General features: G+C 43.5%; 2 protein-coding genes, 1 long non-coding RNA gene and 1 pseudogene across 5 annotated transcripts; 2 read left to right on the top strand and 2 right to left on the bottom strand.

Moving 5' to 3' along the window:
* Positions 1-9068: 9068 nt before the first annotated feature.
* On the bottom strand, positions 9069-10754 carry LOC146188528 (uncharacterized; annotated as a pseudogene).
* Positions 10755-12640: 1886 nt separating this feature from the next.
* Positions 12641-27728, bottom strand: LOC146188527 (uncharacterized). Of its 2 annotated transcripts, none has more exons than XR_014707226.1 (4): positions 27407-27728; positions 23015-23130; positions 18160-18329; positions 12641-12706 (listed from the first exon to the last, which is right to left on the bottom strand). It is a non-coding gene; the product is annotated as an uncharacterized LOC146188527 (long non-coding RNA). The 2 variants fall into 2 exon arrangements; XR_014707227.1 differs by having other exon boundaries at positions 18160-18306; positions 27407-27722.
* Positions 27729-39817: 12089 nt separating this feature from the next.
* LOC146188526 (uncharacterized) lies at positions 39818-43446 on the top strand. The gene is made up of 3 exons (XM_084603133.1): positions 39818-40056; positions 41636-41864; positions 43059-43446. The coding sequence occupies exons 1-3, from the start codon at positions 40018-40020 to the stop codon at positions 43199-43201; spliced, it is 411 nt and encodes a 136-aa protein (XP_084459259.1). The 5' UTR covers positions 39818-40017; the 3' UTR covers positions 43202-43446.
* Positions 43447-53237: 9791 nt separating this feature from the next.
* LOC146188525 (uncharacterized) lies at positions 53238-100245 on the top strand. Of its 2 annotated transcripts, XM_084603132.1 has the most exons (5): positions 99410-99540; positions 99710-99838; positions 99979-100050; position 100099; positions 100174-100245. In XM_084603132.1, the coding sequence occupies exons 1-5, from the start codon at positions 99425-99427 to the stop codon at positions 100243-100245; spliced, it is 390 nt and encodes a 129-aa protein (XP_084459258.1). In that variant the 5' UTR covers positions 99410-99424. The 2 variants fall into 2 exon arrangements, 1 of the variants encoding a protein (XP_084459258.1); XR_014707225.1 differs by lacking the exons at positions 99410-99540; positions 99979-100050; position 100099; positions 100174-100245 and adding an exon at positions 53238-53327.
* The last annotated feature ends 43934 nt before the right edge of the window (positions 100246-144179 follow it).

The raw sequence follows: 144179 nt of genomic DNA, 5'->3' as shown, positions 1-144179 counted from the left end.
AGAAGGTTGTGCCGATGAGCACGACACCTCATCAGACATGGAAGGTGATTGTGCTGAACCTGACGACGCAGAAGTAAAACGTTACTTAGAAGAATGTTCTAGGGAGAGCTTGCCAAACCAAGCTTTAACTAAAGCACAAGCGTTGCTCCTCGTTCTAGCTTATGTGGTCCATTCTGGACTTTCATGGAAACAGGTGGAAGGCTTGCTCGTGCTAGTGAACACGCTTTGTGGCACTGATGTTGTGCGAAAGAGCAAGTACATGTTCCGCAAATTATGGCAAGACCGAACAAACTCTGTGAATATGCACTTCTGCCCCACAAGCCTTGCCTACCTTGGCAAAAAGGTTGTTAACGGCACATCACAAGTTTTTTCATGTGAAGCGTGTCAAGTCAGCAGTCACGCTACTCAAGAGCTGACGAGAAGAGGCAGCTTTTTTCTTGTGTTTGACTTGAAAAGGTAGCTTCGAGACAAAATAGTTCACTATGCACAGCAGCTATTCGAAAGTCTGACAAAGCCTTTGTCTTACACGTATGGTGTATATGCTGATATTACTCATGAACGCATGTATAGAAGTATCAGGCGTCAGTTAGGTCTGAAATGGTCTGACTTGACAGTGACACTAAACAGTGATGGGTCCCCTGTGTTCAAATCTAGCAAATCAAGTGTATGGCCGATCCAGTATTTCATTAATGAACTCCCTTTTGATAGCCGCTTTCAAGATGTTCTTGTTTGAGCCTTGTGGTTTGGGAGGCAGCATCCCCCAGCTGTTCTCTTCATGAAAACGTTTGTGGATGCCTTCAACAGTGTTGGCAGCATAACATGGGAGCATGCTGGAGAGAAAATAATGTTACGAGTCTACGCAGTATGCTACTGTGTTGACTCTCCGGCCAGAGCAGCTTTATTAAACATGAAGCAGTTCAATGGCTATTATGGATGCACCTGGTGTCTTGAAGAAGGAACTGTCATAGAAGGTAAGTTACATATTTACCTCTGTTTTTTGTTAATTAGAAGTAGGAAATGTATAATTCGCTTTTGCTGAACTTCAGTTTATGCCAATTTTGCATGTTTACGGTGTAGATTTAAATGCATTGGCATACACAATTATTTATTGCAGCTGTTTTATAAACTGTTATGATTACTGCACACTACTATAGGTGACAACGATGATAGAAACTTATTGTTAGAAAATTCAGAAAAGATTTTTTTTTCAGGGACCCTCCGCTACATTCCAAGTAGGAATTCGGCCCCATTACGCACACACAAAGGCTTGCTTAATGATATGAAAGAAGCGCATCGAGGAGTTGAGCCAGTGCATGGCGTGAAAGGGCCGTCACCGCTGGTTAAGCTCCAAGGATTCAACCTTGTGTGGTGTATGCCGCCTGATCTAATGCACTTTGTTCTTGAAGGTGTTGCCAAGCAGCTCTTAGATTTATGGCTTACAGCAACTGGTCAGCCTTACTACATTGGGCGGTGCATTCATGGACTGGACAATATAATTGTGAATATGAAGCCCCTCCTATTTCATTCTGCCGGCTCCCACGACCTCTCAGTGACAGGGCACATTGGAAAGCCACTGAGTGGCTCTATTGGCTACTTTACTATTCACTGCCATGTTTAAAAGAGACAATGCCACTTGTATATTTAAATCACTTTTCTATGTTTTGTCAGGGCATATTTTTACTTTTGAAAACATCTGTAAATGAGGTTGACCTACAGGAAGCAGACAACCTGTTGTCGTATTTTGTGAGTAGGGTGTATACATTGTATAGCCCTAGTGCTGCAACCTATAATGTACACCAGCTGCTTCATCTCACAAACAGTGTTGAAATGCTTGGCCTTCTGTGGGGAACATCGACATTCCCTTTTGAAAATGGGAACGGTCAGCTCCTTAAGGTCGTTAAGGCGGCACAAGGTGTGCCACTGCAGATTTCAGAACGTTGCTGCATGAAATCATGGATGAGAGCTGCGCTTAAATTTGTTGACATGACCTCTCGTTGTCAGAGTAACATAAACAAAATTATGAATGTACATTCTTTCCAGGCAAAAATTCGTGTTCTTGGGGCTCCATTACTTTCAGAGCGAATAGACAGTTTTGCTGAACAACTTTTCATTGGTAAATATGGAACTGTCCCAGCCATAACCCTCTATTCCCGTCTTCAGCTTCATGGTTTAACTATCCATACTACCTCCTACACCCGGTCTATGAAGACGTTTTCTTCTGGTCTTAAGATGAATGATGGTATGTACTGCCTGGTAAAGACCATCTGTTCAGTTCTTGTTGACACCCGCAAACTTTTGTTGGTGTGTGAAAAACTTGTTACATCAGGTTGTAATTTCAGATGCATTAAGTACATGCGAAAATGTTATCGCCCTCCTCCAGGGAGAAACCTATGCCCTAATTCAGTTGATGATGTCTTATCTCAGTGCGTTTTTCTGACTTGTGCTGGCATTAGCTGTGTGTTTGATGTCCCAAATGACCACAGGATTGACTGACTTGCTTCAGCATAGTATGTGCATGTATGTAGGCTTGGGTTTGTGGAGTTTAATCTCCTAAACCATCTCAGGCAGAGATGCCGTAGAGGTGGGGTGCAGAAATTTCGACCACATGGGGTTCTTTAATGTGCACTGACATTGCAAAGTATGGGTGCCTTGCTTTAAGCTTCTATAGAAAAGCGATTGCTGAGGCCGGGATTTTATCCTGTATCCTTGGGCACAGTAGTCGCGCACCCTAACCATTGCACCACACCTTTGGGTGCTTTGAGAAATGTCATAGCTGTTGTAGATAGCTGTGGATATATTCTTTTGAAGCAAACGCTTCACTATCCATGTCAGACTACAGCTTCACGTGGCTCCACATAGCCTAGTTCTGCGCATGCGCCTGACGTCACTGTCAAGACCAGCCGCGCAGTCCCCTTGCCAAGCGCTACCAGCATTGCCTAGCAACACTTAAGAGGTGTATGACTCCTCCTAATAAAAAAAAATTAGTCTCCACCGGGAATCAAACCTCCGTCCCTTGGATGCCCAGCCGACCGCATTACCACTGTTCCACACCCCGGATTGTGAAACGCTCTTCCTAATTCCGCTTGTCTACCAGGAGCCAATGGCTTGGCGTCACATTTGAATGTGTCAAATACTAAAATAGTTAAGTCAGTCAATTAGGGTGATGTCGAGATTATCAAATACTAAATAGTTAATTAAATCAGTCAAGCTTACGTCACGCAACCAGAAGTAGAGCCGAAAAAGGGCATTGGAAGGGATTGGCATGAAGTTTGAAAGTACCAAAGACTAAAATGGGTAAACAAGAAGTGAATTAAGCAACTAGAAGCAACCAAGAGCAGCATCTGTGCTTTCGCATTACTCCAATGCAGATTCTGCAGTGCTCTTTAATTTTATTTTTACCACCTGAAGCCCTTAATTTGAGATGCACCATAGTGTTACATGATACATGGGTGTCTAGCAATTAAATCACCTCCATTGAAACAGCAGGTTACTTCTGGATTGTTATTCGAGCACCTACTGAAGCAGTGCAGTGGTCTGTTAGCTTATTTGCCTGTTTGTGCACTATGCCTAATTGTGCAGTGAAACACCATGTTGTGTTGGGATCACAAGAGATGCTTTTTCTGAAAACAGTACAGCTACAAAAGTGCAAAAATGATTCATACTATTAGTGGGATTTGTTTTTCACGACCGCGAAAACCGCAAATTTTTTTAAACAAGGTTTAAACTAGCTGATAGAGGGACAAGGTGTCACAGGTCCTATTCAAAGCTTTTCACACCAGAAGAGCTGAGCTATATAGGTGGGGGAAATCTTGTATCCCTTAGAAAAACACTGGGTATATGTCTTCTAGCACTGTGCACTAGCATGCTGCTGCAAATGATATATTTTCACATTTAAGTGCACAATCATTCTGGCCAAGTTAGTATGTCCAGTCTTTATTATAATAATCCTTTATATTTCCCTTGAAGCTGTTTTTGTTTTCTCTCATGGCTCTGATATGATGCTGGATGATGATCATGGCTCCCATATGATGTTGGATGATGTGAGTCACATGCTGTACTGTCCTGAACTGATCGAGTTATCTTGTTCAACTAGTTATGTTGCTGTACTGCATAACTGTTGTTCTCCAATTGTATTTTTAAGTTTGATGCACATTACTTGAATTCCTACTTTCTTAAATGCCTTATATCTGATCTTTGCTGAGTGCCATCTTTTCACATATGTATTGCTGCTTTATTTATATACAAGTTCTTGTAGTTCAGTTTTTACAGCTTAATGAGTGTGAATTTTTGGTTCTTTCTTGTAAATTATTTTTTGTAGTTTTTGTGCCTTTCTTATACCAGGTGTCCAAGCTAAATTTAGCCAAGGGTTAAAACATAGACTTTTGAGATAGGCCAGAGGAACCATTTGTATACAGCTGCCAGCCTTTTGGCACACCACATTTTTTTATTTTGCAATTAGCTGATTAGTAATTAAAATGATTTTTCTTGTTTAGTAATTGTTGCCTTTAGACAACAAAGGTGATTTGCAAAGTTGGAGAGCACCTTCTGAAACTCCCATTCCTTTAAAGAAAATCTCACGTGTATAGTTTTCCAAGCTCTGAAGAAAGGCTGCGAAATACAAAATATCACGTGACTAACACATTCATATGCCACAACTGTTATGCTCTCAGTTGTGGTTTGAGCGAACGAAATTAGCTGCGGCCTTGACTCAGCAGCCCAGTCCCAGCAGTAGGCTGATATGTTGGCGATGGTTGCATCCAGTGCGGTGCAGCTCACTTCGTCACTTGGGCAGACTGCCTGAAGCAGACGAAGAAACCACAGCAGACATATTGACTTGGCGCTGCAACGCAGTCGTGGAGCTAAGACCACAGCTGATGTCGTTTACTGAAACCTAGGTTGAGAGCAGCAGAGTCGTGCCGCACAAATGCGCCAGTCTCGTGATATTTTTTATATTTTGCGGGCTTTCTTTAGAGATTGAAAAATGACAGATAATGCTTTTAATTGTTATCGGAAATAAAAGGAATGGGAAGTCCAGAAGGTGCATGCCCACCAACTTTGCACGTCACATTTATTGTCTGAAGGTAACACTTAACCAAATAAGAAAAATTACATTAATTACTGATTAGTTAATTGCAAAACAAAAAATTTCATCTGGTGCGCCATATGGCTGGCAGCTGTTATAAGTGGCTTCTCTGGTCCATCTGAAATATAATATTTTTTAACCTTTGGCTAAAGGTTAACTTACACACTGTATATCTTAATTCTATAAAGCAAATTGAAGAAGTTGCCAGGGTGTAGACTAGCAGCTTGGAGCTCTGGTACTAGCCACGCATTGAACTCAGAGCATGGTTGTCGAGATGGAAATTGGTATCAGCTGTTATGTAATGTGGCATTGGATTGGCAAAACGTTTATTCGGAGCCTGCAGTAGAACGCGCGCTCGCGCGCGCGCGCTCCGGACGGGGCGTACGTCGTCCTCTGGGCACCGGCAGCGCGGCCTGGGTCCCCGCTCGCCGTGGCCGGCTCGCTGGTTCCCTGCCGGGCCAGCGCCTTGATGACCTGCTCGACGGCCCAGAGTTGCTCCTCTTGATTGTCGCTCCCTGCGGCTGCTTCCAGTCGCGGCGGGATCCTCCCGGACTTAGCTTCTTCCTGGTACTGGGTACAATTCCTTAGCATGTGTGCGAAGCCGGCAGTCTCCGTTCGGCAGACTCTGCATTTGTCTGTCGGGTGCGTCTCAGGATACATTGTATGCATCGGCAACGCACTGGGGAGTGAGCCCGTCTGTAGCTGTCTGAATAAAACGGCTTGCTCTCGACTGAGCCCCGAGCAAGGGGGCGGAAGAGTTCTGCGAGCTAGGCGGAACACCTTGGTTATTTCGTTGTAGTCCATCATTCGGTCTTTGGTGCTGAACCACAGCGGCCAGTCCACCGAGGCGCGGTCCGTTAGCGCGCGCGCCTCGGCGTGTGCTGTCTCGTTGTGGCTGGCGTTGCGGTCTGACGCCTCACCCGCGTGCGCCGGGAACCACTTGATTCTCAATTGTCTGCTGCCATCGTCGTTTTTGGTTGCCTGCAGTATGCGCACAGCTTCTTTCGCTATCCTGCCTTTGGCGTAATTTCTCACCGCCTGTCTCGAGTTGCATAGCACTGTGTGGCAGTCGCGGTCGGCGATGGCCAGGGTGATGGCCACCTCCTCCGCTTGCTCTGCCTTGGTGCATCTCGTGCTGGCGGTCGTGCGAACGGTGCCGGTCGCGTCGATGACGACCGTCGTGAACCCGTGTATCTTGGCATACTTAGCCGCGTCAACGTAGCGTGCGTGTGTATCGGCCGCGTTCTGGTCTATCGGCGCCTTGGCTCTCGCTGCTCTCCTCCCTTTGTTATACTCCGGGTGCATGTTCTTCGGTACCGAGTCCACTCTGATGTTGCGCCTGATCTCATCGGGGACGGAGAGCTGCGTCTGCTCCCTGCCTTGATATCCAATTCCCAGGTTGTCCAGGATTTTCCGGCCGGCCTTGGTCGTAGACAGTCTTTCGAGCTGTGCGGCACGTTGGGCCTCCGCTATCTCCTCCAGCGTGTTGTGCACCCCTAGCTGCCGGAGGCGTTTGGTGCTTGTTGTTTCGAACAGTCCCAGTGCCGTCTTGTAGGCTCTGCGGATGAGTATATCTATCTTGTTTCTCTCGCTCTTGTTCCACTTGTGGTAGGCCGCCACGTACGCTACGTGACATATGACAAACGAGTGGATCAGTCTGATCGGGCTCTCTTCCTTCATTCCACGTTTCTTGTTCGTGACTCGTTTAAGTAATCTCGTGGCATTCGCCGCTTTCGCTATGAGCCGGGTGACGGTCTCGCCCTTTCTGCCGTGCGTCTCGATCGTCATCCCCAACACTCTGATCTTGTTGACTCTTGGGATCGCGTTTCCCTCTCTGGTCTTGACTTTGATTGCCTCGTACTGTCTCGGGCCACTCTTTGGTTTGCGGTGCTTGACGGGCGGATAGACGAGGAGCTCCCACTTGCTCGGCGAGCATCTGAGCCCCGTTCCGTCGAGTTGGTCTTCGATCGCATAAACGGCCGCCTGTAGGGTGGATTCGATGTGGGCATCGCTGCCCCCTTCCACCCACAGCGTTATGTCGTCCGCGTATATCGTATGTCGGACTTCCTTGATGTTCCTGAGCCTTTCGGCCACTCCTATCATCACGAGATTGCAAAGCACCGGCGAGATGACCGATCCCTGAGGTGTGTCTGTGCTTCCCAGCTTCTCCTGTGCTTGGAGGTCCCCCGCTCTGAGCTCGGCTGTTCTGTCCGTGAGGAAGTCTTTGATGGAATTGTATGATCTCTCGCCCATGTTGAGTTTCGAGACTTGTGATAGGATCGCTGAGTGCTTCACCTTGTCGCAGACGCTCTGTAGGTCGAGGCCCAGTACTGCTTTGTTGTCGCCAGTTTTGCCGTCGATGATCTGGTGCTTGAGCTGTATCATGGCGTCTTGGTTACTTAGATGCTGCCTGAAGCCAATGATCGTTTCCGGGTAGAGATCTTGTTTCTCGAGGTATTCTTGCCACCTGTTGAGCAGGACGTGCTCCAGCCCCTTGCCCACGCAAGAGATGAGCGATGTGGGTCGGAGGTTATCCGCGTCGGATGGCTTGCCCGGCTTGGGGATTAGGATGATCTTGGCCTTCTTCCACTGCGTCGGCAGCGTTCCCTTTTTCAAGCATTTGTTGTAATAGCTCGTGAGGCTTTCTATGGATTTGTCGTCGAGGTTATTAAGCGCCTTGTTGGTGATGCGGTCCAGCCCCGGCCGCCGACCTGCTGTTGAGGTCCTGCAGTGCCGTGCGAACTTCTTCTACATCTATATCTCTGTCGAGACAGGCGTTGGGCAGCCCCCCGTACGGCCCATGGCACTCCGTGGGTGTAGTCGGCAGGTATCTGTCGCTGATGCGTTTCGTTACCTCATCGGCGCCGTGTTTAGTGACTTCTCGATGGAGGAGTTTCGCCAGTCGGTCCCTTTGGTGTGACTTGGTTTCGTCGAGCAGATGCTTCAGCAAGTTCCATGTTTTCCAATTGTGCATCTGGCCGACGGCAGCGTTGCATATCTCGTTCCACTGTTGCGCACATAGCGTTCGACAGTGGTCCTCAATTGCTCTGTTGTGGTATGCGACTTTCTTTCGTAACCTACGATTAAGGCGTTGTTTCCATCTGTTGAGAATGGACTGCTTGGCCTCGATAAGGTGGGCCAGTCGGCTATCCATTCTGTTCGTTTCGAAGTCTGTTAATATGTCTTTGATTGAGTTTCGAACACCTTGGAGGATCTTGTTGGTCCACGCGTCGATGTCGTCGATTTCGGTCTCTTCCGCTTCCTGATTTCTGTTATCTCTGAAAGCAGACCAATCGATCCACGTATGTTTCCTGACTTTGGTACTGCTCTGCTCCGGTATGACGATTTCCAATATCATGTGGTCGCTACCGAGGTCCACCCCCATGTTCCTCCACGTGATCGTGATCAGTTCGTTGTTCTTGACGAACTTGAGGTCGGGGCTGGTATCTCGGGACACGGAGTTGCCAATTCTCGTTGGGTAAGCCGGGTCGGTTATTGAAGGTATAGTCGAGTTCCGCCGCGCCTTGGGATAGGTTTCTGCCTTTCGCATTGCTTTTGACGTAGCCCCACGCCGGATCCATCGCATTAAAGTCGCCGCATGCGATCAGCGTGCTCTGGCCGGCCGTCGTGTTTGCCTTGTTTAGAATGGCTTTGAACCTCTGGAGTCTCCGCGATGGGTTACTGTTAAATGTTCAAAATGAAGATGCTGTTTTTCTTTTGCTTGGTCGGTATGAGTTCGGTGAGCGTGTGTTCAATCCTGACATTGCTTAGCCGGTGTTCGACGAAGGTGAGTCCCTTCCTGACCAGGGTGCACAGGCCTCTGCCGTCGGGCGGGCCCGCGTGCACCCTGTAGCCGGGGAGGGAAGCTTGTCCATTAGTGTTTCTTGGAGGAGGAGCACGTCGGGCTTGCGAGCCGCGTGCTCGATGTACTGCTGGACGACTGCCTTCTTCTTGACGAAGCCGCGGCACTTCCACTGCCACACTGTTATGCCTGTGGAGTTGGAGGCCATGATTGTCCGATTCGGAATTCTCCTTGTAGCTGCGCTTGGTTGACTTGATGCTGTAGTGGCGCGAACGTTGGGTTGCTTAGTATTAGTTGCACGCTGCTTTCCAGATTGTTGAGTCTATTGACGTTCTCCGTTTCGAAGGCTTCGATGGCTTGCTTCATCGATTTGATCACATCCTCGAGGCTGTTGAGTTTGGCCTTGACGTTGTTGTTGCTGCTGTCGGTGCCGCAGTTGCTCATGTTGTTCTTGGTCTTGCGCGATTCGACGGCCCTCTTCTTCGTTGCCGGCTCGTTGTCTGCGTCGGCCGTAGTTGCTTCGGCCTTGTTGTTGCAGCTCGGGCTGGATCTTTGCTGTTCGACGTTACGGAGGGCGTTGCGGATCTCCGCGATTTCCTTGGTGAGGTTGTTGATGGTGGCTCGCAGGGTCGCGTTCTCCTTTTTTAGGGCCTCGTTGATCTCTCGTTCCTTGGTTGAAGCGTTGTCTTCTGTCTTGGCGTTGTAGCTCGGATTTGTCTTCATGATAGCTTGTGCGGCGTTGCCCCAGCCGACTCTCTCACGCGACAGTGATCCTTGGGTTTTTGTTTTTCGCGCGTCTCTGTTCTGGCTCCTGCAGCTGCTATTTCTCGATGGCGTTCTTGACTTATAGGCAGCTGGCTTGTCAAGTGGTGGGAAATCGCTCTCCGACGGCAGCTGACGGCTGACCTTTCGGCGCTCCCACTGACAATTGCGAATGACGTAGGGAACCTTGTACCTGGCTTTACATTCTCTGTCGGCGGTCGGGTGAGCGCCGCCGCAAAGTTTGCATTTGGGTGTACATTTGTGGTCATCTTTTGGGTTCGCTTGGCCTCAGCCCCTGCAGATCCGATTGGTTGGCGTTTGGCACACGTCCTTGCGATGCCCGACCAGACCACGCTGGTGACAGACGTCAATTTGCTTTCTGTACAGGTGGCACGGTATGAGCGTGACACCATATCGGACAAAGTTCGGTACCTTGGGTCCTCTGAAGGCTACTATGATCGTGGTCGTGTTGCCGATTCTTTTGGCGCCTACGGTGAGTGCGTTTCTGTCGTTTACAATGTTGCTGTCGAGATCTTCGGCTTTCTCGTCGACAGGGATGCCTCGGATGATGCCCTTCACGGTGTCGTACGGCGCCGTGCGGTACGCGCTGACTTCGAAGGTCTTGTCTTGAATGTATATAGCTTGAATTCTTGCGTAGCGGACGGCGTTTTCTTCCTTGGGCGTGCTGATTACCATTATATTTTGCTGCGCGTTCGGGCAGATCGTGTCCGATGCGTTCTCTTTGTTCGTGATCTTGGCCGCGGCGAGAATGGCCGCAGCGACGGTCGTAGTGCCGATCTTGGTGATGTCTAGTCCCCCTCGCGGTCTGATTACGATCTTGTTTTCGTCCAGCGGCATGGCTGGCATTCTCGCTGCCTTGATGGCCGAGGCTCTAAAGTTCTTATTTCCTTTCGCTTCCTTGCTTACTTGGCTGTCGGTGCCGGCGAGCTTCGCGTCGAGGTCTCTTTGATGGAGTATTAACATGCGCTCCCCCGCGAGCGTCCATCCATGGCCGCGGTGGAATTCCTCGGGTGAAATTTCTTCGCCTTGAATTTGAACGGTCATTGGAAAGTCGGAGATCGTTGCCAGAACGGACGTTTCCTCCATCTCGGGGCTGAGTGGCTGCCGCCGAGGCGGCGACCCGCGGCAGCCGCGACAGCGACGAGGCCTATCGCTCGCGGAACGCACCTTTGGGAACTTTCAATAACAGATCTGGTAATCATACTTCATTATGAGAACTATGAGCCTAGATTAATTTTTATGCATTCAGAGAAGCATTCTCAATAGCAAACTTTATGGATATATGCACCATTTTTTTTCACTCTGCGACATTTTTGCCTTTGTCAGTGTTTGCATGCTCAAGTTTACCTCCTTGGATGGCTGTTTTGCTATGTGCCTAGATTAATTTTTATGCATTCAGAGAAGCCTCAATAGCAAACTTTATTGATATATGCACCATTTTGTTTTTCACTCTGCAACATTTTTGCCTTTGTCAGTTTTTGCATGCTCAAGTTTACCTCCTTGGATGGCTATTTTGCCTTTCCTAGTTTCATTTGGTCAGCCACCATTATGTAATGCCACATGTGAGGCTCTAATATGAATGAATTAATGGCAGCTATACTCAGGGGCACTTTTTCTTGGCAATGGGTGCTAAGGTAGGGAGGCGGGGCATCTTTAAATGTGCTACTACGCCATGCAGTTCGACCGCGCGGCTTTCAGTCTGCATGGACGTTGCAGATCATTTTCTTCATTTGCTTCAACAGCCGTCTCTTGAACTTGACTCCATTCTTGTCTGGTGAAAACACTTCAAACCCTTGCAGAATAGACGACCAAAACAACCGGAATGACCCGAACATGCAGCTGTCGCCATCTTGTTTGTAAAGTCGGGGAGTCTCGAAACCCGCAACAGACATCAGACGAGAAAGCCCGGTGGGACCAAGAAAAGTGTTTTGGGCATAACAGCTTCATTTCGGGAAATTGGTCCCATGATACCAAATATACCATAAATACTAGCACTATGATTTCAATTTCTTTTTGCAGAAATTGCTCACGTAACTAGGGACTATATTCAGCTGCGCAGGAAGATGGTTCGTTCCGGCTCCGTAGCTTTGCCTCCATTGCCAAGAAAAAGTGTCACCGAGTATAGTATCCATCTGCCCAATCATGCTGGTTTTGTAATTTTCTGCTTGTACAAGCTTTTCAATTCATAATGCTGGGTGTTTGGCTTACTGTATTGATGGTCATTCACCATTGAATTGTTTTCTTTTGCTCTCTAATTTCACTTGTGTAACATGTGCAGTGTGAACTCAATCAGTTAATTTGGAACCTTTGTTCATTCAAGTAATTTTGTATGTGATTCTGTTCTTGCTTTGCTATTGTTTTAGTGTAACTGTAAATAAAATATTTATGCAATTTTCTTTTAATCACACTGAACTGATTGTAGGTCCTTAATTATTAAGTATATCAGTTATGTAGTTATTTGGAATGTATGAGAATAACGAATTTGAACTTTGTTATCCCAGTCGAAAAATACAACACAAATCTAGCCTGTCGTAAAATGAGACCCTGTTGTCTGTTGTACAATTGTGTGTTGTAAGTTGCGACCCTTTCGTCTGTAGTACTGTTCTGTGGTCTGTAGTATTGTTGTCTGTTGTGTGTAGTGCTGTTGTCTGTTGCACTGTTGTTTGTCGTAAAATGGGACCGCTTTTTGTAGTACTATTGTGTTGTACGTCGTAACATTGTGTCGTATTGTTATCTGTCGTACATTGAGTATTGTGTCGCGGCATTGTTTTTCCATCGTGCCTCCAGTATTTTCCGTGGCAGTGTACGTCCTAAATCTGTGGCATCTCTTCAATTAAAAAAATTTAGATTTTGCTTTTATTCACATATAATGCTAGAGCAGTGCACACGTGCCTCTACAAGGCATCATGCTTAATTGTGAAATAAAAGCATGCCTTTATGTACGGAGTATAAGAAGGAACTTGGACATATATGCAAGGCTACTTATCCACTTTATTATTGTCAGCTGGACCTGCCGCAGACCACGACAACCTTTGAACCTGCATGGAAGCAAGGAACACAAAACATAAGAATCAATTTAAAACCCATAAAGAAGTATAACCTGCTTCCTGATTCTCAAAGCTAGTTAGCACTCATTTAGTCAGCATGCTGACGAAGCATATAATTTTTAATTGACGTATGTTCCAAGGTCAAAGCTGCTAAATGCCTACATTGCTGAAAGAAAAGCAACAAGAAAAACAGGCAAGAGGAGAAAACATTGGAGTAATATTCCACTGAGTAGGTTGAGAATTAAGCCTCATACCGCAAGTGTACTGCTCATAAAAGGCCCCTTCGTCTACCATAGACAGCAAGGTACTCTGCAATGTTACAATTATATGACACAACCAATTACTGGATAAAATTCAGAAAAATGTTTGATTCCACCATGTTTGTTTCAAAAAGGGCATTTAATTTTTCCCAATTCTCATGCAGTGTCAGTTACAGAATAACCAAATTTTTATTTTCACGAGGTGAAATAACTGAAGAGAAATTCTAAGTGCATCCTTACAATAGACATTCCTAGTAATTCCACCACGCCATCGAGTGGCCACGCAAAGCACCCTGGGAAAGCGAAGTGTTGTCACGCTCATGTCTCTCTGACTGTCATTTCTCGGGCTAAGTTTTCTCTGCTATCTTGGCATTCTTGCTGCGCTGCTGCTTCCCGCTGTTTTCTTTTTTATTGTGTCCACCATTCCTTTGCATCGTGTTGCCCAGTTCGATGTTGCATTCTAAATCCATGGATCATCAGTCAACACGAAGTCTGACGTTCGCCCACTGAGGCTCTCCATAGTGGCACACGAATGCGCAGTAGGAAACCCTTCCCCCCTCTGTGCCGTGCATATCTGGAGCCCAGCAGTGGAACACCTTGGAAGGGCGTAGATGGATGCCATGGTCACGACGCGTTCGATGTGGCGGCGTGAACCCCACACGGCAACCTTGGCTTTACATGACATAGTGAAGCTTTTGCTTCAAAAGTCACGGAAAATTGCAAAGACTAGTAGCTAATTATCAAAGCAATCTGGTGCTTGCTGAATTTTGCAAGGAAGCACCACCAATGCACACGAGAAGACACATGACAGCGGAAAGCAGTGGCACAACACGCTAACATTTGCCAGCAGCCGACGCGAGAGGCGATTGCTTCTATTGTGCTTTGCGCAGATCTGCCAGAGGATGGCGCGGCACTTAAATTTGTGTAACTGTGTTATGACGGGCCATTTCTGACTAGTGCGATTAGCTTAGCAAGATGGAGCAATTTGTAAAATCATTATCCAACTCTCCCCATTGGATGGATGCTACATTTAAAAGTCACTGACTGCTGATGAGGCAAGTCTTGGCAGGTTTGAAAAAATCCATGGTTAAGCTTTACTATACAGTTTTTGTTCATGGCAGAGATAATAAACCTGGTGTTGTTTTCTGTTACAAGTTGCCCTGCACTCATCTTAGTTTATAAAAAACATGAGGCATGGTATCAACTAAAAAATAGAAATGAATGCGAACCATAAAACTGAAAAGGTTTATTTTTAAAACTTCGGGGACAGCGAAAATAAAAAAAGCTAGAGAATATGAATTTCAGTTTTTTTTCTTCTACCGTGGTTTGACATTCTCAATCACGGGATCTTATCTTGCTCACAACACTCACAAAACTATGTTTTAATGTCTGCGAAACTGTAGCTGGTGTGCGATGGCAGCTCCGAAAGAGCTCAATTCAAAGTCGTGACTACAATCAGCCCATGATCAAAAAGCCCAGAAATGAGCACAGTACAAAAAAATGTTTATTCAAAAGCAAATATGCAGGCAAGTTACAGTAAAACCTCGTTACAAGAGACACTCAAGGAACCCGAAAAACATGTCTCTTGTAACCAAAAATTCTAAAAGCACCGTGTTTACTGCACATCAGCATATAAATGCATTCACACACATTAACAGGAAATTATTCAGGAAAGCTTGAAGAAGTTATTCATACTAGTATGTATTTTTGTGAGTGCAGAGTGTATTCCTTCCCAAATTCTGGAGGTAAAGCACTTCACTTTTCAAGCCTTCTTTTTGCTTTAATACCTTTGAGGCACTCTTACATGCTCGTCACCCTCAGATGATTCACAAAAATGTCTCTTATAACAGTGTCTCTTGTAACGAGATTTAACTGTATTAGCAAAGAAAACTTGAGCGAGCACATTTTAGGCCTGTGATTATGCTTTCTAGGGACTGGCAATGACAGATATTAGAATATACATTTCATGCGCAGTGCAGACATTATAGCATTTCAATGTTCTAGCATCTGTAAATGTTAATTTTGGCAGTCTTGGGCTCCAATGCGATGTTATGGAATTCAAAATCTAAGGTTGCTGCATGTTTCCTGACCTGCCGCGCCCCCCCCAAAAAAAACAAAATTACCTCCTCCACCTCAAAATATATTTTCACAAACACAGAAGCCATATTTGATGGCACCTCTGTCTCACGATGGGAAAGTGAGTCTATCAACGAGACAGCACAAAAACAACCCTGCTAACATGAATGGCCCAACTACAAAAAACCTCCAAGAGCCGCACAAAAAAAACCAACTAGATATATCTATTAGAAGCATGCAGCACTTAAAACTAAGCGTAGAAGCATTGCTCCAAAATCACAAGCCGGCCCTTTTCGCAGTGCGACGCAATAGAAGTGCTGCCTCGTTACAAATGGCCACATTGCTTTAGAGGGATGCTTCACTGCACGGACCGTGGCCTGTACAGTGAAGCATCCTCAAACCACTACGGTTCAGCATACTCGAAGCGCGGAAAAGCACGTCGATGCAAGAGAAAAATAACGGGTAAGCATTACGATGGCATGACGTCATCTCAAAATAAAATAAAAGGCCAGTGATGCATGCTGCAGTATATGAAACATCGCAACTGGTCATATCACAACAGAAAGCTTTCCCTGCATATGGCCAACTTTTGCGTCTAGTCGGGGCATTTTGGCGCAATGTGGCGCACATTTAACGAATTTCGCACTTATGGCGCAGCAACATGCAGCTGTATAAATAAGGCGCAGTTGGCGCAGCTGTTACACCCCTGCTGTTGTGCCTCCACGGACTAAAAGTTATGAGTGCCCTTCGGGCACCACTAAATCAGAAATTGGCACAGAAGCCCAAGAAAATTGGTGGAGTATATTGCGATGCTGGCAATATGCATACAACAGCAGAGGCGAATGCAGATTCCAGAGAGAAAACAAGTGTGGCTACCGTATTACTAGGAGGTTTAGTAGATACGAAGGAGCCGGCCCCAGAGGAGAAATGTGAGTCCACAAGATGGCTCAGAAAACGGCGAGGCCAGTAGCGATAAGATACCAATGTCAATACCCACTATGTGTTTAGCAGAGGCAGAGCCTGTGGTGCTGTTCCCAACCATAGCTACCACCGCAAAGTTACATGTAGCTTTAGCAGAGGCAGACATTGTCAATGTCAGAAACACACAGGTGTCATTGCTATCCATCGCAGGGGATTAGAAAGATGAGAGAAATATGCCAGATGATGGCCAGGCCGGCCAGCGGACACAAAAAAATCCTGCCAGTTGAATGTTGCAGTACCAGAGCAGGTGGGCCCTGAAGAAGGCCCCAAGATCATTCGGAATGAGCGCCTCCAGCAATGAAAGTGAGATCTGCATTCCGACCACAGCAATTGCCACGTTAACCAAAGGAGACGTTGAGCAGCCAATGCAAGCGCCAGGAAGAACAGAGTGCAAGAAGCTTGCGGAAATGTTAGTGGTACGTCAGCTATTTCCTTGCTGCTGGAGTTACCACCGATAAGTGGTGACACACTTATCGCGTGGCGGCCATAAAACCTGCGAGCGGGGTCGGGTTTTTGTGGCGCTACTTAACATAAAGTTAAAGTACTGTGTTTTCCTTTTAGATATGGAAAAGGATGCACTCATAAAGCGAAATCCGGAGTGTGGGCACAGTGCCCGAGAGTCGCTGGCTGGAGCTAATCTGTGTGATATTGCACTCACGCTGGCTTGCCCTGCGTGGTGGCTTCCACAGACGATGGCGAACTTGTGGGGGAACAGCGTGTTGCATGCAGTAAGCTGGGGGGTACCAGAGGGGCGGTGAAGCTGTCTGTGCATCTGTGCTGCACCCCACACACCAATGGCTTGCCTGTCGCTCGTGGGTTACTAACATCTTCAGACGAGCGGCACTGTCGAGGGAGCACATTGTTTTGCTTGCCCTACGAAGGGATATTCGCAGTTAATGAAGGGTATGCCTTCTGAGGCATATTTTAAATTACGGTTCTTAACTTGTTGGGAAACTGCAGGCAGCATTTGCTTCTGCAGAGCCGAATTCAGTGTGCATGCTGCAACGCGCTGTGAAGAAACACGAATATTCTCAATTCTCCCCCGAGCGCTCTGATGGCCAGAAGCCTGGTCGTAGGAGTTGGCAGCTCCTAATTCTGTTCTGCAATGTATTCAGTTGTCTGTCAAAGCCTGGCAATAAAAATAAAACCAAGCGACAAAGGGTGAACATATACCTCACACCAAACAAGCAAACCGAGGTATTCATACCATTTCTCTAAGCCTGCCTCATGTTCTACGTGAACTCGTCACCAGCAGTGACTGTTGCCAGATGCAGAAGTGTTTTCTGCCATTTTTCACAGCCACCTTTTTTATCCCGCCCACAAAACAAGTTCCAATATACTGTTAACATTGAGGTTGCTGGCAAAAGTTTAGAAGACTCGACATGAAGAACTGAGCATTACACACTTCAGCACGCATTTTTCAGGCAAAAAGTTCACCTTAATCTCGCTCCCATATGTACTTGCACTGCTTCGAGTGGAGGACATATTCTCAAAGAGACCTTGTCGAAGGAAACGCCGAGGGGCGTTCATGAATCTGAATTGGCCCTGGGAAGGAGGCGCAGCTGTTTTCTCCACTCAGTGGAGTGGAGGTGGAGTGTTGAATCGAGGCGCGTTTTTGAATGCAGGTATTAGTAATGTCAACTGATGCAATATTACTTCATAAGGACCACTGCATTTTGAATTTGTTTACTGTAGCAGTGACATGCAAATGACAGCAATGGGCAACACGTCATGTGGGCAGAAGCCTTAAATACATTCAGTACTTCCCTGTCACACTGAACTGCTGAGTAAGCGTTCTGATGACCTGTTCCCACTGCCTCTCCTTATCAAGACATCCACCAAGCCACGTCTGATGTTTTTACCGGAGCTGAGATACAGGCATGTGAAAGTACTGCTGTGATCGTTTTGGTGTGACTGGCCTAGTGTTCCTTAGCTGATGTCTGGACACAACTGGCCTCGTTAACACATCATTTTGCTGAAAATGCTCAGGAGACTCGGCAATAAAAAATGCAGCACTTTAAATACAAGGACAGCAGACTGGAAAGTGTGAACAGTCACATTTTTGAGAATGTCGGTTTAAAAATGATTGTTACAGTTCGAAATGTTAGGAAGCAACAAAACACTCACCTCTTCCTTTGGCTTTGAGCAATGCCTGCTGCTTTCAACCACTCCGGAGCCCTGAGCAGGTGCTTCTCTAGATGTTCGAAGCTGAATTCCTCTTGCATCCTTGGCCACCTCTGCTACACGAAATCCCCCGGGGATAGCCGAGAATTGCTGAAAAATGGTAATACCAATGACTATAAAATAGTATGAAGACCTGAACAAGGGTAAATGGGGTGCACCTCAGTTCGCAGATGAGCCAACGTTTTGACAAGTGGACTTGTCTTCATCTGGGCAAAGTGATCATCGCTGGCAGGGGTTTAAATATGCTTTTGCTTCCGAAGAAGAAAAGCTGGGGAGGGGAAAGTGGGTGCGAAGAAAGTAGGTGTGAAGGAGTGGGGTGGAGTGGATGGGTGAGAAGAAAGTGGGTCATGAAGTGAAAGCAAAAAAGAAAAAAAAATCTTCAGTATGTATTTATCAGTTTGGAACCAAGGATTCTGTGGCCCGCAAAAGTAAAAGCAGCAGTACAAGGAAAAACTACAATACCTGGTAAGTGATTAGTCACCACTTAAACTGGTTTTGTACAGATATGCCTTACAAAGGGACAGGCTATGCAAACGGCCCTGATAAGGCATATATCTAGGGGGACAATTCTTAAAAGGTAGGGGGAGGAAAGGGGGAGTACAAAGTCACAGGATAATAACCACACAGTGAACCACAACCGACCAAAAAAAAATTTTAAGTATGTATCTCAACCTGGAACCAGATTCTGTGGCCTGCAAAAGAAGTAAAAGTGGCAGTACCAGGAAGAACCACTGTACAGGGTAGATGATCATTCACCAGAAATATTCCTGCTGGTTCCAATGTTCTAAATTTATGAATTAGACATGCATTGGAACCAGCAGAAATAAATATACCTAAGGGAACGTTAGAATCCCTTAGGTATATTCCCTCTGCATCATAACTATTCGGGAAAACAATCCCACATAGTGTGAATTGTACAGTTTATTCACACCACATGTACACTCTAATCCCTTCCATAATAGCATAACCTTACATGTTCCTCTAAACACATTTTCTCCTTGTCACTTGTTGCTTGAATTTGTCCTCAAAGTTTTCTAATGAATAATATATTATTTTTTTTTCATGTCAGTTGTGGTTCTCCCCCCCCCCACCTTTGTAGAAAGATTTAGGAATTGTCCCCCTTAGACATATGACTTATCAGGGCCCTTCGCAAAGCCTGTCCCTTTGTAAGGTGTATCTGCACCAAACCCGCCTAAGTGGTGACTAATCATCTGCCCGATACTGTGGTTTTTCCTGGTACTGCCGCTTTCACAGGCCACAGGATCTCCGGTTCCAGGTTGAGATACATACTTAAAATAATTTTTTTTTCTTTCACTTCATAACCCACTTTCTTCTCACCCATCCTCTCCTCCCCACTTTTTCACACCTACTTTCTTCGCACCCACATTTCCCTCCCCAGCTTTTCTTCTTCGGAAGCAAAACCATATTTAAACTCCTGCCAGTGATGATCGCTTTGCCCAGACGAAGACAAGTCCACTTGTCGAAGCGTTGGCTCATCTGTGAACTGAGGCGTACCCCATTTACCCTTGTTCAGTTCTTCTTCAACCGTGCAAACCCTCTTCTTCCTTTCATTCTACCTATAAAATAGTAAAGCTGTCAAATTCATGCACTCAAAATAAAGCTCTGCTTTGCTCTTTTTAAGGCTCAGTCATCATCAGCGAATTGCTTTTAGCACTTCTGTAAAAGAATACAGAATACGAGATCCAAGTTGTTTCCTGCTTTGCATCCCATAATGCAATGATATCACAGAAACAATGCACACAGCTTTACTGCTTTAGATGTTCGCTCTGAAGAGCAACATGCAAACACAACTTCCTCTAATTTGAAACATTCAGCAGTACTTAAGAAATAGCTTCATGCAAACTATGACGACTTGTGAAAAACTGCTAGTTATTCGTCTGAAGCATTCAAGGGTGCCAAAAAGCACAGCACATATGGAATAAATTGTAAAAGAGTGTGAATAACAAATTACTCTTTTTGCAAAAAAGTATGCATTATATGCTTTTTGCCACCACATGTGCAAAGAACGCATCAATGCATCAACTGTGGCATAACAGTGAACTTTTAAAATGTTGTGCTGAGCCTTTCACCATGGCAAATAAGTACTGCGGACACACAGGTTACCTTTCTTGCTAATATAGAAGGCTTCAATAAGTTTCTGCGATTCTGTATTTCTGCTCATAACAGTAGTACACATCACCACAGCATGCCTTATGGGACCTCACAGGACAAGATCCAATGTGCTGTGGTAAATTAGAGACCATTTTCTTTTGCTTAATATTTCACTGAAGTTCCCAGACTCCCTCATTTGCACAGTGCGTAGTTTGTCCTGCACAGGAATGGCTGCTTGAGAGTGAAACTCGTACACTACCATTTCTGCATGTTTCATGAATGACCGTCTATTGTTGGTACCAAAACCTCTTTCGCCTTTTCCGATGTGACAGCAAGGACCACAGCTTCATTGCAGATAAAGAGGGAAGTGGACTGTCATGCATGCTCACAGCAATGTTCAAATTGTGGGACAGCTTAGGTAGATATTGCATAATTGCCAGTCTCGCCTTTTCTCAAGGATCCTGCGACGCAATGCTGGTGAGGGAAGCTGACGCAAGTATGCTGATAGCAATATTTGAACAGCAAGTATAAGCAAAGCACTGAGTGCTCAATGAATCAGGTATGCTGGTGTTTTGTTCCACATTAAAAATGGGGCTCCTTCTAAGTGATTTTCAAATAGATAAAATTCAGTGAAAGGAATGAGTGACTGATTTATTTTTTTGTGAATCTGTGATCAGTAAGTCATGTGTCCCCAAGCTCCATTCTAGTTTTCAAATTCAATTGGCTAGGCTGACTTCAGCTGGGGCCCATTGTTTGCTTTTGAAAGGGGTTACAAAAGACACCCAGAAGTGACGGGCTGTAGAAGTTGGTGCAGATGAGCCTAGAGAAAAGGTGAGACCAGTAGTGACATACCCGCACATGCTATCCCACAATGTAAACAAGGTAGTGAGCAGGCATGACATTCTGCTAGTCTTTTTAGCCCCTCCAAAGCTTGGTTGTCCTTCCTCTGGCTTCATAAAAGGACAAATAAAAGAAAGAGGCTCTGGTAAAAAGCTTCGATGTCCATTCAAGAGATGCGCTGACTGGTCAGTATATGAGTTGCCCTCTCGTCAGCTCATTCTTATATAGTAAACACTGGGTGTCATGTCACTGAGCAAATCAAGGGACATGAACAGATTGTTGAGCAACAAAAAGTGTAGGGCAAACTGCCAAACCATTTCTGATCTTGACTTCATGCTCTTTATTAGCATCAAGATAAATAGTCTGTCAGCAAAAGGTATCAAGCTACCTAAAGACGAGCTGAAAACAGTATTGTGTGACTGGGTTGCAATGAAGAGCTGAAATGATTTTCTTTTCGAGGACATGTTCTATTCCATACAATATTGTGCATATGCCAAGCACAGTTTAAAAGCAGACAACATGAAAAAGCCCAGTCACAGCTTGCGAGTTGTAAAGGTATTGCGACAATGTGGGCTTAAAAGGAACAGCTGCTGGCCAATTGCATGCTGCTCGATTCCTTGGAGCTGCTAAGAAATAAGCAGCGCCTCGGATGTAATGAATGCTTATTTCACATCTAGGTTCTCATTACCTAACAGCAAGACCAACTGCCTTTTTAGAAGATAAAGCGTAACAAAAGGAAGCACATAAAAGGAATGATGGGATATACATTTGATATACAAACATGCTGCCCTATCACGTTTTACTGTAATACTGGCAAGTCTTGAACCTGACGATGCCTTGTGGGATGGTGACCAGTTGGTTACACTTATAATAGCCCATAGGTACAGTTGCCAGTACGGCTATTTACAGCGCTCAACCGAGGCGCATTTGGCTGCACCGATGGCATCTAATGGAAACAACTGGTTTCGAATAGCCTGCATCTGAGAATGTGCTGACATACTGATGGGAGTGCCTTCACGTCTGTGCCTAGTCTGTATACAGCTTTTACCACTTGTGACTGTTCACAAAGGTGCCGCAGAAACACAAAACAATGTGTAGCTAGAGCATTCAGGCATGCATGTGCTGTATTATATATTTGTGTGCAGCAACATTATTACACCGCATTCACTTTTGCTAACACTCGTCAAATGTATTATTAATCGTAGTGCAGAGATCGTTTCCTTTTGGTACAGAACAACTCCCCAATATGGTTTAGCTTGATATTTAGATAACTGTCACCTACTGTGTCATAAATGTGATGATGACATTAATGGACAAGATAAAACAGCTCAAGGAAGCTCTATCAGTGTGGGGATGAATGATAAATGCACACTATCATAAAAGAATTATTGGCAGATGACATCCATGCAGCCCAAAGTACACTATCTGAGTACTCTAGATTGCCATGCTGATGACTGCACAATCAAGTTGCTCCCTGGTTGCAAATCATAGCCATTTGCATGCCTTTTTGCAGTGTGAGACCTAAATGCTCAGCAAATCCCCCGACGCTGGCCATTTTGTGCACTCAGACTAAAAGCAAATACTTTTTGAAAGCCCACATGTCATGACGTTATTCATGATTTTTATGTTTTAGAATACTTTCATCCAAACTGCTGTCCAGCAAACTGGCAGAACATATTAAAATACTCATTAAGCAGCACAAGAAGGGTTCTCTTTCCATCAGTTCATCCGTTCTGCAAAATTTTAAAACATTTCACATTGATTTTGTGATGTCAACTGTCACGTATTGCTACTGTGAATTAAGCACGGCTGCTTCAATGTGCAAAAAAAAAATCTCCGTACTTACGTCTTTTCAAAACTGCCATGAACTGGTAATTGCATAGAAAGCCGCCTCACAGCAGGGCTGTGAGACCTGCCGGTGCTGCTGCTGGCGAGGGCTCCTGCTTTGCCTGCATAATGTGACTTCGCGACAAAAAAAAAAAAAAGGATTAGAAGTAGAGCTCTTTGACTATGTTCGGAAACTTCCTTTGAGCCTTCCTGCATACGGCTTACGAAGGGCTTTTCACACTGATTTTGTGATATCAACGGTCACGTATTGCTACTGTTAATTAAGCACGGCCGCTTTTTTGCATAAAAAAAAATCTAAAACCCGGCAATCCGCCGACCTGTCCTGGGAGTTACAGGCCTATAGCCCTAACTAGTTGTTTAGCAAAATCTTTTGAAAGTATTTTAAACACTGGATTAACCTTTATTTTAGAATCAAGTAAACTTTTTAATATTCATCAGTGCGGTTTTAAGAAAGGATGCTCAACTACGGACCACCTAGTACGCCTCGAAAACACTGTCCGCGAGGCGTTTATACATAGACAGCATTGTCTCGCTGTTTTGTTCGATCTAGAAAAGGCATATGATACAACTTGGAGATTCGGCATCCTACGTGATCTAGCAGCTTTGGGCATCCGTGGTCGAATGCTCAGTGTTTTAAAAGACTTTCTTTCACATCGTTCATTCCAAGTGCGCCTCGGTACCACCTTGTCAAGAAGCTTCATTCAGGAGAATGGAGTACCTCAGGGGTGCATTCTAAGCACAACGCTTTTTGTTGTAAAAATCAATTCCATTACCAATGAAATCCCAAATTTCATTATGTGTTCACTCTACGTAGATGACCTCCAGATAGCCTACACCTCTTTCAATATATCAACGTGTTAGAGACAAATACAAATAACAATAAATAAACTAGTGGCATGGGCCGACAAAAATGTGTTACAGTTTTCCCCCCAAAAGACGGTGGCAGTTATGTTTTCACTCAAACGGGGTATTCAGAACAACCCTGTCTTGCACTTAAATAGAACCGAATTACCATTAAAAGAAGAACACAAATTCCTAGGCATTACTTTCGATAAAAAACTCACATTTCTACCTCACATAAACACACTAAAAAAGAAAGCCTCAAAATCTCTTAACATACTGAAAGTTCTTTCGCGGAAACATTGGGGTTCCGTCAGGGCATGTCTTTTACATGTATACCGTTCTGTTGTACGCTCCCGCGTGGACTATGGGAGTATAGTGTACGGTTCAGCTAGGCCTTCATATCTAAAAAAACTGGACCCTGTACATAACTTAGGTCTGCGCCTTGCATGCGGTGCATACAGAACATCCCCTATAAGCAGCCTGTATGTAAAAACAAATGAGCCTTCACTGGAAGACAGACGAATAGCCATCACATGTGCTTACATTCTAAGAATAAGGTCACAGGAAAAACACCTCTGCTATCCAGTTGTCACAACTTGCCCCTCTCGATTAATTTTCACAAATAAACTCAACGCAACAAGACCACTGATCATGCGATTCGAAGGCATGTGCAGTGAGCTGCAGATCCTGGACACCTTGCCTGATGTCGCACAAAACAACAGCCCTCTACCTTCATGGTACAGTCTTCCTGAAATCTGTGACCTCACTCTCACACAGTTTCCAAAAACCAAAACCCCACAAGAGCACATTATTCAGGAATTCCTAAACTTGCAGGAAAAGTACAAAAACTTCACAGACTTTTATACCGATGGATCTAAAACTGCTGTGTACACTGAAAGTGCAGTTGTACAAGGAGATTCTGTGGAAATCATAAGACTTCCACACTGCGTCTATTTTCAATGCTGAATCCTATGCCATTTCTGTTGCCGTAGAGAAAATATTAAAGGAGAATGTCATAAACAGCATTATATTTACAGACTCTCTAAGAGTTCTCACAGCTCTAAATTCCAGAAATGCAGCTGCTCCTTTACTTGGAAATATAATACACAATATAACAACAGCCATAGCTCGAGGATACAACGTAAAATTCTGCTGGGTCCCGAATCACGTGGGCATTAAGGGCAATGACAGAGCAGACACATGTGCTGCTGAAGCCCGCGACAAACAAATAAAGAGTATAAGCATACCTTACAACGGCTGTACGAAACTTGTACATCTCAAATTAAAAGAAAAATGGCAGTCTGCCTGGGACAGTGAAGTGGGAAATAAACTACACTTAGTAAAGCCCATTTTGGGAGAATGGATGTCGTGCCGGCATAAGGAGCGTTTTATGGAAGTGATCCTATGCCGTCTCCGCATTGGACACACACACCTGACACACAATTTTTTGTTGAAAAAAACAAGAGAAACCACGATGCGAAAACAGCGTAGAGGAACTAACTATTAACCACATTTTATTCACATGCGCAAGTCTTGAAAGGATAAGAAAAAAATTTTTTGCAAAATTTTACAAAGAATACATTCCTTTTCACCCTAAACTGATTTTAGATGATGATGGACCTGTTGATTTATCTTGTGTTTTTAGTTTCATAAGGGAAGCAAATGTTTTACACATACTGTAGGAAAAAATGAAACATACGTCACCAAGAGAAACTGAAACCTTGTGCTAGGCACATCATGGTGTTGGCAGCTTAAGAGCCATTGGATCTAAAACAACCAAAGTTTTTAAAAGGAGATTTTTTAAACAGATTAGTTTTTAACACACTCATTTTCCCATTTCTTGCAAAACAAAACTTTCACCTTGCTCGTGGCGCATGATAGCCTTAGTTGCTTATGCGCCAAAAAAGCCAACACAACACATATATAGTAAACACTGGGTGTCATGTCACTGAGCAAATCAAGGGACATGAACAGATTGTTGAGCAACAAAAAGTGTAGTGCAAACTGCCAAACCATTTCTGATCTTGACTTCATGCTCTTTAATAGCATCAAGATAAATAGTCTGTCAGCAAAAGGTATCAAGCTACCTAAAGACGAGCTGGAAACAGTATTGTGTGACTGGGTTGCAATGAAGAGCTGAAATGATTTTCTTTTCGAGGACATGTTCTATTCCATACAATATTGTGCATATGCCAAGCACAATTTAAAAGCAGACAACATGAAAAAGCCCAGTCACAGCTTGCGAGTTGTAACGGTATTGCGACAATGTGGGCTTAAAAGGAACAGCTGCTGGCCAATTGCATGCTGCTCGATTCCTTGGAGCTGCTAAGAAATAAGCAGCGCCTCGGATGTAATGAATGCTTGTTTCACATCTAGGTTCTCATTACCTAACAGCAAGACCAACTGCCCTTTTAGAAGATAAAGCGTAACAAAAGGAAGCACATAAAAGGAATGATGGGATATACATTTGATATACAAACATGCTGCCCTATCACGTTTTACTGTAATACTGGCAACTCTTGAACATGACGATGCCTTGTGGGATGGTGACCAGTTGGTTACACTTATAATAGCCCATAGGTACAGTTGCCAGTACGGCTATTTACAGCGCTCAACCGAGGCGCATTTGGCTGCACCGATGGCATCTAGTGGAAACAACTGGTTTCGAATAGCCTGCATCTGAGAATGTGCTGACATACTGATGGGAGTGCCTTCACGTCTGTGCCTAGTCTGTATACAGCTTTTACCACTTGTGACTGTTCACAAAGGTGCCGCAGAAACACAAAACAATGTGTAGCTAGAGCATTCAGGCATGCATGTGCTGTATTATATATTTGTGTGCAGCAACATTAATACACCGCAATCACTTTTGCTAACACTCGTCAAATGTATTATTATTCGTAGTGCAGAGATCGTTTCCTTTTGGTACAGAACAACTCCCCAATATGGTTTAGCTTGATATTTAGATAACTTTCACCTACTGTGTCATAAACGTGATGATGACATTAATGGACAAGATAAAACAGCTCAAGGAAGCTCTATCAGTGTGGGGATGCATGATAAATGCACACTATCATAAAAGAAGAATTATTGGCAGATGACATCCATGCAGCCCAAAGTACACTATCTGTCTACTCTAGATTGCCATGCTGATGACTGCACAATCAAGTTGCTCCCTGGTTGCAAATCATAGCCATTTGCATGCCTTTTTGCAGTGTGAGACCTAAATGCTCAGCAAATCCCCCGACGCTGGCCATTTTGTGCACTCAGACTCAAAGCAAATACTTTTTGAAAGCCCACATGTCATGACGTTATTCATGATTTGTATGTTTTAGAATACTTTCATCCGAACTGCTGTCCAGCAAACTGGCAGAACATATTAAAATACTCATTAAGCAGCACAAGAAGGGTTCTCTTTCAATCAGTTCATCCGTTCTGCAAAATTTTAAAACATTTCACATTGATTTTGTGATGTCAACTGTCACGTATTGCTACTGTGAATTAAGCACGGCTGCTTCAATGTGCAAAAAAAAATCTCCGTACTTACGTCTTTTCAAAACTGCCATGAACTGGTAATTGCACGGAAAGCCGCCTCACAGCAGGGCTGTGAGACCTGCCGGTGCTGCTGCTGGCGAGGGCTCCTGCTTTGCCTGCATAATGTGACTTCGCGACAAAAAAAAAAGGATTAGAAGTAGAGCTCTTTGACTATGTTCGGAAACTTCCTTTGAACCTTCCTGCATACGGCTGACAAACAATGAAGGGCTTTTCACATTGATTTTGTAATGTCAACAATGAAAACACGGGGGCCAGTTGGTTGATCATACTGTGGAATACTGCGCTACTTGATAGACCGAGGACACATTCATTCGTGTGTTGTCCTTCACCTGTCCCCCATCTAGCAAATAGAGCTGTATTCCCCAGTTTGTGATGTCAACGGTCCCTTATTGCTACTGTGAAATAAGCACGGCTGCTTCACTGTTTAAAAAAAATAAATCTGAGTAGATATGTCTTTTCAAACCCGCTATGAACTGGTAATCGCATGGAAAGTGGCCTCGCAGTAGGGCCATGAGACTCCTGCTTGGCCTGCATAATGTGACTTCGCAACAAAAAAAAAGGATTAGAAGTGAAGCTTTTTGTATGACTGTTCGGAAACTTCCTTTGAGCCTTTCTGCATATGGCTGACAAACAATGAAGGGCTTTTCACATTGATTTTGTAATGTCAACAATGCAAACACGGGGGCCAGTTGCTTGATCATACTGTGGAATACTGAGCATAGCCGGGATGTTAGTAACGTGTGTGGTAAAGGTTTGTCGGCTCATTGCCGTGTTTGCAATTGCATTCCTCTTCTCAAACAAAGTTTAATTTTTGTTTTAAAAGTGTACAAAAACCGGTTAACACGCGAGATAGTTGAAGCTGAATGGATTACTCTTCTGTAAAATGAGTGTGTAAGTAGCCCTTCTGTCGCGTTGTTGCCAAAGAAGATTGCGTATCTGGCAGAAATTATATGCGGTGGTATAAAAAACATTCTTTCTTTCTTTATTAAATATTAGTTAATGCTTTGTGTGTCTTCTTTCTCTGTCCTTTCCTTGGTGCGCTACATTTTGTTCCCTTCGATCATGTACCAACAAGCCAAAGTATCTACCCTTCTGCATCAGCGGATCATGGTGCAAGCATCCCAAGCCGAAACGCCGAGTCACGTTGACTTGACTCGCACGCGGCATCAGTTAGTCACTGCTATCGCATTGCCGTGCTACATTTCTGTGAGTTCAAGCGCTCCATCCGGAGGCCTCCAGATAACCTAATTACTCTCTTCGCTCCTCCTCCAATGTACCCTTGTGCTGCAGCAAGCAGAGCGCCGAATAAATGGTGGCTGATCTCATTATGGGCACCGCTCGAGCCGAAATGCATACCTCAATCTGCCGAAAAGCTGCATGAGCTGATGAACAACTGATGAGCTGCGCTCCAATTTTGCATTTGGAAGTAAATCGTCGGCATTTCTTATCTTCTTTTTCTTCTTCTTTTCCTTTTTTTCTTATTTTACTACTTCTTTCCTCCTCGAACTTTTGGCCCAGCTCGGTAGTCGCTCGGCAACAACACATTCTGTCATGCCGATGGTTGAAAAACTAGCGCAGCGTAGCTTTCACCTCAAAATAATTCTCTTGCTTCATAAAGCTGGTGTAAATTGGTACTTTTCATGGCACTCAACTTCATCTATCATGACGGGAGACACAGAAGCAGGGAGAACAAAAAGTCTTCGAGATAAACATGACAGGCATACCAATAGCACAGCAGGTTACCATCTTGACTATGTGGTGTTGTATGTAAAGTATATGCTTCAAATGTAAGTCAAGAATGAATTCAGTTGAGAATAAAAATGCCCATATAACAATTCAGCGTTATGAGGGTCAAGACTAATAAAAAAAATAATCCAAGGGTGCTTATAGCCTTTCATGTGCAGAGGTGGACCACCTCAATTCAGAAGTAACACTGAGTTGGCTATACTTAAATCAGCTGAAAACCATTTTTCATCAAATTCTGACAAAGGCCAAACAAGGCCACTTTTGGGAGTGCAGACAGATAAACTTTCTGTAGACACTCTTCTGTGTCATGAGCCTATTAATGCTTAACCCTCACACCCTCAACGTCGTCGTTCTCAGGCAGTCTGCCCCACCTCATCGTCCTCTGGCGCACGACCAGCGCCTACCGCTAAGTAATACTACCTCCCTCGGGAAAAGCACAGTCCCAGTGCATTTTTTCAAGAAAGATCTCTGCCTGTGCCAGGATGTTAGAGGCAGACTGCACTATTACTGCCAGTGAAGTAGTTTCTTTGTTTCCTTTTATGCACTCAAGTTCAGTGTCACAAAAACAGTTGAAAGTCACTCTCTAAAGAAAGCTTTCCTATACCTTATTGTCTGTTCTGCAATCTCTTGGGGCTATAAGGCTTTCATAGTTCACAACCAGTAGGCGTTTCGGTCATTTCATAATTTTTGCAGCTCTGTTTTTATGCGATGTTTGCAAAGATAGGTTCAGATTGTTTTCTTCTTTAATATCTTAGAAACAACATTGCTCAAGGAAACAAGATGAGGACCTGCTTGCTTCAATTCAGGAAGTGGATCTGCGCAAGGAAATTGAAGATTTGAAAGGAGAAAACGAACATCTGCGGGTGCAAGTAAGGAAATACCAAAGTAAGTTTCTTCTGTTAGATCAGTGTTCCTCAAATGAAGGTCTGCATAGTAATGTTTGGGTCTGCAATACCCATGACCACAAAAAAATGGATAGCATGATAGCTCAGGCCTGCCTATATGCAGTTTTGCACAGTTACTAACAGGGATACTGAAAGCCATCTTCAGTTGCTCAAAGAGAGGAGTGCAGAAATGGAGAGCACGGGCGAGAGGGGGTGGAGGGGACTTTATGGCGTTTGTTGCAAACCACCTCGGGTGTCTGGCAAGGGAGCAATGTTTTGTTGGTAGGAGACTAATCGCTTCTAGCAGCATGCATACCAGTGCTGGTGTGTCGCCTCTTCCTCATGTTCTCTGCAGGCCGTGACATGCTGGCTTATTTATTAATTGTGCGCGTTTACTAGAGGCCAATTTAGCCTTGACTCAATCCAATTCCGTAACCTGCTCCCTAAATTACAGCAGCACAGCAGCAATCTGCATAAAATTGCCCCTCTTCCTTCAACCGATTTTGAGGGGTCCCTCAAACCAATTTCACTGGTCCATAAGGGGTCCGTGACCCATTAATGGATGAGAAACACTGCGCTAGACCTTGCAGGATCATTTAATGTTGTGGAATGTATGTGTGTGCTTGGGAAATGCACACAGCGATTTCAGCTGTTGTCTACATCAGGCCATTTCATGCGACTTTGTGTTGTTTCTTTGGATTGCATGAATGGGTAGAACAGCAGTGAATATGCGGCCTTCAGTTTCTCTAGAGCTTGTTATTGAAATGCATTTATTGCAAACTTTTAGTTCATCCGAGCAGATGCTAAGCACATGATTAACTAACTGCTTTTTAAAGAGACCCTCAGAACAACATTATATGATTATTGTTCTCAGTAAAAATTTACTTCCCAATTCTTTTGGTTATGTTGACAGTTGTTGAGTGGCAAAAGATGCATATATTGTTGGTACTCCAACAAACTTTTTAAAAAGAAGGAAGATGGAGACACGAGTGTCATTTTTGGGACACAAAACTTGGGAAAACATGTCTGCAATAAAAAGCAGAACTGCAAGTTGGTACGAACTCATCGCGATAGCCTAAGCTGTTCGGTTTACTTCCCGGAATAATGGCAATAATACATTCCTGATTGTGACATCAGCAGTTCAAATTTGAAAGGCACCTACAATCTCTCTCTGTTATTGTTTGAATGTGATATGACTGTGGTTCTTTAGAGCTATGGCATGCATTTTTTGCAGCGATGACAATGTTCAGTCACCAACCTTCCTGGTTCTGTGGGTGTTAGAACAATGGTTGTTGGCGTGGTGCACTTAACTTTTATTTATGCAACAGTTGGTCTACGTGAAATATACTTCATTCTGCACGAGAGTGGTATACAGTATACAACACTTGTATCATATTTGAGATGTTCGGCTTATTCTTGACGGGAAAAGTAAGTTTTGGAACCCCACCATGATTTTCAGTTCTGTGTATAAACCAGATAGTTTTTAAGGCTGTGAATGCCACAAAATCGTGCATTACTCTGAGTATAAATAAAAACTGCAGTATGCATCTTTTTCTTGGATAAATCTGATTCTTATATTTTCTTGCCAGTGTTCTTACAGCCTTATTAGATACTGAGGCCAAGAGACTCGTTCAACCTTGCAATCTGTTAGTTCAGCTCTTGCTCCACTTTGTTCACACATGATTTCCTTATGCTCTTACGCTTTGGTTCTAACAAATGTGCACAATGGAAGGTTTCGTGAACTTGGAGTGGCTAGAATGCTTTCTTAAAATTCTCCCCCCTTTATTTTTTTAAACCCAGCGCGCATCGTTTCTACTCTCATAACTTCTGAGGCCCAACTGTCTCATGAACAACTGATCCAGCAAGTCAAGGGTTACGTGTAATCGTTCGAAGACCATTTTGATACTGACAACAAAACTAGGGTTGATAGGACTGAGAGCATCACTGGAAACAAAAAGCAAAAAATTGTCAATGTATTAGAAACAGGCCCCACTTCGAGAGTATTCAACCAATGTTTCGAGGCCCTAGCTGTTTCTGTTTGCCATGTAAAGTCTGACAGGATGGCTACTAAACAGGAGGCAATGTAAATCCTAGTGCACTGTATGAAAAAGCTGCCTTCGAATTCAACATTGCCTCTAGCATTTTTAATTGGCGTTTTTTTTTTGCCGCCCATCCTGCTTGTGAGACCCATACGTGGCGAACGGAAAAATGGCTGTAATGGAAATCCTCGGTGTACGCTATCTCGCCGGTTTTTTGTATGTTGATTTTTTTGCTTTGTTTTCCCAAGAATAATTTTAGTCCTTTTTACCCCAGCTTGGTTGTTCATCTATTTAAAATAACATTCAAAGAATTAAAGTTCACCCCTAGACTGCCGGAACATTCACGTCTCCAGATTTTTGGACCTTAAAATTCCTGACAGCAAAGATCACACTTGGTGTTGTAAGACTAAAGTGGAAAAGAGAATTTTGGGATACGATTCCAGGCCCTCCAAGTTAACAAAAAATTCTATTGCGCCTGCTTTTTTGGCCAGAGAATCACAAAATTATGTATGCACAAAATGGAGCAAGGGCTTAATGAGCAGATAGCAAGCTTGAAGGAGAGTGATTACCTTGATGTCCTCTTAGTCTCAGTATCAGAACAGGTTTTAAGCACACTGACAGGAAAAGATAGAAAAGTTTTGGATGAATTCAAGGAAGGTCTTGATCCTGCTGTTATCCCTTATGTACACAGGGTATCGCACATTCTTGCAGGTAGGCACAATATTGCTGTGATTTTCACAGCCCCCGAAAAAACTATATGATTTATTCACAGTAGTGAATGGTCATGTGAAGGTTCCGAAACCCATTTGCACCATAAAGCAGAAGGTGGAACACGAATACAACACAGATGTTCAATATATTGCATACTGCTTGCCTGTGAAATGAAGTATTTTGGACAGACAGGCCACTGCATAAATAAAAGGTTAAGTAAGTATGCCAAGATGCATAAAAAAAGGCCGATTATTGGCATCGCTGCAAAAAATACATGGAATTTGTGTAAAGAGCCACAGGCATATCACATTCAAACATAAAACAGAAATAGATCACAGAGGACAGAGATCTATTCAGAAATAAGTCCTGCTGATGCTGAAAAGTGCATCCACAACCTGTCATTTTCTCAGAAAGAAATCAAACGCCTTATCAAACATGTTTGCAAAATTTTGGTGCATATCATCATGGAGTACTTACTAAGCCCAATCTTTCCAATTCTATCATTGATTGCCACACGCCAGAGACACATCTACAGCTACACACCAGTGCTGGGACAGGAAGGAAATTAGTAGTTCATTGGCAATGTTTCAGTATCAGCTCTGTGTATAAACCAGATAGTTCTTTAAGGCTGTGAATGCCACAGAATCGTGCATTACTCTGGGTATAAATAAAAACTGCATGCGTCTTTTTCTTGGATAAATCTGATGCTTATATTTTCTTGCCAGTGTTCTTATAGCCTTATTAGATACTAAGGCCAAGAGGCCTCGTTCAACCTTTTAATTGAGTAAAACAAAGTGATTTTCAAAAAGATCCTGGTCAAGGTAAGTTTACCATTTCAAGGAAAGGGCAGCGTGAATGCACAGACACAGAAGAGATTCTCTCTCTATATATATGTGTGTGTATGTGTGTATGATATGCAAGTATATAACTTGTGCAGGCATATAAGCTTGGTGGCTGTCAGCTGAGAAAGTCCAATGAGCCTGCTAGGGACTATAGGTTGCCATCAATTAGGATCTGATGCTTCACAAAGCATTCGTTGCACCAAATATACTGTTATACATTTAGTATGCTGTTTTGAAAGCAGTTTCCTCATTAAAGAAATGTGTCTTGTTGGACAAACATCTACATATGCCCAGAAATAGCCATAGAATAGAACTTTACTGAGAAAATATGTTGAATGAAGTTCTCAGTTTGCCTTTAGTAAGTAACAACCATGGAAAAAAAAAGTAATTAGTTGAAGGAAGAAAAATGTGCAGTTGCAGTCAATGAAAAATTGCCCAACAATTAGTTACTTGGTAGTGCAAAACTTAAGTGCAGCTGTTGGAGTATGTGAGCATGGACAAATGACAATGACATGCCCCTGCTAGGCCAAGGAATTTTGGTACAGTTGATGTAAACTTTCTGAGTTTCTCCTCCTGCCACACCCTCCACCTCTCTTGAAATTGGCTCACGCTTCTACCACACACTTCTCTATTTTCCTCTTCATATTCCTGCCTAACCCTCTTCCATTTGCTTTCTCCTCATGCTCTTTCATAGTATGTTCACTTCTTCAGTTACGAAAATGATGCCAACACTGTTGATCACTTGGAATGGGCACTTAGAACTGCTATCTAAAATAATCCTTTGTACTGCAGCAGTCCTTTTCACGTAGTGTTGTATGCTTCACTCCATGTGACACAACCTCACTGCTTGGGCGGCATCTTTAGTTTTAGTGCAGCACATAACTGTAGTTGGCTATGGTGTCACATTTTTTGCCAATATGATGGAGCACTGAAAAAGAGTAGATAGGGGGAAGCCTCAGTTCGCAGGTCGAGCCAACATTTCAACAAGTAGACTTGTCTTCATCTCGGTAGGGCGATCATCACTGGCAGGGGTTTAAATACACTTTTGCTTCCGAAGAAGAGAAGCTAAGCCAGGGATGAGATAGGGATGAGGGTGAGGAGGAAAAGTAGGTCAAGGGGTGAAAAACATTTTCCTTTACCATGTATTTCTCAGCCTGGAAGCGGTGATTCTGGGGCCTCAAAAAGGAATTAAAGCGGTGGCAGCAGTCAGTGCCTAAAGCAAGTTCGGTGCAGGCGCACCTTTCTTGAAAATGGACAGGCATTCCAAAGAGTCCTGATAAAGAATACATCTGCAGAACAATTCTCAAAAGCTTTCCGTAAACGGGGGGAAAAGGACAAAAGAAGCAATAATGACAGGACTGTGAACCACACCTACCATTAAAAAAAAGGGGGAGGATAGAGTGTACACCTGCTGTGAATAAACTGTACAATTAACGCTATATGGGATTGTTTTCCCAACTAGTTATGGTGCAGAGAGAATATATTTAAGGGATTCTGATGTTCCTTTACACATTCTTACACATTATCACTCCTTGACCTACTGTCTTCTCACCCAGCCTCCCCCTCCCCAGCTTTTTTTCTTCGGAAGCAAAAGCATATTTAAAACCCTGCAGTGATGACCGCGCTGCCCAGACAAAGAGAAGTCCGCTTGATGAAACATTGGCTTGACCTGCAAACTGAGGCTTCCCCAAAATAACGGCTTGAGGGGAAAGTTGGTGCATCATCGTATTCAGATATGTGGCGCAAATAAACACAAACACAGGAGAAGGTACACAGCACACGCGCACACTACCAACTGTAAGAAGAACCGGAAAACACTTCCTCTTCTACACTCAGGCACGTCTCAACTTCCTCTTCTTCTCATTTTCCTCTTCTTTGCCCAGGGGGAAAATGGCACTCACTTCCTCGCAGACCTTAACCTTGTCCTAACATGGCGGTGACCAATCTCTTCTTCCTCTTCTTCTATTCTTCCTCTTCTTTCCCAAGGGAATATTGACACTTTCTTCCTCTCAGCCCGAAAACATCAACCAATCATGACAGTCACAAAATCTATACCGTCTTGTAAATCCACACCTCTACTTTGTCCAGCAGCTCCTACCACGCTGGACAGGCAAATATCACCACAAAGTCACAAGTCATTCACTAAAAACACCACCACACATATACAGTAGGATATGTCCATCTACACCCCGTAAACTTAAGTAGTCCGTATATAATAAGCAACTTTATCTTGCCAACATCTAAGAAGCCACGGGGCCCATGTACTTGAGGGGAAAAATTCAGTAAACTCCCATGGCCCCAAAACGTAAGATGAGTCCAAGAATACCAACTTTAGGCCAAGATTAACAGCTAGAGGCCCGATAATAATCTCATTCTTTGCATAACTCAGGAGGATTGCTCAATAAAATTAAATTCTTTTCTACGTAAACTCAACGAAGCTTCACTAATGCATCTCTCATCTTTCTTCTGTATCCAATACGCCTCTAAAATTTCGCGTGCCATCTTATCCTGACTCTTGCCTAATATGTTTAGCCTGCTGAACAACGGCTCACACTTGCACTTTTGGCAGTGCAAGGCTAAATTTGACCCTTTGCCATTTTCTATGGACTTCTCATGTTCCCTCATTCTATCATTAATGCATCTTCCTGTTTGCCCAATATATAGATTACCGCACGTCAGAGGAACCTCATAAATCACCCCCACCCGACATCCAATAAAACTCTTAGCATGCTTCTTATCGCATTGCCCTTTGTTTTTTCTTCCTATTATTGCACATAACCCACCCAGTTTATTGGGTGCAGAAAACACAACTGGCACCTCAAACCTACTAGCCACCTTTTTCAGGCAGTGTGCAACTCTATGTATATAGGGGATCACTTGAGGTCGTTTATTCCTCAACCTATCTGGCGATCTTTTTTTCCCTTTCATTTTTTGAAGCAAAGACTCTGCCACCCCACATATAATCATACCCGGGAAACCAGCCGCATCAAGTCTTTGTAATTGATTATTGGTTGGTTGGTTTGTGGGGTTTAACGTCCCAAAGCGACTGAGGCTATGAGAGACGCCGTAGTGGAGGACTCCGGAAATTTCGACCACCTGGGGTTCTTTAACGTGCACTGACATCGCACAGCACACGGGCGCCTTGCTTTTCGCCTCCATCGAAAAGTTGCCGCCGAGGCCGGGATTCGATCCCGCGTCCTTGGGAACAGTAGTCGGGCGCCGTAACCACTGCGCCACCCCGGCGGGGTTAATTGATTATTAAAGCTTTCCTCTGCCATATGTATACATGATTTTAACAAGGCCGACTCCAAACAAAGGGAAGCTATCCCTCCTTTTATAGTCTTTGAATGGGCTGATCCATATGGAAGTAGGTCTTTTTTAGCCCTGGGAAAATACTTCCAACACACTTCCCCATTACAAATTTTCATATTTAAATCAAGAAACTGCAATTTGTTGTCCACTAGTAGCTCATGAGTAAACGTAAGCCCTTTTCCTTGTATCTTAAAAATAGAAAGCACGCTTTCCACACTATGACTCACTGCAGCGCCCTTATCCACAATGACCAAGAAATCGTCAACATATCTAAATATTTTAAAACCTGATCCATTAAGGGTTGTATAAATTGCTCTATCAACACAGGATAAAAAGATGTTACATAGAACTGGGGCAACACATGACCCTATACAAATGCCCCTTCTCTGCACATACAAATCAGACCCAAACGATACAACAGTGGACTTAAGGTAAAACTCAAGTAGGGCGAGAAAATTGTCCACATTGACACCAGCAGAGTTCTGAAAGTCTATAGTCCCATTACTTTCAATGCATTCCCGCACCGATTCAAACAATTCAAAATGTGGCACCGAAAAGAACAAATCCTCTACATCAATAGAAAAAAAGTACCCAAGATTGGTTTGATCTTTTAAAAAATTGATCACTTCAAAAGAATTCTTAGTAGCTGGTGTCAATGTGGACAATTTTCTCGCCCTACTTGAGTTTTACCTTAAGTCCACTGTTGTATCGTTTGGGTCTGATTTGTATGTGCAGAGAAGGGGCATTTGTATAGGGTCATGTGTTGCCCCAGTTCTATGTAATATCTTTTTATCCTGTGTTGATAGAGCAATTTATACAGCCCTTAATGGATCAGGTTTTAAAATATTTAGATATGTTGACGATTTCTTGGTCATTGTGGATAAGGGCGCTGCAGTGAGTCATAGTGTGGAAAGTGTGCTTTCTATTTTTAAGATACAAGGAAAAGGGCTTACGTTTACTCATGAGCTACCGGTGGACAACAAATTGCAGTTTCTTGATTTAAATATGAAAATTTGTAATGGGGAAGTGTGTTGGAAGTATTTTCCCAGGGCTAAAAAAGAGCTACTTTCATATGGATCAGCCCATTCAAAGACTATAAAAAGAGGGATAGCTTCCCTTTGTTTTGTTTGGAGTCGGCCTTGTTAAAATCATGTATACATATGGCAGAGGAAAGCTTTAATAATCAATTACAAAGACTTGATGCGGCTGGTTTCCCGGGTATGATTATATGTGGGGTGGCAGAGTCTTTGCTTCAAAAAATGAAAGGGAAAAAAAGATCGCCAGATAGGTTGAGGAATAAACGACCACAAGTGATCCCCTATATACATAGAGTTGCACACTGCCTGAAAAAGGTGGCTAGTAGGTTTGAGGTGCCAGTTGTGTTTTCTGCACCCAATAAACTGGGTGGGTTATGTGCAATAATAGGAAGAAAAAACAAAGGGCAATGCGATAAGAAGCATGTTAAGAGTTTTATTGGATGTCGGGTGGGGGTGATTTATGAGGTTCCTCTGACGTGCGGTAATCTATATATTGGGCAAACAGGAAGATGCATTAATGATAGAATGAGGGAACATGAGAAGTCCATAGAAAATGGCAAAGGGTCAAATTTAGCCTTGCACTGCCAAAAGTGCAAGTGTGAGCCGTTGTTCAGCAGGCTAAACATATTAGGCAAGAGTCGGGATAAGATGGCACGCGAAATTTTAGAGGCGTATTGGATACAGAAGAAAGATGAGAGATGCATTAGTGAAGCTTCGTTGAGTTTACGTAGAAAAGAATTTAATTTTATTGAGCAATCCTCCTGAGTTATGCAAAGAATGAGATTATTATCGGGCCTCTAGCTGTTAATCTTGGCCTAAAGTTGGTATTCTTGGACTCATCTTACGTTTTGGGGCCATGGGAGTTTACTGAATTTTTCCCCTCAAGTACATGGGCCCCGTGGCTTCTTAGATGTTGGCAAGATAAAGTTGCTTATTATATAGGGACTACTTAAGTTTACGGGGTGTAGATGGACATATCCTACTGTATAAGTGTGGTGGTGTTTTTAGTGAATGACTTGTGACTTTGTGGTGATATTTGCCTGTCCAGCGTGGTAGGAGCTGCTGGGCAAAGTAGAGGTGTGGATTTACAAGACGGTATAGATTTTGTGACTGTCATGATTGGTTGATGTTTTCGGGCTGAGAGGAAGAAAGTGTCAATATGCCCTTGGGAAAGAAGAGGAAGAATAGAAGAAGAGGAAGAAGAGATTGGTCACCGCCATGTTAGGACAAGGTTAAGGTCTGCGAGGAAGTGAGTGCCATTTTCCCCCTGGGCAAAGAAGAGGAAAATGAGAAGAAGAGGAAGTTGAGACGTGCCTGAGTGTAGAAGAGGAAGTGTTTTCCGGTTCTTCTTACAGTTGGTAGTGTGCGCGTGTGCTGTGTACCTTCTCCTGTGTTTGTGTTTATTTGCGCCACATATCTGAATACGATGAGGCTTCCCCCTCTACCCTTGTTCAGTGCTCTTTCATACCAAGGAGCCGTCTTCTTTCTCTTATTCTACCTGGATTCTTTGGCGATATAATTTATAAATTTTTGCTACCAGGGTTTCTACGCTTACTGTTAGCACAAAGAAAGGTTTACAAGAATGTGTGAATGTTTTTGCACTTTTTTTCTGGCAGTACACAGTTTTGAGCAAAATGTATAGTTCATTTTCACTTGCTGCATTATTTCTTGCGTTAAATATAGCAAATAATTTATAAGAGAATCCTCTGCCAACTTTTTTCTTTCCTTTCTATTGCGTTTTATCAAAGTTTACTGAAGTGTGTGGTATCTTTTTGGCACCAGTGCTTGACAGCTACCTTAAAAGAGCTGAAAAGCTCGTCAAGGAACTGGAGCAAAACAATTGCCCTAGGCAACTACCCATCATGGACGAAGCTGGGCCATCTAGAAAAGAATCTACAGATGCTTCAACACTGCCTGAAGATTACAGTGACGTGCAAGCCCCTAAGGATCCTGGAGAAGGGCTGTGGGACCAGTTCCAATTGAGCAGCGGGCTCCTGGAGTTTGTGCAGCTGCGGCACCTTCTAACCTGACCATGTCGTCACAGCTGCGGCACACATGGAGTGACCCCGGAGTAAGTAGTCTGTCAAGCAGAACTTTTTGCTGGGCTAGTTGGTTCATTGTGACTTGAATGAAACAGCGCGAAAGAAGCCCGAAGGTGAAGCGAAGAAGGGACAGGAAGGAGCGCTGACTGACAACTGAATTTTATGACAACTGAATTAAGTAGCCTAATGCATGATGTTTCTGTGTGAAGCTGCTGCAGGGTCTTGTACTGAACATAGTGATACCATGAGGCTTAAGCGCTCTCTGCTGCACTAGTCTGAAGGTCATTTCTCTGGTATTTTTGAAATTTCTAGGTCTTTATTTATGCATATTTGTTCACAAATGTGCACCGCATTTTGTGATAGTAACAAACACCTTGGCAAAAAGCATCTTGGTGTAAAGAAATGGTGAAATAGAGCTTTATTGATAAAATATGCATGCCGGTATTTTCATACAGTTTGTCAATAGGTAGTATGTCATTTGGTACTGTGAGATCTTATATATTTCTTACTCTGTGAAAATGTTGCAGTTGAGAGAAACACTACTGTTAGGTCTACTTGTGTCGTTGGGCTTACGCCAGACAGAAAAAATGCAGCACGGTCCTACAAGGAGAGAACTTCCTTTCATATTTCCTTCCTGAAGAAAACGTTCCTTGTATATAGAGTAGTATTTAATGTGAAACCCTGTGATTCATTTTTAAACAGTACAGTAAGAGGCGGCAGACAGGGCAGGCACTCAGTGAAAGTGAAACATTACCAGCATGCAATGTCTCTCCCACTTTCGACTAAAGAGATAGCCACATTTGAACCTGTGGGGTAGCCAGCCTATAGGGCTTAACTGTTTTGATTTGCATTTCCTTCACACTACATATTTCTGTATGAACAATTTTCTTCACATGCCCCCCCCCCCCCCCACCACCACCTTTTATCTCTAAAGATACACTCCAAAAAGTAGTTCTTTGGGCAAAATGTGATGTGGCAGAGCTCATCCTAAAATATTAAAACACATTTCTTGCGTTTTTATTCTATACTCTATCGATAGAAGAACAGGAAGAAAATGAGACATTTTTCCTTCAGCTTCCCAAAAGCCATGAGTTTCAGCCATAGTGTGCAGGATGTTTAGAGATTCTGTGTGTGGCAACATTCATATCATACTAATTTACACCGTTTATAAGATGTCATAATCGTGTGGCAGTGCTTACCTTGTTCAGAGCAGCTGCTGTGTAAATCTGTGGCTATAAAGAATTGTGATTAACAATTAAATCTGTAGGCTTATTACCATTGAAAAAGTGTCGACGATTAGAATCCAAAATCAAATGCTGAATCATGCAACACCACATTTAATTTGGTTAAAGAAAGCAACAGAAGTGAAACAGTAGCACTTCATGGTTATGAATTCTCAGAATGTAAGAAGATTTAAGAGCCTCCAGTAGTTTTTAGATTATTATACCTCAGTTTACAATAGAAGTGGTCTCCGTTTTAATAGAATGAAGTAGCCTGTTGATTTATTTAAGATCTTTTCCTCAATGCCCCCTTAAGGAATTTGAGTAACACTGACAGGTGAGATGAACATGAAACTTGACTTTATTTGTGTGTGCTTTGTTTTTGTAGGTAATGGAGTTGGAGCCTGGATGTGGTGTTTTTGTGATGGCATTGTCTGCTAAAAACATTGAACAGCTCTCCAAGACTGCAACAGCAGCTGCCCGCGGACTGCTGACAGCAGTCTTTATGGAGCATGCGCTACTCACTTGCTCTGTTAAGGGAAATCGTGCGAAGGGCACTCACAGGCCTTATGAGCAACGCCCACCGCTGGAGCCAGCTGCAGTCAGTGCCATTTTGTGTGAGTTTCTGCATTTTTGACTCTGTATCTGTTTGGTTTCTGTTGAATTAGCTGCTCTATTCTTTCTGCTTTAGTCCATGTTGGTGCCTTGCTCATTGTTGGAGGCACACTGCAGAGGTTTTTGTCATTTATTCATGATAATACTGATGAGACAAAAATAAGTGATTGCATTGGCTGTATGAACAAAGTGGATTATAAGTGCTAAGTAATGATACATCCTTTAATTGTTGCTATTTGATTCATTGTTTATCATTTAAGAGAAACCAGCAATCTGTTTCTCCAAAGCATACCCAGCATACATACAATCTGTATTGATTGGCACAGATTTGTTCCGTAAATATATATTTTTTTAATTTGACAGAATGATCGAGCAGCATGTATATAATGCTAATTGTCAAAATAATCAATGCATAGTCATTTAAGTTAAAGGAGCAGATTTGAAGGGAATCAAGGCAACCATAGCGAGGGTAGAAGTTAGAAAGATATGAGTTTGTGGTGATAAGCTGCCTGTACCTGCAGCACTAGAAAGTGTTAAAATTGGAAACTTCTCATATTAGGAAGTTTGAGAAGTATAATAAGTATCGTTATTATTAAAGTTTAAATTGCTTGGGAAGGTACTGTGTGATGGCATTTCATTTTTAAAGTGCAATGCGGCCGAAATTGCACATCAGAGGCACTGTGGAGGTCTTTCGGTTGGTGGTGCAATATCTCCCAGAGTTTCTATGGAACAATAAACCTCATGCACATATGTTATCATATGTTTGAGAAAGGAAAACTGTGGCTGTCATGTCACTGTCAATGTGGCTGCCAAATACAACTGAAGTGTTATGCACATGTTCAGATTTTAAAAGGTCATATATAATGTGAAATTAACACTTGAATAGAAGGTTTAAATATAATATTGAAATAATTATATGCGTCAAAGTTTTTGTCTTTTGATCGCTCGCTGACGCTATGTTTGGGCTGCCTCCAATATCTTGAGATGTTTGCCGTGTAGCTGCACCCAACCGCCTTTGTGGCAAAGAACCTGATTCCAAAGGCCTTACAAGTACCTTTGGACAGGGTTATACAGAATAAGCTTTTGTCTGAATGTAATAGTTTGGCTTAAGTAGACGTAATTAAAGGAATATATGCTGAAAATGACAAGCACACATATATAATCTTATGTGTAAACATGATTTTTATCTATTTCAGCCTACACCAAGACCATGGCCGTGAAGAAAGGCTGGGAGTTTTCGGAGAGAATAATACTGCAGTCCCTGGGAACGAAATTAAGTGAAATGCGTAGCGAAGAGGCCAAGCAGCGATCAACTGCACAGGAAGCAGCTGCTAATTGAGCTAACTGTTTCACACATTTCTCTCAGACCTTATTTTGTCAGTTCTTGAGTGTCATTCTGTTGTTGAGATTACTGATCGATATGAGCTCATGCATCCTTGAATTTCTTTTTCATTTTCTAGCTGTTTAAGAATATTGATTGCTTTGCTCAGGGTTAACATTGCGACATCCCCAATAGTAGTGTTTTCTTTTGTTGTGCACTGATTTCCTAGCTGTTTAAGAATATTGATCGCAATTTGCTCAGGGTTAACATTGTGACATCCTCAATAGTAGCATTTTCTTTGTTGTGCACTTGGCAGATATTGATTGCAATTGGCTCAACGTTAACATTGTGACATATATCCTCAAGTAGCATTTTCTTTTGTTGTGCACTTGGCAAATATTGATCGCAATTTGCTCATGGTTAACACTGTGACATATCCTCAATTGTAGCGTTTTCTTTTGTTGTGCACTTGGCAGGTGTGCTTTGAGTGAGTGAATTTGGTGTGAGCTAGTTCATTTTTGAACAATTTCACTAATTATTTTTTATTGTGTATGATATAGTCAATAATGTAATTAAGTTTTCTGATTTGCATTCATGCGTATACTGGCAGAAATGGTGCCGATATATTATGTGCAATACAGAAAAGGCCACGGCATTCTTATATGCAGAGCATTAAAGCATATAGGTTTTGAACTATAGACATCTATAGTTCAAAACCTACATGCCATGCGAGCTAGACATTTAAATCAGGATTTGCGTAGATAAGGCATATCTGACCAGATATGCCTTATCTGGTACTCTAAATCAGGAATTGGGCAGATCAGGCATATCCCGCCATATATGCCTTATCTGGTCCAGATGTGTCTTAATATGCCATATCTGCCCAATTCCTGATATGCCTTATCTGTTTTTTTTATAAGTCCAGATATGGCATTTCCGTAAGGGATGCCTTCTTAATATCCGGGAATACGCCAATAACAATGTTGTTATTATTGAGCGCTACATAGATTAAGTCTGTTATAGAAAGCACAGCCGTGGTGGTCAATCTAAATTTCTGAAAACCATGTTGGGACGTTCACAGAATTGTATGTTTAGTCAAGATTTGCGAAATTCTTTTAACCAAAAGTTTTTTGAAGAGAGTGTTGATACAGCTAAGGATTGAGATCGGCCTATAGTTTCCGAGTCCATTAGGATTCCCAGTTTTGTAGATAGGGACTTCCCTGGCGAGCTTTAGAATATCAGGATAGATGCCGGACAGAAACGCTTTATTAAATAATGAGTCTAAGGTAGCAGCTAGGACACCACTGGAATTTTTAATTACGGACACGGGAATACCATCCAGGTCCTTACCATTAGTGCCATTCATTGAATTAAGTACACGCATTACTTCGTCACTGCTTATTTCTATAAAACCGAACGTCTTTTCAAGATACCCAGGCAGAGAAGCTTCGCCCGTGAGACCGGTAGTTAAGAGTAAATCAGCACCCAGTGAGCAAAAATGATAATTAAACTGATCTTATAGCAGATGTTTATCTGCGGAGAGGGCCCAGATCAGGAAGTATTTGGTTTAATGAGGTAGGCCGAATTATGCAGTTAACTGTAGTCCAGAGTTTCTTAGAATTCCCTGCGCATGCATTTACTTGGTTGCTAAAATATAGCTTTTTCTGTATACGCTTGGAGGCAAGAGGTTTATTTCTATGAAGCTTATACTGCCCACTATATTATGTGTTCCCTCTGTTTTGTTCCATTTTAGGTAAAAGGTAAAAACAGCAGGTAAAAAAATCCTGAAATTCAAGAGGTTGTCAACAAACAGGCCATCTCTACAGAGGTTCATTGCAGCGTGCAACGCTATCGAGCCACGCCACTACTCGAGGCACTGCAAACTCTACCATGCAGTACAGGCTACTTTAAAACAGCGCAATCATAAGATAACAGATGCAGATGAGTCAGGCGCGATTGTCCTGTCTACTTCTGTATTGTAAGTGTTTGCATATGATTTATGTGCTCAAGAAAAGTTTACTGACCAGCCCACACCAATCATTTTTATAACTTGTTGCTCTGTAGCACTTACTCTAGAAACAATCAATTACTTCTTTAACAGTATTGCTACCAGCTCATGAGTGCAGAATCGACACGGAGAGACTAAGCTCCATTATGATTTTTATGTTCTCTGAAAACCTTGTGACAGCGGAGACGCCACCCTTGATGCATGGAGTTGCCACAAATCGGCCACATACGCGTAAAAATCGGTCTCACTTTAAATGCACGCAACACAGTCATGCACCCTTCTAGTATAGGAAACTGGACGTACGGAGCCCTATTAACGGCTACTACAGGGAACTCTAAAGAGAAAAACAATCATTCAATGGCGTCGAAACGTGCCACCAGGCTTTTGCTTTGATGTCCCCGTTCCGTGGGATTTCAGGAAGCAGAGAGGACACCGCAGCCTGCTACGACAAGGAAAGCACACACTTTTGAGAAAACTCGTTGGGATAGTAGCGCGATACCAGACACGTCCAGCCTGAGAAGATACATTCTGCCATGCCGACAACTGGCGATCGAAGTGGTTGCAGAAACTCTCTATGAATGTCAATATACAAATTGGATATACAATGCGTACCGCTAGCGCTGAGCCTACGTAATGCCTTATTCTCAGCGTGGCTCGCGGTTAACGAGTCAGACGGGATCAGTATATAGCACCAATATAAAATTTACTCTACAGACCACACGTTGCAAGGTAACTAATTATCAGATCAAAAAATTTGAAATATACGCACTTTCGTGAAATGCAGTTATGGCACTACAGCCACGAAAGGTACTCATTATGCTATGCTAGCGGAATGAGATACCAGTCATCACGAAAGGGGGTAAGCTAAGGGCATTTTTACCATAAACTGTAATATGTTTCCACATTGCGCTACGAAGCATCCATGACAAGGCGCTGAAAACAAGTAGCACAGAAAGATTTTAAAATCCAAGTGGTTTGTTTGTCAATCGCACATCTGTTTAAATATGCTGCGGCACACAATAAAGATCGTACTTTCGAACAAGAGATCTATACTGCAGAATCTACACTGCAGAAATGCAAAATCATAAGCGTGGCGTGCACAGGGTGCACCACGTTTGCTCTTATATCACCATCAATTAAATGTACCTTCTTTATCATTGTTAGTGTCATCATTGTAATTATCAGTAACTGTAGCGTTATTGTCATTGATGCTATCATCCTCACCGTAGACAAGCGGAATTATGATGTGCATGTCACGAAAAAAATAACGGGCGAGGCGCAATTTTTTGAAGCGCTCCGCTGGGGATGCAAGAAATGGAGGTTCGATTCTCAGTGGAGACAAGATTTAATAATTTATCGAGCTGGTCACGACGGACAGCGACGACATCGATGCCGTGTTTTTTTTTTGTATTTTAGCTATCTTCTTCGCGTCATTTATAGCTCTGCGATCAAGTCACAATCTTGCGGTATCCCTCTAAATCTCGCAAAAAGTGTGACTTTTCTCGTGGCACGACAAACCGGGTCATAGTCACGAGTGTAATCCATTAAAAGCGTTCGCCTTAAGCTAAAGAACACAACGTGGTGATCTTATGAGCCTGCTTCTTCTCCTTTGATTGAAACAGATAAAATGAAATATTGCATAGCTCTTGTATGCCTGGATATACGTAGCGAAAAGCAGTGGCAGATACAGAATGTGATGCTCAAATCGAGGTGGTGTTTGCAAATCTTGCACAAATGAAACGACTCTATTGTTCGCAGTTGGAAAGCGGCCTGCTAACCTTGTAAATATTTTGTACTGTAACTTTTGTCGTTATGTGCGTTTCGCCATAAAGAGTAAAATTATGATGCGCGTTTCAAGACCTAGGGAGTGGTGCAGCGGTAAAGCTCCTTGCTGCGGAGTTTCGATTCCCGGATGGAGACTTTTTTTTTTGTAATGAGGATGAGTCGCACACCTCGTAAGCGTTGCTAGGAAACGCCGGCAGAGCTTGGCGATGGAGCTGCGCAGCTGGCCTTGGCTGTGACGTCACTCGGTCGCGACATACGGCATACCGCATACGGAATACCCGAAGCTCGGCTCCGACCCTCGTAGTGAAGCTTTTCGCTTCACTAAAGAACCTGATTACATTCTTTTCAGGTGTTGAAATGTATGACCAACTTACAGTCACTTCGTGCTTATGGTCTACACCTCGCTTAAGTTGTCTAAGGAAATCACTGACACAACAACCACTAAGGGAAAAAAGTGTTACATGCCCGGAAGAACTGTCTATGACTGAAATGAAAGTGTTAAGGAAGAGCTCAATATTTGATGTTTTTTTTTTAAACTAAGCAGTGCTTTCTACACCACGAGCAGTCATACTGGTGTATAATTGCTCGGCAAAGTGCAGGGAGCAGAACTCATGTCCTACAACTGAGATTATAGGCTCTATCTTAGAGCGAGTGTACTAAGATTTTAAGTTTTGCGGAGGTCGCTAGAAAGGGGCGACTGTGGCCACGTTTATTTGAGGTGAATCTCGAGAGGGGGTGGGGGCAGCGTCCGGCCAAGGCTATCGTTCCGAGCATTCCGAAACTCTCGTGCCGCGCTGCCCTGCTTCTCTTCGGCACGTATACTTCATCTTTCGGCGTGCGGTGGACACATGCCACGTGAGTCGCTACAGGGCCCCTCCCCTACTCCATTAGTCTAAAAAAAGGAAAAGAAACTCACAATCTAATCAAAACGCACTGCTCTAAAAAACGAGGAAGAAAGCAGTGTGCATATGCCTGTTTCGAAGTCGTAGTTCAAGCAGACAAGCAAGTTTCATCAATGACTGGTCAGGAGGTCGCGGCCGAGTAAATCGTAGTGGTAGAGAGGTTGGAATATTGAGTAGCGTGCAGAAGTACCTTCAATCTGCTTGTCAGAACTAAGTTATGACTGGAAACGTTAGGAAGCGGCACGCGCATCCAATGTCTAAAGTAATTGAGTAGGCTGTGCCTCTCATGCATGTTTGGTATGCTGGAGCGCTTCCGCCTGCTGCGAAGCTCAGCTGACAAAGACTGATTTGAGCGAGGCGGGCTAGGGACGGTAGGCTCACCACGGTGTCGGTAGTTCATGTGATGGCGCTGAAGGTGAGGCGTTGTGCTCCCAATGAACTGCCCGAACAGAGGCTGCAAAGCACTGCGGTGAGCCAGTTTTGGGGAGGGAATGGTACGAAGAGCTACGCACAGTTTTAAGCGTGCACTACTGGAGGGCGAAATTAGTTGTGATGAAGGCAGCGGCTGTGGGCTGGGATTTGCGTACGCACGGGCGACTTGCGGTGGGCACAAGGTGACATGTTGTTGCCGCCAGACTGGGGCTTGAAAAAGCGGGAGGGGAACAACAAAGGCAATATGAGTGGTCATAGGCTTTGTGATACGAAACAGAGATCTTGCGTCACATGGCGCCTGGTGTTCGAGCGATGTGAATACAGAGCCCACAGGTGCGCTATCGCGGTGGAGGGAGGTTGCAGACGATGAACAGGACGCTTGGTGCGTGGAATCGAGAAATGTGTTAAAGTCCGGTGCGGCTGCCTCACACGATTCGCATCCCAGTATTTGAATGACGGCTAAGTTTTTCACTGGCATTGGGAGTGTAAGTGACGGCACAGGAGGACAGGAGACCTGAGGCTGGTCTTTCTGCGTTGTAGACGATACATGTGGGCGAGTAGCTGGGCCGGATGTGCTGGGAAGGAGTGGCATGGATTTGGCCGAGGATGCAGCTGTAGATGAGAGCGATGCTGTTGCGGGCACAGATGCTGGCGGCGGCGAACGCGGGTCTGCTGCGTTGTAGAGCGGCAGCGGGCAGTATTTTTCGTCGAAGGACGCCAGGACGGCAGCGCGTAGCTCATCGTATTGCCTGCAACTCGAGGCAGGGCAGGCTAGTCGGCACTGGAGGTCGGCTGGTAAGATTTCAGAGTGGACTGCGTGCTTGAACTGCTGGATGGTGGTGCAGGTCTGGTACACCGCAGCCTCCAGATGGGCGAACCACCCGCCGACGCCTGCTGGTAGGGACGTCGAAAGCGGTGGGTCGAAAGCCGGGAGTTGCCAATATGCCATCCTAAAACGCTTCCGAGGTGAAGGCATGTTTCTCCGGGTCACCACAAATGTGGTGGTCACCAGGCAGGGACGATCGCGGCTGTATTTATTTGAGAAGAAGCTAAACAGGCAGCTGAAAGTCCCGAACGTTCCGAAACTCTGGTGCCGGGCTGCTTCCTTCTTTTCGGCAGGTGCACTTCGCCTTTCGGCGTACGGCGGACGCACGCCACGCGAGTCGCTATATTTTCATCAAGTTTCTTTGTTGCTGTGTTTTACTGAATATATAACAGTAGTGACATTCTAATCCCTCTGTGTATATCTTCAGCCTCAAGACTTGATACATGCAAAGGTTCAAGAATTGTTTGTTAGTTAAACTTTTCGTAGGAAGCACTTCACTGGATAAGTTGGACAATCACAAGGTAAAGTGAACGTTTCGGTATTTGCCTTTCATGAAATCATGAATCCTCTGTGCGGATTTGTACCCTGAATTTCGCCTATATATACTAAAGAAATCTAGCTCCTGCCGCTGTCGAGCGCCCATCGATTTTGAAAACCACGCTCCCAATTGGCCCAAACACACCTTTGTCAGATGTCTTCTTCAGATGCTTTATTGGTCCCAGAATATTATACTCGGCTACCTCAACATCTTCAATTACCTATTCCTTTATTACACGTTTACCTCTATATAGTAGAACGGATAGGAATTGAAATGTCATGTGCTGCCGTGCATACTTCACCATTGGCGAAATTAGCTAAAATGACTGCAGATGCTTTAGGGTATTTGAGAAAGCAACAAGTGTGTGATTACGTCTATATACGCACTTTTGTCATGTCAAAACACTTGGCTGCTAACAAAGAACCGCTTCAAAAACGCAAATGCTATGCTTTGAAGTGTCATTAGTACAACAGAGGATGATGTAACTTGTGCTCCTCGAAAGCAGCATAAGGAGAGACACGCATAAATCCAGTTCGCAAGGATCATTGATCAATCCTACTCCTAAGCTGGATGAAGAAAACAAAAAAAGCGAAATGTTATGTTACGTTGAGCCAAAAAATATTGCGAGCGGCGACAGTGTAAGGCGTGAAAGTAAGACCCTCAGCGCTGTAAACTGTGCACATCAGTCAAGCATATGTGCGTATGCGCGTACGACGTCAACAATAAAAGATTTCGAGACCAGCTGGGCGCTTCGAAAGAAAACAACAAACGTTTCCAAGCAATATACACTATGTGATATCTACTTAGCATTCAAGGAGCAGTAGGTTGGCATTTCGAAAATAAATGTGTCACGGGTATGAGTGTTTTAAGGAAAGCCGATTTCATTCTATACAGAAGTGTCTACGAGCGGGCTACACTGACATAGCCTGCCAGCAATAGGCCGCCAGGTAGCATTCACAATTTATTTTGTTTTGCTTCAAATATGCTTCATGCAGAATAGCTTATGAGCGGACTATGGTAAGAAAGTCTGGCTTAAGTCGGTTCCCTGGTATAATAAACAATTCAAATTTACCTAAAATATACGCAATAAAATTTTATATGATGCGTTTGCAGGTATTCAAAAACAACCGTGGGGGGGGGGGGGGGGGGGCTATATATTGCACGAAACAAAAGACTCATTGTTTGTTATAAAAAGGCGGCACAGAAATTTAGGAGTCCATTCTTAGTTGCGGTAGAGTTTCGGAAAGTTTTTCTGTGTTATAGCGTAATGACCAACATATTTCACACCAGGACGACTGAGAATTGAGCACATTTGCAAAATCATTATAAAATGTTCGGCTCAATATTAAAGATTTGAAAATGTAAGCAGAGTGTTTAAATCCGCGTGTAAGAGTTACTTATTCGTTCTTTACATTTAAACATGCTCCCTCTGGTGCTCAGGAGTTTAATATGCGTCGATTTCTATTTGCGAGCGCTGTCTACATCCTTCTTGTTTGTGAAAATTGCGCCCAGTCACCGGCATAAATAATTATTTACCCGATTTGTCTGTCAAGAAAGCTTTCACTTAAAAAAAACGGCTGTGGTTTAGGTCCGGTTAAACCTAGTTTGAAGCTATAGCAGAAGCATGGGGACTCAGCAGTGACGAAACAGCGGCCACTTGCGCTGCTCGTCTTGCAGCATTCTCTCGGTGGCCTTTTGCAAGGTGTTCCTGACGTTTTCAAGGCATTTCCGCCGCTCTTTTGGCTATATCTCCTTCTTGGCCAAATGTGAGCTCGCAAAATAATGTCCTCCGGATCATCAGATGCAGAAAATCGACAATCGTAACGAGGAAGGTTTATCAATTGCTCTTCCTCCTAGTCCGTGGCTCGGCTCCGGCCGAGACGCGACTCGCTTGTATATATACTCGAAGTTCGTCGCACGACATCTCGCATACAGTGCCGGAGAGAGTCACGACGACGAAGGCGGATAGAGAGGCTCACGAGATTTAATGCCTTGACCAAAGCCTTCTACCTGTCCCGCCGGACCTTCCCTTCGCCTAAGTGAAATGGACTATACAGTGCAGTGAACTATACAGAGCTCAGGCAGTCACCTAACGGCAATTAAAAATAAATACACATCAGTACAACAGGACTTACTTTGAAATATATGACACCAACGCATGCAATGCCTCCACGATAAACAGCTTTACTCAAATACATACTCTGGGAGTAGAAGGAAGAAATACTCTGGGAATGGAAGGAACAATTGACAGATGTCATTCCCTATACTTTCTCGTCGAGGTGGTCCGCCGCTCTGCTAAGCTCCAGCCTCACCGATCAACGCTTGGCCGTCAAGCAGGCCCTCGAGACGAAGAGACAAGATCTTAGCTCTCCCACGTGGGTGTCCTGGGACCTGTTTGCGTTAGGCTCTGCCGCTCACCAAATAAAGTTATCCTCCTCCTGACATCAGTAATCATGTCTCTTCCTGTAGTGACTCACGCGTTAAGCTACTTCCCCGTCATTGATAGTTGACTTTGATGTTTGGTGGAAACGTAGCGACAAAAGAGGTTGTAGCTTTGTCCCACCATGGTGGTGCAGTGGTTTACCAGACTACTGTGCCGGGGTACCCGGGCTCGATCTCGACCGACGACGTCTTCTTTCGATGGAGGCGAAATGAAGAGGCGTCCGTTTGCCGTGCATTGTCAGCGCATGTTGATATCCTCAAGTGGTCTAAATTCCTCAGAAGCCCTCCGCTACAGCATCCTTTCCTCTCTTTCAGCTTTCAATCCCGCCTTCTTCCCATTCCTAACGGCGAGGATCAGGACAACACATAAGAAGTGTGGCAGATATTGCACCTTTCCTTCCTGTGAATAAATAAAATAAATTCCAGCTTGACCATGAAGTTGTTTGAACGTAATCAGAGGCACACGGAGTCATTGTCTTTACCTCACGTATAGAAGCTATCGCTTCAAACCAATCTCACGCTTCGCTAAATAACCCTAGTATATTTTAAATTTCAAAAACGATATATTGCTTGTTGCGTATATAGAAGCCTCTAAAATAATAACCATTTAAATAGCGCTCAGTTCTTGCACTGTTCTACAGGTGATTTGCCACTGAGAGCCGTGTACGAGGTCGCTAAATGCGCCTGCTTTCTCTGCTGCTAAAGCTTCCTGCAGATAAAGTTCTGGACGCTGTAATAGGGTCATGCCAAGATTCTTATACAAGGTAGTGGGATGTATAAAAATAAATTTAAAAGCAGGCAGTAGTCCTGCGCATGTCTTTTCTATAGACACTGAATGAAAGCATGTCACCTTCCAGCGAATAGAAGCTTAGTTAAGGTCCGTTGTTTAGCTTCCGCGTAATGATCAAGAGCATACTAATAAAGCGTTTAATATATATCCTGCCTTATAAAAGCTCTGTACAGCACCCTTTGTCATGCAGAAAGCGTTCTCTATACAGATGAAATCATTTTGTTTAACTCCTAAATATAGCTTACCTCAATTTTTGTGGTGCTTCCATATTGACAATTTCTGCTTTATTATAATAGAATCTCTCATCACTGTGCCATGTATTTGGTTATAGAGTCTGGCTGGCAGAAGAAGGTGATGAAGGAAACCTACCAGCAACATCCTTGTGACCGCGGCCGTCTACATGTCCTGGAATTCTGCCAAGGTAGGCGCCCTGCAGGCTGCAGTTCATCAGGCATCAAAATCGTCAGGAATAGATAGCTCTTGCTGATTATAAAGAATCGGAATAAGGAACGGCGAACAAGACCACATTGCTGTAAACATGATGAACTCTTAGCAGTAATATGCACTAACCCGACGAAAACGCTAAAGGTTATGACATCCTTTTAGACTGGATGATAGGGGACTGCAGTATCTCAGTAAATTATTGCGCTGTCGAAGAGATGCGATCGACCAACAACAGTGGTATCATGAAATTATTTGTAATAAAGGAATTTACACAGTTCATAAGCATCACATATCAGCAGGACGTAACACTTGCTGCACAAAACAAAGGAATTCCTCTACTTTCCTTTCCAATATGTAGATTATACGAAACCCCCACCTGTTTTCTTTATTGAAGGTTTATTTATGCAAATATTTTCCGAGGTGAGGAAAGAAGTCAATTCATTTTTTATTTCCGAGCAGGATGCCGTATCAAAATATACTTATTGGACACAGATCATTACACAAAGAAAACATACACAATGATATTGCGTAGCTAAACGTATTTAGAACCAAACCAAAGCAAATGTAAGCACTGACATGCAACAACCAATAGAGAATAAATTAACAAACGGATATTACACAGAGCGAAAAACACAGACTTTATGCTGGAGATATAGGCAGAAAGTACGGTTAAAATACCCCGAACTGATGCAGCATTTTTATCCTGTGTCGAGCTTGCTACAGCAAGTGATCAGTGTTTCTGCATTAATGTGGCCATAATATCTGCTCCCCCTCATGATAAGCTCCATAAAACCCTGGCCCTCAGTCACCAGCGGCTGCGGAACAACTGACCACGGTGGCGGTCAGACCTGTGACGCAGCACGGGGTGCTAATACTTCCTGGCTCCGCTGGACAAGCCGCCATTGGAAACTAACCATGGCAACGTTTAACGCTATACCCCTAGCTAGTGAAGCTATCTTAGAAGTGCTGTTAGAAGAACTAGAGGCTATAAAATGGGATGTCATAGCGCTTAGTGAGGTTAGAAGGCCGAATGAGGCATACACTGTACTGAAGTATTTGCATGTACTGTGGTATCGAGGTTTAACAGAGAGGCGACAACTAGGAGTAGGTTTCTTTGTCAATAATCCTTGTCAATAAGAATATAGCGGGTAATATAGATGAATTCTATAGTATTATTGAGAGGGTGGCAGTCATCGTAATTAGGTTTAATAAGCGGTATAAACTGAAGGTTGTACAGGCCTATGAACCTACATGTAGTTATGATGCCCAGGCAGCTGAAAGCTTCTACGAAGATGTTGAATCGCATATGCGAAAAGTAAAGACGCAGTACACTGTACTAATGGGCGACTTCAATGCCACGGTAGGGAAAAAGCAGGCAGGAGACCAGGCAGTAGGTGACTATGGCATTAGTTCTAAGGAATAGCAGGAGGGCGTTACTAGTTGAATTTGCAGAGCGCAATAGCTTAATAATCATGAATACCTTCTTTAGCAGACAAAAGAACCGGAAAGGGACATGGAAAAGTCCTAACGGGGAGACCAAAAATGAATATGACTTGATAATTTGGTCAAACCCCGCCATTATGCAAGATGAAGAGGTAATCGGGAAAGTGCGATGCAGTGACCACAGGATGGTGAGGTCCCGAATTGGCCTAAATTTGAAGAAGAAACGCAACAGATTAGTAAGAAATAAACCCATCAACAAATTAGCGGTGAGGGGGAGAGCATAAGAGTTAAGGGTCTCGCTACAGAATAGATATTCAGTTCTAACCGAGGATGGCTACATTACCCCAGAAGCAATTAACAATAATTTCAGAGATATCATTACTGACTGTGCGGTAGAAGTCGGTAGTAGGATAGTTAGAGAGGATACCGGTAAGCTGTTTAAGGAGACGAAAGATTTTAATAAGAAACGCCACAGTATGAAAGCTTCCAATCCAACAGACCAGATCGAATTGATCGAGCTATCAAAGCTAATCAATAAGCGCAGGATGGCCGATATAAGGAAGTATAACATGGAGAAAATTGAGCATGCTGTAAAGAATGGGGGAAGCCTTTAAGCGGTAAAGAAGAAATTGGGTATAGGCAGAAACGAGATGTATGCGATAAGGGACAAGGCGGGCAACTTCAGCAGGAATATGGAGAAGATGGTCAAAGTAGCCGAGGAGTTCTATACAGATCTCTACAGTAGCCAAAGTAGTCAGGACCGTAACGAGATTTGCGGTGGAAAAACAGTCAGACATGCCACCAGTGACGAAGGACGAGGTCAAGAAATCATTAGAAATTATGCAAAAGTGAAATCAGCTGGAGAGGGTCAACTACAGATTTGCTGAAAAACGTGGGGGATATCGTGCTAGAAAAACTGGTCATGCTTTATACGCAGTGCCTGGTGTCATCGAAGGTACCAAAACCATGGAAGAATGCAAACATTATCATCATTCATAAGAAAGGGGACTCTAAGGACCTTAAAAATTACAGTCCAATTAGCTTACTATCCGTTACGTATAAGGTATTTACTAAAGTAATCGCTAATAGAATCAGGACAACCTTAGACTGCAGTCAAGCAAAGGATCAAGCAGTTTTTTGGAAACAGTACTCTACTATCGATTATATCCATACCATCAATCAGCTGATAGAAAAATGCTCGGAATATGGCCATCATTGATTACGAAAAAGCATTTGACTCAGTTGAATCCTCGGCGGTGATGCAGGCGTTGCGAAATCAGGGGGCAGATGAGCCGTACGTGAAAGTGCTGGCAGATATATATAGGCTGCACAGCAACCTTAGTTCTGCATTAAGAAAGTAACAAAATTCCCATAAAGAAGGTGTCAGGCAAGGAGACAAAATCTCCCCAGTACTATTCACAGCTTGCTTACGGGAAGTATTCAGAGACTTGGAATGGGAGCAGTTAGGGATAAGGGTAGATGGAGAATACTTCAGTAATCTGCGATTTGCTGATGACATTGCCTTGCTAAGGAACTCGCGGGAGGAACTGCTAATATAGATTGATGACCTAGACAGGAGAAGTAGAAAGTTAGGCTTGAAAATCAATACGCAGAAGACTAAGGTACGGTTCAACAGCCTCGGGAAGGAACAGCAGTTTACATTAAGTAGCGAAGTACTGGAAATAGTCGGCGAATACGTCTACTTAGGGCAGGTAGTAACCGCAGATCCGGACCGTGAAAAGGAAATAACAGGAAGAATAAGATTGGGATGGAGCGCACTTGGCAATAACTCGCAGATTATGACCAGCAGCGTACCGGTATCGTTCAAGAGGAAAGTATACAACAGTTGCATCTTACCTGTACTCACCTATGGGGCTGAAACGTGAAAGCTAACCAAGACAGTTCTACTTAAGTTGAGGACAACACAGAGGGCTATGGAACGAAAAATATTATGGGTAACATTAAGAGATAGGAAGCGTGCAGAGTTGGTAAGAGAAATAACTCAAGTTACCGACATTTTAGTGGAAATTAAGAAGAAGAAATGGGCATGGGCAGGACATGTAGTGCGAAGAGGGGATGACCGATGGTCGCTTAGGGTAACAAACTAGATTCAAACGGAAGGAAAGCGTAGCAGGGGGCCGCAGAGAGGTAGGTGGGCGGATGAGGTAAAGTTCGCAGGGGTCAAATGGATGCTGCTAGCACAGAACCAGGTTAGGTGAAGAAATACGGGAGAGGCCTTTGCTTTTCAGTGGATATTGTGAGGCTGATGATGAACTTCTGCTGTAAATATTTTGGCTGAGGGAGGCCGTCCATCGTTTGCTGTGTATCGGAACTCGTTTTCCAACAGACAAGAGGCCGGTAGGCTCTGAATAGACTTATACCTCTTCCTCTGAAAGCGGGTAAGGTAACCGGACTTCGGCCGAACCAACCTGAGACTTTCATGGTCTTTGAGACAGTGTATCGCTTTTATGCCAGTGTCTCTCTTGTATGGCCAAATAGGGTCCTCATCCTCGCATTTTTAAAAGCCAACTCAACACTCACCATTTGTAAGCAATCAACCAGGACATGCTTCTGGGAAATCTGATTCCCATATTTCGCTTTCTCTCTATCATTCTATGAAGATCTGGTTAATCTACGAAGAAAATACTTCGCACTCGAGAACTGCTATTAAAACGCTGGCGGCTAGTGCAATTGGCAAACCCGCTAATAGATAATCAGTTAGAATGTTTCGCTTTTCTGAGACAGAAGAAATTATGCAAAACTCATACTTCGGACATGTTGCTTATGACCAGCTGGGAAAGATTCTTGCATAACATTATTTTTAGCTCCTACAGAGATGTAACATTTTTCAGTTCAAGATGGTGCTTGCCATAAAACAACACTACGCTATTTCACCCAGCCCATTTATTCTGGCGGCAGAACCAACATGGTAACATAAAGTACACTTTTGTTTCAATGCAAGCATGCATTTAAAACAACCAAGTTTACTGTTGTGCATGTGAATTTTAAAAGAAAGGTCGTCCTACTTACACGATACACCTTGATTATTAGGTGATTAGACGTACCTACCTTTATGAGTCACTGATCTAAAGAGAACGCTCGTACCTAAGGAACAAACCAGACGTCAGCTGTATTCGTACGGTCGCTCCTTTGATACACACTACACCAGACAGACAATAAGTAAAAAACAACAACAATAGCATACACACGATAGCACCAAAAACACAATTCCAATTGTACATGCAAGACTGCATCGATAACAGGCTGCAAGCGTCGGGAGTTCACAATATTATTGTAGTGCAGATGATTCAGAGTGTGGGTCCAGGCCATGACACTAAGGTTGGCCTTGGACCACCGAAAAGCTTTTCCTCGCTGCTGGCACCAGGTGACCTCGCGGTTTAGGGCTGGCAGACCACGTTTTGAGTAATGGTGACATTGATTGGTTTAAGGTGATTCTGAGGACGTCACGAAAGGAACGATGACAAAGAAGGAACACGAAAACAACAGGATAGGCAGGATAGGAAGGCAGGATAGGCAGGGTGCTAAATGAGATTTAAGACATGACATAGAAAGAAAGCTGGGCTTTAATTTTTTCAGAAATGTGCAACTTTGTCATTGTTTGATTTTAAACACAAGTTTTAATAGAAGCAAGTGCCATATTGCAGTCTGAGCGACTAGCAGCAAGTATCTGCGAATTACTTATGCCCGGTGCATCAAAGGCATTATTATAAAGATGCCGTTAAAGAAATTGGAAGTTCGTCATCCCTACTTGCAAGTGTTCAAGACGCTTAAGTGTAGGGAGAAGTTTTTCAGTGTCATGTGCTTCCCTACCATTTGCAGATGACACTCATTCTGGAAGGCAATTTTTTGCAATGCATGTAATAAACTCTGCATGCAAGAGATTCATAAAAGCTCTTTTATCATGTACCATAGATGATAATGTCCATATCAGAGAACCATACAATATCATAGTGTCAAAGTGTTTCCAATTTTCTATTTCTTGTACAGAAAATGTTTACGGCTCACACCATGAAATATGCATGCTTTCATAAGTTCATGAAAGGCGGCATGTTGGGCAGCCTTTAACTTATCGTATCCATAGTGCAAGTTTCCGACCATGCTATTGAGGGTACATTGCTTAAACCGGCAGAAATGCCAAAATTATGCTACAATACATGATTTATGCTTTCAACAAATATAAAATAGAAGTTCATTTTCTTGTCTTACAGTACCTCCCTCCATAAACCTTTGAAGGCTGAAGTACAGTGTGTTGAATTATACACAATTAAATCTGAAATTACTCGAAAAAACAACTAATTCTTGCCTTCTTTAAGAAACTACTGACTCATACTGTGTCAGTTTCCTCTGATTAATATATAATGCCTTAAATATTCCAAGCGGTTCCTCAGATGCTTCAACAATAATGAAATTCTTAAACAAAACGGACTACCAATCCTGACAACAAGCCCCACTGGAAATGCTGTTAGACTGAAAGTAATAAAAATACCATTTTAAGCCTTGTGCTACCACAGTGACACTGTGCATACCAAGTGAGAGTGATACATGCATGTTAAAGTAGGCTTCACAGCCGGAAAACAAGCTGCTTTCTAACGGTAACGATTATTTCAGAATTAAATGGCTAGCATATACCTTTAAATTTCTTTGTTTCCATATCTTTCGGAAAGGCAGTGCTGAATGCCAACTACTAAATATTTTAAAGTACTGTCACGAAAACACTAGCGGCCCAAAAGGGCAGGTCGTTTACACATAAATAGTTTTATATTAAGCTTTATGCTACACTACAGCAACTTCGAACGCTTTTCTCCAGCATACTTCTTCGGTTTATTTTCTCAGTTTGCGCGCGTGGAATATTTCTAGTGGAATAAGGTCACTGCCAAACCACCCGGTTTACCCTGGAATCCCCAATGCCCATCTAAAAAACTCCTTTACAACAAACTGCCGGCAATGAAAAATATTTCTCCATTTTGAAGATATGTCTGGGAATAAACATCTTTGAATCCCTTCAAAAATATTGCCCCAAAGCCCAGCTCGCTGCTGCCTTGGTACCAGTTCACCACTGTGTGCGGCTACACATAAACACATGTCTGTAAGAAACCAACAATATAAGGACATAGTAAAAGAGGTCTCGAGACTGAAGAAAAAGTACAGATTGCGCGGTATTCTATACTGACAAGGAAAAACAGCGTTTAACAATGAAAGTGTTGTGATTAAAGAGAAATTGGAAAATATCACGTTTTCCGACTAGTTATCATTTTTCACAGCTCAATGTCACGCCATTTCTTCAGCGATAGAGAATATGTTGAAAAGAAGTTTTCAGAACAGCATCGTTCATCCTGATTCCTTCGTTGTTATCACGGCATTTCATTCTATAAATGCTAAAGGACATTTGGACACATCACAAGTACTGTAAGAGCTGCAGAGACAGGGCCATTCAATTAGGTTTTGCTGGATACCAAGCCAGATTGGAATTAGCTTCAGTGTGAGGGCTTATAAATGTGCTAAAGCAGTCCATAACGCTAAAAAATAGCTAGTGGAGTGCCATTTAAAAATGTTATAATATTTCTTTAGAGAAGACAGAGTGAAATGGCATGCTTCATGTAACAGCAAACTAAACAACAAACTCGTCATCTAACCTACGCATTTGACAAATAAATCTATTCCGTGCAAAGCAGACCTTTATGTGTAAGATGTGGAGACGAACTAACAATGAATCGCAGCTTACTTTCATACATGAAAGAAGAGCAGTTAGAAAAATAGTTTGCACAATTTCGCACCGCATAGATACCTTTCCATTTAAGTATTCTGTTGTAAGATGCACTACTCGAAATACCCGATGCTTTCGGTGTCCTACAGGATGAAAAGCTCTTGAATAAGATTTAACCACAAAAACATGAGTCGTAATTCATAAAGTAAAAACAAACAATGCCCTTAAACATGATAAGCTACGTTGCTTATTGCGTCAAAACCCCAGCACTACAAAGCCAGTCAGCCATGTAAGCACCCTACCATAAAACGTCCACTCCCCGCACGTTCACTACCCAGAAAACAATCTCTATTTGAAATGCAGCGAAGGATGCTTACCATCAACAGATGTCTCTTCTTCAAGGCAACAGCTACTTCATGTTGAGGACTCATGCTCTTGCTACTGAATAGGCAAAGCATAGAGCAGCCTTTTCTACACACCCGCACAATAGGGCCTATTATCTTCAATAGAAAAATTTTGTAGTCAGATTTGTATAACTTACTTTTATAGCCAGACAGAGAGCATCATTGGAATATCCACAAGCTGCTACAGAAATTCCTCTCGCAATTCCAAGATAGGCTCAGAACCACACAAAATCTTCATAGCTATCTATAAAAATTGTTTTGTGCAAGAATCTATAGACCAATAGCCATACATTCCTCTTTACCTCTTTGGGAAGATCAATATGTCTCTAAAGCTAGACTGCCAGTATTGCACTGAGTATTCAAGAGCAATGGAAAACTGTCATCCCAAATTTAAATGGATAGTAATACAGCTTTAGCTTTATGGAGATGCAAATGACAATGGCTGAAGACTGCAAGCCATATAAGCTATTTTAGCTAGCTCTGGCAAATGTGTATTAGTGAATGTATATAACACTATTATAGGTTAACGTTTATTAGTTATGAAAATGTATATGCTTGTAATAATGGGTATGATTAAAAATGATGAACAAAATATTATTCATCATAAATAATTTGTGTTATGTGCATTCATTGTCATAATTAGTCATGGCTGGTCAATGTAATAGCAAATCAGTTATATTAATGGTTAGTCATGTTTCCGACTGGTCATATTCATGGCGTTACTACAGCCCACATATGGCTGAACATGCCAGGCATTTATGAACACCGTGTGCAAAACAACCCATTACAAGTGCTGAAACGCGCACAACCACAAGAACCAATACATAGAAATTATTTGGCATAGATGCATGTAAGGGGGCCTAAATGCCCCTCCCCCTAGTTTTTTTTTCCTTTTTTCTTTTGCTTTACTTCTATGGCTGCCTTATGTAAGAGATTTCGTACTACACCGCACAAAAAAATTTTGTTGCCACAAGATGGTGCATTTGTCAACACTCTGAAGGCTGCTAGCTGAGATACAGATTTCCTTAATGATCATGAATCCATCACTGGGATTTTGAAGCGTCATCAGTGGCATGAAACTCATAACGTTATGCATTTCGAGTATAAATCACTCATCACACTGAAGCGAGAATATGCATCTGCTATCTGGAGTACGCATCAAGTGTATCTCATCACCACACTTGAAATGGTTAAAAATCGCACGACAAGGTTCATTTATGCCGATTTATACGACATCACTATATCGTTACTTAGCACACAATAAAATCTATCAACTCTTCCTCATCGTCGTCGCGTCACCTATCTGTCCCACAAGTTCTTTACAGTTCATTTTGTAAAGCACCTTACATCACCCTACTAACCCGCGCATCTCCTCGCATCAGCCATTCGCTGCAAGTATTTTGTCAACAAGCCCGCACCCTCTTTTCTTCGCACTGCCACAAACTGGAACGGCCTTTCACATACTTTCCTGCCGCCACCTGCCAATCAAATTTGCTAAGCAATTTATATAACTATTTCAATGATATCACGCGGTCACTAAAACCAATAACTTTTGTTTTCCACCCTTTATATAACGCCCCCCCCCCCCATGGGTGAATAAAGTGAAGTGGTCTTCGAACCAATACATGAAATATGAGCTTAGAATTTATCTCCTCTTCATGATTATTAGCAGCAAACGCCACACAACTAGGCGGCCGAAATCGGCGCAAAAAAGAAAGCAACAAACGCGTGGCGCGTTGATAAAATGTCACGTGTAGAAAGCAACACATGCGTGGCGCATCAAGAAATTGCCATGTGGAGGAAGCAGCAGGTAAAGCGAGGAGTCGGAATGGAGGACACTAAGTTAGCAGCCGGAGACAGAACTGTTTCTGCTGCGTCTGTCTGCCGACGACCCAGTGGCCAGGCTTTCGCTTCCGCTACAGGTGTCAATTATTTCAGACCAGGATTCACCTGTATGCTGTCTTCAGACGCATCGGTCTGAGTTACGATACTCAGGCGCAGCTGAAGTCGGACCTTCCTAGCCGCTGTAATGACTGAACGCGGGCTTCCGGCGTCTCCACCAGGCGCTGCTCCGGCCATCTTTAGTACGCGAACGAGACGCGTAAATGTCGGATCCAAGCTGCAGCACAGGGGCTGGCTGTGGGAAAGGTGTGTTGCTCTTTTCCTTGAAGAAAAGCTCAGCCTATTACAAATCGAGAATCCAGTCATAGTCAAGGACTACAATGCTGTCACAACCCACGTAAAGTCCTCACCGCTCCGGGGTTTAGGAGCTTTCTCTATAGATGTTAAGGATTTGTTTTATTCATTGTCGCAGGCTAATTTGCTTCCTTGTGTTCAATCCTGCATTGACAAGTTTAGAGTCATTCCCTTCCAGAATGCTTCGGGTACATCTAGGAGTGGCTTTTTGAAACGTTTAATTCTTTATCTCAAGTCCACTTTTATTCATTGGGATGGGCCGCCATATCTGCAGAAAAATAGGATATGCATAGGGTCTTGCTTGCCCCCGTGCTTAGCGATCTATACTTTGCCGAACTTGACAGAGCGCTTTGCAGCCTTACTACCGACTTAAATGTAACAAAACTTTTTATATCCGTTGACGACTATTTAATCTTCATTGCCTGTGACTCTGGCACCTTTGAATCACTGGCCACTAACACAGTAAAGTTCGTACGCACAGCCTTGTCGCCCCTAGTTATTACGCATGAGCTGCCATCAGAGGGCAGTATTCGGTTCCTTGACATCAATATTTTATTTCAGGACAATCAGATTTACTGGAAATATCAGCCACGCGCCAATAAGCCACTGCTCCCGTATGATTCTGCGCACTCCAAACTTGCAAAGCGGGGAATTGCAAAGTTATGCCTCCAGTGCCATTAAGAAGTCATGCGCTCAGCTAATGGGCTGAACAAGTACAGAGGCTAACTGATGCCGCGTTTTCCATGCATGTCCTCACTAGTATTTCTGAAATCCTTTTAAGGCAGGTCTGTTCACCTCTAGATGTTCCAACTCCTCTTTCCGCAAATAAGCAAAACGTTGTTATTATTCCGTATATTCACGGCTTGTCCTATCGCTTTAAAAAGAGTGGACAAAGGGCCAGTGTAGAAGTAGTTTTTTCAGCTCCTGAAAAGCTGCAGAAACTCTGCAAGTTGACAAGGCCTGGCCCTGCGAAAAAGGACGGTTGTACTACAAAACATGTGAAAAAGTATGTAGAATGTAAGGAATTAATTGTGTATAACATTCCACTGACATGCGGAAAGAAATATATTGTTCACAGTGGAAGGTGCCTGAATGAAAGCCTTCGTGAACACTGCTACAATGTTAAAGAAAAAAGAGGTGGTTTTCTAGATATGCACTGCAGACACTGTGAAGATTGTGAACCTGTCTTTCAGGCATGCAATTTCATCACTAAAAACCCTAGCAAACTCACCCGCAAAATAATCGAAGCTGAAGCCATAGATAGCCTAGGTGACACGTGTATTGTAAAAACCGTGTGTCCATAGGGTCACGAAGAGTCGGACACGACTGAACGACTGAACTAGAACTAGGTTTATCGCGAAAAGAACTTCATTACCTGAGAAACCATTGATAATTGTTGGTTCTCCTGTCTGCGTACTGTGTTTGCGCAATGCATTGCCACGCCGTGTATATTTACTGTCTTGGGTTCCGTAATAAACTGTTGGAAGTTAGCACTCGTGTTTGTCCTTGCTTGTTCCTTCTTCTGTCTCTGCGCTATTTGTGTTGACATGTGTTACCAACAAGCCCAAAGTACTACCTTAACTGATTATGATAGCGATTGTCTTAGTAAATACTTTATACGTAACTGAAAGTAAGCAGATTTGTCTGTAAGTCTTCAGGACCTCAGCGTCCCCTTGCTTATGAATTAAGATAATGTTTGTCATCTTCCATGTTTCCGGTACCGTCGATGGCAACAAGTACTGCACGTACAAAGTGCCCAGTTTCCCTATCACGATATCATCCTTCCTTCAAAACTCCATAGTTGCCTGATCCTATGTAGATCATTTTCCGCTTTTTAAAGTTTCTAAAGCTTTCGTATAACCTCTTTCCATGTCTATGGCGGAACGTCTGACTGCTTTTTTCTACTGCTGATTTCATTGTTGTCGTGACTAAATTGGCTACAGAAGATATCACTATAGAACTCCTCGAGTAATTGACTATCTTGTCCATTATCTTGATGACGTTCCCCGCCCTGTCCTTTGGCGCATGCATCTGATTTTTGCCTGTGCCCCATTTCTTCTTCAATGGTTTAAGGTTATCCCTTGTGCTGTACAACATGCTCAATGTTCTCCATGTTATACTTCCTTACATCGGCCAATTTGCGCTTATTTATTAGCTTTGATATCTCTGCCACTCATATCTGGTCTCCTTGATTGGAATTTTTCACACTTTGGCGTTTCTTAATCAAATCTGTCGTGCTCTTAGACAGCTTTCCGGTATCCTCTGTAACTATCCTACCGCCTACTTGAACAGCGCACTCAGTGATATCTCTGAAATTTTTGTTATGTTTCTTGGCTAATCTCGTCATCCTCGGTTAGGGCTGACTATCTTTCTGTGGCCAGATCCTGAACTCTTCTGTCTCCACCGTTAAAGCTAATTCGCTGATGGACTTCTTTCTTACTACTCTGTATTATTCCCCCTTCAGATTGGACTAATTCGAGACCTTACCATCCTGTGGTCACTGCATCGCACTTTCTAGGTTACCTCTACATCCTACATAATGGCAGTGTTACAACACGGTATGAACTAACTTTCATTTTATTCTCCCGTTAGGACTTTTTCATGTCCACTTCAGGTTATTTCTTGTGCTGTAGAAGCTATTCCTAATTCTAAAGTTACTGCAGTCCGCAAACCCAAGTAGTAATGCCTCCTTGCCTCACCTATAACCAATAGCATAGTCACCCACTTTCATTTCCACATTTCCGATTCTACAGCTTGTTAGCAGCTCTCAACTCCCTGGTCATCATGAATATGTATAGGTGCGTAAGCATGTAGAACCTTCATTTTAGACCGCACTCTTAGGCTTAAATACAGTGCATGCCACCCTCTCATTATTGCTAAAGAATTCGTCTATTTTACCTGCTATATTCTAATTGATAATGAAACCTTCTCCTAGTTATCGCCTCGCGAGTAAACCTCGATAACACAGTGCATGCATGTCATTATGTACAGTGTACGCCTCATTCGGTCTCCTAACCACAAGAAGCCGGACGTCAACTCCTTTTATACCCCCTAGTTCCTCTAACAGCATTGCTAAGCTTGTGTTCTAGCTTTAAACGTTGCCAAGATCAGTTTCCAATGGCGGCTTATCAAGCGAAGCCAGAGGTTTCAAGCATCTCCCGCTCTGACACAGGCGTGACCGCCGCCGTGGTCTGTTGCTCCGCAGCGGCCGGTGCCTGAGGGCCGGGGTTTTATAAGACCATTTATGGCAAGTAAGGACCGATTACTGCACTATGGTGGTCAACTTGTGTTTTGGTAAAGGAGTGCCAGCCAGAGGTGTTCACCGGTGTCAGGTCGCACTGCAAATCTGCTTATGCAATTTCATAGACAAGCCAATGTTTTTGTTTTATGCCGGTTTACAATTGCGCGGCACAGGCATTCGAGCAACGGTCTTCTTGCATACGAGGCGGATGTTCTACTCCTACGCCACCGCTGCTGTAGAAATGAATATCTATTCTCTATATCAGCAGAATAAGCCACACCACCAGTTATATTGTGGCTCCGTGAACATCCTTGCCATTATTTTTGACATCAATCTAACCGAAAACGTCCAGCGTCCTTCTTGACGTTTTTAAAATCTTCGCGGCATTTATGCAATATTGTTACTTAAAGCCACGGATGTGATAAGAGTGGATAGGTGCGCACCACATGCTCTACCAGAAGATTCGAAAATGCAACCCGCAGATTTAAAATTGCGGCTCAGGCTAACAGCTCTCAACGAGTCCTCGGAGGATGATGAACCCACAGCCATATTTGTTTTAACAATGTCACTTATACTGCACCAATAACAACAAACAGGCACTGCCGTCGAGAGCACAGAGGACACAAGCAACGAAGAAAATTTGAAACTCGAGCACACAAAACATCAAACAAGGATAGAAGGCACACATGTTGAATGTGCTGAGGATACGCTCGCCGAAACGAAAGTGGTACAGGCAGAGTCGAAACCCGGCCTAGTTGATTGCAGCTACCCAGCGTCGTGCACATACGGTCGCCTTCAAACGGACAGTTGCAATAGTAGTCATTGATATCGCTGGAGTTCTCGGAACAGTGGCGACGGAGTCGGTGATTACTGCGCAATGCGACTGAAAGGAACGTCTGTATGACGAGGTAGAACCCCTTCGATAACCATCGTTTACAATCGCCAAAACGAAGCAACCCTTATGTTAAAATAACATTTGGAAGTTGATTAACCTTCGCCTTAGCAGTGAACGCGATAGCGCCTTTTTTGCGTTCTTCTCCCGTTTTCTGCTTTATTGGACGATATACCATGCCACATTCCAACGCACCAAAATGACCGAACCACATTCTCTACGCGCTCCTCTAATACGCTTCGACCAATCAGCTGTGAAGCGTGTCATTCCTCATGCAGTTTCGCTGGTCACAATTCCCAATAACCAAATTACTTAATACAAGCATGTGCAGCCATTTCATTAACCTCCTTTCCTAATTGTGCCCTTCGTAATTTGCTGGTTTCAGTTTGAGAATCTCAGATTATTTGTTCCCACGGACGCCGAGCATCGGAAGATTTGTGGTGCCATGAGGTCCTTAACATTTTGGCGTCAATAAACAAATTATATTCAGGCACGTAAGAGAAACAAAACGCGCTTAAAATATAACACAACTATGGTTAATCTTACAAATGTGTCATCTCCGATAGAACTTCCTAAAACACGAACTTCGCCACCGGACAGCGTGGCGCGCACGCGCTCGTACAGCGTGTCATCGCAAAACTCTTAAAGAACATCCACGTTATACACAGGTTGTACTGATACCAACAATGACTGTAGCATATATTTCTTATATGTTTTATTGTGCACCTTCTGCTCTATGTGTTTTAATGCGCATATAAGAGGTCCAAAACCGGATTAAGCGAAAATAACAATGTCAGCTGTGCAATAAATGGAGCGTTTAAGCCAAAGAGCAGGCGAAAGTATGATCGAACAAGCAGTGTGGTAGTATGCGCTTTGTGGCCAAGGGTGTGAAGGCGTGAGGAAGCGTTCATCTGCGGACCTTGCTATAGCAGAGAACACATGGCGTCCGATAGCGCGGCATCACTTTACGGAAACAAAACACACACGCGCGCACGCACGAACGCACACACACACACACACACACACACACACACACACACACACACACACACACACACACACACACACACACACACACACACACACACACACACACACACACACACACACACACACACACACACACACACACACACACACACACACACACACACACACACACACACACACACACACACACACACACACACACACACACACGAGAGTTAGAGAGAAGGCGAGGCTGACGGCCCGTCAGCCTAGTCTTCTCTCTATTTCCGTATCTTATAATATCTTATAGTATTTTATAATACTAATCTGCGGCGCCGGCCCCATTGCGTGAATTTTTACTATCACCAGAGCTACCAGTGACTGCCAGTTCTGTGTGAGCGCCATTGCCATCATCGACTCCGGAGTAACCTGCATGTCTAGTTCTCGTTTTCTAGTTTGAACAGTATGGAATAACCCTTTATCTCACTCACCGTTGTTCTGTGAAATAGCGTTGCCAAGTAGCTTTCCACAAGGGCCTGTCATGATGGTTGCCGCCATAGTCGCCCTAATGGATGAAGACATGACTCGTCCGACTTTCTCGCTGCTCAGCCATCTTGTTCCTCTTCGATTTTGTTCAACAAATTGGTCTTTGCACCGCTGCTAACGCGACGGTGCCCATAACAAAATTTCTATTTTCCACACATATCTGTAGTCCTGCTGCCTGTTTCTCCCTTGTGCCTCTTGCGGGTGTAAAACACACCTGCGCGCAAACGAATTTCTTGTCCTGGTAGTCCTGTGCAGCAGCCTGGAGGAAGCATTCAAGGTGACGGTGTGACAGTCGATTGTGCGAGCATTCGAAGCATTATCCCGGAAGTGGTGGGCTCTTTACATTGGTCAGCCAGAGAAAACCCATTCCAGTGAGCCGACTTCAACATCGAGCCTCATGTTCGAACTGATCTCAACCGCCTCGAAAAGCTAACGTGTCTCAATTGGTTCTGACTTTGCAATCATGCAGTCTGAAATTTTTCTTTGCATTTTCTTTCAGTCGTCACTGCTTGTTCAATTTGAATGCTCAAATTTCTCAAGTCTGTGCTGGGCCGTGCACTGTGTTATGAATATCAACTCTAGGGAGGTTTCTCTTTTAATTGCGATAATTGTCAGTCCCAGCAACTATGTGGTGTCGTTGGTCGGCGGCTATTCAGCCAAAGCCCTATCATAGTTTACTTGAGTGGATATGTTCACTTCTAAAACGTTGAAATGCAACGTGGAAAACTATCGAGGTATATCCATCTTTCATGCGGTGGCTTTTATCCTAGAAAAATATATTTATACTTTAATGTATACTTTTCTTGCGACCAACGACGTTCTTTCTAACCGTCAGTTCGGCTTTATTAAAAGCAGAGTAACTCGGCTTGCTCTTCATGAAGTTTGTGATGCTCTTAGCTCCTAACTTGAAAACATTTAATTTGCATACTCTCCGTTTTTAGATGTCTCTAAAGCAATTTACAGTGTTATTCATCGGATACTAGGACAAAAGTCTCACCAGTATGGTATTCGTGCTCCATTCCTGTCTTTTTTATTGAATTACCACACAAATTGTATACAAATTAAAGCATTAGGAGAAATTCAAAGTGAGCCAATAATCAAAAAAAGAGCTCCGCAGGCTTCTATTTCAGCACATATGTTATTTATTCTTTGTGTAAATAATCTTATCACTGCCACACACCACAGTAGGATTCTCCAATATGCAGATGACACCCTCTTATTTCAGTTTCAGAACCGGTGGATTGAGCAGAACCCCGGGGGAGGAACGCCCGGGCAGCCGCGTGAGGGGTCTCGTTCCCCTCCACCCCCTGGTGACCGGGCACCCATATAACTTGGTTTTAATAGAAGCCGAATGTGAATTTTTCTTATGCGGACATTACAAATCATTTACGCCTCTGCAGGACGGTTCTCTCAAGACCCGCCAAAGGTCTCGACAGATCTGAGGAGTGCCACCATAGACAACTTCAAACCGGGTGTTTTCTAAATCCCGCCATACTAAAACACATGGACCCGACATTCACGGGTAGGTGCAAATTCTGCGGGTAGTATGCTGACTTATACCACATGGTGTGGACCTGTCAGCAGAATACAAAACTAAAAGCAATAAAACAGCCAACTAGGGAGGGCTGGGAGGCGGCCCTGTCCAGCTCGTGCCTGGAAGCCCAGCGTGTCCTGGTCCAGAGAACTCGGGCAGCGGCAGCGGCCAATGGCGTCCCGAAATAGGGTCTTCCACTCAGCGCCACAACGAAACGCACCTCCCTTCCCAAATCACATCATCGTAAATAAATGTTTTCTCCTCCTACTAATTACCATCATAACAATGAACAGGTAATCTCGAATCTCCAGCATGACATGCACCAACCTATGAATTGCTTTTATGATAATTATAGATTACAGCGCAAACAAAATACACTTGTATGTTTTAATAGACCTTATAAGGAAACTCCTCATTTAAACCTGTTTTTTACACCTGCATACCTGTGATAATTGCACTTGTACGCTTGTATAATGTGTGTCATGTATTAAATTCCTCGGGACTCATATAGATGATCAAGTGTCCTGGAACACACTTTAGCACAAGTATACACCGAGATACGTAAGGTAGCATGCTTGTTATATTCTATTCAATTTCTTTGTCTTCTCCAAATCCGTAAAATGTTTTCAGTGCACTAACTTACACTCTACTGTGATGTGGAATAACCTGTTTTCACCACAGCGCAAGTGTATGGCATGATTAAATTAAGTGTTTTGATATATTTGTTGAAATCTCTCGCTTACGGAATATCCTAGCGTTTGAATACGATTTTATTCACAGACCTGCGGATCCCTGATTTTCACCTACTGTAAAAATTAACAGTTATACTGAAATATATTTGCAATAGAGGGTTTTGCAATGTGTACACACCAATAAGAGAACTTTGTGCAAGGAAACAATTTAGTTTGACTCGCGTGTGGGCCAGTTACGGATAACATAGGCGGCCTTATTTTTACCTCTTCTATTGCATAGCTTGTCTGATGAGGCCTTTTTTTTAACAAGCCGGAAACTCATCAGACTAGATATTCTTGGGCAATAGGTTTCGATTTCTGACTATTCCCCCCTTTTTTGTTGTAATTTTGTTTCCCTTTTTGAAGCTTCTGTGCTTTTTTCTTCAGTGTATATTTTTTTAAAGTGTGGTGACTGACGCCATGTGGCAAGCACTGCCTTTCAACCCTTTGTTTGCCTTTGGCAGGCCTGGATGGGTATTTTGTTTTGTATGAAGAATATAAAGATTACTATTATTATAGCCTAATGTCCTAATTGGGGCGGTTAAGAAGCTTAGGTTGTGTATACTATGTCTTAGTATGCATGGTAAAGCAAAACAAAGGTTCTGGATACCGTATAACATCCGCGTTCGATGAACGTCCCATAATATTTTTAGTTCTGGTGTGAATCCTTTTTTCTTAATGCTTAAGTCTATCAACACACTGCAAAATGTCGGTTAAGAATTGAGATAAGAGATGAAGGCAGTGTAGTAAACGATAGTCAAACATGGGATGCAAATGAAGAATCCTGTTTTGCGGAAATAATGTCTTCGTGCGGGCAGAATAACATGCTCCAGCGAACAATCTGATTGTCTTCTTTAGAGAGCGAGTATGATGTTTGCATTTGTTCTTGGATATACCCCAAACGAGGTTACACTAGTTTATATGTAATGGAATTATATCGTGGTAAGGGAGAGGCTTGCGATTCAGGGAAAATTCTTTGCGAAGTCGCGAGAGGAAGTCTACAGATCTAGCAAGCTTGCTTTCAATATTCATTATTGGTCAAACCACCTCATGCGTGAGTCGAATACAACAGCGAGGGATCAACTTGTATACAATTTCAACATAGCTACTTTCAAGATGCAGAATATTGTTTATAGTAATATGCAGGGCTAAGAGGCCGAGAAAAGAGAGCTTTAGTCTTGCTAGAGTTAACTACCAGACTATTAGCTTTAGAAATTTTGCGGAGAGCACAAAGAAACTGATTTGCACCAATCGTTCGCATTCAGAACGGCTCCTGAGAATAAGGAGACTAACACTCTTGCCGTCAGCTCACTGAATACAACTTCTATAATAGGCTTTTCTCGAAATGTCGTTAGTATAGACATTAAATAGGAACGAGCCGAGAAGGCTACCTTGCGGGACACCACATTAAATCAAAAAGAAGCCTGACTTGGGATTTTCAACCGAAACGAGCTGCTGGAGCATGCTTAAGTAAAAACGAGAAAGTTGAAGAAAAAGACCAAGGCCATCATATCGTTCAAGTTTACAAGGTAGTATTTTATTATTAAGAAGGTCAAAAGCTGCTGGAAAATGTGTGAAAATACCAAGAATCAAACCTTAAGCATCGATAATATTTTAAATATATTTCGTTTGTAAGAGTAAATACCTCAGTTGAATTGCCCTTTCAAAATACAAACTGACTGACATTTATTAAGGCATGTTTTGTAAATTACCCGTCAATTCTCTTGAGCATTACATTTTCAAGAGCCTTGAGATACACACGAAGAAATGAATATAACCTATAGTTCTTCATCTTGTTTCGATCACCTCATTTTAATATAACAGTTGCTTTTCCACATTTCATTAGTGTAGGAAAAAATCCTGATGGGAGTGAGAAGTTATTGATGTAGCTTAAGCTTTTATTTTGGTGGGGTTTGACGTCCCAAAGCGACTGAGGTTATGAGACAGGTGGCAGAGGAGGTCTCCGGAAATAGCGACCACCTTGGGTTCTTTAGCGTGCACTGGCATGGTACAGCACAAGGGCATCTTGCTTTTCCTCTCCAAGGAAAAGCTGCCGCCATGACCGAGATTCGATCCCGCGCCCTTTGGAAGCGTAGGCGTGCGCCGTAATCACTGCGCCACCTCGGCGGGGCGTAGCTTAAGCAAGAAGCTAAGAGACCCGAAACATATTCAACTGGTTTGTGTTTGGAAGCCATCTACCCTGTGCAACTTGCCGACTTTAGGTTTATTATATCATTCAAAACTTCTTAACTGAACATGTTGATGCACAGTGTGAAAGACCAGCTTTTTGCACTTCGCCAGCCACCGGACTATTGTGGAGTTCTGCAAGGAAGCAGGTCATAATGGAAAGACCTTAGAAACAAGGACGCTACTATAAAACCAGCTTCTTGAAACGCTTTCTGCAAGCCGCTGCGACAACACACCTACAAGCGTAGATAGTCTCCATAAGATCATCTGTCAAGTTGTTTTGAAGAATTGCGCCGACTCCTGCTATGTCAAGCGCTGTCCAAGTTTGCGTCATTCACAATCGTTATCGGTGAGGAAGTCCAGCAAGCTTCGAGCATTCTCAAGCGGCTTCTACAGCTCCAACGCAGGAGGCAACAGACGTGAACTGTTCTGCTGACTACGCTGTCCTCTACCCAGACGCGACCATCCAATACATGCAGAGCAAACAAGCTCTGCCTGAACGCCCCCTTTGGGCTCTGCCCGCCAAGCCTACACATAACCCTTAAACTGCAGGAAATTCTACGCCTGGAGGACTTCTAAAAAACGACCACTCTGCATGCGTTGTGGTGAGGCTGGACACATCATTCGTCACTGCCCATACAGAGGTATTAGCCTCCTGGTTTCGTCGTCGACGCCCCACGACTCCGTCTTGGCGAGCAACCACAGGAAACCGACGACTTCCTGGGACGTTGACACCACGCGTCGCCAATACGACTATCATGCTTGCAACCACAATACAGCGCCTGAATAGCACCGCTGGGCCGCGGGTACGTGAAGGAATGACCCAAACCCCGTAATGGAAACTAAACGCTGCAACCTTTAGAGGTGAGGTTGCTGAACAGAGAACTAACGAAGACCCTCCCCCTACGACAACGAGTGACGGGTTTGCAATCATTGCTCCGGCGCTACGCACGACGAGGACATTGAAGACCACGTGATCAGAAGTTAAGCTGTCAACACCGCCTAATGGAGTAACAACCGTGAGTCCCGGCCGCAACCTCAGCCCACAACACAGTAACGATGGAGCCCCAAAACGAAACTGCAATATTAGGACATCAAAAAAGCCTCCCCTAAGTTGCGCAGGGTTAGCACTTTAGCGGACACTGGAGCCGACTATTCTGTGACCAGTGTAGAGTTCACTGCCCAGCCCAAGAAAGTGATGACCACTTGGGGCAGCGTGCTAATCCGCTCCGCTGATGGTAGCCTTCTTATCCATCCGGGCGATGCACCTCCCTCAAGAGTGACAGTGATGGGCATATTTATCCTGCAAACTTCGTGGCCCAATACAGAAGTGCTCGCTAGATGTATTCTAGACATGTATTTTCTCAGTGCACATCGGCCGATTATTGACATAAGCTGAAACCTGATCAAGTTCTTGTCGGATAATACCACATCTTCCACGACGTCATCCACACATCACAGTGCTCCAAACGTCCTCAACCGAGGTTTGCGCGTGCCGCCCAGTCAAGCTCCGTCACCAGCGTGCAACTTAGAGATCTAAACCGAGGAAGGTGTCGTGAAAGGAAGCGCCCAGTTGCTTTTCCTTATAAAAATGAGCTGGAATTTCCGTTAATGATTCACTGAGGACTTTATGAGGTCATAGAAAATGAATAGAAGTGCAAAGTGTGTTGTGCTCACAAAACAATCACTGAATGGAATTTTTGTGCACAAAAGTCAACGTATGTTTTGTTTATGATTCCTCGTGTATTTCTGCTGATTTCGCAGTAAGCGCCCAAGAGTGAAATTTTTAACTGTATGAACTATGTTTCTATGACGTGTGCCACTTCTCTCATCATGAACTGTTAGAGAGGAGTAAAAAAGTCTATAATAAGAATCACCTCCTACTCTTATACGAGATGTATGCAATTATTCAACCCCATGCATATGTACCAATTAGATAGTAAAACATTTTTTCCATTATTAGAAAGTTTGAAATATTAGGAGCTTTAAGCATTCTAAAAACCAATAGAAATTGGGGGTACACTGAAACTACGCCGTTAAGGTTATGTCGCAATAGTGTTTCCCACAAGAACAATGTTTTTACCTTAAAAAAATTATTTTTGACTTGGTTACACAGATACGCATTATCATCAAACATTAGATTTCTAATCTGAGCAGTTTGAAAACTTTTCATGGGTTTTTCATTTTTAATGTCTGAAATATTTGATCAAATATTGATAAAGTTTTTTGCTTCATCAAGCAATAATTGGGTCTTCATTTCGAGAATTGACACCTTTGTGCCCCTATCTTAAACTGCTTTATTTCTTTATTCATTATTTAATCAAATATTGCAATGATTTAGCTGCTCGTCATTGCCTATTGCTACCAATCATTCATCAATCACTAGAAGTACAAATTACTATATTTATTTAAATATAGTAACTACTATTACTATTATTACGTAAATTTAATAATTTTGCGCGGTCCCCGATTATTTCCGACATGCGGTGCCGGCTACTACGCTGACAGCATAGAGTCCGACTGGTTTAACACCATGGGATACACCATTCACTTCACATGGTTAATCACCTCGACATGAGGACCGGACCGAACCACAGCTCTCAGTGTGCTAAATAAAAGACATTACACGGACTTTCCACAGCTCGCAAGGAGAAACCCCGTGTTGCCAACAACTCCGAGATCAACGCCAAAACACGTCGACACTAAAGCAGCTAGTCTGACGACTACAACCACAGCGACCGTCAGGAACTTACGTTATTCCTCTGACCCACACTGCACGTGTCCTATTTTTCAATTACGCAGATTACAAGCAGGAAATGGCGTCATCAATGCGGGGAAGCGGATAGACGTCCTTTTTAGTACATAAATTCAGGCGGCGGTAATCTATACAAAATTGTCAATGCCCATCTTTCTTACGTAAAAGAATTACTGGAGCAGTCCATGAACTGTACGACCCTTGGATGACACCCTGCTTCGAAATTTCATGAATTTGCTCACTGATCACCTTGCGTTCAGAAAGCGCCACATGGTATGGGTTTTGGCGAACGGTGTGCGCGTATCCAGCGTCAATGCTATAATTGGTGCGCGCCCCGGGCAAAGAGCGTGAGCTCGTGACTTTCGAACAATCAAAAACTGATGAATAGCTCGATTAAAGATCTTTTAGAACATCGCGCTCTGTGGCATTAGGGAATGTCTAAATATACCACGCAGCTTAGCAGCCACTGGGGATGCTGCGACTTGCTGCTCTGGTAAATCCGTAACCAAGAACATTGATATTGGCACGGCTTCACTATGAAAGGCAATCTTCATGCAAGCAGCTAGAAGAACTGGCTACGTGGAGCAGTTAAATGCCCGGAGTCACGTGCAGCCCAGGGTTATCGACACCAAACAATGAGGGACCAGAAGATATGTCTTCGCGCAGTTGAAATAATTAGGCGTCACTGTCGCATCAGAAGCTTCGGTTTTACGACGAGAACTTGAAATCAGAACTCACTGCACAAGCATCAAGGGCACAACGGTATCGTCGCTCAAGCAAAGGACGTCATCGTTAACAAGAGGTTCTGTGAAAAACTACGGCGGAAGGCAGCCTTAAATCCATCTCGCCCGTGCGGCATTCTACGGTTGCCCTACAGATGTACAAAAAATCAATGCCAAGAATTACATTATGTGCGGATTGGGGCGGTGCGACGAATTCCAGCGGAAACACAGTTGCTTCAAGACACACATTGGCGCTACGCACTGCAACAGGCTACAACAAATCGCCACTAATGCTATGGAGGTACTTCCGTTCCAAGGAAACGTTGCTTTGGGTCGTGGCAAGTTTTTGAACGATATGCTCATAATCGAAATAATTGCACCCGTGTCCACTAACGCCATTGCGGAAATACCATCAACAGACACACGGACCTTATTTTGAGCACAGTCAGGGAAGGAGGTATTCCTACAAGTACCGATCAAGTAGCAATCGTTCTGGGGCTACCTCACCTCCATTGTCCGCGGCGCCTAATTTCCCAGAGATGGTGACTGGGAGCGATGACGCGGAGACGCAAATAGCGAGCACGAAATACAGGTTATGGAGTCACTCTGCTGGGAAATTAGGGAGTGATTGCGGTCACCGCCGGGCTGAAACTGGCCGTGTGGAGGAGGCCGCCAATACCGTGATTACTAAACCAATTGGTCACTGTGATCAATGGTCGTGCCTGGGTACTTTGGGTGGTCATATCATGTTAGCGGAGGACGTCGGCATAGTCTTCAGATATGGCCCGTAATGCCGCAGCAGTAACAGATGACAGCAGGGCGCAGAAGGGGATGGTCCTGAGCGTTCTCAATGTCAGGGTGTCGATAAGAGCCGGGGTGGCACTGATCAGTAAGCCTGGATGGTCTCCTAGGTCTTCGTGGGCGATGGTCGTTACGCTGTTTAGGATGGCTCGAAGTTGGCGAACTATTGCAGCGACCATTCGTTGGGAGAGGCAAGGTGATATGTGTAAAAAGAAGAGTACTTAGGCTGAGACGGCAGCGTGTAAGCGGATTGGAATGAGAAAGATGGGCGGGAGGACACTGGTGAGGTATGCCGGCCGTAGGAATCGAGCCGAAGGAGCTCTGCACGAGTGATATGCCGGGTAGTCAATGTATGTTCCGCGGAGAAATGCTCGTCAATGCTGACGACGGTGTTCACATTAGCCATCCTTTCAAACTTAGGCGTTTTTCGACAAGTCTTCTGTTGTGTAATTTCTCTCACAGCATGCTTATGTGATGTCACGGGTAAGGTGACAGCAGCTATAAAAGCAGTCGCACTTTATGTTGGTGGTCTTTCTTCGTGTGCCAGAGAGCGCCTGAAGAAACCCAGGCATATGTCGTTCTTTCTTGTCCTGAAGCTCCGGCTTCCACCTAGCCTACCCCGATGTGAAGAAACTTTGCTGTGCCGCCTGTGGGTTGGTGTAGCATTTACAAACTCTTATTCTTTTGTGATGGGTATGGCAAATAGCCCAGCATGTACAAACTGCGGATGTCACGGCACTATAGGCCTCATTCTTTGTGAGTGCCCCATATACTGCGAGAAAAGACAGTGTCTATGCCGTGCGCTGGAGCGTCTAGATGGAGTCCCACCGACTGAAATTAAGACCCTAGGCCCCTGACCACTGCGATCGTCTGCAGTGAAGGCCTCCCAGGCACTGCTCCGCTTTATGAAAAGCACAGGACTGACGAAAGGATATGATTTTTTATGTTACGTGATATGACTGTGCGTGATGTGAAGTGACATGTCTGTGATGTGACTGTAGTGCTCTTCACCCATCCCTCTCTCACCCACAACTTTTATACCCACCTACCCCTCTCCCCCAGCGCAGGGTAGCAAACCAGTTCCTCTACCGGTTCACCTCCCTGCCTTTTCTCCTCATCTTCCTCCTCCTCCTTGTCATATGTGTTACTTGATGAAGACACAACAGTGGTGGCGAGGATGGGATCCAGCCTAAATTTGAAGTAGCACAGTTTGGTAGTGCAAGCACCCGGACACCGGATAGCAGCATGGCTACGCTCAGCCAGTTCAACTAGTTTGCCGAAGACCAGCACGAAGATTTCGAGCCCTAGGTCGAGCGCTTTCGACGTTACCTGCAAGCTAACAAGATGAGCAACAACTTGAAAGTAGAGACTTTTGTGACTACCATGAGAAGATGACTTATCGGGCGCTCAAATATTTGCTATCCCCGGAGAAGACAGAAGAGAGAGACTACACTTGGTGAAGGTGATCAAGGAGCACTACTCCTCAAAACGAATAATAACAAAGCGGTTTGGTTTAAATGCCGAAAGCAGCATTTAATTGAGACAGTGGCAGCAATCGCTGTGGATTTAAAAGGTAACGGCGACCTGCGAATTTGGACAATTCTTGGATGAAGCGTCGCGGTACCGTTTTGTAGCTGGTCTGAGGGACCAGGTTACTCAAACAGAGCTCCAAAGCAAAAGCACACTGTCCTTTGGAACTCCTTTCTTAAAGAATCCTTGAACTAACCGCATAGAGACAAGAAATTTTCAACCGGCATCTAACGAAGAGGAGAAAGCGAAGACGCTAAGACGACGCAGTTGGAAACCTGGATCTGGAGCAAGAGACACAAATACAGTACTAGCAGAACTTGCGGAGTACAGGCGCGCAGCTCGCGATTGTCCCCGTTGAGGAAACGCCCATGCTGAAGCTACCTGCCAGCTCCGGAAATACCGTTTCCGTATCTGCAGGCTGACAGGACACCTGGCCAGGTTCTGTCTAGTACGTGTGCGTTTCGTGCGAACATTGGAGGAGAGTGCAGACCAAGAAGAAGTAATGAACAGTGAGGACTACCTCATGCTGCATAGTGATTTGTCTTGTGACAATAGTCGCCGTAGCTGCACTGTGAATGGTGTTGTGTTCGGTAAAAATGGTACAATGAAACTTGATACAGGTGCGTCTGTTTGTATTGTTCCAGAAGGTGTTTATCAAAAGTACTAACCAGTCCTAGCTCTAAGAAGCTGCGCACTAAAACTGGAAACTTACAGGTGTGTGCCTTTAAAGATTGTAGAGAAGTTAGCTGTCCCGGTAGAGCACAATGATCAAACGGTTACTCTGCCTCTTATCGTTGTCAGCACTTCACAAAGGTTGTGAAACTTTAATTTACGTCACGACTGGCTGGAAGCTTTGGAATTAGACTGGACGAACATTTGCAGAATCAGTGTGGACAAGGTAGTAGGCATTGTAGAAAAATACTCGAAAATTATTGAGCCCGCACTAAGATATATCGATAGGATTCCGGTGAAGCTGTTGTTAAAAGACGCTAGTACTCCTGTGTTCCTGTGTTCTGTAAGCACCGCCCTGTGCCCTTTGTGCTCCGCAAAGCAGTAGCAAATCAGTTTCAGCCTTTGGTACAATCAGGAGTGCTAGTTCTAGTCGAACCCAGTGAGTGGTCGACTCCCTTAGTAGTCGTTGCCAAAGCAGGCGGAAAAGCAAGAATGTGTGGAGATTACAAAGTGAATATAAATGCGTGCCTCAGAACAGACTATTATAGGTTGCCGGTAATTGACGACATATTTGCAACCTTGTATGGCTGCAAGTATTTCACCGTGCTTGATCTATCAACAGCCTACCAACTTCTAAGATTGCACCCGGATTCCCAGGCACTTGTAGCGGTAAACACGCATGTCGGCTTGTTTTAATACACAGGCCTTCCGTACGGGGTAACAAACGTACCGTCCATGTTTCAGGCAGTAATGATGGTGTTCCCAGCGAGTTAGAAGGAGTGTCCTGCTATCGTGATGATATTTGGATAGCCGCGAAAACGTTGGAAGAATGTTATCGGAAGTTCGCAAGTGTGCTGCCAAGGTTTAAAACAAGAGGAATCGAACCAAAGAAAGAAAAATGCGTTCTTTCAGACCTCAGTGATGTACCTGGACAATGTTATCGATGGAAAGGGAATACGTCCTTCCTGCGTGAAAGTACAGGATATCAAGGAAGCACAAATGCCGTGGGACACACATAAACTCCAAGCATACCTTGGGCTAATAAATTGCGATGGGAAGTTTCTTCCAAACCTTTCAGCAAAACTAAAACTACTGAATGAGCTACTCAGTAATAATGCGAGATGGAAATGGACAGCTGAAGCAGAAATACCTTTTCAAAAAATGGTGGCTTACGCTGAACTCCATAACTCCATACAAAGTACTAAGACCCTACAAAGGAGTTCGGGCTACTTTGTGACGCATATGCGTACGTCGTAGGAGCCGTTCTTTTCGACAAGGTAGGTTCTGTCGAGAGGCCAGTGACATTCGCGTCGAAAACATGAGTGTTTTCGAACAAAACAGAACAGGGCTACGCCCACATCGAAACAGAGGCAGTCGCCTTTGTGTTCGAGCTAAAGAAATTTCACTAGTATTCGTTCGGGCGGAAGGTTTGCATATACAGTGATCGACAGCGGTTATCATGTCTTTTAGGGCATGCAAACCAATTCTCGCCGTGTAAGCAGCCCGTGTTTATAGACGGGCGTTGTTGCTGGAAGCCTACAACTACCGGTGCTTTTATCGGAAGTCTAGAGAGATTACAAACGCTGATGCACTGTCGCGGCGGCCACTGACATCCCAAGCAGATGAACCTGACAACGTTAATTGTTTTCTGTTTTGATGAAGTACCTCTCTCTGCTAAGGAAATAGAACTGGAAATGCGCGAGGACAAGGTTTTTTTCACAGGTGCTCTATTATACACAAACCGGCAGGCTTTCGAGCGCTTGCTCTAGCTAAAAAACTCTACTACTGGGCGGAGAGCCTTCCTCAGCCTGCCGTTCCTCTGACACTCCCCAAGGCACTACTTCACGCCTTGTTACGTACACGTATATCCTCCAGCATTATCGGCTCGAACGGTGTCCCAGCAAAACGGGAACTATCCCGACCCGAGGCCGTCCATTAGCGCAAAATACAAACACGAACCTTTCCAAACCCATGGCTATATAGCAAACTTTTCCCAAACCTTATTGCACCTACGTGCAAACATTTCTCGCAAACAGCTACATTCCTTCAAATGATGTGCACATGTACACAAACCAACGCAGATAATTAAGCTACAGTGCATATGCGGGAGTCGCTCCTGCGTATCACCAAGCAGTCATTACAGCGCTCGACTACTGCTCCTAAGGAAGCGTAATCGAATCCCGGCTTCAGCGACTCGATGGAGACGAAAAGCACGGCGCCCGTGTGTTGTGCGATATATCAGTGCACGTTAAAGAATCCCATGTGGTCGAAATTTCCGGAGTACTTCAATACGGCGTCTTTGATAGCCTGAGTCGCTTTGGGATGTTAAACCTCACAACCCACAAACCACAGCCGCGTAGTAATGCCACTGTACCTGCGTGTACAAGTGCTATCAATGTTACACGAAGACCACCCAGGAATGAGCCGAAAAAAAAAATGCTGTCGCAAAACCACACGTGGTGGCCGAGATTAACTCAGGACATAGAACAAACGGTGAAAGAGTGTGCCACATGCCAGTTATCGCAAAACGCGGCACAGAGTGTTCCATTGTCATCCTGAGGCTTGCCCAGGCGTAGGTTGGAAAGAGCGTACCTGGATTTTGCGTATCGGGATGAACAGTTATGTCTAGTGCTTGATGACGCGCATACTAAGTGGGTGGGAGTATATTGAATGAGCTAAATGAACAGTGAAAAGACAGTGGAAAAACTGCCTGGTGTGTTTGCCACACTTGGGGGTTACCAGAAGGGGTAATGACAGTGGCTCGCAGTTTTCTTCTGCATATTTCATTAACTTCTTGACCAGGAATGGCGTTCGGCACAGTCAATCTTCGCCTTATCACCCTGCTTAAAATTGCGCTGCGGAGCGCTGTGTGCAGACAGTGAAACGAGACCTCTACAAGAAGATCCAAGACGGTCACCGGCACGTGGAGACGATGTCTATGCAGCTCATATTGTCTGTTTTTGCAGGAACACCCCAAAGGAGACCACAGAGAAAACAACAGTGCAGTGATTCCTGTTGTGGTCGCCTCGACCCTAACTGAGCCTGCTGCACCCTTACACGGAGCAAATAAAGAGAAGCAAAGTGGATCGTGTAAAGAAGTCTGCAAACCGAGCCCGCGGATCCTGGAGAGAGTTAGAGGAGGTTGACCGCGTCCTGGTAAAGAGTCTCCGACCTTTCGATGAAAAATGGATAGCAGGGATAATCAGCAGGATTGGTGAACGCCTGCACGTACTTGGATTCTACAGGGAACGAAGAACGATAGGTTCATGCTGATGCCCTCCGACCGTGTACATTTCAGGACAAGTCACGTCTAAAACCACCCTACTATTCCGGCCATAGGTGATCCGAGCATCCAGCTGCATAAGACTCCACCCAAGGGGACGGGGCTGCGTACCTCCAGCGACATGGCAACAATCGAAGGCAACACTCCAGCACCAGAATTATTTCAGTCGGGCTCTGTGCCTGAACAACAACCAGATCCTCGACCGCCATCTAATCCCTAGTGTGGTCTTCAAGCGTAACCTACTCCATAACCGCCACTCCGTCATGGCACTTGTAAGACAAGGGCCACAAACCGTTATCGTTCATAATAACGACGAACACTTTATATTGGAAGGAATGTTGTGTCATTGCTCCACAGCACGCTTATGAGACATCACGGGTCAGGGGATAGCGGCTATAAAAGCAGCGCACTTTATCTTGGTAGTCCTTCGTGTGCCAGACAGCGTCTATAAACCCATGCATATGTTATACTCTCTTGTCATGCGTGCTACTTGGTGAAGATGCATCTTCAGTGTTCATGGTGTGCGGATGTGAAGAAGGATGCGGAGACAGTCAAGAGATCATCTTTAGAGATGAGAAAGTTACAGGTATCATCTGCGATATCTTTCAGAAGATGCCCGACTTTGTCCTCATCCGACATATGAGAGTATTGTCTTGCACAACTAGATGACATCTTTAGTATTGGTAGTGCAGGTCTCATCGGGTAGCTGGGGATGATGTGCGAGATCCTCCTCGCTCCATTTCCAGCGCTCTATAGAGTCGCAAAAACATTAAGTTCAGCAACAAAGTGCTCCCGTATCGTCGTCCTCGTGGCTTTCAAACCAGATAAGGGCGGTGTCGTTAAGAACAAATACGACGTTTTCTAGCTGAGTGGCGGAGACCCAGTGGTTGCAGCGGCTCACCTGTTGCTGGTGGCGGAGTCAGTTGTCAACATCCCCTCCCGCTGCGCCAGCGAACGAGCGGTGTTCGCGGTGTGGCGGATAAAGGCCTGAATGCGCACGACTTGCGGTGGTGAGGAGCACAGTGGTTTACTCGCTTGGTGGTGGCGTGGTAATGTGCAGTGGAGGAATTACAGCCAGGCGCCGGCTACGATGAAGCTTAAGGAGCGCGTCGATGGCGGGGCGATGCTGCGGAGTAGAAACCTCACTTTCAACCAAAATATAGCGCTCTTGATGTCACCACGTAAGGCAACGCTACTGGGACAAAACCCCAGTGCACGAAAGGTAGTTGGCACCTCAACTACCACACGCTTCTACAGTGATAAATCGCACATGCCCACGAAAGGGGATTGGCCAGGGTTGAGTATAGACTGCCAAATGTAGTGCTGATAGTGAATTAGTGTATTAAATTAAGTATCAACTAAACAAAAATCATAAGAATTAAAACCATAAATTTCACGAAAAACAAAAATACAAAAAAGTTCAAAGTTCCTAAATTTGGGATACAATTATCAAAGGAATTCTGTCCATAACAGTGATGTTGTTATGTAAATACAGACAAATTTGAGGCAACGCAAATCCTTTTGCTCTCGCACCGAACAAGAGTAGAAGCGGGACCAACAAAATAAATTCCAAATGTGCTATTGGAATTTCTAAATGTACCCTTCTCAGATGTGAGACTTTCGGCAAGCGGGAAGGAAATGTTCAATACTTTCAAATTCACCGCGAGCCTCACAAAGGTTTGTGGAGCTGAACCCGCATCTACATAAGCAAATATTTAGGCGGGCGATCCTGCATCACATGAGAGTCAGGGTTATTTTACACTGACGTGATAGACATGAACGAACTTTCCATGAGTATATGAGACGTTGGTATTCTGCCGTTGATAGAAAGGGATCATTGCATGAGGCGGCTATGTATTGATAGTGCTGAAAATGGGATATTACAAGAATTATGATAATAATGATGATGCCTGGAACAGGTACATCATGAGGGGATTTAACAAAGAAGGGTGCCGTTTCATTTTGGAAAACACCAGAGTGACCGGGGACCCATATGAAGCGTATTTGTTTCACCCATCGCGGTATGGAACAGGTGCATCATGAGGGGGTTTAACTAAGAGGGGTGCCGTTTCATTCTGGAAAACGCCACAGTAACCGGGGACCCAAATTAAGCGTATTTGTTTCACCGATCGCGGTATGAAATACATCAGTGAGCGGCTGAAAAGAGCATCTGCTGCTGACTCTCGTGACAACGAAACAGAAATAGAAGTCTGATAAACATTATTTCCCCTTCATGGATCACTGCCTTGTCGTGGCGGAGGGGCTTGCGAAACTCGATGAAGTCGTGAGCTCTGCTGTGTAGGGCCACCCAAGACAGACAGGTCACGGCAGAGAGTTCCGACAAAATGTGATTCACTGGAGAAGATAATGGCAACCCACTCCAGTATTTCCTGCCAAGAAACCCCTATGGCCAGTCACAATAGCATTAATGATATGGCGCCGGAAGATGAGCCCCCCAGGTTGGAAGGCGTCCCACATGTTACTGGGGATTAACAAAGAGCAATTCCTAGTAGCTCCAGGGCGAATGAAGCGGCTAGGCTAAAGCCAAAAGGACGCTCAGCTGTGGATGTGTCGGGAAGTGACCGGAAAGTCCGATGTTGCAAGAAAATATATTACATAGCAACATGGAATGTAAGATCTATGACGCAAGCTAAACTGGATGTCTCATGCGAGAAATGGACAGATTGAACATTGATATCTTGGGTGTCAGCGAGCTCAAATGGACCAGAATGGGAGAATTTAACTCCGGCGACCATTATGTCTTTTATTGTGGACACGAATCCAAGAGAAGGAACGGGGTCGCTCTAATAGTAAACAGAAGAATGGGCAAAGCAGTGCTAGGGTACAACCCCAAAAACCATCGAATGATTTCACTTCGGATGTTAGGTCACCCTTTCAAGATAACAGTTATCCAAGTCTATGCACCGACCACTACTGCTGAAGAAGCTGATGTTGTGAGATTTTATGCGGACCTACAATGCCTTTTAGACCGCACCCCATCATCAGACGTCGTTTTCCTCAAAAGAGACTCGAATGCTAAGGTCGGGAGTGAAGAAATATCTAGAATTATAGGCAAGTTCGGTTTTGGCGAGCCAAATGAAGCTGGGCAGAGGCTAGTAGAGTTTTGTAAAAAAAAAACAGCCTGACCATAGCGAATACTCATTTTCAGCAGCACAAGAGGCGCCTGTACACATGGACTTCACCGGACGGTCTGTACAGGAATCAGATCGATTATATTCTTTGCCGGCAGAGATAAAGAAGCGCTATACAAGCAGTAAAAACAAGGCCTGGGGCCGATTGTGGCACCGATCATCAGCTTCTTGTTGCCAAAATTAAGCTTCGATTGAGGAAAACGCAGAAAACTAGAAGGCCTTTCAGGTATGATCTGGATCAAATTCCATTAGAATATGCTGTGGAAGTGAGGAATCGATTTCAAGAATTAGATCTAGAAGACAGAGAGCCTGAAGAGATGTGAACTGATGTTCGTGATATAATACAAGAAGTTGCTACTAAGGTAGTTCCAAAGCAAAATAAATGCAAGAAAGCAAACTGGTTATCTGAAGAGGCTTTGCAAATAGCTGAGGAAAGGAGAATGGCAAAAGTTGTGGGGGAAAGAGAAAGATACAAAGTTCTCAATGCGGATTTTCAGAAAATAGCAAGGAGAGATAAGAATGCCTACCTGAACATACAGTGCCAAGCAGTTGAGGACAACAGCCATTTAATGAACACAGGAGCTCTGTATAAGACAATCAAAGATATCAAAGGAAGCTTCTGTGCTAAGCTGGGCGTGATAAAGGACAAACGAGACAAAGACCTCACTGAAGCCTCAGAGATAAAGAAGAGGTGGCAGGAATACACAGAAGAACTGTACGAGAAGGACCCGAATGCGCAAACCCAACATAAGACGGTTGTGATTACTGATCTCGAGCCGGGCATCCTGAAGAGGGAAGTTGAATGGGCCTTATCCAGCCTTGCTAAGAATAAAGCTAGCGAAATTGATGGCATTCCAGCTGAGTTGCCTCAAAACCTTAACCATGACACTGTTAACATTCTGTATGCATTATGTCAGAAGATTCGGGCAACCCTGCAGTGGCCACAGGAATGGAGGAGGTCAGTTTACATCCCCATTCCAAAGAAAGGCAGGGCCAAAGATTGTTCCAACTACCGCACGATCGCGCTTATTTCGCATGCTAGCAAGGTGATGTTGAAAATCCTCCAAGGTAGGCTGCAGCAGCATGTGGATCGGGAGCTTCCGGACGTGCAAGCTGGGTTTCGCAAGGGCAGTGGAACTAGAGACCAAATTGCCCACCTTCGCTGGATCACGGAAAAAGCAAGAGAGTTCTAGAAACCCATCTACTTCTGCTTTATTGATTATGCGAAACCGTCTGACTGCGTAAGTCACAGCAGATTATGGCAAGCTCTCCAAGAGATGGGAGTTCCAATTCACCTCATCGGTCTCCTCAGGAACATGTATGAAGGGCAAGAGGCCACTGTCAGAACTGGGCATGGTCTTACTGATTAATTTCTGATTGAGAAAGGAGTTAGGCAAGGCTTCATACTGTCGCCCTGCCTATTTAACCTATTTGCAGAGTGCATCATGAGGAAGACCGGTCTGGACGAGTCTTCAGCTGGAGTGAAGATTGCTGGAAAACGTATCAACAACCTTATATATGCGGATGATACCACTTTAATGGCAAAAAGTGAAGTGGAACTCAAGAGACTTCTGATGCGCGTACAAGAAGAGAGTGAGAAGTTGGGGCTTAAACTGAACATTAAAAAGACGAAGATCATGGCGTCTTGCCCCATAAAGTCCTGGAGCATCACTGGACAAGAAGTGGAAGCTGTGACAGATTTTCTCTTCTTGGGCTCCAGGATTAGCTCGAAAGGAGACTGCAGCCATGAAATTAGGAGACGCCTGCTTCTGGGAAAGAAAGCAATGGTTAGCCTTGACCACCTAGTAAAGAGCAGAGACATTAGTCTGCCAATCAAGATACGTATAACTCGTGCTATATTCTTTCCAGTTGTGATGTATGGATGCGAGAGTTGGACTGTGAAAAAGGCTGACCGCCGAAGAATTGACGCGTTTGAATTGTGCTGCTGGCGAAGACTCTTGAGAGTTCCTTGGACTGCCAGAAGATCAAATCAGTCGATATTGTCGAACATCAACCCTGACTGCTCTTTGGAGGGTCAAATTTTAAAGTTAAAGCTCAGCTACTTTGGTCATCTGATGAGAAGAGAGGAGTCGTTGGAGAAAGATTTGACGTTAGGAAAGGTTGAGGGTCGCCGGAGAAGGGGTAGGCAGCGAACGCGATGGTTGCATGGCATCCTTGAGGCACTGGAGATGAAGTTATGTGATGTTAGGAAGATAGTGAGAGACCGGAAAGCGTGGCGTGAAATGGTCCATAGGGTCACGAAGAGTAGGACACGACTGAACGACTGAACTGAACTGAAAGATTATTTTGACTCATTGCAGCGACCTTTTAGAAGTGAAAGCCAGATTGCCATAAACTGTAGTAAAATATTATTATGTAATCCAGGAAGCGCACCGAAAAACTCCAAGAAAGAGACTGAAAAAAATTCAATCGCTGCTTTCGGCGCAGTCACAGACGAATTACTGGCAATTACAGTGCGGTCACGGGACTGTTCAAGTTGATCAGATAATGGACTGGATGTTAGACATTAAAGTAAGTGGTTCACATAATTTGAAAATATAGAATCATTGCATATTGTGGATTGTATATCCACAATTGACGTTACGTAACCAATAGGACTCATAAAACCGAGGTCCACACCAGTGTTTGTTAAAATGCCCTGCGTAAAAACAAGGGGAATGAAAACCCTTGGCCACTGGTGAGTGGGAAAGAGGGCAGGATTTGACACAAAAATAGGTCTAGCCATACCGCGATTAGCCTCAAATGACCGCAAGAGTAATGTGACAGTTAGAAGGCGAAGTTGGGAGTAAAGGTCCTGAACGCGGGCCTCTAAGTTCAGAACAGTGCTGGAGACTGACTGTGGAAGAAGTAGGCAGAGGCGCAGTGCACTTCGCTATAAAGAAGCAGAGAATACAGCTTATACAGAAGCAGAGAATACCCAATTCCAGAATCGGTGTCGCATAGTCTTTGTACAGATCATAATCATCATCATCAGCCTGACTATACTACAGGGCGAAGGTCTCTCCCATCCTTCTCCAATTCACTGATTTTGTGCTAGCTGCATCCACTTGTCCGCTGCGAACTTCTTAACATCATCCGCCCACCTAACATTCTGTCTCCCCCTGCTAAGCTTTCCTTCCCTCGGAAACCAGTTTGTTAACCAAACCGACCATCGGTTATCCTCTCTTCGCACTACCTGCCCTGCCCATGCCCATTTCTTCTTCTTAATTTCCACTAGAGTATCAGTAACTTAAGTTATTTCTCTGACCCACTCGTCACGCTTCCTATCTCTTAACGTAACCCCTACCATTTTTCGCTCCATAGCCCTCTGCGTTGTCCTCAACTTAAGTAGAACCCTCTTGGTTAGCCTCCACGTTTCAGCCCCATAGATGAGTGAAGGTAAGATGCAACTGTTGTATACTTTCCTCTTCAGCGATCCTAGTAAGCTGGCCGCGATCATCGGCGAGTGCTTGTCAAATGGGCTCCATGTCAATCTTATTTTTCTTGTTATTTCCTTTTCACGGTCCAGATCTGAGGTTACTACCTGTCCTAAGTAGACATATTGGCTTACTACTTTCAGTGCTTCGCTACCTAACTTAAACTGCTGTATCCTCCCGAGGCTGTTGAACATTACCTTAGTCGCCTGCATATTCATTTTCAATACTACCTTTCTATATTTCCTATCAATCTCACCAATCATTCTTTGCAGTTCATCTCCTGAGTTACTTAGCGAAGCAATGTCATCACCAATTCGCAGATTGCTGAGGTATTCTCCATCTACCTGTATCCGTAACTGCTCCCATTCGAAACGTGAATACTTCCTCTAAGCAACACCTTTCTTTATGGGAATTTTGTTACTCTTTTTATGTATAACTATGATCGCAGTGCAGCCACTATCTATACCTTACAGCACTTTCACGTACGGCTCGTCTACCCCTGATTTTGGAATGACTGCATCATCGCCGAGGTTTCTACTGAGTAAAATGCTTTTTCATAATCAATAAATGCTATCTATAAGGGCTGGTTATATTCTGAGCAGCTTTCTATCACCTGGTTGATGCTAAGGATATGATCGATAATAGAGTACTGTTTCCCAAAACCTGCGTTATCCTTTGCTTTATTGCAGTTTTATGTTGTCCTGATTCTATTTGTGATTACCTTAGTAAATACCTTATACGTAACAGAAAGTAAGCTGATTGACCTGTAATCTTTAGAGTCCTTAACGTCCCCTTTCTTATGAATGAAGATTATGTTTGCGTTCTTCCATGATTCTGGTATCGTCGATGACACCAGGAACTGCGTATACAAGGTGGCCAGTTTTTCTAGCAAGATATTCCCGCCGTCCTTATACAAATCGATAGTTATCTGATCCTCTCCAACTGTCTTCCCTCTTTTCATAGTTTCTATTGCTTTTTTAACCTCATCATTTGTCACTGGTTGAACCTGTAACTGTTTTTCCCTATCTTATTACGGCCCCGACTGATTTGGCTACTGTACAGATTAGTATAGAACTCCTCGGTTATTTTGACTATCTTGTCTATATTCGTGATGACATTGCCCGCCTTGTCGTTTAGCGCATACATCTGATTTTTCCTATTCCCAATTTCTCCTTCACCGCTTTAAGGCTTCCCCTGTTCTTTACAGCATGCTCACTTTTCTCCATGTTATACTTCCTTATATCAGCCACTTTGCGCTTATTGATTACCTTTCATATATCTGCCAATTATATCTGTTCTGTTGGATTGGGAGCTTTCATATTCTGGCGTTTCTTAATCAAATCTTTGGTCTCCTAAGACAGCTTACCAGTATCCTCTGTAACTATTCTACCACCTACTTCTACAGCGCACTCAGTAATGATATCTCTGAAATTATTGTTTATTGCTTATAGGGTAATGTCGCCATCCTCGGTTAGAGCTGAATACCTATTCTGTAGCGAGATCCTGAACTATTCTGCCCCCCTCTCTCACCGCTAATTCGTTGATGGACTTCTTTCTTACTAATCTGTGTCGTTCCTTCTTGAGATTTAGGCTAATTCGGGACCTCACCATCCTGTGGTCACTACATCGCACTTTCCCAATTACCTCTACATCTCGCATAGTGGCGAGGGTTGAACACAGCATGAAGTGAATTTCATTTTTATACTCCCTGTTAGGACTTTTCTATGTCCATTTCCGGTTTTTCCGTTTGCTGAAGAAAGTATTCATGATTTTTAAGTTTTTGCGCTCTGCAAACTTAACTAGTAACTCCCCCCTGCTATTCCTGGAACCAATGTCATAGCAATCTACTGCCTGGTCGCCTGCCTGCCTTTTGCGTATGAACCTACCAAATGCAAGCTCACTTTTCTGAACATTACACTTGATGTGAGCCCCCAATCCACACTAGCACGACACGTAATGTCTAAATACTGCACAGATCCCCCTTCAGACATGACGGCTAAGCTGTAGTTTAAAGAAACATATAAAGGTTTCGGTTTTTAAACTAGCACTCTACATTTGCACAAATTTAAAGCCGACTTACTTTTTTCCAATCAGACCTCAAGTGCATTGAGTAAGTCGGTAGTAAACGACAGAGGGGATGAACATCTTTTGCAGAGGCGACGAATGCTATGTCATCTGCATATACTCATACACTGACATCAGCATGAACTGGAATATCTCACATCAATATATTAAAAACCAGTGGCGAGAACACACAGCTCTGGGGAAGCCCTCTTGTGCATGGGGTATCTGAGGTAAACGAGCCATCAGTGAAAAAAATCTCGTTCTTTCAAAAACAACCGATCCATGCATAAACGTAGAACTAGGAACATAATAAGGATAACATGTTGAGTAGAATGAAACGCTCAATGCTGTCGTAGGCCTTGCCAATATCGAGTGTCACTAACGCTCTTATCTCATTGTTTCACATAGCAAGGCGAATTCTGCTTTCTAAATATACTTGTGCAGACCACATTGAGCATCCATAGTGGAAGCCAATCTGGGCAGAACCGGAAGCATGGACCTCTTAATTATGCTCTGAGATGTGGCCATGAACAGTTCTTTCTATTAATTTAACCAGAATAAATGTCAGAGAAATAGGTCGAATGTTTACAATACAAAATCTTTCCCAGAGTCTTTCATTAGTAATATAATTTTCAGCCCATTCCTGACTTGCGGTAGCCATGTAAAATATAATGATTTATTTAGAAGATCCAGGAGATCCTGATCACACTCAAGTGCTGAAAATTTGAGCATACCTACCATAACTTAGTCCCAAACTGGGCCGAGGATTGCATGGAATAAATCAAGTTCAGAAGTTCTGACCATTCAACCTCAACATAGTCGAAGCAGGGAATGGGGACTTGAAAAACAACTCTGCATAGTTTCTTAAAAAGTAATGCTAGCCCTTGTGCACTGTGTTCCAACTCATCTTTTGCCTCCTGTGGAGACCACACCAGTGAACTTAATAACTAAGGTGTGAGTTCCGATGTCTTCCTGTGCTTTGGGTTTGACAAACTGTATTGAACTTTTTGCTGTACTCGAACTTTGCCAAAGCTATGCCTCCTTTAAATGATGCCGAACATTTCTAGTTTATCCAGTTTACTTGGCTCTGGCTATTCGAAAGGCTTCTCCATGCTGCTTCCCTGCGGCGGAAAGCTGTCTCACACGCATCAGTCCACCATGGTGATGGCGACTTATTGCTTATTGCAGACCACACATTCAACTGGAACTTTTCAGTAGCGTTCACAATTGACAAAAACACCTGCTGTGCTCTTTTGGTTCTACATTAACAAAGGTTTGATGTGAGGGAGGAGCATAGGGATGCTGCATAAGTGGCGTTGTTTACTAGTTTACAAGCAAAAGTGATATCTCGTGTGGGGATCAACATGATTATAGATTTGATTGAAAATTGGTCACTAGATTTACCACTGTCTACTGTTGACCATCCCCTATACCTATCCCTCTTGCTGCCAGGCATACATCGATGACAAACCGCCAATTGTCGCGCATGAAAGTTATATCCTGAGATTAGCAGATGCGCATAGCATTTGCTCACATCTACGTCCATACCAGCTGTCCATGTAAGTCAGAGGAGTTACCTCAAAGAGCAAGGTGGGAGTTGAAATCTCCTGTAGTGATGATGCTATATAATGTACAACCAATCTGTCAAAACAGTCTGTGCTACGTAGTTATATGGGACAATAGAGGTTAGTGATGTAACAAGGGCGCCCTGAGGCCAAGTGAAATCTGCAGCTAATAGCTCACATTCGGGGTTCAATATTCTATTGCTTATTTTTGCCCGGTGACAATATTTTCAAGATATCAAAGCCAATAAGCCACCGCACCTAACGTTTACATGATCGGCTCGGAAACAAAAAATTGGAAAATTTGTGAGGTAAATTACATTATGGGGGGGGAAGAGCCAGATTTCTAGTAACAGCACTATGTCTGGCTTATTTGTTGAAAGGAGATGTAAATCTGGAAGTAAAAATACAATAGAACGAATATTCCATTGATGAGCATCTCACCTGCCAAGAACTTTCCTATCATGGAGGCTGCAACAGCCTCTTTTAGCACATGCGATTGCGGTAAAACTTTGGAAGGCCCTTTTTTGGTTTTGTCTGGGGAACGGAGGACTTAGAGGGTGGGGTAGAAGCAAGGCGCTTCTGATTAGGGCATGTCATTTCAACATCCTTTGAGCAAACACGTTTGCAAAAAATGCTCGCAGGGGCACTGTCAAAAAGCTGCACTTGAGCCGGCACTAGAGGTGAGGAAGCTGCATTTAAACTGTCAGCTGAGGTTTGAAGTTGACGCTAGAATAAATACAGGCTGAGGTGGGCAAGATGAATGGCTAGCAACAATACCAGACAAGGCCTGAGTAAAGGTGCTAAACATAGGGTCAACCTCAAGAGAAAGGGCTTTTTCAACCGTTGTCACAAATGCAGTAGACAACGTGGCCTCAAAGTCAGAAGTAGAAGAGCACACAAAGTTCGGATAAGTGTGCCTTTTGCGATCAAGGAGAGCATAAGTATGTGCTCGAGAGCAATGCTAATGAGAATGTTTCTCACAACTGGCGTCATCAGCGGAGTGCTCGTTACTACACAGGCAACAGCTGGCTTAGCAGCGGTACAGCTATCAGAAGTGGCCTTCCCCACACACCCTTCATCTAGACGCAGACTTAAATGCTCTTCCACTGTATCCAAGTCTCCAACAGTTGGTACATTCAAGGGGGTGAGGAAGTAGCGGGTCAATGTCATTGACAATTGGCCAAATTTTCAACTCAGGTGGACGCCTGAAAAAATCAAAAGTTCTTATCATAGACTCTGTAGCAACACGCACCCCGGCTACCACGCGAGAACAACGATACACATAAAGAAAACCAGCTCCTGCGTCCTGAAATTCCTCCAAACGTTTTCGAGCGGTTCATGCAGGGTCCACTCTACGCACATTAACATTAGTGCATGCCAGCTGTTCTGGAATTAAAGCGCTGACAGGACTAGAGGTAAATCAACAGCAGCTTAGCAGATGACACACTGTTAATGTTTGCAGATTTGCTAACAATACCTGAACTCCCAAAAGGTCGCACCCCCGAGATGTCAAGACAGTGGTCCGGCAGACTTGAGTTGCTGCTGGATAGTTTTTTGGCTTTTTATTTGTTAGCATTCCATTTCTTATCAATATCAGTTCGAAAGGAACTACATCGACACCATTTTCAACAAATAAATCCAGAAGCAAGCTTTCAGTTGGCAGGCTGGCGAACCAATCTGCCGAGCCCCCTCCCCAGGAGGTGAACGACATGCCTGCGCACAAGCTAATGACAACTTTACGTTAAAAAATTGTATAACGCTAGCCTGAAAAAAGACTGAAAAACCCGTGAACGTTGTAAGGCCTTGCTACATAGAAGCAACAGGCACCCAACATCTTGAGTGAGTCACAGGATAAATTTCTTCTCCACACCAGCAGTCAAGTCATATCGTGAATAACAGATATCCGTTGTGACGAACAGCTGCCGCCGCTTCTTAGTCGTTCTCCTACACCGACTTTCTCATCGTTTTCATGAATCTAGTTTATAACAAGATATTTTCTTCCTGAATACCACCATGCACTGAAAACTAATTTCTCTGTTGGGAAAACTAATTTCTCTAATTTCTCTGCAAGCTCTCGAATAAATGCGTCATGAAGTATGTGATTTCATTATAGAGTGCTTCCTCTGCGGGTTCTAATAAACATTTTCATAAACGGTACAAGTCTCAAACAAGGCTATATTACATTGTTTTCGCTTATACTATGAGGAACACATCAAAATTGCATAATTCATAAGCTGCTAGGTACAAAAAGCTGAACAGGTGTTTGTTTCACATATAAAATGAAAGCCTATTAATCATGTTCCCAAATATGGCAAGTTTAAACATTTTTAATAAAAAAAGATCCCTTATTCCAAATTTTTCCAAACTGCACAGTAATAGGTCTCTATGAGGACATGAGAAAAAATGAAAAGTAGATGCTGCACTATATTCGAAAGCTGTTATCGATGCTACCCTTTGCTAAAAATTTCGCCCATGTGTATAATGTTATGGCACGCGCCGAGGAGCGCTGCGCCAGAAAAAGAAGAGGCGCGGGACGAGCGCGAGACGAGCGCGCGGCGCCAGCGCGAGGGTTAGAGAACAAAAGCGCGCCGAGGCAAGTGGTGTTTGCCTGGTGTCCTCCGTTTTTATGTGTCTATCTCTAGGCGGGCAAAGCGTCCCACAATACTAATAGCTTCAATCAGAAAATATAGCATACCCTAATATATTGTTACGGACGAAGGAGGAAGAAGGGGCAGTGGCGTGGGCAGGAGCGCGCGCGCGTTAGGCCCTCTCACAGATTCATTAAAACGTTATCTCACGGCCATCGAGCATCTTCTTTCTCTCCACTGTTCTTCTGTTGTCATCGCTTGCTGCCACGTAACAGTTGGTTGAAGGCGCGGCGTACGTCATCCCCATCCTCAACTTAGAGAATCGACGCCATCTGTAAGCCGGGATTATTGACCGAGGGCCCAGGGACATCGCCGAGCAGTTCGCCCCAGCCCTTCAAGCCTATACATGACGAACTACTACAGCCCAGCCCCAGCCCGGACCTGAAGACAAGAACAGACAGACCAATCAGAACCGAGACAAAGAATCCGAAAGACCCGTATGACCCGAAGGAACCGATGGACACAAACACGCAACCCCCGCCCAAGCTGCCCGACATGACCTCGAGCCATCGGTCCCATGGACTCTGGTGACAGATGGCTGACAGCTCCAGGGAAGGCGGATCACCCACGCATCAGACATCGTACCGGCAAGCCGTTTTATTCTTTCTTCTTCCTATTCTTCAAGCATCTAGACACGTCCATCATCATGCCATGGAATCATCATCGGTAAACTACCTCGTCTAGGATCGTTATGATCGCTCGGTGGCCTCGGGACATGTTACGGGCGAAGGAGGAAGAAGAGAGCAGAGGCGTGTGCAGGAGCGCGCGAGCTAGGCCCCCTCACAGATTCATTAAAACGTCGTCTAACGACCATCGAGCATCTTCTTCCTGTCCTCTGTTCTTCTGTTGCCATCGCTTGCCGCAGCGTAACAATATTATTATTGACCAATAACACTTGCGAAGTACACAGGATTCTGCGGTGCAGCTATTTGGATGGGGTAAGGAACTTTAGAAGACGTGCTCAGGATTACGTAAAAACGAGTTTTTAGCGAAATGTTCTAACTTCATAGTGCAACTATGACGTTTTTCTTAGTTTAGCATGACCTAATACATTCTAATTCAAAATGGGCTTATTTAGGGTTATTTATACATCCCTTCCGAGGAAATATTTTGGATCACTTAAATACGCGCCTGTCATTCTAAATGTTAGACTCTATTTCAACTTCCTTACAGAATGCAAGCCAATTTTATTGCACCATTGAGAAGCAAAACTGAAAGACAATAAGTAATGATGTGGGAATACGAGGAATAACAGCTCTGGAATAACAGCCCAAATGCATTATGTTTACATGGCTATTACAGATAATAAAGGCAAAGTTAGCCAAATTCATAAAGAAAAAGTGATGTCCTGGAGACCTGAATGTCATCATAAATGCACTGTGAAGTCTGGAAATATATACTAAATCTTTCGTTTATATATGCATTCTTTATGACAGCCATTAAGAGATAGGAAGCGTGCAAAGTGGGTGAAAGAAATAACCTAAGTTACCGATTGATTTGTTTCCGATCGAGAAAGGAGCGAGGCAAGGCTGCATACTGTCGCCCTGCCTATTTAACCTATATGCAGAGTGCATCATGAGGAAGGTCGGTCTGGACGAGTCTTCAGCTGGAGTGAAGATTGCTGGAAAACGTATAAACAACCTCAGATATGCGGATGATACCACTTTAATGGCAGAAAGTGAAGTGGAACTCAAGAGACTTCTGATGCACGTACAAGAAGAGAGTGAGAAGTTCGGGCTTAAACTGAACATTAAAAACACAAAGATCATGGCGTCTTGCCCTATCACGTCCTGGAGCATCAATGGGCAAGAAATGGAAGCTGTGACGGATTTTCTCTTCTTGGGCCCCAAGATTACCTCGGAAGGAGACTGCAGCCATGAAATTAGGAGACGCCTGCTTCTGGGAAAGAGAGCAATGGTTAGCCTTGACCGCCTAGTAAAGAGCAGAGACATTAGTCTGCCAACCAAGATCTGTATAACTCGTACTATGGTCTTTCCAGTTGTGATGTATGGATGCGAGTGTTGGTCTCTGAAAAAAGTTGACCGCCGAAGAATTGATGCGTTTGAATTGTGGTGCTGGCGAAGACTTGAGAGTTCCTTGGACTGCCAGCAGATCAAATCAGTCGATATTGTCGACCATCAACCCTGACTGCTCATTGGAGGGTCAAATTCAAAAGTTAAAGCTCAGCTGCTTTGGTCATCTGATGAGAAGAGAGGAGTCGTTGGAGAAAGATTTCATGTTGGGAAAGGTTGAGGGTCGCCGGAGAAGGGGTAGGCAGCGAATGCGATCGTTAGATGGCATCCTCGAGGCAGTGTAGATGAAGTTATGTGATGTTAGGAAGATAGTGAGAGACCGGAAAGCGTGACGTGACATTATCAATAGGGTCACGAAGAGTCGGACACGACTGAACGACTGAACTGACCGACATTCTAGCGGAAATTAAGAAGAAATGAACATGGCCAGGACATGTCGGGCGAAGAGAGGATAACCGATGGTCGCTTAGGTAACAAACTGGATTCCAAGGGAAGGAAAGCGTAGCAGGGGGCGGCAGACAGTTAGATGGGCGGATGAGGTTGAGAAGTTCGCAGAGTTCAAGTGAATACAGCTAGAACAAAACCGGGTTAATTGGAGAAATATGGGAGAGGCCTTCGTCCTGCAGTGGGTATAGTCTGGCTGATGATTAGATGATAATGAGGATGATTTTGTGGCTGCAGGGCTATGGAAATCTTATAAAATTTCATACAGAGTATTTTCACGAAACGGCTAAGTGCTAAAACGTGATTTGATTGAGGAAGTCCCAAAAGTTTGGTATTCATGTGGTACGAATCGTCATAAACAATCATAGAACAATCATGTTACTATGATACGCCATTTTAGAAATGAATCGCTAAAACCAGCGGTCAGTCACCCATGGGACCCACGCAGCGCACAATTGTTTTCCGTTGACCAATGTCACTTTATAAAGACATTTCGAAATCTCTTAACGGCGAAATGACTGATGGAAGCCTTCCAATAACAGGCCTATTCATAAAGAAGCTATGACCTCCAGAAGAATGATATTGTGAAGCTTGTTCACTTTCTAACAAAAAAAGCAAGTGGAGCCGAGCAATTTCGAAAAAATGAATGTTGGCAGAGCAGCCCAGCTTTTCTCGGATAATGTGATTGCTGCCGTTTCCTTTCTTATGGAGTTCCTTACTTATCACCCAGAAACTGAGCTCTTCAGAAATGCGGTCGCTCTTGTTCTGTTCATGAAGGCAATCAAAAAGTAGTTTGCTATCCATAATGGCGGCAACAAAGCCTACGTGCACTTAAACAAGCCCGACTAAATACGTTTCTTGTGTGCAACTGATGGACACCTGAGATTGCTTGAGGAGAATTGCCGCAGTACCTTGAGAAACGTGCCTGCACATTGAGTGGGAAATAACTCCTGAGCACTGAAACTTACAAAGGACTGCTGCTGACAAGCAAATCTGCTGTGCTTTGTATCGAGTACTTGCTGGAAAGTGGCTTCTTTTGCATTCTCATGGGAAATCTGTCAAGTGATCCGGCTGAAGTCCTTTTTAGCGATTTGCAACAAATGGCCGCATGCAACGAATGTCTAGATTCTAGAGCTGTCATCTTTGGCCTTAAAAAATTACTGCGGACTGGCATCCTGTGCGCATTTAAATCAGCAAATGTGGGAAATAGAGTGTTGTGAGGTAAGCACAGACGTTTCGCTGCAAAATAAATGTATTTCACTGTAAGTTTTAATTTTACCTATTTACTTGTTTACTAACGCTAATCTGTGCTAATCATGCAAGCAACATTTTTAGAATTTTAGCCTTTGATCACATTTCTGTCGCATCCATTTTTTTTTCTCCAGCATGTACAGTGCCACTGCAGCCCGACTGAGAAGCGTCGATCCAGCTACGCAAAACGGGACATCGTCAGGACTGGAAGTAATGAGCATTCCTCAGAAGATTTTCGCTAACATCAGTAGTGGACTACACAGGTACCCATATCCATAGTAGTGCCATTTATTTAAAGTCAGTTTTTCAAAAAGAAACAGAGTTTCATTTGGCTCCTTGACCTCTGCGTGCACAAGATATAGTTGTAACCAAGTTATATTTTTGGCACTAATCTGTTTTTCAGCTTACTGGAACCAACCGATATTGCGGATGATCAAAGCAGAGTACCAGCTGCAACTGGCGATGCACTACCTAGGTACGCATAAACCCCAGCCTGGTTTTAAAAAATTAGCTTTTTAGCTAGTGTTGTTTCTCCCTGCTTTAACGCATTTGCTATGACGGTAATCAATATATATTTTGTGTACTGTTTTTTTTCTAGCATTTAGACCCACCGAGCTTTGTGGTCATCAACAGTTTTCTGGCGCCCCTGAAGGCGATGCCTTGTAAGTAGAAGGAAAAATTATTGCTCATGCATTTTAACAGCCTTTCCAGAGTATTTCTTTCGGAAGCCAAGATTTGAGCCCCATACTCTTTAATTAGTCTTCAAATGAGCATTGTGTTCTTATATCTTTCTTTTCAGTTCAATTGCCACCTTCAACAGTGGAAAAGGCTGCAATAGCATACGGTGCCAGGTTTGTAGCGAAATCGATAGAAAAAGAAACGATGTGCAGCGCCTGTCCGAGACTGAATGATTTGGGATTATTAAGATTAACAGCGATGGTATTATATTCAACTAAAGTAGAGGGTGTTTCGTGTTCCCAAAGCCTCAGTTCGCGGCTGCTCTGGAAAACGTAAAGAAGGGGATCGACATCACAGTGCCACATATTGGCAGAAAGGATGTGTGCAAGAAGTCGAGAGTAACGAATTTGCCGCATCGAAAGAGCTGCCCTCTTTTTCTTTGTGAGGTAAGAGAAGACCATGCCTCGGTCACATCTTCGATAATGGGAAAGAAATTTATAAAGCCACCCTTATCAAATAGCGCTGCGGTTGTTACAACAAAGTGGTTTATTTGGAAAACAATAATCACTAAGCCACTCATTCGGAAGGGTTTGCACGTTTAAAGGGCATAAGCGCGGGAATGCTAATTCATTTTTACTGTAAATAAATTCTCTGTGCACTATGACTTTGTGAAGCTGGTATTTTTTGCCACTAATAGAACCATGATGTCTAAGTATACAGGTTATTATTACAACCTTGATATCCAAGTATACAGATTAATGAGGGTACTGGACGTTGCTCTCCGTATTTGTCGACTCAGGTTAGTAGCTTGTCTCGTACTGGAGCAACCACGGGGAACTCGCGTAATGCTACATAAAACAACATAAAATAGAATTCAGTGGCACAGCATGCACCATTGTGACAGATACTGTGCCTTTTCTATCCTGTAAATCAATTTAAAACGCCGCTGATGCCTGCTATACTAACGCCTCCTAGACATCTGGGTCTGCTGCTGTTTGCTGTGTGGTGCGGCGTCCGAGGAAGCCGCAAAGGAAAGAGCGCGCGGATGCCTTGATCGGACGCCCGGTGGGTCAGCTTCGTTTATGCATTAATCATCTTTATGTCATGACCTGTCATGACGTTACATCAGGCGCCCTTTGTCGAACACAACCAACATTTCATGGTACGCATTAAAAGTCACTGGGTTTCTATAATTCGTCGACAGGAAAGGAAAGGCCAGTATACGTCACTCGCTGAATCTCGCTATCGTTGTTATTAGGAGCGTTTCACGATCCGATCCGGGGCTTGGCGCATAACGAAATGCGCGCCACACCACATTATTTTATGCGTCACGCTCCGGATCGTGAAATAATCTTCATAAATACCTTTTTGTGCAGTTTGCAATATTTGTTTGGTGTAAAGAGCAAAACGTTGTACCGCGATCAGTGTGATATTGTCTTCCAAAAACCCTTGTAGAGGGTTTTTGGAAGAGGCCCTGGCACCGCTTGTGGAGGCCGTGACACTGCTTTAATAAAGTAAAGAAAATGCAGGAGCTAGCACATATCTTGTAAATTACATACCGGAAAAGTATCAGTAAAGGAGTTTTTGGAGTGAAAGCGGCTTTTTTTTTACAGTGGAGCACATTGCTTAATCTGTTAGCAGCCAGAAGCAAGAAATCACGCCTTTTTACATTGTTGGGAATTGGTATATTTCTGGGATGTATTACAACAGACCATAAAGAAGGATTTTCCACTAGACTCGCACGGTATTCGATATTTAAGCATAGAGAATGAAGATGGGGTTCCATTTGACGTGATTATGCTTATGGGCCTCCACTTTATACGGCGCTCCACAATGGCAGTCTATCACTGTGACAGGGATGCCTGACCTGCTCGAATTTATTTTCGAGAAAGTATGGAGCTGTTTATTGTCACCCAAAAAGCGACTGCAGAACCTCCCGAATGGCTTTCAAGCATAGAGCCTTTATTCTTATTGCGGTAGTTTTAATGCGACGAGGCCAGTCTAACACTGCCTGATCATGACATTCATTCATGTACATTGCCTTGTGTGTCTTTTTCATGTTTTGATCGAAGTTTTAGTTTATGTAGTGTGCCAAAGCCAGGAAATCAAGAAAAAAGTCCGGGCGTGGCGCAGGGGTAAAGGGCTGTGCTGGAGATCCAAGGTATGGAGGTTCGATTACCCAGTGGGAGACAGGGAATATTACTTTATTTTTTAAGTATCAAAGCCACCGCAAAAGCGCGACACTTTTGCTGACAACAACGATGAGCCGTTAAAGGCTTTCACCTTAATAAATGGGCGACAGCATTTTAAATAGGGAAAATGGGCTGCTATGAAAACATCTTCCTCTGCTAAATGTCTCAGACGTAGATTAGAGTAACATTTCAAGGAGTGAGGAGTGTCTTTGTAGCTCTTGCAAACTTCAGGTTAATGCTTGTACTGATACTTAACAAGTTGCAGGTTTTATATAGGCATCACAAATATTGGGCCCAGTGTTGGTGCATTAATGGCGATATCTTGCCCTATGTGGAACCGGACTTTGTCAACATAGGACTTAATCTGAATCCAGTGTTTGTGCTGCCTGACAGCTAGCTAAAGAAATTAAAAAACATAAAAACATAAACTTGTGAGATACTCGGTAGTTTGATCTCTCATGATATTACCAGCTGTATACCTGCGCTATCACAATTACAGTCTGCAGCACGTCAATACAGCCAACTGTAGCCAATAATTCAGTAAACAACAATGTAGATAGGGAGGCGGAACAGCTCACTTTTATGTCTTCAACGAGTTGCTATGCTTGACATGCTGACATTGACAGACCAGCATTAACTTTTCAGGATGAATTTGCTTTGCCTGGAATTGCGTTAAACTGGCTTATCTCACACCAAATATCGCCACGCTTGAAGTCAGCAGGCTTATAGCGCAAGCGTATACCCAGCGTCCAGTGAAATCGATAAATGGAAGAACGTCACTGACGAATTATCAGAGGGAACGTGTATTCTAATGAGAACCGTTGAAGTACCAGAGTCCGTCAATGATGGTGTACTTCAAATCTCTATTAGTCACAAACGCCTGCCGAGAGTTTCATTTAGCGGTTAACGCTGGGTGCTAGAGGCGCCGGTGTGCACTGACGGCCATCGAGCCACCACCGATTTTGACAGCTTTCTTTCACGATGAAAATCCAAGTGCGAGCAACAAAAGCACGAGCAGAGAGAGTTGGCTGTGCGGTTAAGGCGCGCACAATCAGCTTTCAACGAACGAAATACCGAGAGCACGGCCAACATCGAGCTGGCTCCGAGTGCAGATAACGCCGACACTAAAGTCTAAAGACCAGCTACTTGCTCTACCCGATAAAGAATGCGGCGTTGCCAGGAGAGGGCTTCGTTCATTGGCACCCGTAGCATCATCATGCGATGCTCTGGTCCGTTTTCATCGCCACACGTGGCAAGGTTTTTACCTCGAAACTTGGCACAGCTCAAGAAGAGTAAGAATCCGACTTTCATTGCTTCCATTGCTTCTTTGTTGCCGTGCAAGTTGTACCTAATGCTATGGTGCGCCGCGAGAATCGCTGGAGTGCTCAGAAAGAATGCTTCTGGCCCAAAACCATAGGTTTACTATTGACGTCATCTTGCATTTTGTCTGTGTCCATCACGACATCTCTTGGGATTACTTCTCGCTATTTGCCGCAGTATGTTACAGTTTGAAATGGTACTTCATCGGTTTTTACTAAGGCTGTTATCAGCGCGAAATACTTTAACGACTATAGCAATTTTTGGCATTACCATTTTGCAAGTACGCCATGAATGAGAAATTCAGCATCATCTGGTTCAAAGTGCATATGAACAGGTACTATCGGTTTTTAAGAAATAGGTGAAGCGTACGCTAATACCCTTCCAAGATGAGTGAAATAAATGGCATCTAACATAGTATTATTGGGGTCATGAAGGGTGCATCTTGAATATTGAGGACAGCCAGAGTTCAGTCTTTGTTTTAAGAGTGGATATGGAGGCTGTGTCCTGCAAGTAATGAGACAAGAAGCGGCATCGCGGCCGCATGATTGGGATACCAGTTTCGGAAGATGGCGGTGGAGAATTTTGAGCTACACAACGTGTAGCATTCGGTTGACTTCGACGAGCAAAGCGACTGGTTGTGCTTCAGTGTCTACCCACATTTTATCGCAATAACAAAGCTCTGCATTAAGGCATAGTGTACCGTACTGAGATGTTTCAAAATAACAAAAACAGCATAAGGCAACAATAAAATGTAAAACTCTTGATTTCTCAAATCGCTAAGAGGATTTGCAGGCATCTGTGATGACGCGCCTGAAGAGCAAATGCCTGAGTACCACATATAAATAACGGTATTGTCTACAATGTTCATAGTTTACGGTCTTTTTGATCACTAGTTGGCTTTAAGTGTCTGCAAGTTTGTAGACCGTCTAACACTTTGCCATTTCGGGGATAGCTAAGTTCCTTAAGGTGTTCAATAAAACATGCAATCAACATAATCACCTGGAGCAGTCGGTGGCGCGCACTGGGGCCACTGTGCGCTGGACGTCTTCAAGACTATTTGTAAATTGTTTGCGTCATTTTATTAGTCTGAGTGAGCATATTGGACAAAAGACGTATAATACCTGGATCATGTCGAATGTCACGGGAGGCGACGTCTGTAATATATTGCAAAGTAACATTTTGTGTCGTTTTCACCGATGTCGTTTCGTTGCTTCAACGCACCTACGAAACGGTTGCACAAGTGCAGGCAAGACTTAAGAATTAGGTTGACTTTATCAAGCTTCGCTTTGCTAAATTTGTACTTTGTGAATATTAAGGTTTGTACCTCGCCACCTGAACGAGTTTCGCACGTTCCCTCACATATGTGTAGCGCTACAATTCTGTTTACTTGCTAAAATTTGCTACTGAAATCTAAAAAAATAATAGCGTTTGGTCATGCACACAAGGCCATAACTGTATTAAGCAAGAAAAAAATTCTTCCCTAACTCCTACTCTGCTATTGTACAGAACGAAAATATTTAATATATCGCACCTATGTAGATTGCAAAAGTACACCATGTTTTTTTGTTGTTGCATTTTCAAGCAGTGCGTGCTCAAGTGCCAGCCAGATTGTAATTTCAAGAGGTTTGTTAAAACACTCGAGCTCTACAGATTCCCTGAATGAATATTAAGCATGAAGCTGAAGTGAATAAAGAATACAAATTAATATCTAACCTTTACGACCGCAGACGCACGCTGCGTAAAAGCCCACATTTCATTCATGAAGTGAAATTTATTTATTTATTTATTCAGGTTACCCCTAAAAGCCCTCCAAAAGGGGGTATTACATAGGGGGGGGGGGGGTGGATACAAATGTAAAAAAACACGATGCAATTAGCAACAATTACAATAAGAACCAATATATGGTAAAGTGATTATTATCCTTCGAGAGATGACTGTTGGCGCTGAATGTCAGTATGCTAAGACGCTGGATAGCTGAAGCCCAGAATGGGACTTCTTGAAGCCACCTCGGCTGCATTTGTTGCAAACTACTTGAAGATATTTTTACTCGCACATAAGGGCAAATCTAAACGACAACAACTTGCTTATGGACAACCAGCACGGCTTTAGGCAAAAGAAGTTAAAAAAAAAAAAACAATTATTCGAGCTCGTAACAGATCTCTATGAATCGGTACACGAATTAATATATACTGACGCCATATTTATAGATTTTTCAAAAGCGTTGACCGTGTTTCCCATAAAGGAATAATGAAAAAAGGTAATAAGCTTCAGCAGCATCGCGACATCACCCGATGGATCGAAGAATTCTTAAGAAATCGCTCCCAACGGGTCAAAATAAACAGTATTCGTCTAACAGTTCGCGCGTCATATTCGGAAATCCACAGGGATCAGTTGTAGGGCCTCTGATATTTTTCATGTATATTAATGACATAGCGTTTAATATATCATGTAGCGTACGAGTCTTCGCTGATGATTGTGTATTGTAAAGAAAGATAGCTGACCCCACTGACGCAGTGATCCTACAGACTGACTTAATGCATATTAATGAGTAGTGTCACATGTGGCAGATGGAAATTAATATAAAAAACCAAACTAATGAGCTTTTCACGCGCAATAATATGCCTTCTAATGTCTACACGAATAATGGCAGTTTAGTAGAAAGAACAGATTGCTTCAAGTACATTGGTGTTGTTGTTTTTTTCAGTTCTGATTTAGGCTGGAGCGCCCATGTAGATTACATCACGAATAAAGCATTTCGAAAAATGGGACTCATTAAACGTCGTTTACACCTTGCTAACTCCGAGACAAAACTTCACGCGTACACTACTCTTATAAGATCAGCTCTTGAGTAGGCCTCCATAATATGGAATCCAAGCAGTGTGTCAAAATTAACCGTCCTTTATCTGCGCAAAATAAAGCTGCCAGATACACGTATCACAGTGTGTCTAATCTTAAACAATCTCTTAATATTCCCGACCTTGTCCCTCGACACAAGTTCTCTCGTTTATCGTTCTTTCATTCCTTATATTATGGTGACTGCCCATATGCAGCTAATCGCATCGCTCCTGTCTATAATATTTCATCCCGGACTGATCATCCCTACAAAGTACAGGCAATATGCGCACGAACGATAAAATGCCAAACTTCACCCTTACCGTTATCTATAGAAAACTGGAACTCCATACCGAGTGATATAGCTACTGAAACTACTTTATCACAATTTCAAATAAAACTTGCAAGGCACCTTGGTTGTCTGTAATCACCGTAGTATTGTTTCCACTATTGTATTATTAAGCGTTACGTGCTGTTCCCTGAACACCTATGTATCCACTAGTAAATGTAGGGTTGTGTACGTCGATCTGCATGTTATGTATAATTATTAGGTGCAATTTTGGTAATTATAGAACACCTATGTATCCACTAGTAAATGTAGTGCTGTGTATTTCGATCCGTATGTTATGTATAATAATTAAGTCGTTTTGTTAATTAATATGCGTCAAGATTATGTATTGTGCTGGTTTTATGCCGCCCCCCCCCATGTGATGCTCACTTGGGTTTTTAGGGTATTTAAATTAGTAAATAAATTTCAATGAACGGCGCTCTCGTGCGTATGTGCAGCGTGCAAATACATGCATGTCAAAACAATTACCTGAGTTTAATTACCTATAGCCATGACCTACTGTATTTCCTATTCCTTATGTCTCGCTGTGGGACGTTTACCTCACCCACCGAACTTTTTTTCTACATAATTTAAGGGCATGAGTGAAGGATTTGTTTTCACTGATTCGGGCAACAGTAGACAAAGTACATATGAACGGTCAACATTGTTTATAAATGTTGCTGATGTCGCCAGCAGGACCTCTACACTTCATGTCTTGACGAAATTTAAACACTGACGTCCTTGTGGCCTTACACTTCACGTAGCAGCAGTCATTTGGAAGTAGGTCGGGATACAGCTTGTGAATTTAGTACGCGACAGTAAATAAGAATACATTTAGGGAAGAGGTTACTGCTCTAAATGTCAAACTAGCTTTATGCTGAGCTTGATGCGCGACTAAAAGCGGCTTTGACAATAATTCTTTCATGCTATTTGTGGTGCGTAAGGTACAAGGGCTAATTTTATTAAATGATTCAAAGGGTAGTTTTGGAATCTCAATCTGTGCATTATGCACCTACGCGTCTAACTGTAGAGGCCCTCGACGGAACTCCAGCCACCTGAAAGTTCATTAACCTAAACTCGCGAAACTCCAACATACTGTGCTCTGGAAAAGTTCGCCTTAACTCCTCTTCTTTATTTACAGGAAACAATTAAAGTGCAAGAAATCATACATTCAATACAAAACCACACCTACGGTTGGTTACTAAACAAAACGTGATTTGCACTGGCGTTTAATTACTAGCACAAATAAATTCCAAGCAAATTTCTTTCAAATATCTTGAAAAGAGAATTAATATTTTAAATGATACCAAATCAAGTGTTTGTAAAGTTCGCAAAATTAGGTTTTCGCGTTTTAATCGTCATATACTATATTCATTTAGTGCTATGTATAACAAGCAAACAATTTCCGGTCACAGTGTCCATACAGTTTAGTGCTCAAGCGCCGTTAAAAAGTAAAGATACTTCTGGCTTGTAAACTCGAGAGGCCACATATAGTATGGTGGAATAATGTTATTCCCTACTTTGCTGCCGCTGAAATTCAACATGAAGTTCAGAATGTTTTGAACAATAATATTGATACGTGGCTAGGTTAGTCCAAGAAGCCCAGCTGTTGACACAGCACACAAGCACTACAGCACCAACCTTCTAGCCCCAACCGTTGCTATCACTTCATCTTCTGTCTCTGTTGTTGATCTTAGCTGCGAGCTACCGGTTTGCCACTGGTAATTTTTCGCTGACAGCAGCTGCCAATGGCGAAGATCAATTCTTGTGGACGGTGCTTTTTATGCTACCGCGTTATAAGCGAGACCAGAGGAGGAGACAATATCACTGTATATAGTGTAAAAGATGAAGGGAGGATAAGAACTTTGACCTTTACACCCCGATCGCGGTCTGCATGAAGGTACCCTTATGCTAATGCGTGTGCTAATGTAGTTTGTTGTCTCCATTGATGAGCTTTAATAGGTGTAAAGGCTTGGCATTGACTAAACCACGAGGATTCGTTTTCCGCCTTTGAGAGCCATGCACCGTATGGCTAAGATTTGGTGCTCTAGGTACTTGGTGTCACACAGTATCCACAAAAGTCTGTTTACATAATAGCTTCTAAATGGGACAAAATATTATGCAATTACCGCCTCAGGCCATTCTGTTAATAATTCACAATAGAAGTGACGGGGATCTGTCAAATAGCGATAAAGCGAACTGAGTGTAATGCGTCTAATACCGTAATCTGCTAAACTTTGTAGCTTTCATTTTAAGGAACTGAATGCATTACTAAAGTCTAAAATTGCGCTATTTATGTGCCTGTGGTATTCTGTATTCTTGACAATCTTGTCCAATAAAGTAAATTAGAGTTGATCTTCGGATGTTTCTTTGCTCTAACCGTACTGGCTTCAAAATATCAGATTGCGCATGTGGAGATGACTAACCGTTCTTGAGTTAATTGTATTTGCAACTATCGGGGAAAATAATCGCAATAGCAATATTGGTGTGTAACTATTAATGTAAGCATCAGCGCTGCGCCCATTCATTACTGGCTGGTTGGTAGCTTTCATTTTGTAAGAAAATGCTTATACGTAAAAAAAAGATTTTAAAGAGAAAGCGCACGTCGCACAGCAAATCAGTGACCTCCTTTCTTTGATTACCCCGCATATTGTTTTGAAAGTACGATTAATAGAGAAAAATTATTTAGACATGAAATATAGATTACGTTGTGGCTGCAATTAGATGAAGAACGCATGCTCCTCGTAGGCAAGTGATACTACATAACCGTCGAGACAGTGCAGCACAGAAGGAAGAAAACAAGAAGAAAGCTTTGTGATGATTGGTAATGCTGCCTCTCTTAGCCAGGTTTGACTCTGTTAAGCTTGTGATAGATTACAGAAGACAAGCTCAAATAAGTATGCTCTCAAACTGTTATTTTGGTGTAATTTGGTGTATTTTGGTGTAATGCAAACGTGAAGAAAGCGAAACTGGTGCACTAGTTCCAGAGATCGACTCGTACCTGGGTGCCAGCTAACCTAAAGGAGACCACATGCGGATCTACATGACATCAGATGTCAATAACAATTTGTAGGGGGAGGTTAGAGGGCGTGATCTATATGGGTAGCATCAGCAGGAGAGGATATAGGTAGGCAAAAAATGGACAGCAGTATGGTACTGATATATGTAATGCATGCTTCCCAATATATGACTTGGACAGATTTCTACAAATGATCGTTGAGGATCTTGGCTGTAACTTATTTTGTTTTATGACAGCTGTGTACAGCACGGTAAAATACCTTGTATTTACTCGCATTGCCATCGCATTTTTATTGCTTTTCTTTTCACCAAAATGCATTCAAAGTTACATCATTTGGAAGATACTATCATTATTCCAGGATATATTAAGAAGAAATTTTCAGCTCTGACGTGTGCCATCGAGTGCCATCGGCTGCAGCTTTACGATGCCACTAGACAGTAACGGCACAACAAGCGGCTCTTCCTGTCCCTGTATGAAACAACGAAGTGTCATCTATAGTAACCGTATTCAAGGACCGGTAAATCGCTGCGTAATTCGCCACTCCAGAACTGAAATATTATGTGCGCCGTACTGCTCAGAACACGCATCGTCTACACGTCAGCTAACTCTGCTGGCGCTTACTTGAGAACCCGCAGCAACGCCAAATCTCATTCCGCACCAGGCCACAGCAGAAGCACACCTGCCGGTAGTTTACTGAACCGCGTTGTGAGGTCTGCAATCGCCGCGCTTTGGGGCGCATGGAGCAGGATGCCAAACATACTTTTAAAGCTTCACGGGCTTTCAATCTGCCCTAAAAAGACCAAAGGTGAGACTACCTAGTAAAACTCACCTGAACTGAGCTATTGGTTTAGCGTTCCTTAACTTACACGCTAACTTTAGAACCCCAGAGCGATATTTAAAGTTTTATCAGGTAAGCCCGGGTAACAATTCATATCGGCAGAAAGAAACAAATAGCAATGAATTATTCACATGCCACCTAACAACAACCACTTTATTGCATTTGAAAAAGACGTTTAGGATTTTTCTTGGTCCATCATGATATTTATTAATATTATTGGCTTTGCGGCATAGCCTTGTAATTGCGAAAGCGAATCTATGAGAGAACAGCATGTATAGTCCCCATGATGTATGAGAAATGGGGCTCTGCCCCATATAGAAAGCCGCTCAAATGAGCACGTTCATCGCCCTAATCTTGGTTAGGACATACTTGGTAGTCTAGAGCTATAGCTTCGAATGATCTTTGTGGACCCATTAGACATTGGCCTCGTTTTATTGACGCTTTTCCTGATTTGTATAAGATACCACTCCTTCCCACAAATATATAGATTGCAGCTAAGAAGTGTTATGAGCCTCTGCATAGGAAGCTTACTGTTATCTCAAAGCTGAAACCCACAGCAACAAATAAATATAAGGAGAAGCTACCTCGCTAGCTGGTTTTTCGTCAAAAATTAACAGAGCGTGCAGCACCAGGATAAACCACATAGGAACACAGAGAACCTAGGCGCTGAAAAATAACTGATCATGTCACCAAACGAGAACCGCCAACGTCCCTTTCTGAGACGAGAGCTTAAAATCAATGCTTTATGCTGCCTTCCTTGTTGCTCGTTCAGGGATTGTTCTTCCTGTGATTTTCGCATGGCTATGTCCTTGTCATGCTCAGCTTTGCTGTAATTCGAATCATACACATATATATACAATGTCGCATATTTGAATCCTTATTTTGTAAACCTATAGCGCCATACATTTGCGACGACTAGGCAATATGTTTGGGCTAGCGTTATCAAAATCGTGTTTACATGATTACCAAGCTCAATGCAGTATTTACAAATTCTGCGAAGCAAGGAAAATAGGACGTAAGGGGGACCTCCGAATAACTTGACAGTTATATCGTTTCAAACCATAGGCGAGGAGAAAAATATTTAGATATATGCAGTTATATTTATCCAAGAAAGCTAGACGGAAGGACTAATTATTCGCATCTTTAATTAGTTTCTCCTGGTGTAATCGTATAAAGCCATTGCTTAGTAGAGATATAGAATTTAATGGGAGGACAGGCAAGAAGAGACACCCGGAGTAGCCAGAATTTGAGGGCAGCAGAGGAGTCACCAACATCATTTTTGGAACTCCAAATGCGAACAAGGGCTGGTGCCAAGTTTTAATGCTGCTGCCGCTATGGGCCACTGACTTGTTTGAAATAACTCTGCCTTTAAAAAGTGACGTGAAAGCCACATATCATAGTACTTTGTTTTTTTCTCATGGTCACAGTTCGGACATCGTTACGGTGCTGTAAAATGAGCGGTGCACAATGTTTGACAGTTACCGCTACGTTGATGTCTGGGCCTTGATTAAAATATTTGCATAAAGCTGGTGTCTGTGTCGTGTTTAAAAGTTTCACTATTCATAAAGTTGGAAACAATAGCGAAGTGAGCGGTCCTCAATACAGTACCTCAGATGCACATGTAATTTTTCCCTCACCGCATTAACGCTACATTTCTCTGGCATGCAGACGAGGAGGATTTCGCATCTAGTAAACACATGGTAATTGTTAAAGGCAAACGAACAGACCACCGTCTAGTCTGGTGAAAAATACTGGGCGAGTTTGCGAGCTTCTTCGCCGAAGTATTCTCTTGAAAATAAATTTTGTTATAACGTAAGCTCGATAAGAATATTGCGTGAAGAAATAAATGTTTATCATGCAAGTACTCTTTAATTCACGCTTGAAACAAAAAGCAATGCCATATAATATTTGTTCTTTTTTTTTTCATTTCACTCCCATTGATTCCTCATGTCACGTTGATAAAGGAAACAATATAGAAATTAGTAATATTATCTTGGGCCGTACAAATGCAAAAATTGACACGCATTAGGAATTGTTGCATTTCCCTCGATACCGTGGAACAACTTTCAAAGTTTTCAAAGATTATTCTAGCAAGTGATAAAAAATGGGCTTGTAAAACGAAGTTGTTTAAGCAAGGTGGTACAATGTCCGCAACAAGTGGTCTTAGTATTATTGAGGCATGTATTGTGAATAACGCCATCAATATTAAACAATAGACATGGTTCGTTACACATGTAAATGTTTAGCTTTAAATCGACACGATTTTATGCGAGTGAACTATTTTTTGAAACCTACAACCGGCCCCAGCGCCAGGCACTGCCTCACCCTAACTTCACTGTGATTCATAAATGTAACCGTCTAATAGAATATTTCACATATGCACTCGTGCTCCTTGCGCACGAAATACAACCACGCAGTTAATGGCCTATGGGCATTCATCATGATCAGCCAGTCCCTCATAGCAGTCGATTATCAAATACAGAGTTCATTTCAGTATCTTGCATTTCTCCTTCTATGTCTCGTCAACTCATATCAAACATATTAGCGCTGGGATGATCAGTTTCATTAAAATAACTACATCTAAGCACTCATGTGCATTTGTTTACAAGAATCCCTTAATGAATTTACTCTAGAGTGTTGAAACAGGAAGTGTTGAATTCGTAGACAACCTGAAGTGTATATGTGAGAAACTAGGACTGCTATTGAGGGAGGAAATTATCAAGGGAACACTTTTCAAGCCAGACACAGGCTAATGTGCCAACTTGTGATTTAATCCCATGGTCATCACAGATTTGTGAGCTTGAATTTGTTGTCACACCTTGCAGTGGGCCCCAAAAACGTCCAATCCAGTTAACGTTTGAAGCCGTGAGGAAAGTTTATTTCTGTATATTACGCTTTCTTATATAATACCAATCTTCAAGAAGATACTTTTGTCTTATATTTCACGGAACCGGTTTTAGAAAATTCTTTTTATTTTCCTTCAGGAATGTCTTGTTATTCCACGTTCTCGAGCAGTGCTCTCTGAGTAGTGAACATAATGAATGAACAAAATATTTTTAACAGCGCTATGGTAGCCTTCTTGGTCGATACAGAGCCTGAGCAAACTGGCCCCATAGTATGTGACAAGCATAATCTTAGGGTAGTAGGTGTCTTGCAGTGAAGTCACAGATCTGCAAAGCTTGTCATCGTAGCTGGTTATGCATTTCGTAAAACAATAGCTACCTCCAGAAATTTTACTCGCGTAATTGTTCTAGAATATAAGTAAATACATTTCTGCCTATCTCAACCATCTCAAGTGTTGTTATCCGCGAAGGCCGTAATGCGTAATGCAGGCCTCAGTACTACTGAATAGTTAAATTTTGTGCAATTTAAAACTGTTTCTAAACCACTTCGTGCAAAAAAGTAAAATATTTTAGCAATAAATACATCAACTCGTGAAAGGGTGAAAAAATTGTTTTGGCTAGAATTGCATATAGGTTAACGAAAATGTTTTCTAATGTTCATATTGTTTGCATTCTGTGAGAGCTAAGAATATACTGTTACCTGGAAACGCGGTACCAAAGTGATGTGCTCACTGACGAAGACGACGACGACAAAGCGTTGAGAAAGAGGACGACGCTCACAGAGTGGACACTGCACGGCTACTGAAGTCTCAGCGCTGAGTTCAGCCCATCGCAGTGCTGTTACATTAAGTGCATCCCCGTAACATCTTGGTGGAGGTGCTGGGTAACGATCCCAGTACCTCTCGTGCCGTCGTGTGGGGATGTGTCAAAAACTTCTGCCCCACTACACAGGTCCTTACCGTGTACTACGCCCAGTGACCGACGTTACCTATGAGATTTCACCGCTCCACCCAAAATCACCGACTGCTACACCCACTTCCGAAATCGTACATGTCGCCCGCCTAAAGCCATATTACTCCCCCTCCACATCTCACGCCTAATACGCACCGGGACGTTGCCTTTTGCCGAGGAGGGTAGTGTTACCTGGAAACGCGGTATCAAAGTGATGTGCTCACTGACGAAGACGACGACGACAAAGCGTTGAGAAAGAGGACGACGCTCACAGAGTGGACACTGCACGGCTACTGAAGTCTCAGCGCCGAGTTCAGCCCATCACAGTGCTGTTACATTAAGTGCATCCCCGTAACAATACGACGTATTATATCGACGTATTTATCAACATACGACAGAACAATGAACCTGAAAAATCTCAAATAATATATATGAGATGGCCTCTTTCAACGCTTGACCAAAATTTATTTTTTTGAGACTAACATTTCTTTCCAGAAAGAAAACAGCGCCCAGGCAAAAAAAAACAAACATAATTTAGCAAATTGACCTTGAGCCATTGAAGTAATTGGCACAATAGCCATTGAGCTCTCTACTTTTGGCGTGCAATGAAATTCTTCCTTGTTTTTTTTCATATACAGCTTGAAGAAAACATTCTCATGACAATCTCAGAATGCTGTGAAATATTTTACAGTTATAATTTCATAACACTTTGAATATATCTGATTTCAATACCTCTCATATCTGATTTGAATGCCTACATTTCTAATGTATGGTCGAGCTCTAGAGTCCTATAGGTTGGTTGTAAAATCGAAAAAGCGCTTACATCGTAAAATTTTTTAGTCTCCTCCACATGGACTGCTGCATTTTTTTTGTGGTGCCAACAGGCGGAAATACCTCACCATCGCCATTCAGTTTATTCCTCCCTTTTTCTAGCTTCTATTTTCCGGTCACATGAGGTGTTTCCATGAAAACAGAAAATGCATGTGTGTCCCAGCTAATCTGCGCCAAGCGTTAAAAAATAAATACTAATTGGAGGCAAGGAAAACCATTTGCTACAATAGTGAAAACCAAATACTGCAATTGGTTTTCAAAGCAGCGAGTTGCCTGGCGCAGAAAAAATTTTTGGAAATAAATAATATGTTAATTAGGTTCATTTTGGTAAATTCCAACACATAAAGTTTAGACAATTATTGTGATTTGAAAAGTTTGACAGCTCCTTCAGAAACCACCATCCCATTTAATGGGGTAAAGAAAACCGCACCTGTAGCATTTTGCCAAGCTCCTGAGAAAGCGTATAAATTACAAAAACCAAATCGCGTGAGTCACGCATTTCTGTACCACAATAACTCTGTTCTTAACCGTGGGTTCAGCAAAAAAATTTATCTGCGGACAGACCTATATTTTTGCGGAGGTTTCATCGCCCGCGGGAGGCAGTCAGAGCACGTGCTAATGCAGTTCCAGCCAGCTGGCTTCACAGTCTGCAGCCATCGCAACCTTATGAGCCGAACGCTGGAACTTTCAATACACGAGGACTAAGGAACAGTTAACAAAGACCCATGCACGACTATCTACGTACAGGTGATGTTGTGGTACTGCTCTTGCATTTAGTGCGATCATTCCTTAGCAAACAATCCATGTACAGTTTTATTATGCTGATAAAATCAGCATAAAAAGTCAGGAATCTGTTCCCAAGTGCTAGGTTCAACACTGCGCATTTTGCTCTCGTTGAAGCAGCTAACTTGATAAGGAATGCAGTGTATAAAATTTTTATAAGCGCAATTTTCAGTAGCCCTCACGGCTTTGTTGTGTGACCATTTATATTGTATTTGAAAACGTGGCTATTCGACCCTGACTGCAGCGACCGCAGTTTGAAAGAGAAGTTCGAAAGGTGAGGTGGTTCATGCCCTTCATGATTTAGAGTGCTAAATATTGTCCAAATTCATGAACATTTCATTACAGGTTCATCTTTACAAACGTTTGTTGCTCAGTCATTGAGTACACATGTCAATATAACAAAACCTACTAAACAGTCTTCGCGCCACCGATAAACAGCTGGAAAATTTTCATTCAAAACCACGTCGAAGTAATGAAGACCAAAATTTAACTCGTAGCGAAGCGTTAGCAAAGCTGCTTGTTTTCCTATTGAAGGAATAAATTTCAAGCGATCAGGCATGTAAATCATGTATGATGTTTTACGGGCAATAATTATCAGGTGCCGAGTAAACTAGTAATTTTTTTATGCAAAAAGTAAAGAGCAAGGTTATTGGGTCTTTATTTTTAAAGAAATAAACATATAAATATTATTCTTGATATGTTGAAAATTACAGTCATGTTCAGAATTTTAAAAAGGTTGCGAGAGCATTTCCTCTCCCGCAAATCTCACTATAAATAACTCCGTCGCTGATGGTTTCAGTGCACATTCGAGAAGGCTGAATCAAGCAAGCAGCTTTAAACTCCACTGAAGAAGTCGTAAGTTCATGCCTGATCATTCTCAGTGCTTATTGTTTAGAGCTGATCGACCATCCGTAAACTAATGAGATTTCTTAAAACCGTATGATAATATTACACTAGATTTTTTTACTTTTGGTGGTGCCGTGAAAACATTCCTGTGTTCTCAAACTTGATAGTCCACCGAAAAGGTCCTTCCGGTAGCATTTCTCACACACACACACACACACACACACACACACACACACACACACACACACACACACACACACACACACACACACACACACACACACACACACACACACACACACACACACACACACACACACACGCACACACACACACACACACACACACACACACACACACACACACACACACACACACACACACACACACACACACACACACGCACGCACACACACACATATATGTATTGTAACGGAGTAGTGTTGTGTGCCAGCCTCATGTAAAGTGCGTGTGTCGAAAGGACGGTCCTTTCTGCATCTAAAAATACTATCGTGCCATCGCGAGCTGCAGTGTGTGCCTCTGGTGTTCGCTGCCCTTGCAAAGGTTGAATGTTTGAACCGCTTGTAGAACCAGTCGTTCAATCAGCTTATTGTGCAATGTTATAGCGCCACGCTGTCTGGTATCTGCGGTTAGCGGCAGCGGTTGATTGTGAAGAGCTCATTCATCATCTATTCCCGTCCTTTTACGAAGTGGTTTAAAACTAGCCTAATGTCAACCCTATGCGTCTCCAGCTGTGGCATTGGCTGCGTTTGCTCAGGTTTAATTCGTTCCAGCGTCCAGCGCTGAACCAACAATTATTGGCATGATCAGCAAAAAGCTGCTGAATTAAACGCGCTCACTTGTAGACATTCTGTTGCAGTAATCAGCTTTATTCGACTTCTCTCTGCTCTGTGGATCGCCTTTTATACTCACGTCTCGTACACGCCACGCTATCGATAACGGTTCATATTTCCCGATTTGCCAAAAGACGTATCGTGTATCTGCGTCGGAGCACTACGCATTCCACGAGCAAGCCACAGAGATGCTTGATGAGAAGGTCATTCAAGTGTCGTCCAGCCCTTGGCCTGCTTCCGTAATTCTTCACCGTAAGAAATACGATACTTCGCGACTTCGCGCAGACTACTGTCGGTTAAATTCCATCAATAAAATTATATATATCGTTCGTCTAGCACTGACGACGCCATAGACTGCCTTTCTGGCGCTTCGTGCTTTTTTTCTGTGAAGATCTGCGATCAGGTTACTGGCAAATCCCTGTGTATCCGGTAGACAAAGAAAAAAAGGCAATTGTAAAGCCAGATGGCCCTATTGAATTTATTGTGAACGCTTTCGGACTTTGCAATGGGCCTCCGACGTTTGAGAGATTTATGAACACGGTGTTGCGCGGTATGAATCTTGTGAGTCATATCTGGCACCCCAGACAGTCATTAGGGTGCAAAGTGTTTTTTGGTTATGCTCCTATTTCTTGCGTTTTATACACTGCGTTTCTGACATCACCTGTCCTGTGATGTGCTTTCTTCATAATGAAGCTTCGTTTGAATGGGCGGCCGAGTTTGATGCCTTATTTCGCCAGCTTAAGTTCTTATTTACTTCACGCCCTATTCAGCGGCATTTCAACCCCTCCGTAACAACAGAGGTTTGTACTCATGCTAGTGGTATTGTGATCAGCGCTGTTATGGTTCAGAGCAGAGACGATCAGGAGCACAATATTGCATATAGGAGCCGCTCTCTCAGCAAGTCAAAGCGCAACTACACAGTAATCAAACTAGAATGCTTTGATATCGTATTTGCTGGGCAGAGGTTCTGATCATACTTGTTTGGTCGCCTATTCATGATTATAATTGACCATAACTCTCTCTGCTGGCTCGTCACTCTTCGAGATCCATGCGATCGTCTCGCGCGCTGCGCCCCCCGTGTACAGGTGTATAACTTACATGTTGTATACAAAATCGGACACCGACATGCCGGGACAGACTGTACCAGTGACAATTTCTAACATTACATTTCAGCGATCGTCCTAGAGTTTCCTTATGCTGAAGTGTTTAAATTGAGCAACGAGAACATCTAGCTCTAGAGCCTTATTTTACCACGGCACGAAACCGGGAGTTAAAGGCCGTTTCTGAGTCCGCGACGGTCTCTTGTGGAAAATGAACTACTGTCCGGTGGGCCCGCGATGACTCCTGGTTGTTCCAAAAGCTCTGTGCTGCTATATTTTACGTGCGATGCATGACGACCCCACATCCGCATATATGGCACTGGCGCGTACCCTCCAACAGCGCCTTTATTGCCTGCGAATGCGTTCCGCAACAGAAAAATACTTGGCCAGCTGCAGGCAGTGCCATCGTCATAAATGCCCTACCTCTGCTCCACCTTGCCTACTTAAGCCAGTGGTGCCTCCAAGTAGTACGTTCAAACAGGTCGGAAGCGGTCTGCTTGAACCTTTTTCCACATCTCCAAACGGAAATCACTGGATCATGATATGTGCACGCTACCTCAATCGCTTATGTGACACAGCTATTCTATCATCTGCGACCATGGTAACAAGTGTTGCTCTTCATCCTGAACTCTCCTCTTGCGGCATAGACCACTATAAGTAGTAATCAGTGAACGAAGCCGCCAATTCACTGTCGATATCACCATATCACCCACAGACAAAGGTTTGACGGAAGGCATCAACAGTACACTCACCAACATGCTTGTCATGTAATTGGTTTCGGATCATAATAGCTTGAACACCATGCTGCCATACGTCAAACAAGCTCTCAATACAGCTACTCACGAAACTGCCGAAAATTCGCCCGCCGCGCAACTCCTATAACAAAAACGTGCATTTTTAGCAGCAAAAATCTGGATGTCACCGAGATCCTTTTCATGGCTGAATAAGCTCGTCGGGTTGCCTGCTGGCCATTCATTGCATCCCGAAGTGTTTCAAGGAGTGTTGCAATGGCCAGCGCCGACATGTTATCTAGGCTCCAGGTAATATGGTCTGGCTTTGGCGCTCAGTTCGGCACCGCATGCTGCATCAAGATCTACTGGCCCACTACGATGACTCGTATCTAGTTGTGCGAGAATACAAGTGTCACGTATTACCTTCACTGATCGCCGTTCTGAATGAACTCATGCCCGTCGCTCGCCTAAGCCATGTGACTCTCTGGAGACACTATACCTTGCGTGGCAGGCTTCGCCTGCGGAGGGGGGAACTGTAACGGAAGAGTGAGGACGTTGCTGAACACGACCAAGATCTGATTTCGGTCATCTGGCGCGACTCCGTCCGGAGCGAGGGCTTCACGCCGTGACAATATATATATATATATATATATATATATATATATATATATATATATATATATATAATCACCAGCCTGATCCTGCCCACTGCAGGGCGAAGGCCTTTCTCATTTTTCTCCAATTGACCTTGTCTTGTGATAGCTGCATCCAATTCACACCTACGAATAGCTTGGTATTGCCGTGCCATTTGTTGTAGTTGGTAAGTCGAGGACGCCAGGACAGAGGCCCGTGGTTAGGATGGGCTGCGACGTCGAGGTTGTCGCTTCCGTCATGGTGGACACCCAGTGCGGCTTTGGAGATCCAGGGTGGATGGGAACGTACCCAGCAACTGCACCAAATGTAGATGCGCGTTTGTTCCGGTAACTCAGATGGATCGAGCTGGTCACGAGAAATCTGTAGTGGAGTGCCAGGCTAGAAGAACCACCACGGCAGCACGCGCTGGTGTTCGCCGGAGACTGGTCTATATATATATATATATATATATATATATATATATATATATATATATATATATATATATATATATATACATTGTATGAAAGAACCCAACCAGGAATCTCTATAAAGCCTTCCTATCTCAAGAATAAAATATTTTCTGATGATGGCTACTGTGCCGGAACTTCAGTTATCTTTTAAAGGAATCTTTCGCACTGTATACACGTCATTGAGTTCATGAAGATCATTTAGTGAAGAATGGTTTTAGACACGTCATTCTCACGGATTAAAGCGCAATAAACGTGGGAGATCGTTTGACTGATGCACTTGGCCCATCGCCTAACTTTACTTTGGTAAATTAAACACTTGAGCTCAAGCACGCAAAAAGCCGACATATTCCACCCATGGATAGAATTTGCACAGCCGAACATCCTGCATGGCTCACACGAAAAATGGATTGGAAAGTTCTTCACCTTAGAGAGCCAAAATTTGGCCGTTTAGCATGATAATACGTGTATAGGAGGACCAATGCCGGCTAATAAAGTTTGCGAAAAATTAAAGGAGCAAAAGGGCACTTTAACACGCGTCCTGGAATAGATCATTGTATTGTGGTAATAATTTCTTTTACAGCTTCTCGGGTTATCAAAAACCATACATTAAAACACATATGCTGTCTTCGTGTTTGAGAAGGTGAATGCTATTGCCTGATCACCTGTTTTGTTGCCATATTAGTTTCCATCGTTGCACATTATATTGACCAGTTTTCTCTTGTCCAAACTTATTGCCCATTCCAGATTGCTTTATTCTTGCTAATTTGAGGTGTAATATTAATGTTATTTTATTTTATTATAGTGTTTTTGTTATAGTAATGTCATTTTTATCAGCTAGGCATTATTTCTAGTGCAAGTGTAGGCGTATACGCTAGGTAGCGGTGCTTTACGAGTGGACTGGTTGCTTACGCCTATCGCGTCTTGCCCTTGAAGATCTTCAAGTGTCCCGATAATTTTCTTTTATTACCACAGGTATTTGGCAATCATGAATCTCCTTGGAGCCGGAATCGTAATAGCGACTCTTTCGTTTGTTGCTGCTAATACTGATGACAATGGCAGCCTTCAAGTTAAAGACGGTAAGCGGCGACTTACTCCATTAAAGAGAATGATTCATCATAATTTTTCTCCTGTATAGATATCTCGCAATGATTGTATGGATATTCCCGCTTTATTTTCCACCTGCATTTATAATGATAAAATTACATATATTTTAGCATACAGTAGCAAGCCTAGTCTGGAATAAATAAAGCAAACCTGCCACTATCTTGTATAATGTCCTATTATTGTTACTGAACTATAGTATGGGGAAATGTGATTAGATCAGCAGCCATTCATTTAGAAAAATCAATTGGAAGCACAGAATCCCGACATAGAAGTTATGTTCACGCTGATTAGCACAAAAAAAGAAATTCTATATAATTTTTTGTATATTTGTGAGTTGCTAAAACGAGAAACAAATATCGCGTATTACTGAAAATTAAGTAAGAATACCTGGAAACAGGAGAATGAATATGAAGACAACCGCAATAAAATGGGACGTTTATGGCAAAACTACTGAATACCTTTCATGCTTGTGTCGCCGTTCTGCAGCCTTTTTCAACTGGGCGGCACCTCTGACTCGCATCGATAGCGTAGTTCCAGCTAGCCGGCACAACATGTGCGCCGAACAATGACATGTAACGGGTCAGAAGGTTGAAACCACCCCTGCCATTATTATTACGAAAGCAATACTGCTCGCAGCTTGAGCCTTTAGCGGGGAACGGTGGTGACCACCATTGTTATTTGACCTTTAGATGACCCCCGTAGACGACCCCCGTAGACGATCCCAAGCTGGCAGGAGCTGCCAACTTGGGTCTTTCGTTTCGCGTGGGATGGTTATGTCAGAATCAGCCTGCCAGGACCCTGGCATTCCCGTCACTCCTAGAGCCCAATAAGGCACGTTCACACGGCTTGGTTAAAGAGAGGCTTTATGTGTGGGCTGCAGGAATAGACAACTTGGGTTTCTCGTTTCACATGGGAGGCTTATGTCAGAATCAGCCTGCCAACACCTTGGCATTTTGTTGCACCTCTAGGCCAATAAGGCACATTCATACAGCTTGGTTAAAGCGGGGCTTTATGTGTGGGCTCGGGAAGAAGAAAGATTAGAAGAATGCTCGGTCTTCCGCAGGTATTGCTTTCGCTCAATATTCGGTTCAGCAGCGTTGAACTCTTCTAATCTTTTACGAGTTAGTCTATTTCGATTGGTTACTAGACAAGGTGTGGTTATGTGGCATTGATGGCTAACTCACAAAAGGGTATTCGTCTTTTTGGCTTGATAAATTAGCGCAGTTAGCATCGAAAATCGCACATAACAAGCATACAGTCTTAAAAATGCAATTAGAAATCCGTGTATTTTTCTGGTTTCGCACTGGCCCCTTTCATTCAGTTCCTTGAGTGAAAAACTCAGAAGTACCGTTTGTTATAGTGCAGCGGCCTTCTTTCAAGCTGATTTTGCTAGAAAGTCAGTGAGGTCGATTGCCTATGGCTAACAGAAGCAAGCGGGTTGCACCAAAGAAAATGACTAGGATAAGGTTAGGAGTTATAACAGAGAAGACTAAAGACAGTCTTGAAGTAAACAACTTCGCTATAATCTTTGCTCGCAAACACCCGCTGGTAATAAAAGTTTCACCTGACCATTTAGAGCGATAATTTTTTTATATTTAGAATATATATCAATTCGATCAAATTACACTTTGGAAATAAGCGCTTTGACATAGCAACAGCGATATATCCATGCAAGCTGCCGGGAAAACATTGAGGTGCTCACGTTTGCTCCTGCGGTACTCGCTGACAAGAACAACGTAGGGCCAATTTGATACTATTTATTGGTCATAAAACATAATCCGGGGTCACAGCTTTTGTGAAGCGCGTTTCTTTCTAAAAGAATGCGTTGCCTTAATACTAAGAAATTTTTATAATAGCATTGTCAGTTATATTGTCAACCTGCTCACCTCTCCCCGATACTCATGAGGTCCTTTAATTCAATTTTGATTGAACAAAATACGCATCCAGCGCAAATATTCCCAAACGTTTCGGGGTCATATTTTGTCTCTCAATGACAGGGGCGTGCAACTATCGCGGGCAAGTGTTTCAACCTGGTGTTACAGTCACATTATCAAGTCCCTGTGAAATGTGGTCCTGTTTATCCGAATCATCACAAGTTTCCGTTACAGGGTAAGTAGGGCTCTCCTTTTAAAATGCACGTTCTAAAGATACTGTTCAGACAAAAATGTTTTAAAAATTTGCAGAACAAAAACGCGGTGTTAAAGGCGTTTTCGCGTGTGCTCATGACGCGAAGCTTACCATTTTTGCTAATTTATTTTATTATCTTTGTCACTGACATCAGTACTTGTCACTGTCATTTAGCGTCTTCATCTCAGTGCAATGTAAATTTTAAATAACTTATTTTAACACCGATTTTCCTCTTTCATCTTTTTTTTTCTCTATGCAGATGCCCCATTCCAGACAGCTACAAATTTGGCGAAGATGATGGGAAAAATAATGTTTGGCCTCAATGTTGCAGCAATTATGAGCAGCAAAGAAAGAAGCAAAATGTTAACTAATTAGTCGCCTTGCAATATTAATTAGACTTCTAAACGTCAACGTGGATGCGACCGTGAAAATAAAATAACAAACTACTCATAAAGTGTCATATAAATGCAACTTTTTTTGTTAACAAATATTAGTGTCTTTCTAAAAACCTCTTCCTTCAGTGATTTCATACGCTCCTTATGGAGTAAATTCCCCCGTATACTCAAGCACATTCTGAGCCATCAGTGTGTGACATCGTGCGATTACTGCGCGTGTACTTGAGAAGACAGTTTCTTGACTTCATTTGGCTCACTTCGTATTGCATGCCTATTCGCGCTAACCTAGTATTGTAGAACAGAAATAAGGAGCAGAAAACTGTGTACCTAGTATAACCGTCAAAAATACATTAACTGAAGAAAATAATTTGTTGCATAGCCATAAACTCCCTGTGCTCTTTCTGTTTTCAATAGTGTTGCTTTAGTAAACTACTTTACGCGCTAAGTGAAAGCACTATTTCGTAATTATCTATTCCTTTTTTGAACCTGGTGTTCTGAAACAATGGGTAATTAAAAGTAACCTTTTATCATACGGGTACAATAGACAGCTAAATGAATGAGCAGAAGCGTAGTAGCTATTCGTTTAAACTTTCACAGAATTGTTGCGTTTCGTGACAACAGCCACGTCGTGCAAGCCAAACTGTCTGGTTTCTCTACCTCGTAACTCAACTAAAGAAAGATAAATTTCACTCTGGCGTTGCAAAATCTCTTCCGATTATAAAGCGGTATTGCAGACTTCCTTCCTGGCGCAGCGCCTTCTTTTTATGCAGTAAGTTTATGTATGAATTGAGCTCTCCTTACGGTTCCAGCCTTGATGTAATCGCTACTATTATTATATTTTATAATTACATCGTGATGTTTTTTCAACCTCAAGTAATATATGTGAGCCACTCCGTCTCTGTCCTGTTTACTGTTATGAAGATATAAAGCAGTCATAAAGTTATCGACCTTGGGCACGTAAAAAAGCAGAGGCAGTTGTACAGGACCAAAGACAACTGCGCTCTCCACTGGCCAACAACTCATGACAGCGGGAATTTCCGGTACAATGGTGGTGTACATAAATGGACAGTCAAATCAGCGCGACCAAGCGATTGTGACGTAGAGAGAAAACATCACAGACACAAGCTGCAAACTAGCCAACCACAATGGTTTAACCTGCGCGTTTTATTGCCGTGGCCCTCTCAGCTACTTCGCTGTAAACAGTATTGATGCAATATCTCCAACATAAGCATTGATTTCGCGTTGTGTACTGTTAGAAAGCACGAAGAAAAGGGTTACCAGAGTTCCTCGGCATTACGAAGAAGTTATTTTCGACTACTGATTTACATTTTACGCAAGTGATGAATCGTTGGTAGTGTCGCGGATAAGAGGGCAAGGCGTGAACGACAGCGCTAGGCTGTAGGAGCAGGCAGCGTTGCTAACACAGCGCGTGAGCAGACTTCAGTGTCCTCTTCTTCCAGGCGCAGCAAGAACATAGGGACACCAGGTGGCATTACTCCCCCTCTTAAAAAAAGAAATCCGAGTCGGATCGCGAGCGATACGCAACGCAAGTGAAAACAGAGATCAGAGGTAGGGTAAGGTGTCCTACATGACAACGAAACAAGCGTATAGTACATTACCGCGTGAAATAGGGCTTCATGCGGACAACGTGCACGACCTCGGAACGTGGTTGCCGACGCGGGGGCTGCACAGTACCCGCTGGAAGAACTTCCTATATCACTTCCCTGACACGGCGCAGAACTTCGTAAGGTTCGAAGTAACGGGAAATCAGTTTGTCACACAAGCCGGGCCGATGCACCTGGGTCCACACCCAAACTTTCTCTCCAGGATGGTATGTGACGTGTCGATAATGAAGGTTGTTGCGGCGTGCATCCGTGCCCTGCTGTTGCTGAATGTGAATACGGGCAATTTGACGTGCTTCCTCAGCGCGCTGAGCAAACTGCTTGGCATCTGGCGTCAGTGGATGATCACCTGTGCAGCTCGGAAGCATGGCATCCAACATCGTCTGAACGTCACGTGCGTAGAGTAGCCGAAATGGTTTAAAACGCGTCGTCTCTTTGGTGGCCGCGTTGTAGGCATAGCATATGTGATGTAGGGGAGAATCTCATCCCAGGTTTTTTGCTGTGAGCCTATGTACATTGCAATCTTGTCGGCGATGGTTTTCTTGAGTCTCTCCGTGAGGCCATTCGTCTGCGGGTGATATGCAGTAGTTTTTTGGTGGCTGGTCCAACTATGCTCGAACAAGTCGTGCATGAGCTGTGCCGTAAACGCGGTGCCTCGATCAGTGACGCACACCGACCAAGGGACCGGTAGTACGCACACCGACCAAGGGAACGTTTCAAACTCCTCTTCGTGGCAGGAACGGGAAATTTGGCGACAGCGGCAGTTTTGTCGGGGTCTGGTCTAACGCCTGCGGCACTCGCAAGATGAACGCGAAACTTCAAATCTGTGTAGCCAAAGTTGCATTTCTCGGGCTTGAGCGTCAAGTCAGCTGACCGGAGGGCATTTAATACTGCGCGCATGCATTCGTGGTGTTCTCCAAAGGTTTCAGAGAAAACGACAACTTTGTCGAGATAAACTAAACAGATTTCCCATTTGAGGCAGGTGAGAACGGTGTCCATCATGCACTGAAAAGTAGCCGGCGCTTAACATAGGCGAATGGTAGCACTTTAAACTCGCACAGTTCATCTGCGGTGACAATAGCTGCTTTTTCGCGGACCTCAATCTGCCAGTCCCCGCTCTTCAAGTCAATGGAGGAGAAGTACTGAGCGCGACGAAGCGTATCGAGCGAATCGTCGATGCGGGGCTGCGGATAGACGTCTTTTTAGTGATGTCTTTCAAATTTCGATAATCAACACAAAAGCGAAGGGTGCCATCCTTTTTCTTTACCAGCACGACAGGGGATGACCACGGTCTGTTGGAGGGTTGGATGACACCATCACGAAGCATCCCCTGAACCTGTGTCTGAATCGCTTCACGTTCTGTCGTTGAGATGCGGTACGGCTCCTGGCGTGTAGGGCGGGTATCGTCAGTAGTCATTATACGGTGCTTCACAAGAGGCGTTTGCCGAAGTTTCAATGACATCGCGAAACAAGCACTGTATTTTAGAAGGAGAGAACTCAGGTCGTGCTGCTGTGTTTCCAAGAAATCTGTACTAATATTCATACGATCAAGGGATGGGCGCACATTTTCAACTTCTCTGAACGTAAAACATTCAGAAACGTCCGCTAAGGAGTCGGCGAATGCGATTGCGGTAGCGTGGAAACGACGGGATTCGTTCGTGAAGTTAGTCATCAGGAGCTCAGATCGGCCGTTACGGAGGTTGATGAGTCTCCGCGTCGAGGTGATGCCGTGGGTGAGCAAAAGGGACTGGTTGCCCTCAGCGACCGCCATTTCGTTACGTAGTTCGTCGCCGTTAACAGTCACAAAAACACAAGAACCTGGCTGAATAGAAACACTCTCGGCAGAAATGCGAAAAGGGGCGCGGCGTTGGCTGTCCGAAGTGTCAGTATCATCAGCTTTCTCGGTCGAAAATGTAACGGTACGCTTCCGGAGATCGATAATGGCCCCATACTCCCGGAAAATATCTACGCCAAGAATACAGTCGCCAGAGCAGTCAGGTATCACAAGGCAGCTGACAACAAACGTGGAGTTGCGAATTTGAACTCTCCCCGTGCACTGACCGCTCGGAGTTACGGCATGCTCTCCAGCGGTGTAAATCTGCGTGTAAGGCCATGGCGTCATTACTTTATTTAGAAGCGCCGCTAACCTCTCGCTTAAAATCGAAACATCTGCACTAGTGTCTACCAATGCGCTAACCTTATAGCCGTCGAGAACCATGGGTATATCCAGCCATAGTCTATCTTCATATGTACGAACTGTCGTCGGGGCCGTCAAGTCGCGGTCGCTCACAGGCCGCGTTGTCGGGGGGTCTTCGTCGCTTTGATTTGAAGCGGCCTCGCCCCCGGAGGTCTGTGTCTTTAGTTTTCGCGACGCGGACTAGGCGACTCGTCGCTGCGCCATCCAGGAGCTGGGCTGCGAGGATGGTCAGCATGGAGACAGAGATCGTGACTGTCGCCAAAAGGTTGGCGCCACGCGCTGCTGGGCTACGTAGTCTTCAATATCCCGGGGTCGTCGGCCTAATGAAGGGCGACGCATGTCGATGGGTAAACCCTTAAGTCCCAGTTGTCGATATGGACACTGCCAGTACAGGTGACCTGGTTCTCCGCAGTAGAAGCACAGGCGGTGCCGATTTGGGGCACGCCACAGGTCTGCCTTTCGCTGGAGTGGTCGGCTGTTGTCGATGTACGGCTCAGGGTGGGCTGAATACAGTGAGCCTTGGTCGGGTGGCAGTAAATGGGTGGAATCAGTCGGAGGACGTCGCAAGATGCCCGCATACGTTGTCCTACAGGACTCGGTGGAAAAGGATGGCGGGTTAGCAGACGGTACCCAAGGCCGAAATGCTTGCTGAAGCTCTTCTCGGACGATACTAGCGACAGAGCAGACTGTCGGCTGGGGAGCACCGAAAAGTGTCTGAAGCTCTTCGCGCAAAATGGAGCGGATGATGTCGCGAAGAAGATCAAGAGTAGCCCCGAAGGCGAAAGCGGCTGTATGAGCGAAGCGGCAGGTAACGGTCTGTCGTAGGACATAGACCGCTGCTGGAGCATCCTTTCCATTTTGATTGTCTCCGTAAGAAACTAGGCAACTGCGGTCGGCGGCTAGCGCACTATGCCAGCGAACAGTTGCTCCTTAACGCCGTGCCTGAGATGGCGCACCTTTTTCTCTTCTGGTATGGCCGGGTCAGATCATCGAAAGAGCCTGGTCATGGCCTCCACGTACATAGTTATAGTCTCGTTGGGCATCTGCATGCGAGAGTGCAAAACCCTTTCTGCTTGCTCCCGGCCATCCGGGATGGTGTAGGTGTCCAGGATGCAGCGGCAAAACTCGCGCCACGATGTTAGGGCGATTTCGCAAATCTTGTACCAAGTAGGAGCGCCATCTTTTAGGCTGAAGAAGACGTTCCTGAGCTTCGCATTGTCCCACTGATTAAATGAGGCGACCCGTTCAAATTGGACGAGCCAGTCTTCGACGTCTTCATCCTGACTGCCGTGAAAAGGCTTAGGCATTCGTGGGTTGTGTAGCGCGTGATAAGTTGGAGCATGCATGGCAGGTCGAGGGGCGCCTGCGGTGGTGAATTCCAACGGTCCGTGCTCAGGTGGTAGGCCTAGATTCCTCCGACTAGCGCGATGCACAGGAGTGTCGACTGGCACCGGACTTATCGGGACTTTGGACTGGACTGCCTTGATCTTATCTATCCTCGCTTTGTCGTTTCCTTGTTTAATGCCCATCCCTTCTTTCCCTCTATTTTCAATTCATCTCTGTTTTTGGGTCATTTCCCTCAACCATGGAAAATAGGCAGAGTCATTTTTATTCCCAAATCCAACAGACCACCGGATCTTCCAAGTTCATACCATCCGATTTGTATTAATTCTTCATTTGGTAAAGTACTCGAGCACTTGCGTTATGGTCGACTGTACTACATTTTAATAAAAATAACTTTATTCACAGGAATCAGTATGGTTTCACTCACGGCCGGAATTCTGTCTATAGGCCCATTATAAATTAAAAGAATTATTACAGGATTACAATTACCATTATATCTTTTATTGTGGGCACGAATCCAAGAAAAGGAATGGCGTCGCTCTCATAGTAAACAGAAGAATGGAAAGCAGTGCTAGGGTACAACCCCAAAAACTACCGAATGCTCTAACTTCGGATCCAAGGTCACCCTTTCAACATAACAGTTATCCATGTCTATGCACCGAACACTAATGCTGAAGAAGCTGACGTTGAGAGATTTTATGCGGACCTACAATGCCTTTTAGACCGCACCCCATCATCAGACGTCGTTTTTTTTTTCATAGGAGAGTGGAATGCTAAGGTAGGGAGTGAAAAAATATCCGGAATTACAGGCAAGTTCGGTCTTGCTGAGCCAAATGAAGCTGGGCAGAGGCTAGTAGAGTTTTGTCAAGAAAACAACCTTACCACAGCGAATACTCATTTTCAACAGCACAAGAGGCGCCTGTGCACATGGACTTCACCGGACGGTCTGTACAGGAATCAGATCGATTATATTATTTGCCGGCAGAGATGGAGAAGCGCTATACAAGAAGTAAAAACAAGGACTGGGCCGATTGCGGCACCGATCATCAGCTTCTTGTAGCCAAAAGTAAGCTTCGATTGAGGAAAACGCAGAAAACTAAAAGGCCTTTCAGGTATGATCTGGATCAAATTCCATTAGAATATGCTGTTGAAGTGAGGAATCGATTTCAAGAATTAGATCTAGAAGACAGAGAGCCCGAAGAGATGTGGACTGATGTTCGTGATATAATACAAGAAGTTGCTACTAAGGTAGTTCCAAAGCAAAAGAAATGCAAGAAAGCAAACTGGTTATTTGAAGAGGCTTTGCAAATAGCTGAGGAAAGGAGGATGGCAAAAGTTATGGGGGAAAGAGAAATATACAAGGTTCTCAATTCGGATTTTCAGAAAACAGCAAGGAGAGATAAGAATGCCTTCCTGAACATACAGTGCCAAGCAGTTGAGGACAACAGCCAATTAAGGAACACAAGAGCTCTGTACAAGACAATCAAAGATATCAAAGGAAGCTTCTGTGCTAAGCTGGGCGTGATAAAGGACAAACGAGGCAAGGACCTCACTGAAGCCTCAGAGATAAAGAAGAGGTGGCAGGAATACACAGTAGAACTGTACAAGAAGGACCCGAATGTGCAAACCCAACATAAGACGGTTGTGATTACTGATCTCGAGCCGGGCATCCTGAAGAGTGAAGTTGAATGGGCCTTAGCCAGTCTTGCTAAGAAGAAAGTCAGCGGAAGTGATGGCATTCCAGCTGAGTTGCTTCAAACCTCGAGCATGACGCTGTTAGCATTCTGCATACATTATGTCAAAAGATTTGGACAACCCTGCAGTAGCCACAGAATTGGAGGAGGTCAGTTTACATCCCCATTCCAAAGAAAGGCAGTGCCAAAGATTGTTCCAACTACAGCACGATCGCACTTATTTCGCATGCTAGCAAGGTGATGTTGAAAATCCTCCAAGGTAGGCTGCAGCAGTATGTGGATCGGGAGCTTCCGGACGTGCAAGCTGGGTTTCGCAAGGGCAGAGGAACTAGAGACCAAATTGCCAACCTCCGCTGGATCATGGAAAAAGCAAGAGAGTTCCAGAAACCCATCTACTTCTGCTTTATTAATTATGCGAAAGCGTTTGACTGCGTAGATCACAGCAGATTGTGGCAAGCTCTCCAAGAGATGGGAGTTCCAATTCACCTCATCTGTCTCCTCAGGAACCTGTATGAAGGACAAGAGGCCACAGTCAGAACTGGGCATGGTGTTACCAATTGGTTTCCGATTGAGAAAGGAGTGAGGCAAGGCTGCATACTGTCGCCCTGCCTATTTAACCTATATGCAGAGTGCATCATGAGGAACGCCGTCCTGGACGAGTCTTCAGTTGGAGTGAAGGTTGCTGAAAAACGTATCAACAACCTTAGATATGCGGATGATACCACTCTAATCGCAGAAAGTGAAGTGGAACTCAAGAGACTTCTGATGCGCGTACAAGGAGAGAGTGAGCGGTTTGGGCTTAAACTGAACTATAAAAAGACAAAGATCATGGCGTCTTGCCCTATCGAGTCCTGGAGCATCAAGGGACAAGAAGTGGAAGCTGTGACAGATTTTCTCTTCTTGGGCTCCAAGATTACCTCGGAAGGAGACTGCAGCCATGCAATTAGGAGACGCCTGCTTCTGGGAAAGAGAGCGATGGTTAGCCTTGACCGCCTAGTAAAAAGCAGAGACATTAGTCTGCCAACCAAGATCCGTATAACTCGTGCTATGGTCTTTCCAGTTGTGATTTATGGATGCGAGAGTTGGACTGTGAAAAAGGCTGACCGCCGAAGAATTCACGCGTTTGAATTGTGGTGCTGGCGAAGACTCTTGAGAGTTCCTTGGACTGCCAGAAGATCAAATCAGTCGATATTGTCGGCCATAAACCCTGACTGCTCATTGGAGGGTCAAATTCTAAAGTTAAAGCTCAGCTACTTTGGTCATCTGATGAGAAGAGAGGAGTCGCTGGAGAAAGATTTGATGTTGGGAAAGGTTGAGGGGTCGCCGGAGAAGGGGTAGGCAGTGAACGCGATGGTTAGATGGCATCCTCGAGGCACTGCAGATGAAGTTATGTGATGTTAGGCAGATATTGAGAGACCGGAAAGCGTGGCGTGACATGGTCTATAGGGTCACGAAGAGTCGGACACGACTGAACTGATATATATATATATATATATATATATATATATATATATATATATATATATATATATATATATATATATGCCTTATTCATCATCATCAGCCTGACTATATCCACTGCAGGGGAAGGCCTCTGCCATATTTCTCCACTTAACCCGGTCTGCCTTATTACTTGGGGGCATTTTTGACCTGTTTCCTGTTGTGGCGTGCACGCTGCTGCTGCCAACAGTCCATCCTTGTCTTTACAAGCACCAGTGGATTTCCGTTAGATCCTGTACTTGAAACTTGGGATGAGGGACTCCTCGGAGTATCCTGCCGACCCCCAACCAATCTCCGTGCAGAGGAGGAAGATTGTTCTTCCTTTCAGCCTGTCTGATTCGGACACGCCAACTTGATTTCATGGAGGCGCCTATGGCTGTAGTGCGCAGGTCACTTATGCCTACCCTACTGAAAAAACTGTAAGCGGCAATGACCTCTTATTTTCTCACACCATCACCATCCATCCATCACCATCATCAGCCTGATTATACCCACTGCAGGGCGAAGACCTCTCTCATATTTCTTCACTTAACCCGGTTCTGTGCTAGCTGCATCCACCTTACCCCTGCGAACTTCTTCATCTCATCCGCCCACCTAACTTTCTGCCGCCCCCTGCTACGCTTTCCTTCCCTTGGAATCCAGTTTGTTACCCTCAGCGACCATCTGTTATCCTCTCTTCGCACTACACGTCCTGCCCATGTCTATTTCTTCTTCTTAATTTGTACTAGAATGTCGGTAAGTTGAGTTATTTCTCTGACCCACTCTGCACGCTTTCTATCTCTTAATGTTTCCCCTACCATTTTTCGTTCCATAGCCCTCTGGGTTGTCCTTAAATTAAGTAGAACTCTCTTGGTTAGCCTCCACATTTCAGCCCCATAGGTGTTTTTTTTTTCTCAATCTCATTCAATTCACATAAGAAATCACGTACGAATCGCATATAATTGCATAGGTTCTCATAGCTTCTTGTACATTATCATAAATTATGTACGATATTTTATGATAATGATGTGCACCGTATGAGACTCTATGCGATTAAATGAGATTTTATGAGGTTATTGCCCCGTAGAACATTTGGTTTTTCAGTAGGGTACTGGATCACGTTTCTACGTGTCCCTTGGTATTTCGTCGTGGCATGCCCTTCGATGCCGCCAACTCTCCATCTTCGTTTTTACAAGCACCAGCGGATGACCTGCTAATCATGTGATTGAGCCTGACGGTTGTGGGGGTGAGGGTCTCGTCGGAGGGTCCTGAAGACCCCCTAAGATGCTCTGCACAGGGGAGGGATCCGTGCTCCTTTGTTGAGCAGAGTGCTTAAGGCATGCCTTTCAGTTTTTCTGGATGTGCCTGTGACTGCAGTCACTCTTGCCTACAGAGCCAGGTCCGCATGGGCAGCATGCATACTGCTATGAAATAAGTGGAGTTAATATTTTTTTGTCTTATTCCTCTGTAATGAGATACTGTTTTGCCCTTTCTGCGATGTTTGTCACACAAGTCCGGTATAGTGGTGCAGTAATTTTTTTAATGTACTTTCCTCCCTTGTTTCTCTTACCCGGGCATTTTGCGGTTAATATAATCTGGTTTAGTGACGGACGTCTTTTCGCATCAGACCAGAAATAATAGCTTTTTTCGCTTAATGTTTTGTCTACGTTTTACAATTCTTCTCATCCCCTCCCCATTGTCTGTGGTGTCGGCACTTTCTCAAATTTTGTTTATTCTTCTGCTCTTTAATCTAGTAATTTTTCTCTCTTTTTGAATTTGTAGACCCACGAATACAATGCCGTAGGAGACTGTAATTCTCTATTAATCACCCGATTTTTATTTCATTGTTGGGGACTGTCCTGTTTACTATTCTACCTCAGTCTCCCTTTTTCCTTATGTTTTGGGTTTTGTACGTCTGCCACTCTCTCCGTACGTTATTTGTCATTTGTATGACTGTTGTTTTGCTGCTGTTCCCTTCTTTTCTGGTTCTGGTTCCTGTTTTTGTTTCATTTGCAGGTCTGGATGCTACCTTATGGGTTTTTTATTTTTATTCTTCTTAGGCCAGCGTGGACCACCTTGCAGCAAGGACCTCGTTTTTTTATACTTTCTTTCGTCTTTTTTAAGGTTTTTTATCTCGAGCATCTGCTCCCTTTTATTCATTTTTATTGGTTTTAAGCCTGGCAAAGCTTTTGCTAGTCCGGGCTCCCTCTCCTTTGTTTTCCTCAGTCGAGAGGACAAATAAAATTGCACCGGGCCTGAATCCTGGGCATGCGGAGGAGTGCGGGACATATACCGGGATCGCACCCTGGGCTTCCACCAAAATATGTCGCTGATAACAGGGCAAGACATGAACGGCAGGGCTAAGCTTAGGAGCAGGCCACATTCCGAACACAGCGCGCGAGCCGACTTCAGTGTCGTCTTCTTCCATGCACAGAAAGAACATAGGGACACCAGGTGGCAGCAGCAACTAAATTTCAAGCTCACTAGGAACTGACTTTTCATTTCTGGCGCCTAATTATCTACCCTTCTTGCCCCTTCTCATCAATGCCATATTCGACTGCTGCAGAGGCAACATTGCGGAAAGAATTGGAAACTAATAAATATAATAAGGATTTGCTACGCTTACATATACTCTCAGTAGATAAAACACTAAATCAGGACAAATGAATATCGTTACCAGCATCACCATTGAAGTCGTATTTAAAATTATATATATACAGAAAAATGTAAGCATATGTGTCCATGACAATTCATGTCCTGGCAGCTCGTATGTTAAAGCCAGCAGGCCTGAGAGCACTGCAAGCGTTCTTATATATGAAGACAGCATCCCACTTACCTTCTGTATTCCGCGTATCTCTTGTGCTTAAGAGCGAAAAAAGTGAAGCCAGTTGTTTATAAGCACATTCTTATTTTCGTAGACAATGCGTTTACTTCAGGCTTAAGTATAGTGCAGTCATCAATAGTATACTTCAGATGTCGATACTGAAACAACAAGGAGAATAACAATATTGTGCTTTCCCCTACGTATGCGCTTTCTACAGATGAATACAGAATCACCAGTTTCGCTAGAGGAAAAATTATATAATAACTTCATTTCTTGATGCCACGTCGACTTACCTCTGGGCAGAAGCGGCGAAACAAAAACGAGTGCAACTTAAATTGAAGACAACGATGTAGCTAAGCAAAGTAACGTTTGTTTTCTTTGTTCTTCACTGTTGGCCAGCGATTCAACGAATAGCCCTTTATCTGGTTTTTGTCAACAGGGAGACACACATTCGTAACTGACTCCAGATCGATATAAATAATATATCTGCTCGTTGTAGACTTCGCGCCCATGACTTTAGATATTTGTGTGCTTTCTATTAGCCACGGACGATTTCAGATTATTTGCCTGCATTCAAGACGTTGGGAGCTGCTCTTAGCCATAACTCCCCGTAATCTGTATATATTTGCAAAAACAATGTGAACTGAGATTAATTCAACAACAATTCTAGATAATAAATATTCAGAAGAAGCACCAGAGTTTCACGGACAAAAACGCAATTCAAAATATTCTATCTAAGTGAATAAACTAACGACGAATTTTTGTGAGACTTGGCTAAATGAAAATTAGCTACACTAGCTCCTGTGGTTTCTCTTCGGTTTCGTGTCCCACGCAAAAAAAAAAAAAAAAACCTGGCGCAAATTTTTGCCATGTTGTACAAAAATGTACAAATGAAAAATGTACAAACATTTTTTCAGAACTGGATTCTATGCGCTTTTTGACCGTTAACTTCTTGTGACAACAGAAACTTCCTTTCTAATGGGAGGCTTTTCTGCGGTCACAACAGAAATGTACTGCAGAACTACAGACTACAAGACAGTACAACTGGGATATTACAGGGAAAAGAAAAAGACTGTTGTAGCATCAGCAAAGTGGCCTTATAGTTAGGGCCCGTCGTTTTGCACTAAACATAAGCCCGGAACATTTTACTGCATGCCAAAGACTTCTAATAAATTGCCCTATCTGATTGCTCTTCGCCGCATTAAAAACTAGCTTTGCTCGATGCTATAACTGAAACGGAGAAAAAAAAGCTTTTTTTGCTCTTGATTCGTTTTAACGACAGTGAGCTAGACCAAATGCGCAAGACCAAAGGCATTATGATAGGAACAAGCTCCAGGTATAGAAAATTGATCAACATTATCAAGCACAGTTGTGGTTAGAGGAAGTCTTTCATGAAATCAGATTTCTTTTGCGTTCTACCGAGTTAGCCTGTTATTGTCTCCGAATTTTCATTTCTTTAGACCTGAGTTTTCGTCTTGATAGCTTCAGTTGAATTATAACGCACTCGACTATTATTACGAGTCACCTCTGGCTGCAATTTGGGGCACATGTTGCCTTAATCTAAATTTAAACAGCTTGATTTTAACTCACTATCATCACTGTCTAAGCACACAACTCTTCAACTATGGGTTTCTAATACTGTTTCTATTAACCCTCCTCACGTATACCACTGATATGATGCTACGAAGCACCTGTTAGAGTTTCCATCATTGACTGCACTAGCTATTATTTCTAACTTCCTCGCTTTATTTTCAATCTCTTTGTTTGTGCTGCTCATTCCCGTAGCAATATAATTAATTAAACTGCATTCTGATACGCATTTCTAACTTCCGATAATTCGAAGTTTATTATAACATTAACTGTTACAATTTCGAAATATTTAACAAATTCTGCAAAGCGAAACTTTAAAGACAAAGCGAAAATTTATTACCTTCTGCCGTAGCTAATGTACGAACTCGGAACGGTAACAATTCATCACTGCCGTTATTTTGGCTAACATCGCATTCATCAGTCTCTGAATCGGCATTTGTGCAGCATAGTTGGGGATTTCAGCTTGTCAAGTTGCCTTTGTTTCAGCAATTTGGCTGACATTTTTATCCCTTATAAGCGCATATAGCAGAACTGTCACAGATAAATTGGGGTCTGGAATGAAACAGCGCAAAAAGACCATGTGTTCTTCAAAAAGAAAATTTTTAGTCTGTATAGATATAAAAGGGTTCAAGCCATGCTGAAACCCACATATTTTAAATTTTGTCGTTTCACTATAGTACAGTGGCGAGAACAGCGTGACTACGTTGGCCTCAGTGGCGTATCATAGCGTGCAGCAACGGCTCGCAGGTAATGAAATTGGTATTGTGATAAGTGCAACGCACGTCAGGGGCCGCTAAAACTTCCACGCCATACAAGAGAACAACTACAAGCTGCACAGAGCGCCATGATAGATGCAGATGGAATTTTATAGCGGACACAACGAAAGAGCAGGTAGGAGACAATACAGCCTTGTGGACTGGCAATGCCTATCGTTATCTCATTGTGCAGATGTTGGCATTCCTGTTCACTGCTGGATGCACAAATGATGACAGCACCATTTTTATACGCGCCTGATTATGAGTGCCGGTCCACCAATGAACGTGTTACAGCGCAGAACAAAACCATGTATACAGCAGCGCAGCGTTTTTCAAGATCCGAACAAATGCCTTTACAACATCGCCTATGGACACGTTGTTTCTACCTGCTGATTTAAACCAACCAATTCCAGTTGTAAATGGACAAACGTACATTTAACTATACCTCAAATCGTTCAGTCATTATAGAGACAGCAGAGGGATGTGGATGGCAAATTTCAGATTGTTCATGGTGGAGATTATTTGAAGACATCACTTTATAGCAAGATAACTTGATATTGTGGTAGGTTCTGTTGTCGAAATAGCCGTTTTTGTTAACTCATAGTGAATTCATTTCTTAGAGTTTGTCTCTTAATTATGGGCGATGTTGAACAAACCTGTGGCCTTGATAAAAAGTTTAGTGCATAAGCAATGTACGTAGACGAATTATAAGGCTTCTTCACGCCCTACACTATATCCCTATTACTGTGCAAACCAGCCAAAGTTACTTGAAGCATCTGTCGACAAAAGTGACATAGAGCCACATATTGATAGAAGTTGGTGGTGGATAGAAGTTGGTGGAGAAGTTGGTCCCTGGGATGGCAGGTGTCTGCTGTCGACACAATGCAAACTGATCTTAGAGCGACAAAGATTAGAATTGAAACATGCCAGTAGGAATGCATTAGTTTACACGCACGTCTGGCAGACGCCGAAAGTAGATCCCATGGCAATAATGTAATCTTTCTTTTATGAATAACTCAAGCTACTCAATTATTAGCAACTGTCATGTGCAAAAGCTAGTTTATTGATGCTTAATTTCTTTTTCCTTCTTTCAGCTCAGATGAGATCGAGCGTACGCATCCTGTCGGATGGCCCACAGGTCAACCATCTCTAGCATTGCTTTCTCCAAATTTTAGCTGTCACATTCTGTACAATAAGTACCCGTTACACAATAGTAGAATTTCTGTCAGGCAGAAATGTTTACTCATTAACTATACTAACCAGAGAATCACTCCCGCCATCTGTTGAGCCTCGTGGCTCGTCACACAGCTTAAGTTCAAAAGGCTCTATTTAAGGGCAAGCGCGGCAAATGCTACCATGCCTGGAAAGTTGTTACTGAAGAATTTCTAAACAGGACTATCTTTTTTATGTGGCCTGTCATATGCCCTAAATGGTTGTTCAGCGTGGTACCCGGTAGCATTCACCAGCTCGCTATCACCTTACACTAGCGCCTAAAGAAAGATCGTCGATATTCTATCTATTTTTCTGTGGTGTACATTAACTTCGCACTGCCCTGAAGAAGTGTGAACAGTCAACAAGGTTGACGACTGGGCACGTTGGTATGGGTTCATTTCTTAACCAGCCAAAAGACGAGACACAGCAAAGAGGAGGACAGGAAAAGGCTGGACCTGTCCTGTCCTGTCCTCTTTGCTGTGTCTAGTCTTTTGACTGGTTAAGTTTGAACAGTCAAATACCACGCACCCGATATATATATATATATATATATATATATATATATATATATATATATATATATATATATATATATATATATATATACAGAAGATCAAATTAGTCGATATTGTCGACCATAAACCCTGACTGCTCATTGGAGGGTCAAAATCTAAAGAGTAAGCTCAGCTATTTTGGTCATCTGATGAGAAGAGAGGAGTCGCTGGAGAAAGATTTGATGTTTGGAAAGGTTGAGGGTCACCGGAGAAGGAGTAGGCAGCGAACGCGTTGATTTGATGGCATCCTCGAGGCGCTGCAGATGAAGTTATGTGATGTTGGCAAGATAGTGAGAGACCGGAAAGCGTGGCGTGATATGGTTCATAGGTCAAAAGAGTCTGACACGACTGAACTTATATACCTATATATATATGACTACCAATCAGCGAGCTTATGACCGAAGCGCTCTCTAGAAGACTCAAGAGGAGTGCCTGAAAACGAAGATGAAAGGATTCCACTGGTCCCGCAGTCAGCTGCATCTCCCGAATTATATACCCTACAATATATTAGAGCGTGCAACTTTGACCCCACTAATCCGTTTGCACGCTTATATCGGGAAGCTTGTGAAAGAAAAGCTTCCGTGCAACCCAACGCTAAGTCACTGGAGCAACTTGGGGTCTTTTAAATTCCCCTGATAATAAACGGGCTCGAATGCGCCCCGCGACTTTATTTGTCAGATAGACATCGCCACGAAGGCGCCGATACTGCGACAATGCTTGAGTCGCATGGAATACTTGAAAACCCCAAGAGCAGGCGGAGCATCGGAAGATACTGCCCCCCTCCCCCCATCTGGAAGAGCGAAATCGCTTGTCTTTGTTTTCACTGCCTCTGCTTATTGACTTCACCGTGCTCCGGTAAAGCTCTGCGGCCATACTGGACTCCCTTTCAAGTAATTTTCTGTGCTATGGTATGATACTTTAATCATATTCAGTGCACATAGTAGTACTAACAGAAACATTGCTATTGCGTACAGCAGGAGACCATCAAATTTTATAATGTAACAAACTTCATAATTTTATCCTCCACAATAGATGTTAGGGGTCGGGTGGCGGATTATTATTTTAGAAAACTTAATGCTCACTTCCGGTGAAAAATTAGAAATACAATTGTGTTTTTGAACAACCAGAGAGCTCATAATTAGTAGAAGACTGTGTAAGTTATCTGAAATGAGTAATTCTGCAAATAAAGACACCCTCCAAGTACACTCAACTCAATAACACCAAGGGTCAAGAATGGCCAATGACTAATAAAACTGAACAGTGCAAAGCAATGCATGTGTAACAAAGAAAGTCTCAGAATTTATCTTACCTCCGACTAAATTTCCTGCTGGAAGAGATAACATCCCACAAACGTTTAGGCGTCTCTTTATCACCAAACATATACCGTGAACAGCACATCAGCTATACATTTTGAAAATAATCGTCCGCTGGGTTGCATAGAAAGTAATTATTCAGATACCTTTGCGTTCCTTAAGCTTCAACTGTACAAATCATTTGAGAGTCCCTAACTTCAATGCTGAAATTGTGTATGAGGTCCCGGGCTTAATTTCGCAGTTATTTAGTATCGAACAGGATACCTACTCGGCAGTTTCCCTGTAACTGCCATCTGAACATACAAGATAGCAACTTGCATCTTTGACTTTTGTATTAGGATGGGAGATACTTCAACTATGTCTACTAAATGAGATATACCATAGCATTGCACTTCATGAACACCTACTTCAGCGATAGTAGGTGTTCATGATAGTCTCTCATCATCAACTTGGACCTTCCAAATATCTCATTTTTTTGCAATTAATTCCTCTCCCATTCAATTATTAAAAAATGGGAACTTGTTCTGTGTGTTGCTAGCATACATAAATGATGTAAGCCAGATAAATTTGGCCCTACGTCTCGCTTTGCACTTACTAATTTATGATTACTTTTCTGTTTATTACTTTTCGATTTGTGCACCTATATTTACGTGTGTGCTGTACGTATATTCTTTATCGTTGCGATGTATTTTAGTACCACTACCTCCTGCATTGCCAGACCTAGGCCGTGCTTGTGCCAGAAATAAATAATTAAACCGCAAACCATATCTAAACAGCAACTGGTTCTATCAATAAAAGAGGCTCAAATGCACGAGTTTTTAGATTACTTGTGCAGGGACTACGTCGTTCGCATAAAATAAGTAAATACGCACCGAAGACAGTTTAAAGGGATGCACGAATGAAGGCTGGAATATCCGGGTCGCTTTAAGAGCCTGCTAGAAAATATTTTGCTTTGTAGTTGTTATTTCGCCGTTAAATACTCACCATTACTATAGTAATGTAAGCAATTGGATATAGTTATATTACTGAAACACAGATACCAATTAAATATTTTAGCCTTATACGGCAGAAGAATCCCTGCCCTTCACTTGATAATTGTTAATTCATTGATGTCTGCTTCATAAATGTGGCGGTTATGCATGTGAGCCAGCATGATGGGAGCGCAATATTCTCGAAGATAACAATGTTGTCCACTACCTACAGGGCTTCTTTGTCAGATTGTTGGTGAAGCGCCAAGGCAGAAAAAATTTTCTTTCTAATTACCTTTTATATCAGGGCTCAACACTTCTTAGTTTGTTTGGTGGACTACATACTATAGGTGACACGAGCTAAGCATTCTCTTCCCCGCTGGTGTGGTGCAGTGGTTACGGCGCTCGACTACTGTGCCCAAGGAGGCGGGATCGCATCCCGGCCTCGGCGGCCGCTTTTACATGGAGGCGAAAAACAAGGCGCCTGTGTGCTGTGCGATGTCAGTGCACGTTAAAGAACGCCAGGTGGTAGAAAGTTCAGGAGTCCTCCATTACGGCGTCTCTCATAGCCTCAGTCGCTTTGGGACACTAAACCCCACAAACCAAACCTAAGCATTCTCTTAGAAAAGTAACAAGCAGTTATATCAAATGTATACTAAATAATGAGTGTTTCAAAGCGAAACCTATTCTATCTCAGCGAAAAACATACACGGATTTCTTCGCCCCTTGTATAAACCCGGAATGAAGGGAATAAATACTGCATCTCACCTTACTCGTGCTTTTTTCCTCCGTGTGCGGTAACCCTCCCCCACGGTCTATTCTGTACAGAGAAGGTTGCGCTTTTGAAAGATCCGGGTCGGGGTTGCCCTCACACCAACTGTCACTTGGACGTAGTCTCACTAACAGACACTTATAACCCCGCTCAGTCTATCCAATCTGTAAAAACAAAAAGGTTGAAGCCGACAAAAAACGAGGAAACGAACAAGAATTCGGCGACTGTCGATAGCTAACCTACTAGCAAGTAATTGTGCATTGTATATCGCCTAGACGCAGGGAACATATCATCGCTGTAATAATTTCTCCATTCTTCGTCTGATACTCAACTGATACCCTGAGGTAAGAAATATCGTTACAGAAAAACTACCCCTGGAAGAAACAGAGTTGCATACCCGCATTTTCTAACATCGTGAACACGTGATATATGAGCGGACAAATGATCTGGGAGGCTCAAGACAAGCAACTTCTGTTTGTTTTTATAGATGTTTTGAAGCAGGTGTAAACGTTCGTTGCACTGTGTAGCATTGCAATAAATATCTCTTCTTTCTTGTATTGCGTGCTTGTTACATATGTTGTTGCAAAATATTGGTTTTTTGTCTTTAGAATAAGAGTAAGAATGACCGCCATGCTTTCGTTTGGGAGTAACGTTCCTTTTGTGTTTTCATATACACAAAATATGATATTTATCATTTCAATATAGGTACTCGCCTTCGGAAGCGTATGTCGGGCAAATCATGCAGCTTTCATTGCTACTACTATATTAGGTATTAGGTAGAAGCTGGTACTAATATTAGAAATATAGATGACATTGGCGTCTCTTAGAAGAGCGCCGAAAACACGGACACCGACATGAATGGACACTCCATGAATAGATCACTTACAAGAGTGCAACACGTATGGACGCACACTAAATGTAGTGTCCATTTAGGTATGTGTCCTTGATTTTTGCACACTTGGAAGTGATCAATTTGTCTAGATCGCCAAATTTCCTCTTTAGTATAGGTATTTTCTTACAAAATGTTTATTGTATGTTTTATAAATATGAGAAGATAGGACTGTTCTATTTAGTGGTTACGGATGACCCTCAATGCAGTATTATTTCGCTGTGCTTGTCTAATAGAGAAAACACACCTGCACTGGCAACCGCGCGAAGTAATTATTCTTCATTACTCCACCGTATTCATTCCGAATAATTCACACAGTACAAATCTTGAGCACTGTTTCTTCTGAGAATATCATGCTTTTCCCGTTAGAAATAGAGCAGGTAAGAATAATTAGATATACTCAAAGGGAACGAAAGTGGTCTAGCTTGCGCATTATAGGGATGTTTGCAATAAGAAAAAAATGAAACGGTTTCCTGGAACCAAGCCTTTCCTTCTCTATAACACCAATGCAGT

This window comes from Amblyomma maculatum, chromosome 5 (assembly GCF_055883805.1).
Source record: "Amblyomma maculatum isolate TAMU_Amacu chromosome 5, ASM5588380v1, whole genome shotgun sequence".
NCBI classification, from domain to species: Eukaryota; Metazoa; Arthropoda; class Arachnida; order Ixodida; family Ixodidae; genus Amblyomma; species Amblyomma maculatum.
This window is presented reverse-complemented; position numbering and strand designations above follow the sequence as displayed.

What these genes read in the sequence shown, in the direction of transcription:
- LOC146188525 (XM_084603132.1), top strand. Translation starts at nt 99,425, where the DNA reads ATGGCCGCATGCAACGAATGTCTAGATTCTAGAGCTGTCATCTTTGGC. An exon ending in AATGTGGGAAATAGAGTGTT is followed by an intron (nt 99,541 to 99,709) that starts GTGAGGTAAGCA and finishes TTTTTTCTCCAG; the next exon opens with CATGTACAGTGCCACTGCAG. An exon ending in ATCAGTAGTGGACTACACAG is followed by an intron (nt 99,839 to 99,978) that starts GTACCCATATCC and finishes TCTGTTTTTCAG; the next exon opens with CTTACTGGAACCAACCGATA.
- LOC146188526 (XM_084603133.1), top strand. Translation starts at nt 40,018, where the DNA reads ATGTCGTCACAGCTGCGGCACACATGGAGTGACCCCGGA. An exon ending in ACACATGGAGTGACCCCGGA is followed by an intron (nt 40,057 to 41,635) that starts GTAAGTAGTCTG and finishes TTGTTTTTGTAG; the next exon opens with GTAATGGAGTTGGAGCCTGG. An exon ending in TGCAGTCAGTGCCATTTTGT is followed by an intron (nt 41,865 to 43,058) that starts GTGAGTTTCTGC and finishes TATCTATTTCAG; the next exon opens with CCTACACCAAGACCATGGCC.